Below are 142,000 nucleotides of genomic sequence, written 5' to 3' on the forward strand. Positions count from 1 at the left end.
GCCGCCGGCCGCAGGGTGCGGGTCACAGCCCCGGGCCCGACTCTACACGCAGCCCCACTGTCAGCCCCCCGTCCCTTCCCCGGCCCTGTGTCTGAGGGGGCGCAGTCAGGCCTCAGGCAGCGTCGCGGAGACGACTCACCCCGCCGGGCCCCGCCTCCCGCCCTCCTGTTTCCAGGTGGTGCCGGCACGTCCCGCGCGCACCTGCTAGACGCCCGCGCCCCGCCCCCGCCCGGCTGCGCACGCGCGGCCCCCTCCTCGCGTCCCGACCCGTGCACGCGTCGCACGCGCGGCACGCGCCGCGCGCCCTCGCAGGCCCCGCCCCACGGCCAGTGGGCGGTGCCGCCGCTTATCCGCGGAGCTCCGGCCGCCAGCGTCAGTCATTCGGAGCCGCGGGCCGACCGCGCTCGAGCTGCTTCGCCGCTCCTGTTTCCTCTCCCTCCTGGAGCGCCCGCCGACCCCAACCCCGACCCGCCGGCCGCAGCGCCCTTGCCCTGCCGCCATGTCGCAGAGCGAGACCCCCGGGCTGCAGGAGGAGAGCCTGCACGGTGAACGGGGGCCGGGGGCCGGCCTGGGTGTGGGGGGCCTGCGGGGGAAAGGCGCCCGGCCTGCAGAGGAGGGGCCTGCGGAGGGACCCCCGTCTCCGGGTCGGGGCGACCGAGGCGCCGACGGCGTCCCAAGCCCGCGCGGTGCCTGGTCTTCCGAGGTGCAGCCCGGTGTTGGTTTCGGTGCCGCTACCGGCGAGCAGGCGCCCAGACTTGCGGTTGGCCTCGTGGACTCGGGTTGTGAGCCGTCCGCGGCTCGGTCCGGAGTGGCTGGGGAGGACGGGGTCCCGGGATTCGGGGCGAGTCGCCGTGAGAGGGAGAGCCCTGAAAACGCTGGGCCGGGGGCGCGGCCGGCCTTTCCTTAGTTACGTTCGCTCGTCCGGGTGTCGTTCAGAGCCCAGCTCGGGGTTGACCTGCGGGGGGGGAGCACGAGGCCCCGTGGCCGCGGTGCATACACCCCGCCCCCTCCCGGGAAGCCGGGGCCGGTGGCGGCCTTGACCCACCCGGCTCTGGCCCCGCGGGGCCGCCCCCGGGCCGCCGCCTCCGGCCCGGGTGAGGAGCCCGAGGCCCACGGGTTGGAGGAGGGGCCGGGCGCCGACCTTTATTCTCTGAAGCAAGAGTTCAGGCGGCGGCGGGAGCTCGTAAATAAGTTTTGGAGAGGGCCGTTGAAGCCTTAAGAGAGTGAATTTTAAAGTTTCGTTAAGATTTAAAAATCTTTATACTGTCTGGATTTGAGCTACTAGTTTCTCGTATTCCTCAAAACAAGATTTCACTAGGCAAGACTTGGTCTACTGCGTTGTATAATTTAAAACTACAACCACAGCTTAAAAATCCTGCAATCGCTTGAATTTCGACAGTGACTGTTTTCTTTGAAACAGATTAAGGGATTGAATCTTTGTCTTAACAAAAGACCCAAGGAGTGTTTTGTAAAACTGTCTTTTAAAGTCAGCCCTGTTATCGAACTACTTAGTTTCTAACACGGCCTGTTTTATTAGTGGGTCAGATTTGTCGGGAAGAGTTCGGAGTGTCCTGAACGGCTCCATCTTCGGTCCTCGATTGGCAGACCAAACTGCTGAGTCATTGGCAGTGCAGAGTGCCAGCTCGTGGGTTAAAAGATTTTTCTGTTTTGTGTATTCTATAAAAAGACAGTTACACGCTGAGTGGAAAGTGTCGAGGATTCTCCGGCTGCGCTCTCCGGGATACGTGCTGCGGGGCACTCGCTGCCCGGCCGCCCGGTGTGGGAGGAGTCACGTGGGGCCTCGGCCGCCCTGGGAAACTGAATCCGAGCAGGGATTGGTGGCTGGGGCGACACTTGTCGTCTGCTCTGTGTTGATTTGATTACCTCTTGTTTACCTCGTTAAGAACTGAGAGCCTTGGTAGCTGAGCCCGCAGACAGTGGTAAACCTTTTCCCCTTTGTTTGTATCCTCGGACCAAATGTTTCCCCTGAGTTCACAGCGAAGTTGATGTTGCCTCTCGGACCCCTGGTCCCTTCTAGTTAAAGCTGTTAACCAGCAGCAAGATGTCGTATATGCCTTTCTTGTTCTCAGATAAACAACCCCTAATATGCAGGGAGAAGATGGAGTTTTGTGATACTGTGTCACAGCATCAGGGGTGGGGATGTGAACCTTACTTCCCAGAAGACCCCCCCCCCCAACCCCTGCTGTGCTGGGAGGGGTGGGGTTCAATGCAGTAAGGTGCTCCTGGTTTACCCTGAGACAGCCCCTGCCCCTTCACGCACTGCTCTGTCTGCAGCCAGAGGGTTTCGCTGTCCTGGGCACCCACCGCGGCTGAAGGTATATGAAGAGGAAGAGAATTCGCAGTTTTTGTGTCATGCAGTTTGGAAGGGGTTTCAGGCATCTAGATCCTGGCCCAACCTCTACTTTTCACAGATGTTCACAGTGAGGCTCAGAGGTGACGTGAAAAACAGGGCAGGCAGGCGCGTCGGTGACAGAAGACATTAGACAGGCAGAAGGATGGGTGCAATTTGCCAGCTCCTGTTAAGATCCAGGAACCTGAATGACTTACCTGCTTGACTTTATGTTCAAAATCACTTGTCAGTCGAGCCTCTCATTCCTGTCCCATTTAACTTGAGAAGCTTTTAAAAACAGTAATTTCTTAAATCCCACCTCTCCCAGGGAAGAAGCCCTCTGATGAGGGTGGTAGTTGCTCTGCCCCAGGACTCTCCTCAGGGATTCCACCTTCTCATTAATCCCATAGTTGTGTAGGTCGTTCCCCTAGTAGTTTTCAACCCCGGCTGCCCGACATCACCGTTACGGCTTTTTCAAAATAAATGTACCAGGGTTCCATTGCAGCATTCCCAATCAGGATTTTCAGGCCGCTGGGTTAGACTTCTGGAGAACGGGGGGAAAGCAGCACAGGTGGTCCTCCATAGCCAGGGCTGAGACCTGCTACCCCGGACTAGGGTGTGGAGCCTCTGCCAGCTGGGGCTGGAGGGGAGTGTTTGCCCCGGGATGTAGGAGGGCCTGGGGTCCCACAGTGGCGGCAGGAACTTTGAGAAGCTTTGCGCAGAATATTTAGGATGAACAGTGTGGGTGCTATATTAAAGTTACTTGATAGAGTAAGGGTTTCTTCCGTAGGTTGAAAAAGTACTGCTGTCGTTATCTCTGTTTTCAAGCTGGGTAAATCAGAGACAGCTGGAATCTATTCCGCCACCCAACTAACCAAGCAGTGGCTCAGTGAACTACGGTTAACACTTCTGCATGTGTTCCTAGCTTGCACTCAGTTAACAGCAGTTGAGTTTAGCTGAATTAAATGGCACCTATGGCTTACTCAGTAAGTAGCTATGTGTTTGGGTAATTCCTATAGCCTCTCTAGGGCTCTAAGATGTGATAACATATTGAGTTACAAATCTTGGGGCCCACAAGTCATCAAAGTCAAAACATGGTCTTTATTTTCTTTGGGACCAAGGATCGTGGAGGTCACAGGAGATTTAAAAAAGAAAAAAAAAATGGGTTAACTCTAAGGCTAGTCGGTTTTCTTCCTGTGATGATGTAATATTGGTAGCCTAGGCTTTCGGCCCATCTCATCTGCCTTGTTTGCGTGCCCTGTGTCTTGTTAGCGTAAATTACAGGCCTTTGTGGGCAGGGACCGGAATCGGGGTGCAGCTGGCCCGCGTCAGCAGCTTCCACACCTGGTTTTTTCCCTGAGGCCTAATTACACCAATTATCTGATAGGTTATTTGGGATTCTGAGGAAGTGTTATAAGGTTACCCTTCAGCAACCGGAATCCCGTCTTTCTTGCTTAGAAAGGTGAGTGATCTTAATTGCAGATGCAAGTAGATTAATGGCACACCTTGTCTTCATTTTCCAGGAAGCTGCCTTCCCTACCCAGTTGCTGCAGGTTAATAATAAAACTGTTGTCCTTTAGTAAATCATTTCTTAGAATACAGCTTTTGGACCCAAAGCTTTTGCTGTAGACACCCCAGAATGGGATTTTTTTCTGAAGGATGCTTGAGACTTTCTATGAGATGATTCTAAAAAGCATATATATTTGTCTCCATGGAGTTTTGAGTTGGCCCTTGTGGTATAATATACATACACCTGAAACTGAGAATGTTATATGTCCATTATATCTCAATTTGAAAAATATATTTCATCTTTGTCCCTGGTTCCTGACCCAGACAGAGCTCAGCTCTAAAAACCCTTGGAATTTCCTGAGAGATGTTGTTATTCATAAGGAGCCCCTTTGGAAAACACTTGAGTCTGCTAATGAGGTAACTCATGAGGCCCTGATAGCCTCAGGGTGGGGATGGGAAAGCGCACTGGAGCACGAGGGTGGGAACTCAGCACACACTACCCACCGCCACCCGCCACCCTCCGGGAGGGGAGGGGCGGGGCTGCAGCCTGGGTTATAAAAAGCTTTGAAAAAGGCTGCTGAACCCACTGAGGGCCTGGGAGAGGGTATGGAAACTGTCCCCCTCCACTCCCGCCCTCCCCCCCCCCCCCCCCCGTACCCTGCCCTGTGCAGCCGGCTGTTCCTGAGCTGTCATCCTTCTGAGACTGGGGAAGTGTAAGCAAAGTATTTTCCCGAGTCCTGTGAGTTCTAGTGAATTATTGAAGAGGGAGGGGGTTGTTGGAACCCCTGAATTCTTGGTCTACCAGGCATTTGCGGCTGTCTGATGTGGGACAGTCTTGTGGGACTGAGATCTGTAACTTGTGGGATCTGACAGTAACTCCAGGTAGTGTCAAAACTGAATTGTTGCACAGCCAGTCGGTGCTGGAAATTGCTTATTGGTGTAGGCCTCCCCCTGCCCCAATTTCATGTCAGAAGTGGTGTCAGAGAAGACATTGCACCTCAAACTCCATTTATGCCAGACACCGTAAGTAAAAGTGATCTGGGCAGCCAGGCCCAGAACCTGACTTAGAACCGAGAAAAATGGAACTGTGCCCAGAGCAGGGCGCCGTGGTCCTGTCCCAAGCCGTGGGGGCCAGAGCTGCCGGGCCGGGTGTCACCTTGCTCCTGGCAAGGAAGGAGGGCTAGTGAAGGAACCGCACGCTGGAGCCTCTTATGGTTTGCTTCAGGGCTTTCCTAACCCCTGCGTAGCCACCAGAGCAGGTGGGAATAGGGTCCCCAGTCAAGACGGGCTGTCTCAGGAATGACACGGAGTCCTTGTAGCTTCTGCTGACCTGCAGAGGCTGAGTGGCCCTGGCTTTTGTCCAGGGAGCCCTGGGCTCCCAGACAGACCCCGGCCTGCCTTGTGCGGGCCAGGCCAACATGAAGTGACTTGAGAGGCTAAAGTGAGAAGCGTGTTAACATCTGAAAACCGGTGATCCTTTTGTTAGCAGCCAAGTGGGAGGCTGGACGTGGTATAAACTGTATGTTTACGTTTTATTCCTGGACCCTTGATTTGCTGTCTTCTGACGAATGTGACCTATTCTGCAGCAAGCTGCTGTTGAGGGCAGGCCCGGGCTCTCAGGGGAGGGGGTGACGTGTAGGGGACGGGCCCGAATGGGTGGCGCTGTGTGGCGCCCCTGGGGCCCTGGTTTCAGCGCAGAGCAGCAGCTCTGGGTCACGGTTCCTGGAGCGGCCGTACAGTGACCGCCAGCCTCGGTCGGGGTTTTCAGTCTGGTCTGCCTTTGCGCTCCCCCTCCTGCACCCACCCTGGAGAGGCCTGGACCCACGACACACAGCAGAGGAACTGTCCTGGGCCCGGAGGCCTGTGCGCGTGGCCAGCTTGGAAGCAGGGCGGGGCACGGGACCGCAGGGGCAGTCTTGCCAGTGAACGGAGCCTGGCAGTGGAAGAGTGAATTGAAAGCAAGAACTTTCATGTTCGCCAGAAGGCTTGAGCGGAAAGGCTGTCTTTCCACAGCGAGAGTCACCTGCAACACATTCGAATGAAGAAAGGCTTGTGTCGGGAGTCCCTGGGGGTCCAGTGGTTAGGACTCGACGCTTTTACTGCCGGGGCCCTGGTTCAATCCCGCAAGTCTCGCGGCGCGGCCAAAAAAAGAAAGGCTTGTGTCTTGAATATCGAGCTAGATGGAGAAAGATGGACCGCTCCGTTGGAAAGAGGAGCAGATTTCAACAGCTACTTCAAAAAAGATGCTCTCCACATGGCCAGTAAGCAAGTGAAGAAATGTTCAACCTCAGTAGAAATCGGAGAAATGCAGAATAAACCATATAACCCACCACCACACACCCACAGAATAGCTATATTTAAAGACGGATGCCAAGTGTGAGGCAACAAAGATGCTCACATTGCTTCGGCTGCATCGGAAAGCAGTGGCGTTGCAATACATTAAACGTACGCCTAGAATTTTTCCACCCTGGAACCCCGCTCCTAGGTGTGGGTTCACAAGTGAGAGCCTGGGGACGCCGCGAAACGCTGGAAGCCAGCCTTGGTCCACGGCACAGCAACGACAGGATGGCCCCCCCCCCCCATTCCAAGCCCCCAGGTATTGCTTCAGGGCCCTGACCGCCTGCCTTGTCCGCACACCTGTGGGTGTCTCAGCCCCGCCGCACAGAACGTGTACTTTCACCCTTTGGGACCTCTCTAGGGTTCACACCTGTCCTCCTGTGGGAATTGCCGAAGTTGATCTCACCTTCCAGCTCTTCACCTGTCAACCCCCAAAACACACAGCCGAGCGCGACGGCACCTCTTCCCCTGCCTGTACCCACCTGGACCTCGGCTGTGCCCAGACCGGGGACACCTCCCCTCACGGGTGCCCCTGGAGGGGCTCTCCCCGGTCACTCCCGATTCCGGAGCCCAGCACGGCTGGTGCAGCAGAGTGCCCGCCGGGTCAGCTGTTGGCTGCCTTGGTGAATTTATCAAGTCAGCTCCCAAGTCGTGGGGCTGGAGAGACAAAGCTAAACTTCGAATGCTGGCTCATAGGATGTGGGGTGGTAGCTGCTTTGTGCTACATTTTGGTAAGCAGATGACCTTGGTGCTAAGGAGTTCTCTGTTTTGATGACATCTGGGTGGATACATAACACGTCAGTTTTCAGTTCAAGTTAAAGAATGCTGAGTTTACTTGCCCTAAAGACTTGGCTAGATGAACACTCGGGATGGTTTGCTTGCTCTGGTTCATCAGGTTTAGTTACCTTTGTTCTATTCATCTGATGTAAGATACAGAGCAGTAATCGGTAATGAATCCTGTGGGACCTCAGGGTCAGAAGGTGGCGCTGGAATGTGTAAATAGGTTGTAAACCTTTCCTTAGTTTGTAAATCCCTAAGGCTCTTGCTGACACCCTTTGCTTTCTAAGAGCTGAGTGCAGGAGTGTCCTGGTCACTGGGACCCCACTGACTGAGCAGGTAGTCTGGGAGTGGCAGCAGGTGCGCTGCCTTGGCTCCCAAGGGTCCCTGGGTTGGGTCACTGTAACGCAGGTGCCAGAGATGGGTCTCAAGGGCGTTGTGGCGTGATTCAAGGCGACGGTTCCTTGCGAGTCCCCGGCGCGTCTTGGAAATGGAGGGGTGAGCTGGTTATTTGTTAGGACCGGACTCCAGAGTGGGTGGAAAATTGCAACCATGTCCTTTTTTTATCCCCATCAGGCTCCTGGGTGGAATTACACTTTGGCAGTAATGGGAACGGGAGCAGTGTTCCAGACTCTGTTTCTATTTATAATGGCGACATGGAAAAAATCCTGCTGGATGCCCAGCACGAATCTGGACGGAGCAGCTCCAGGAGCTCCCACTGTGACAGGTGGGCGTAAGCGTGTGCATCGCAGCGCTGGCAGGCCAGGCAGGAGCAGGCGCGGCTGCGAACGCCTGCCTAGCCTCGGCCCAGCCCTCCCGAGACAGCGGGCCCTTTGCCTTCAGGTGGGAGGAAGCGACCGGGGCCTGCCTGTGTGGTGCTGGGCCCCTGCTTCTGCTTGTCGACTGCGGGGCATCAGAGCTCAGCCGCGGAGATGGAGGGACGCTTTGGCCCTGGTCTGGCCCCAGGTGCTGGCGGGAGCACTCGGGCCCTGGAGGCTGGCCCCTGCCTGTGGGGTTTTGCTTCTCCTGGTGGAAAGAAGGTTAACATGTTGTGTTTTCCCCAAGCCCACCTCGCTCACAGACCCCACAAGATACTAACAGAGCTTCTGAGACAGACACACATAGTCTTGGAGAAAAGAACAGCTCCCAGGTAAGGTGTGCACGTGCACACATTTGCGATCTGTTTGTACGAAGTTCTGTGGAATCCAGCCCTCAGAAGCAGTGGGGGGGGGGCACGCCCCGCTTTTCACGCTGGACCGGAAGTGGCAGGGGCTTAGGTTGGGTAGGCTGTGTGGCCTGGGCGTCTCTGCCGTCACACGCTGTCCAGGGAGACACTGGGAGTGGCCAGTGGGAGGGGAGCTGGGAGCCAGGCGGCGGGTCTGTCTGCTGGGCAGTGTGTGGGTGGGAGAGAGCCTGGGGCCCTATGTGCTGCTTCTCCGGTGGCCTCGGTTGGGCCAGGGCCAGTGCGGCCTTGCCAGGTCCTTTCCGGTCGTGATGCCTGGGGAGTGTATTTTAGGAACCCGTGGGTCCCCGACTCGCTGTGAAAGCTGTCAGGAACCGTGGGCTCGGTCAGTACCACTTGGTCCCCTCCCCGCCCGTGCTGGTCTCCCCTCAAGGCCTCCCTCACCAAGGAAACCAGGAGTCCTTGGTGCTCAGGCTTCCTCAAGGGCGGCGCCCGGCCTGCCCCCAGACACGTGGGGTCCACCCCCAGCTTTGGTGCGCCCAGACGTTTGGTTGGTTTTGGTACCGTGTTTTAGAGTATTTCCAAAATTTGAACTAATTTTTTTCCCCCCTGATTTTAAGGAGGAATTAGATGATCAGGTACAGAGTTTTTCAAATGTAGAGAAGTAGGGCAGAGCACCTATAATCCAACTTGAAAAGCTCTTTAATGAGGGTATTATGTATTTTACAAAATGTAGCTGCAATCAGGGGTGCACATAAGTGTTTGGTGTTTCTCTCCCGTTTAACTCGAAAGTGTGTCTCGCTTTCATTGCCCTGCAGTACCCTGCTTGCTTAGGCACATCCCTGTTTTGGGCCATTTTAGATGGTTTCCGTTTTCATCTCTGGACGTCTGTCCTCATTCGGCATCGCCTCCTTGGGGCAGTGTCTGCAGCTCTTCGAGTCTGAGTCGGGCCTTCAGCCCGGTGATGTGTGTGGAGGAGGGAGGAGAGCCGGGGGGTGCGGCCCTCGCCTCCCCCCTTGGCTGGGCTGCGAGCTCAGCTTGCTGGTCTGATGCTTGGGTGGGAGGTGAGATTTCTGCTGTGGGTGCAGTAGGCTGGCTTTCTTTTAACATCTGCTCTACCCCAGTCTGAGGAAGACTATATGGAGAGAAGGAAAGAAGTCGAAAGCATCTTGAAGAAAAACTCAGACTGGATTTGGGATTGGTCAAGCCGGCCGGAAAACGTCCCCCCGACCAAGTGAGTCTGTTTGCACTGGGGGCCTTCCTTGGCCCGGCTGGCCCGGCTGGCCCGGCACGCCTCCGCTGACCAGCACTTCTCCCCCAGGGAGTTCCTCCTCTTCAAGCGCCCGAAGCGCGCGCCCACGCTCAGCATGCGGAACACGAGCGTCATGAAGAAAGGGGGCATCTTCTCCGCAGAGTTTCTCAAAGTTTTTCTGCCGTCTCTTCTGCTGTCCCATCTGCTGGCCATCGGGTTGGGGTAAGTGACTCCCCGTGTGGACGGCACAGCGTGGGGTCCTTCTAGGGCTTAGAAGCACGGGCGACGTGGGCGTGGGAAACAGAGCCCAGAGCCGTGAGCCGGGGCAGCGCTGCCCCGAGTGTCGGGCAGCAGAGGCTGGTTTCGCCCGCCTCTCTGACGCGCAGGGGCGCTCGTCCGGCTGCTTGACCTGGACCGCTGCACGCAGGTGCAGATCAGCCTCTCTCCTTGCGGGTGGCTGCGGGGGGGCAGTGTCGGTAACTCGGGCTGCACGTGTCTGCTGGCGTCCACTCGGCAGTGAGAGAGAAGAGGGCGCCCGTTCTGACGACCGTGCGGAACACAGAGGGGCAGCCTGGGTCGTGGAGACACTGAGCCCGGACGGTGCTGAGGAGCGGAGCCCGAGGCCGCCCTCGGGGGCCCCTCCCCAGCCTCTGACCAGGGGGGCGGGGGGGTCTCACTGGTCCTGGTGCGGAGGGAGGGGCTCCTGTGGCTGCAGCTGACTGGACATCTGGATCGTCGAGGTGGCCTTCTGACGCGGGCTGGTGCCACCGCGGGCTCCGTGAACGCGGCAGAGGAGACGCCGGCCCGCCTGCTCTGGGAGGCGAGAGCGGAGTCCCGACCTCCCGAGCCCCAGCCCACGGTCCTGCCTGCCTGGGGAGAGGGCTCCCTGGTGGGGCCAGGCCCCCGGCCTCTGCCTCTCGGTTCTGCCTTCCCGCTCAGCACGGTGCTTTGCAGAGCCAGACTCTGCCGGTCTCACGCAGGGAGGTACTGATTTCTGGAGCTTTCTCCAGAACTAGCAGTCAGATGCTGTGGGGGCCTGCCGGGTTGAGGTTTAGGCCTTCATGTCAAGATGGATTTCTGCAGCCAGCCCCCAACAGGGGTGTCTGCCCTTCTCACCAGCCTCCAGAGTGGTCAGGATAGTAAAATCCACGCCGCCAGTTGCTCTAAGGAAGCTCCCCGTGCTGGGCTGCAGGCTCCTGAAGACGTCCTCCCCAGCCCCCTCTGCCCGGACAGCCCTCTGATGCCTACGCCCCTCGGTTCTGGGCTCCTGGGGGCGTGGGCTTCACTGCTCAGCAGGGGTCTTTGTGAGGTTGGTGCTGATAAACTTGGCGATATCACCTGTCCTGCAGGCGACTCTTTCTAGCAGCGTGTGGTCAGTTCAAAAAAACAGTGACGGGAGTAAGAGCGTTTCAGGTTGGGTAGAATCCTCTCCTCTGTGCTTGAATTGAGTGTATCCACTGCAGGGCTGTTAGAGCACAACTGGATGCTTCTAAATTAGATGCTGAAATGTATACACACTGAGGAAGAATAAAACACAGGTTTTAACCGTGGGTATAAGAGAGCCAGTCCCCTTAACGTAAATATGCTGGGACCAGCGTCAGCTGCCCCTTCTCAGCTGTGCAAACCTGCCCGGGAGTTGCGAGACCACGTTAACTACCGATTCCTTTTTCTGTTAAGGATCTACATTGGAAGGCGCCTGACAACATCCACCAGCACGTTTTGATGAAGAATTGGCGTCCAGCTTTCTCCTGTAGTGGGGAAGTGTGTTGTCCACAGCACAGCGTACAGAGGAGGCTGCCTTGGTCCTTGGGTGGCTGCACCACTTGTGTCATTTCTTCTGTAAATGCCACGTTCCTAACTCAGTAAAATAAAGACACTAAGACCATGCTCTCCCATAATCATACTTATGGGATAAAGTAATATGCCTGTCACTGATTAATATCTATTAATAATTTGGTGGTAATCTTTCTTCGGATATTTAAGTATAAATAATTTTAACGTATCCATGATGTATGTAGTATTTTAACACATTATCTGCAACCTTGATTGAGTTAAACACTGTATTTTGAAAGAACGAATACCGTTGACATTAAAAGGACTACATGAGGGTTTATCCCGAATAAACACTGTGGCCTTACCCCCCGTTGTAGACCATATTTAAGTGGATGCATCCGTCTACTACAGACGCCGCTCAGCTCTCACTGTGCTGGTGGTTCTTTGTGATGTGACACGTAGGCTTCAGGCCACAGCACGGGTGGGCCAGGTGGTCCCCACACCGGCACCTTGTGCAGCACAGGGAGTCCCGCTGAGGCTGTTACCGCCACCCTGGACAGCGCCCACCGGCTGATCAGCGTCTTCTCTCTGCTCTCGGGATTGCTAAATTTAGTCTGTTTGTGTTCAGTTTTTGTGTGCTCTTAGAATCAGCTTTATTCTAAGCTATTCTGTGTCTACTTTAAAAGCCTGGAAATAGATAAAAAATGAATCTTTGCCAAATACTTGGTTACGGTATTTACATATGGTTTAAAACCAAACGTCACACAAGCTTTTTCATTAAACCAGGTGTATCCCCACTGCATGGTTTTTAAAGGCTGCCCCTTTGATATACTGTATAAATGCTGTTGTATTTGTTTCACTTTTCCAGACTAAATTCGGTTGTGTTAAATAAATGTAACATTCTAATTTTTAAAATCTTTGTTTGTATTTAAACAATTACCTTGGAGGTAGAGGCCTACAGTCCTTTCATTTGGAGACAGCTGATGGAATGGTATCAAGATTCTTTATGTAATTTATCCCTAAAACGTTAAGCCTGCATCCCACTGACCCACTCTGGCCAAGGGGATGATTCCCTTTTAACAGCAAATGCTGGTTGTTCAAGTGTCACGAGCACACCAGGCTGCACTCAGGACCTTCCAGCAAGGCCAAGTGTCCTCAGAGCCAGCACCCCTTGGACAGCTCTGTGAATCCATCACTCAGGTGACCCGGCCCATGACGAAGGCCTTTGTGCACTGAGACATACAAGGCATCCCCCAGGTCTGGGGAGTTCTAAGCTATTAAGTGTAATCTCTGCCACCACCCCCCCCACCCCCACCGGCCCCCGCCTCGCTCCCTTCTCTGGAGCACCAATTTTAATTTATGATTGATTCCAATAGCTTTCGTCTGATTTCTTCACTTTTAAAAATCTGAGTTCTCTCTCGTCTTCTAGCTGGATCATGACTTTATTCCTTTCCTCCGTGTTACGTATCCTTCCTTCCATCTCCGCCCTGTCACTGACGCTCCCCAGGGCACAGGCCAAGCTGCGTGATGGTGGCCGGAAGTGCCTGCCGCAGCCGATCACAAGGTTTTCCCCTCTCACTGCAACATTACAGTGGACGTTTGATTCTTTTAAAATGTGTGACTATGTATTTTTGTTTTGATCTTTTGGGCAAGAGGATAGCAGAATGGTGACAGCCTTTCCACACACCCCTTATGTTAATGCAAATAACACCATCATTCATTTTATTCACGGAATAGCAAGTTTACAGAATATTTAACATCATCCAGACAATTTTGGATTAAAATAACACCGATCCTGGGGTCGAATCCATTCTCCCATAAACCAGAGCTCCTTGGAAAAGTGGGAATTCCAGGGCAGCATGAGGAACATTTGCGGTGCCAGGAGGTGAGGCCATGCTTGAGGTGAAGGACAGGGAGCCAACCTGAGGGACCTGCAGTGGCTCAAAGTGGGTCAGCCTGGTAACAGGTTCCTGGTGGTGATGGGCTGTCACCAGACCCGAGCAGGATCTCCAAGTCCACACTGAGGGAGACCAAGTAAGTGGGGGAAGGGACAGTTCTTCCCGACAGAATCCAATTAATAAACGGGACGAGGGAACGAGTGACCGTCAGGCAGACAGCTGCTGACATGGGCCCGGTGTCACTGCCTCCCCAGGAAATTACCGCCAAGGGAACCTAGGGTACCGTAGACCTCCTGACCCCAACATCTCTGTATTCTTGCTGAGATGTATAACTGTAGGTTAGTCATGAGAAAATATCAAGCCATCCCAAATTGGGGGAGGTTCTACAAAATACCTGTCTGAGGTCAAGGTCATGAGGAAATGAGGATCTGTTAGAGATTGAAAGATACAGAGCGGGCTCCCCTGGTGGTGCGGTGGTTAGGAATCCGCCGGCCAATGCAGGGGACACAGGTTCGAGCCCTGGTCCGGGAAGATCCCACATGCCGCGAAGCAACTAAGCCAGTGCACCACAACTACTGAGCCTGCGCTCTAGAGCCCGTGAGCCACAACTACTGAAGCCTGCATGCCACAACTACTGAGCCTGCGCTCTAGAGCCCATGCTCCGCAACAAGAGAAGCCACCGCAATGAGAAACCCGCATGCAGCACCGAAGACCCAACACAGCCAAAAATAAATAAATAAATAAATAAATAAATTCAGAGATGCGGCAATGAAATGCATCGTGGATCCCGGGCGAGAAAAAGACAACTGGGAAAACAAACACGAAGGTTTGTGGATGAGCTACAAGTACTGTGGGGTGACTTCACCCGCTTTACGTGGTGTTAATTAAACCTGGGTGATGGGTGAAGGGCAGGCAGGAACTCTACAATTTTTGCAACTGATTTAAAATTATTTCCAAATAAAATGTTACAAAAGTAAGATAAACAGACAGTATCTTTTTACTCAGAGAGCATCCCTGGACCGGCAGGTCAGCATCCCCCAGGCGAACGAGGAATGCCCGCCCAGTCCGGCTCCTGCGTCCTTGTGGTGCTGGATGTTTCCTCCGAACTGTGGGGAGACAGCCAGGACCACCGTGCGGTGGAAAGAGCGAAATGCAGGTGTGTACACATTGCTACCTTGTGTGCAAAAACGGGGAGATGGGAATATGTCATGTTTGTGTTTGAGTAAGAAAAAGTGTGGCCCAAGACAAGACTAACAAGAGTTATCAATACCACCAGGCTCAGAGGAAGGGGCAACACTTTGCTATAATCCTTTTAAAGATTTTTGAAATTTGTACAGGTGTTACCAGTTTAATACTTAAAGTAAGAAAAAACATTTATCAAAAAGAAAAGAAATAATAGTATTGGCAAGGATATGGAGAAAAGAGAACTCTCACACACCGTTGGTGGGAATGTAAATTGGTGCAGCCACTATGGAAAAGAGGATGGAGGTTCCTCCAAAAATTAAAAGTTGAACTGGCATGTGATCCAGCAATTTCACTTCTGGGTATTTATCCAAAGAATGAAAACACTACTTTGAAAAGATACATGCACACCAATGTTCATAGCAGCACTATTTACAATTGGCAGGATATGGAAACAACCCAAGTGTCCACTGGTGGGTGTATGGATAAAGAAGATGTGGTACATGTATACAACAGAACATCACTCAGCAATAAAAAGAATGGAGTCTTGCCATTTCAGACAACGTGGACGGACCTTGAGGGTATTATGCTGTGAAGCAAGTCAAAGACAAATACCATATGATCTCACTTATATGTGGAATCTAGAAAAACAAAGCCAATCTTGTAGCTAGATTGGTGTTTGCCAGAGGCAGGTGTGAGTGTGTGTGTGTGTGTTTATGTATATTTGTGTGTGCTTATGTGTGTTTGTGAGTGTCTGTGTGTAAGGGGGGGGGAGGGAGAGGGAGAGAGAAAGAAGGGGGGTAAAAAGGTACAAACTTCCAGTTATGAAATAAGTCCTGGAGATGTACAGCACGGTGACTATAGTTAATAACTATCACATATTTGAAAGTTGCTAAGAGAGACCTTGAAAGTTCTCATCACAAGAAAAAAAACTTCCTGTGTGGTGACAGAAGTTATCTAGACTCACTGTGGTGGTCACTTTACAACATACACAAATACTGAATCATTATGTTGTACACCTTAAACTCATATAGTTGTGTCAGTTACACCTCAAAAAAGAAAACCAAAAACAACCTCACAACATTTCTCATAAGAACTGTAGAGTTACACTGCATTCAGATAATTAGATTTTAGAAAACAAATTTTCCCTGAAAGTTAGTTCTTGGAATAACAAATTAGCTTCCCATCCTTACAGAACACACATCTTTTTTTTTTTTAAATAAATGTATTTATTTATTTAATTTTTGGCTGTGTTGGGTCCTCGTTGCTGTGCATGGGCTTTCTTTTAGTTGTGCTGAGCGGGGCTCCTCTTCATTGCGGTGCGCAGGCTTCTTCTCATTGCAGTGGCTTCTCTTGTTGCAGAGCACGGGCTCTAGGCGCGCGGGCTCAGGAGCTGTGCTCACGGGCTCTAGAGCGCAGGCTCAGTAGTTGCGGCTCGTGGGCTCTAGAGCGCAGGCTCAGTAGCTGTGGCGCACGGGCTTAGTTGCTCCGTGGCATGTGGGATCTTCCCGGACCAGGGCTTGAACCACCATGACCCCTGCATTGGCAGGCGGATTCTTAACCACTGTGCCACCAGGGAAGTCCCCGGAACACACATCTTTTAAAGATGTCCCAAGATATACAAAGATAATTTACTGCTAATAAACTCTGGGGCAAACAAGTGAATCGTCTCAGGACACACAGGAAACCCCAAAAGAACACGGAGCAGCCTGGTGAGGGTCGGCCTCCACAACCAGCACCACAGGAGCCGGGGTCCCGCCCGGAGCCCTGGCCTCGGCCAAGGTCCCGTATCCTGCCTGGGGTGCCAGGGACCCTGTAGATGTGCCCAGGATGCAGACTCACCCGAGGTTCCGGTTGCGGGCGTCACCGTCCGGAGGGTGAGCAGGGAAATGGGACCAGCAAGTCCTCTCAGTTGCTCACCGGGCGCTGACGGGGTCGCAGGAGATCGTGGGCCCCAGCCCCAGCCGTCACTCTTCAGACGCGGGGCAGCTGAGGGAAACCTTCCCGGGACGGGCTCTGCGGGTCCTGGGGGGGCGCAGAGGCGGGGGTCAGGCTGGGCCGCGGCTGTCACCTTGGATGCTTCAGGACCCCCCACCCCCCCGGCCGGGACTCCTGTGATCTCAGCTGCCCGTCCCCCACTCCCCCGTCCCGCCGCCGTGACTCTGCCCCTCGCGGGACTCAGCTGGTGGCGTGAAGGGAGGGGCTGCCGGACGAGAGGGGTGACAGCTGAGCAGAGACCCTGAGGTCTCCAATTCCCCCTTCCCCGTGATGTCAGGGCTGCCACGGTTCCTAAGAGATCAAGGTGGCACTCCACCCCCCTGCTCACCAGCTCTCCACCAAGGGCTCGGGTGGGACACGGACCCCGGTGACCCCGCGCTGTGGCGTGTCCATCCGCGAGCACCAATGGGTTGGTTCTGGGGAGCCCGTGCCGGGTGCCTGCCTGCGGCCCGCCCGGTACAGGAGGGCTGTCACCAGCCCCGTGGGCCGCACCGGTCAGGCCCCACCCGACCCCCCGCTGTCCCCACCCCGTCCACACCCCCATGGAGAAGCCCTGGCGGGGTGGGCCCCATGCGGCGTCCCCTCCCTCCCTCTCCGGTGCCCCCAGCGCCTGCGGAAGCTTCTCCCGGCACAGCACCCAGTGGGCAGTTCCTGATGGGAGGACTGTCCCCCGCCGCCCCATCATGACCCCGGGGCAGCACCTGGTCTCAGACCGGGACTCGGAGCGCGGCGCGCCGTCCTCCCCACGAGGGGCGCGGCCCGGCCCGGCCTGCCCCGGCTCGGTCTGCACACCCGCCTCTGCCCGTGGGCGCCAGACGCGCTCAGAAGAAAAAGCCTCAGCGCCAACCCTGGACCCCCTTTGACAAAAGCGTGCAGACAGTTCCTCCTCAGACGGCCACGCAGCACCAGAGCCCTGGGCTCGGCCCGCGGGGCCTGGACCCCACCACGCTGACCAGGGGACAGTCTGGGCCGGCTCCCGGCTGTGAGGCCACGGCTACTCAGTTCCACGGGGGAGGGAGTTTGCTGCTCATCCTGAGAACGCCCACGACTGGCGGACGGTTTAAAATCAGACTCTGAGTCCTGTCCTGTACTGGCTTCCAGAACCGCCACTGTTCTTTAAAAAGTGCACGTCTAAATCCACACACGAATAAAGCGTATTCATCCAACCCAGGCCATCAACCTAGACAGCATTAAAGCTTCAGGAAAAACAGGAGCACAGAATTCTAAGGAACGATGAAAACTCACAGAATTACCTTGCAGGAACAGATAAAATTTCTCTAGCTTTCTCTAGCTTTAAACAGGAGAAAAGGGGTAAGCTTTGGAAGAACAAGAAATACAACAGATACTTTTTAAACAAAGAATATGAAGAAGAAATAAACGTCAAGTCTGAAACCCATAGGATGTTTACCTCATCAGGAGGGGAAAAAGGCTTAAATGGAATCAGAAGTGTCTAATGGAAAAGACACGGAAGAAACTGCTAGACACCTCTTAAATTACACGTTTCTCAACAGCATCTCTGAGGGGCGTCCGCCCGACTCGGGGGAGAAGAGCCCAGGGACACAGGGAGCCCCGCCCCGCCGGCGGCAGCCACCACGCACGCGCCTCCCGCCCGGGGCCGTCTGAGAGGCGGAAGGCTGGTTTCCTGTTTGGTGGGAAATACGTCTTAAAGGAAAGATGGAAAAAAGTCGTCCAGTTACACAGTACAAACCTGGTTAAACATCTGAAATTTATTAAACTTTCTGGTCAAAAAGCTGAACAAGTAAATACAACCCCATCTTACTAGAACTGCTTTACCTTAAGGGCCAGGGTTGACTGATACTTAGACAACTCTGTTCCACATCTCAGGTTTGTGAACTGCGTCAACCAATACGCAGTAAAACAATTACCTTTAAATGAAAATAAATGTACTTGTTGATTCTCTATTTCCAACGTAACGTGAGCTAATGTGGCACCCTGTTAACATGAATTCAGGGGAATGAGTTGACAAGACATTTGTTCTTGCATCTCCATATCACCAGTGACCAAAATACACCTTAATTTCAAGAGCAGCACGTGAGCCCCAGCTGTCCCGTCCCCCGGAGGACTGGGTCTCGGGCTCCTGTGTGAAATTTCGCGGCCGCAAGCTCCAATCACTTAGTGTTGTTACCTCTGTATTTTTTTGTCTTAGGAAATCTTGATTTCTGATATCAACCTACTTTTAAAGTAAACCACCAAGGTACTGGTGGCATTACATAATAATTAAAATTGTTTAATTTTTGCTGGCTTGAAATGCAGTATGAAATTCGGCATGCATATAATTCCAGCAGTTTTTAAAAAGTATGTTACCCTTCCCCCAAAGTACTTTTAAAAAGGTTTAAAAAGCACGTAAGTTTTCAACTGCAGTGAATTTGAGGCATACTTTAAACCACGTGTTACTTTTTCAGCAGCGATCCTGTTACTGCTCCTTGGGATTTTCTTTCTCAGAGGCAGATGCAGTTAAGGCTTTTTCCAGACCTTACCTGGTGTGTCAGATGTACCATTTCTACAGAAACAAAAAAGTTATGGAAGTTTGTGGATACATACGTTCAGAGTTTGAAGTACTGCACACGTTCCACCACTCTGTTAACGAAGGACAAAAGATTTTTAAAGTTGAATTCTGCATAATTTCATTATATGCAATTAAATCAAATAAAAAGACGATACTTATTTTGGACTTAAAAAACACTTTTTAGAGTGTGTTGCTTTTATTAGGCGGTTACACCAGAGGCGTGATGGGAGTAAAGCGGCCTGAGCCCGCTCGGCCGAATCTCCGCGCCGGCCGAGGCCCCGCCTGGGCTGAGAGGGGCCGAGGGAAGGCGGGCAGCAGCCGCGCACGTGGAGGCCCCAGGATGACAGCGGAGGAGGAGAGCTGGACAGGAGGAGACGTTGAAGCTGACAACTTTCCTCGTGGATGTTAATTTTTGGTCTATAAATTGGAAGGAAGGCTCAGACTTCAATAAATACGTTTATTTTAGCAATGGCCTCTTTTGAGTCCTGTCCATCACTCTGCTTCGAGCGGGCTTCTCACCTGAGCAGCGACACCCAGGGCTCACCTTGCTGAAGCAGAAGCCCGCGGGCACCCGCGCGGCCAGCCCGTGCAGTCTGTGCGGAGGCAGGAGGGCGTCCCTGCTCTTCACGGAGAGGATGTCGCCTGTCCTCTGGCACCGAACGACCAGGCGCGATTCTGCACGAGACGCGGGTCCCGCTGCCTCCTTAGTTGGCCTTGTCCTGGAATATGTACAGGTTATTGGTGGCAGCCACGGCAATGATGTTCTCCGCTGGGTGCCAGGCCGTGTGCAGAATCTTCTTGCTGAAGTCCAGGCTGTCCACGCTCACCTCGTCCTTCTTTCTCTTCCCACCTGCACACACTCTGCGAGGCTTCAAGCTGGCGCGAGGCTTGCTGTTCTCCCTGGAAGCTTCCAGCGTAACATCCCTCCATGTAGTCCTATCGAACATTCTGAAGAAGTTGTTGTAGGACCCAGTCATGATTGCACTGCTCAAAACAAGGAGAGGAAGACTTCTAAGTGGCCACCCCCAACCCCCAGCCCAGCCCAGCCCTGGACGCGTGGATAGAGCTGCTTACCTCTCCTACCCCCAATTCTACACAGCAGGGTCATTTTTACAAATAAGAAATGAAAAATCATAATGGTCAGGAGAGAGATGCAGTGAGAATTTCTTCCTAAACTTCGTATACATAATCCTATCCGTAAAAATAAATACAACGGAAAAAAGTAATGGATTTATAGTTTTAATTACATTAACGTATTTTCAAACAAGGTAAAAACCCCGACACAGTCACTGCCGCAGGCTCGGGGGACGGTCTCATTAACCTCCTACGCCTTGTCCCTGATTCAGTAGGGCTCCACACGTGCTCAAAAGACATTCGTGAGATCTGTCACCATCTTCGCTCACGACTGACCAGACAAGGTTTTAAAGTTCATTTTAATCTTAAAAGCGTTTTTCTCGTGAAGTAACAGGTATATAAACAGTTAGGAGGGGCCTCAGACACGGGGTCAGTGGGCGAGACAGCCGGGGGCCTTCTTTCCCGACACTCCAGACACTGCAGCAGCGCCCGTGGTCTTTTCCCTTCCGGGCTGGCTGTGGCGGCTTCCCACGTCTCCACTGAAGCGCACAGCACCGTGACGCGCTTCTATCACACTGGTGGAAACTTCTGGTCTCTCTACACAGCTAAGAGGATAGTGGCTGGTTGCCGACAAATGCTTTCACATGCGTCCAGCCCCTGCCTCAGCGGGCCTGTCGGGCGGGGTAAGACCAGAGTGTCCTGCAGCCTCCGCCTTGGCACCTTGGGCTCCTGGGCCATCCCCGCATCGTCAGGGGCGGGTCTTGAGGCCCCACGAGACACGTGCTGCCTCATTCACACAGTGCAGGACTGAGCCGACTGTGCAAATCCTTCAGCGTCGGATTAACCTCATCTACAACCTCACACCACAAAAAACGATAAGCTCTCCTGGCTTATCTCACCTGTACTGTTGAAGCCTGGAATGCACACACCTCAGGGACGGAGGGGCCCATGTGGCGGTGTACGCAGCAGGGCCACACAGTGGGGCCCAGGAGGGCCACCAGCAACTGGCACTTGCCCACATTAATTTCCACACAGAACACGATGTTCACAAAAGGATAAGCAACAAACGTGCTGATCTGAAGCTTACATTTGTGTTATTAAAACTTAACTGCAGGGACTTCCCTGGTGGCGCAGTGGTTAGGAATCTGCCTGCCAATGCAGGGGACACAGGTTCGAGCCCTGGTCTGGGAAGATCCCACGTGCCGCGGAGCAACTAAGCCCATGCACCACAACTATTGAAGCCCGCGCTCTAGAGCCCGCAAGCCTGCTCCTCAGAGCCTGTGCGCCACAACTACTAAAGCCCGCGTGCCTAGAGCCCGTGCTCTGCAACAAGAGAAGTCACCACAATGAGAAGCCCGCGCACCACAACAAGAGTAGCCCCCGCTCGCCGCAACTAGAGAAAGCCCACGTGCACAGCAACGAAGACCCACCACAGCCCAAAAATAAATAAATAAATAAATATATATATAAAAAAACTTAACGGCAGCAATTATTCAGAACAGAGACCAATGAAAGAATTTTTTCGGGAAGGAGTATTTTATTATCAATGTTGATTACAGGTGCTGGTGCGTGACAGAAATAAAAGCAGACCAACCCTCATGCCGTTTATTACAATTATTACTATTATTCAGTAGTCCTGACGGCACCTGCGGGGGCGTGGACGTCCCCCCGGCCCGCTGCTCCACACGGCGGGAATGAGAGCCTTCCCCGGCACCTGGCCAGGTGCTGCCTAGGTGGGAACACCGCGAAACACAGGAGCACAACAAAGTGGGGCAAAACTTAACTGCCGGGCAGCGCCGTCCCAGGCAGAGTGACTGGGATGGTGGCAAAAACCTAGCCCTGCCCCCGCCCCCAACTCCACACAAGCTTCCAGGCAGGAAGGCAGGGCATGTTGGCAGGAGCGAGGGAACAGGCAGGCGCCACCAGAAAGCTTCTGGATGTGCTGGGGATGGGTAATTTAAACGTATTTTGCAATATCTCAGATCTACCGCGAAACATAAAGAACCGTGCAGGGAACATTCCTGTACACGGTTGTCCTTTGAACAGTTACACGGTCTTAAAAACAAAACCGTCTTGCATGCTCTAGACATCAGATGAGTCACTTGTGTGATCGTGTACAGGTCTGTGCAGCTGTAACCCTGGCTTTCACTGCGTCTGGTCCACACCATGAACAGAGGACGATTCCTCGTCCGCGCGCCCAGGCAGGAACCCCGGCATGGGTCAGCTGCCTCCAGGGCACGTCTTGGAACGTGTTTTCTTGTCTGTATATTCGAGAGGCTCCCAGCCCACCCGGCCAGAGAGCCTCAGAAGAAGGGCAGGGGCGGTGGTCATGCCCACTGGCCCCCACCTCCACGCACCCCAACATTTCCGTCACTCTGATGGATGTGAAGGGACGTCCCTGTTGCTTTGATCTGCTGATTACTAATGAGGATGACTGTTTTTATTCATTTCCCCCCCATTTCTGTTAATTCCCATTCATGAGTTGTTAGGACTTTCTCACTGACTTACGATTCTTCACATATTCTGGATATTTATCTCTTTGTTAATTTTATGTGCTTTTGTGGGTTTTATTTCCATTGTTTCATTTTGATACAAAGAAGTTTAAAGTCTTAATGTAGTTGGATTTCTTTGTCTGGGTTTGGGACCTTGTTTAAGGCATATTCCTGCATGATCATTTATCTCAGGACACAATTTTAGGAAGCGAGTCAGAAGGGATCACGACACACTGCATCAAAGTACCTTCCGGCTTCCACTGCCAGGCCAAGAAGTCTGCTCGCAGTCTGAACACCCTTTCTCCGAAGGCAACGGGTCTTTTCTCCCCTGGCTGCTTTTAAGATCTTCTCTTTGTTTTTGGTGCCCTGTAACTTCATTATGATCTGGATGTGGATTTCTGTGCTTCTTGAATCTGTGTATTCAGTCTTTCATCAGTTATAGAAAATTCCTGGCCATTGACACTTTAACTGCTACTTCTCCACAGTCCTCCAATTTGGACACTTCTCTCCACTTAGGTTACGTCGGACCTTATCTGACCCTCCGTGTTTTCCAACCTTCCATGTTTTTTCTGCCTCTTTGGCTCTCTGAGCTGCATCCTGGATAATCTCTCCTGATCTTTCTTCTTAAAATATTTCTCATCTTCAGTTCACTAATTCAAGATCTTTTCAGCTTCACGGGGTGTGCTAAATTCACACAGTGATTTTTCAACTACCACAGTTTTCATTTCTAGAAGTCCTGCATGATTCTTTTCCAAATGTCCTGGGTGGTTTTTAATGGCCTTCTGGTTCCATGTTCAGGTTCTGGTTCCGTCCTTTAACCTGCGAGTATTTCCACATTCTCATTTTATATTCTGTGGCGTATGATTTCAGCACCTGATTTCTCAGAGGTCACAGTTCTGTGGTTGTTTCTGCTGGCTTGCTCACACTGGCTTTCCTTCATGTGCTCGGTGGTTTTCACCTGTGAGCTCCTGTTTAACTGATTTTAATCTGGGGAAATCCTGAGCCCTGGAGCACCGGGAAAGACAAGTCCGCCATGGGTGCCGGGCACCCCTACGTGTTTTCAGTGGGTTTGCCAAGAACGCGTTTCTTCAGTGCTCTCTACCTGGGCCACATCTCAGGGCTGCAGCCTTGCTTACCACTCTCTGTAAAAGCGGTGGAGCCCCAAGCTGAGTGTGTGCTGGTGTGAGGCCAACCCCGCTGCATGAGCGGCCTCTGCCCGGGCCCCTTGTGTCACCCCCAAGGCACTCTGACCAAGCTCATGCTGCTCTGCTATGCTGTGAGGAGTGAAGTCCCCTGCCACCCAGGGGCCCCGTGTCTGCAGCAGGAGACACTAACAGGTGGCACGTCAGCCTGTGAACAGTGCGGATGCCCGGGGCTGCCTGTCTGCTGGGACTTACCCTCAGTGAGCTTCTCCAGGTCAGTACAAATACAAACACACGTCCTTGGGGGGGAGGGAGGCTTATGGTCACAAAGGTCAGGGGACTTCATCCACTCCAATCCAAGGTCTCAGACTGATACATTTCCCTTGGGACCCATCTGAACGTAGATGGATGCCTTTTCCATAACCCCGAGGGTCCCAGTTTCAACTGCCAACCCTGTGTGGGTCCAGGGCCACAGCTCTTGTACCCTCCTGGGCTGCAGGTTCCTGGCTCCAGCTGGTGCCCTGAGGCCAGCGAAGGCTTCCTTCTAGTTCCCGCTCCCTCTTCACTCCTGGCCTTACTGGCTGTGAGCTCATCTATACCCACGAAGAGATCTGTGGCGTGACATCTGATGTTTCTAGGTGTTCGTGCCAAAGCGTTTCTCAGAATGTCCGTCAGTCCCTCACCGGAAGTGGCGAGGTCCTCTGCTCACTGACACCCTTGACAAGCAGCACCCGGCACAGAATCCATCACAGACGACGCAAGAGCATCTCCTTCCACCACGTGAAGCGTGGCATTCCGTAGAACACGAAACACAGACCTCTCGGCAGCACCGCCGTCACCTTCAGGACGTGCACAGCCAGGTGGCGGAGGCCTCAGGCCGCCTCATCACGAGGCAGACCACGGACTCACGCCAGCCACCGCCACTCTGTCCAAGCACAGCAGCGGCTCTGAGGTCTCGTCCTCCACTTGTCCCCGAAGGCAAACTGGAACGTGGCCACCCCACACAGGCCACAGTAACTAACCTCCCCACCGCCTTCCTTTCACTCATCTTGGAAATAACAAAACATAAGAAATTATCATCCACTAAGCGTTTTAAAAACAGCCAGTATGAACCTCGTACTACGCTTGCTGTTTAAATACAGGTGGAAACGTAAGCAAGGTGAGAAGTGCGCTCAGACACCCCACGTTTCCACCTTGCTGCGGCCACCTCCCAGACGGCCTGGAGAACCAAGCCCATCGGGACTCTTCCTGGCAGCCCGGCCCGCCTCTGAGGACATCAGCGTGCTTCGGGCCTGGTCACGACGCAGGGCTCACCTGTCGCAGCCGTTCCAGCAGCACTCAAACTTGTCAAAGATGCAGTCATTTTCGTACAGGGAACACAGCTTGCTTCGAAGGTACTCGTGGACCTTAATGAAAGTACAGGAAGGTCAGAGGGACGGTCGCGTGCAAGGCATGGCAGGGTCCATGCCGCGGCCTCACCTGGTGGGTCTCGACAGGCCGGCTCTCCATGTTGAGGTCCCACACCTTCACCGACAGGTAGTCTCGGGTCATCATGTACCGACCGCTGTGGCTGAATTTCACGTCGGACACAGAAGAGATTATTTCTGAGAAGAAGGACCTACTGCTGGGGTCTTCCGGCTCTTCAAAAACTGGAAAATATAATGTTTTCAGCTTCTGTTTAAAAACCAGAGAACAAATCATTTTAAAGTCCAAGCGAGGGCTTCCCTGGTGGCGCAGTGGTTAAGAATCTGCCTGCCAACGCAGGGAACACGGGTTCGAGCCCTGGTCTGGGAAGATCCCACATGCCGCGGAGCGACTAAGCCCGTGAGCCACAACTACTGAGCCTGCGCGTCTGGAGCCTGTGCTCCGCAACGGGAGAGGCCACGACAGTGAGAGACCTGTGCACCGCGATGAAGAGTGGCCCCCGCTCACTGCAACTGGAGAAAGCCCTCGCACAGAAACGAAGACCCAACACAGCCAAAAATAAATATAAATAAATAAATTAAAAAAAAAAAAAAAAAAAAAAGTCCAAGCGAGACTCGGGCCCTGCCCTGGCACCGCTGCGGCCTCCCATCTTCCTGAAGCACAGGCCCCAGGCTCACCCAGGCCCTGGCCTGCAACCCAGAACGCTGCTCGGGCGCTCTGAGTGCGGCCTGCTGAGGCCTCTGCATTAACCTGACGCTTCCCTGCAGATCCTCGGAACGCCAGTCCCTAGCAAACCGCGTCCCATCCCGTCCCTGGCTCAGAAAGACGCAAAGGGCGCTACAGGAGATGCCGACACGGTGCCCCGAGCGGCTGCGAGTGCGCTGCGGGGCCCGGCCCTTAGCCGCGAACGCCTGGGTCAGATTTAACACCGGAACAGTCCCAGCCGCCAAAGCCCGTCAGGAAAGGGGTTTTCCTTCACTATTCAATAGTCCAGACTTAGGCTAACAAAACCAAACTACTAGTTTCAGAAAGATTCTACAGGCTTCCTTGGCAGACCTTTCTTTCCCTGACACTTCTGCTTTCTCAGCAGTAACTCGAGTGCCCCCTCACTCGCCCCCTGCCCGTGCGCCAGACCCCAGAGCCCCCAGCGCACTGTCGAGCCTGTGGCTTGGTGAACTTTGGGTGAGGATTTCTGTACTTCCTTTCATTTGCAGTAGCTTATGATTTTCTTTTTTTAATGTAGGAACCTATGTTTGTTGAGTCTGCATTTGAAGTTGATTATAAGCAAGCTGGTGGCAATACTGAGCATTTACTCAAATAAGTAACTTTGCTGACAAATAAAACTACTCTTGGAATCTAAAATTGTTATTCACGAGTGTTGTCTTGAAAACATAGGCCAAACACTAGAAAAGACTCATTTTTCATTGCAGGAATTCTACTAAAGTACAAAGTTCTTTTAAAACACACTATAGGGGCTTCCCTGGTGGCGCAGTGGTTGAGAATCCGCCTGCCAATGCAGGGGACACGGGTTTGAGCCCTGGTCCAGGAAGATCCCACATGCCGCGGAGCAACTAAGCCTGTGTGCCACAACTGCTGAGCCTGTGCTCTAGAGCCCACGTGCTGCAACGACTGAAGCCCGCGGGCCTAGAGCCCATGCTCCGCAACAGGAGAAGCCACCGCCATGAGAGGCCCGCACACGCAACGGAGAGTGGCCCCTGCTCGCCGCAACTAAAGAAGGCCCGCAAGCAGCAATGAAGACCCAACACAGCCAAAAATAAATAATTAAAATAAATAAATTTATTAAAAAAACCCCAAAAAACAAAAAAAAACACACTATAGTGGACTTCCCTGGTGGTCCAGTGGTTAAGACTCTGCGCTTCCACTGCAAGGGGCACGGGTTCGATCCCGGACTGGGGAAGATCCCATATACCATGCAGTGTGGCCAAAAAAAAAAAAAGAAAACCACAAACCCCCAAAACCAAAAAATAAAACTGCAAGAAAACCCCCCTCCCCCTACACTTTAGCCTCAAAAAGAGACAGAACGAGGCAAAAAGGCTCCTAAGAACCAGTCATCAAGGACACTTCCCATCAGGCTCTGCTGGAGCTGCCCCACTTTACGACGGGAGACACTCTGGACAGACTGACCGATACACTGACTTCGCTGCAGGACCAAGTGTCCAGAACACGACAACCCGTGGCGCTCTGGGCTGGGATGGCGTCACTGCTCAGTACTTGGGAATGCGTTGGCAAAGTTCCCAGGACACACTCTGTATGTCTTGTGACACACAGACTTCTGGTTTTCTACAAAGTAGGGCCTGTTGGTTATGGCTAAAAATAAAAACAAAACCAAAGCTCTCCTCACCTAGAAGGACTTCAAGACTCAGTGGATGAAAGCCTAGACTTTCACCTGAGGGAACTGGCTTCAGGTTCAGCGAAGCTCTCTGGGAACAGAGCCCATTCCGAGAGCCGAGAAAGGTCACAGGTGGCCTGCGTCTCCAGCCTCAGCAGAGGTCCTAGTGCGCAGAGGTGGAGGCGACAAGGGGCTCTCACTGGGCCCACCCAGGGAGTCGGACGCCGCACGGAAGCGCTGGCAGGAGCGACCTGCGGGCTCCACCGCGGCGCCACAGAAGCGGGCCTGTCGCTCCGCATCCCGCCAGCAGCGCTGCGAGGACCAAGGCCGGGCCTCCGCTCGCGCAGGCACACGCGTAACGAGAAGCACCTCTAAGTCTTCGGAGGTGGCTCAGCGCCCAGACAACACGGGCCCTGGACGGGACGTTTGTATACACGCCCGGCACTTACACTTGGAGTGTCGGTCGCACAGGGCGGAGGAGCGCATGTCGCACAGCCTGATGGTCCCCTTGCTGCTGCTGTAGACGAGCACGTTACACTGGTGCGGGTGGAACTCGGCCGCCGTGATCACCTCCGTCAGCTCCTCCATGTTGGCCGGCTTGATGTCCACGATGTCTGAAGCGCACAGTTAAGGCAGGGCGCTCGCAGGCATGAGATGACCCACGTGACGAGGTTTCAGAGGTTAGGCGTGCGGGAGGCGACCACACGTACTGTATGCCGGGCGAGCGCACCGGTAAGAGGATCTACGTTAATACACTAATCAGACTCCAGTAACGTGCCCGACAGGGGCTACATCCACGCAGACACGAGGGCTGCCTTCATCTCGCTGCTACTGCTAGCATTCTAGGAAGAGACTTTCCCAGCAACATAACACACATTAAAAGATAAGGAAGCAAGTGCCCATCTGCACAAAAGTCCCATACTAACATCCACAAAAATGACACAGACACACGAGTATTGCCAGGTTCCAAAAGATTCTGCTTTGTTAAGTATCTGACACCAAGAGCTTGCTCTAAGTAGTCAGAACAACGTCACATGGTAGGTTGCCAAATACAGAAATCACTCAACTGAAAAAACAAGGAAGTGTACAATTTGGCTTTGGGCCAAGATAGGATAGCAGAAACAGATCACAACTAAGGAAGCTAAAAAACTTGGTGACACTACAGCTCAAGTCTCCAGACATCAGACAGCGTGGGCAGGGACCCTGGAGGGACTGGAGCCCTACACTGCCCGGCACGCCGTCGTGGCTGTCTCCAGGCCACCGGGCAGAGTGGGCACCAGGCTGAGCCCGCGGAAGCATACGAGGCACGCAGGGCCGAGTGCCCGAGAAGAGTGGCCAACAGGCTCTGGAGGACCGGTCAGCAAAGGCCTGTGAGGACACTGCCCAGCTAGGGAAGGAGCCACGCCCACAGATGAGAGAACGGCACCCCAGCTCATGCGAGAGCTCGCCAAAGAGCAAAGCTGGGCTGAAAGCGAAGTGGGAGGTGAGGCGCCACGAGGGCACCAACTGGCCCCTGTGAGTGGATCCAAGGTGTTTTTAAAGTGCTAACAGATAGGGACTTCCCTGGTGGCGCAGTGGTTAAGAATCTGCCTGCCAACGCAGGGGACGTCCTACGGGTTTGAGCCCTGGTCCAGGAAGATCCCACATGCCGCGGTGCAACTAAGCCCATGCGCCATGACTACTGAGTCTGCGCTCCAGAGCCCACGAGCCACAACTACTGAAGCCCGCGTGCCTTGAGCCCGTGCTCCACAACAAGAGAAGGCACTGCACCGCAACGAAGAGTAGCCCCCGCTTGCCGCAACTAGAGAAAGCCCCTGTGCAGCAACGGAGACCCAACGCAGCCAAAAATAAAAAAAAACAAAACCAAAAAAACATTATATATATGTATATATATAAAAGTGCTAATAGATAGCAGAAAGCACATGCCTGTTTCTATGCTGTATGATCTCAATTGCAATGAAGGGCATCTGAAGCATGACGGTGGGACAAAATCTTTAAGAAAACCACGAAAGATACGACTGCATAAATGAACCCTTCATGAATTAGAGTCCTCACAAATCATTGAGAGAAAATGTGAGCTTCCGACAGGAGAAAAAAGTGACAAAGGACAGACTCTGAGACAAAGGGGTATAATGAAGATGAGAATGACCTATCCAAGAACAATTCTATAAAAATGTTGCGATATCCATCTGATGAAGGATACTAAAACTTCTATCTGTGATTTCTAAATGCCATAGATTAATTCTCAGGTCATCTGCAGAAAGATATGTTTCATGATCACTATTTACTGAAATGGAATTTATATGATATGTGTGAGCATTTGCAAAAATTCGTCGTGGACTTGCTTCTACCATAAGGTCCATGGGCTTCAATATTGGGACCTAAAAATGGAAGGAAATAGGAATTCAAAACAAAGATCCCAGCAGCATAAAGTCAGAACACTTACAGTAGGTAACAAAAAGGAACAAATCTGTATGCACAGTTAAGTAACAGTATGTACAGACAATACTCCAAACAAGCAACAGCTTCTGCCTGCTCGGTAAGCAGACGGCCCCGACACTGATGCCTGCTGTGGGGCCTGAGTCGAGCCCCCCTTCCTCCTCTGGCCTTGCAGCCGCGGACTCCAGAGTGAGAGCAGGCGCGTCGCCTCGTCGCCCCCCCACCCCCGCGCCCTGCAACAGGGCTGGGCGTGCGGGGTGCAGGGACTGGGCGGGGGGAGCACAGGAGAGGCCTCTCCTGACCTGGCGCCCGCGACGCGGCACGTTCAGTCTGCAGACGGCAGCGGAGCTGCTCACTTAGACGGCAGAGGCATGTCGGGTACGTACGTTATACTTCAGTAAAAGGCTTTTTAAAAAAGGCACAGAAACCCCGACTGCGATGAGTGCTGTGGTCAGGAGGGCTCCCAGGGAAGGGGACGTCTGCACAGAAAGGGAAGGGGACGTCTGCGCGGATGAGGGAAGGGGACGTCTGCGCGGATGAGGGAAGGGGACGTCTGCGCGGATGAGGGAAGGGGACGTCTGCGCGGATGAGGGAAGGGGACGTCTGCGCGGATGAGGGAAGGGGACGTCTGCGCGGATGAGGGAAGGGGACGTCTGCGCGGATGAGGGAAGGGGACGTCTGCGCGGATGAGGGAAGGGGACGTCTGCGCGGATGAGGGAAGGGGACGTCTGCGCGGATGAGGGAAGGGGACGTCTGCACGGAGAGGGAGGAGAGGTCAGCCGGGCGCAGGACGAGAGGGAGGAGCCAGCACAAGAGTGGCCACAGCCAAAGGCACAATCGTGGGTGACGGTGTCACATGTGAGAAAAAAAAAAGGCCCAACATCACTGACATCTAGAGAAGCTTTAAAATCAAAACAAAAAACTAAAGTGTGCTATTTTTTAAATTAAAAACCCAAGGAGTGTACCTAGAAAGGGTAGGAGAGAATCTCTTAATTTAGTTTTCTCCAGCCAAAATGCCGTAAAAATGAACTTGGGGAAACATGTATAAAAACACTCCCCTCATTTTAAACCAGCCAAGCGCTGAGCACACGCTTCCCTCCTCTGGTGCAGGAGCTGTTGGTTCCACGAGGGACAGGACAGACCCGTCATGCCCTCTAACAAGTCTCTAATTAATCAAAATGCGAGACAACTGTAACATGGATAACAGAAAGAGCCCCTTTCTGGCACCAAAATAATTTAAGAGGAGCACAAAATTTCTGTTCCCCTTTCAAAATTTTGTTTTCCTCTTCAAGTTCAAAGGAGTCCATGAACTCACAAAGGTAAATCCACATACAGGGTGACCTGGCCTGCGATCTCTCCCCCACCGCACCCCACCCTGCAACTGTGATGACCTCACACCTGTCACATGCTTCGCCACGGCCCCCGACGAGACCAGCTTGGTTAGGCTAATTGTAGAACAGCAGCCTTGACCAGGGCGAAGACTGGGCCTCAGAAGCCCTTACAGACTTCCCACAGCCAGGATGGACGTGAGCATCACGGTGGAGAAGCAGGCCTGGCTGGGAGGCAGGGGGCTCCCTGGAGAGGGGGAGCGTGCCGGGCCGGGTGCAGGGGAGAGGCGGCCGAGACAGAATCGGTGCACCCACAGGGCACCCCAGGCCTCATCCTTCCAGCGCACTTACAGTTTCCAAGGAGCAGTTTACATGGTGGTAACTGTAAAACTAGTGTTACTGTCACCAACAGTGATTTACCTACAAACTGTCACTAATTCACGGGTGGGAAAGCAGCAGCATGGCACAGAGGATCCACCACTTGGATCAGAACATCTTGGTTCAAATTAGGGTTTAGATTTGAGCAAATTACATAGCTTTCTTGGACTCAACTCCCTGGAAACAGTGCGATACCACTGACCTACGAGGTCCCACCCCACCCTTCTCCTCGGCAGTGCTTACCTGTTACACCCACCGTGCTCCTGTCGGGAGCACCCCCTGCACGCGGGGCTGCGACTCCGTGCTGGGCGCCCGCTGCCCCAGCACCTGCGTGCACGCGGCCAGCAGAGCACGGGGAAAGAGATCGAAACCCACCATACGCACCCTGCGCTGGGGCCCTGCGGGGCGCGGGATGGGGAGCTTCCTGCAATTCCGTGCCCTCCTCTGTAGCTCCTCAGCTACTAATACAATGTGTCCACTCACTAGGTCTTCACCTGATAGATCACACTTCTGCAAAGGGTTTAAACCTCACCGAAAACCCAACCAACCGGCCAATAACTTTCTAATGAACCAGGCGGTCGGTTCGGGGAGTGCCTGAGTGACCGCTGGTCTCCGCTGAGGCCCGGCCCATCGGCAGCACCCCGGGGTCTTACCAGGGCGCATCTGGGCAGGACTCAAGCTTGTTTAACCTCCTTCTCATACTCCATTTAATTAAAGGCACCACCCCAGGACACTAGATTTTAAGTTGTACTCAATTTCATGGATGTTAAAATGTGAAAAAAATCGAGGTATTAGAATTGATAAAACACAGTCATTTCATACTGTACCTAGGGGCACCAAAGAGGGAGTGAAGAATTTATTTTAAAAAAAAGGAAAAGAAGAAGTAATGCTGCTCATGGATTGATGGGCAAAGAATTCTGGTCAGAATCTGCCGTAGCTAACTCAGAGGAAATCCAAAGAAGGCCATCCTGCTGGTCCACAGGTCACTCTCTATCTGCAACCCACGCTGCTTCCTCCAGGGACGTGTGCTGAGTTCCAGCTGCTCCAACCCCACCAATGGGCTACTCTGAACCTTCACAGTGAAAGGCAGTGGATGTACTTAGAAAGATTTGTTATGGAATTAAACCGGAGTCTTTTCTTTAGTAGTAGTATATTTTCTGAAGATGTGTGACTTTTTTGTTTTTGTGAGACTATGAGGACTCCCATTGTAACAAGTATACATAAAAATGATTACAAATAACTTTCAAGATCAAGAAGACAGACCCCACAGTATTTCTATTTAACAGTACTCTCTAAACAGCCGACTTAAGCATCGTTACTGATTAATCTATGACAAGTACCGGCTAGGTGAAAGAAAACGTGACGTGTACCCGCAGTGCCGTGACGCTAGACGGATCTCGAAGTCGTCCGTCTTCATCTTGTAAGTTACAGCCTTCTGCTCGTTTATCCCGTTCACTTATTTTCCATAATTTAATAGTTTTATCTGAAAATAAAAACCTCATTCTCCATATTCAAAGAAAAACCATATATCATGCACCACTGTTAGCTGAGTATCATACAAGAAAACTCTGTGGTTCTATGCTGGTTTATAAGCTAGGAGTATTTGAACATTAGTACTTCCAGTTGTATATGAACGTTTTGTTTCCTACACTAAGTAAAGATGTAGAAACGTCTGCAGAGTTGAGAAATGTAACACCGCGAGTGTGTGTGCGTCTGCGTACTTTGAGTTTTCAACCTGTCACTTCCTGCCTACCTAATACTTTACCCTCCCCCTAAGTTTAAAGCAGAGATAACCTCCAGAAGGGTTAATATCAAAAAGAATCTACATGCAGAAAATTAAAAACACAGCCTCAACTCAAACGGCTGCGTAAGGAAAACAGCTCTTACCATTTGTCGAGAGCAGAAAACGAGCAGCACTCTGTCGTGGTAACCACCTAATTTTATTGATTTTTTCTTCAATTTCTAGACTCTTCAAATAGTCAAACTCTGGTTCGTGACTTTGAAAGGTACTGTAAACGTTATATTCCCCCCTGGAATGAGGGCGGCTTTTATTCTGCAAGGAAACATGAAGCCATTTTAATGAACAAAGCACAGTGCAGAGAAACGTTCAGTTCTCCCAATTTGAATATCAAATGACCACAAACATTTTTAAAAGTTAATAAAAATCCTGGGTCAAAAAAATGTCAAACAGATGACGCTCAGAATTACTTTACTTGGAAGAAACAAATAAGAGAGCCGACTCCCCAGCCTTCTCTTCCACTTCTGGGCATCTGCTCTAGGGCAGGGTCTGGAGTCGAGCTTCCCTGCGTGTACACTGGCTCTGGTCGCCTCTGCGCTACCGGAGCAGCTTTGAGAGAGGCCGAAGGGCCCATAGAGGTGGCAGCGGCTGCAATCTGGCCCCGTGGAGAGTCGGCTGCGCCTGGCCCAAGTCCTCCAGGGGTGAGCCACGGGGACGCACACTTCCCCATCACCTGTGACAGCCAGCCAACACACACCTGCGCCACCAGGGAAGGGGACTGCTAATTGGCAGAGTCACGAATGGGCAGTTATGGCAAAGGAACCAAGCGCAAATCCTGCAGCACGTGTAAGAGAAGCAAGTTGCGTGAACACACCCATAGAAAGATACCTCTTGTGCAAAATTTTAACACACACAAAACAATTCTACACATTGCAGTAAAAACAAAAGAACAAGCTATCGCCAACTCGGAGGAGGTAGAGGGATAATAAAATAAGATGTGGAAGTAACATGGAAAGATAGAATGGGGGAGGGACACAGCGCGTGCTTCACCTACATGCCCAGGGTTTCCTTTTCTAAAGGAATAAAAGCCTAAGTGGTGGGTTCATAAGTATATTTATATTAATCCCTGAAATCTTCTGCATGTCCAAAATGACATTTTCTATGAAATAGTAAATATTTCATAATTAAAAATCAAGACCAGTATTTTAATTCTTGTTCTATAACCAGTATCTAAAATCTTACATTTTTAACACATTAGTGTGTGTGTCAAATAAACTGAACTACACAAATAACCTTCATGTCTAGATAGACACCCCTTTACGTTTCTGAGTCAAGATCATGTATTATGAGAAAAATCTCCCCAAACCACCTAGATCTCTCTACTGCGCTGCCCCGGGAAGTAAGTGCTGCACAGCCCTTGCGATCAGATCAAGCACTCCTCAGCAGGACCGCGGAAACCCCTACCACGTGTCCCACGGGTGTGCTGGATTAGAGGCTTATGCTATTCACACTACTCTCCTTCTTCATGGCCCTCACGCTCTCTATGAAAAAGTCTAATACACCAACGGATACTTCTAACTCTCAAATGAACAAACCGAGATTGAAATATTTAAAAGTGAAAATCTGTGGAATCGGTCAGTCCCATGTTTCAGACGTGAATCTCCGAAGAAAAGCACCCATCACGGTGCTGCCCGTCCTTCCCGGGCCATTCTCTCCGGGAACAGCGCCCTGCCTCTAACGCTGCCACTAACTGCCCTGATCTTTGCCCTCAACTCCTGAAACCCAAGGCCCCTGCTACCCCCCCGGCCTTGTCCTCCACCCCGAGACCTCGCATCAGCGCCCGAGGGCCTGTCCAGGGAGAGGGAGGAACAGACCAGGGGAGAGGAAGGGACTCTGAGGAAGGCTCGTAGGGCACAGTGACCGCACGCCGAGCAGGAGAGCGGAGCTGAAGCGGCTGAGACCGCCGGTCCGGCTGCTGGGGACACGGGGACGACGAGGAGAGGGAGAAGGTGGGCCTCGCTTTGTTTTGGGACATGCTGATCCCTAGTTACAGTTCTGACGTTACTGGATGGACCACGCAGAGGGAAGGCATTCTGCAGAGGGGTGGGAGCTGTGGGGCCACGTCCACAAACTCTGCTCGCCCCAGACTGACACACTAGGGTCCCTTGGACAGAGGGCTCCACCACTAACATGGAAAAAAAGCTCGAAAACCACGTTGCCACCGAGTTTCCGATGGTTCCCTCTTGACTGAACATCCTGCACCTTCCCCAGCCAAGCGGGGTGCTGCTCTCTCCTCCAGGAACCCTGTGCGCTTCACGGATTCTAAAGCACGTGTTCTGACACCTCTGGAGGCTTGCTGCAGTTTCCGATCGAGAGCTGCTGCAGTTGGACCGGCAGCCGCCTCACCCCAGCGGTGCTGCGATATCATCAACTGTCCCTTTGATGATGGATGAAGACAGAGTCTTACCCACACTGGAAACACTCAAGTCCGCAATGAGGATTATACAGCAACCACTAAAATATCTGAAAGGCAGATGGGATACAAAACCTCTTTTTATATTAACCAAAATACAAAGAAAAAGATGGGGAAAAATGTTGCCCAGGATTTCTGAAGTTACAGTTGGTCGGGCTTATCAAATTTAAACAACTTTAGGGACCTGCTACTGTACAAATCTGTGGCAACATGGACTTAATACATCTTCACTGAACACAATATGATAGCTTCTCAAAACTAAAATACTTAACACATTTTATAGCAAGATGCTTGAGTTTTATCCTAATCTTTCGTATTTGAAGCTAGCCTATTTTTAGGTTTAAACAATGACCCCCCAAAACAAGAAAAAACTTCATTTTCTATAAGGACATCATTCAAATGGCAGACTTTACGGAGCTAAAAGTGAACTCTTAAATTTAAGATAGCTATGGCTAAGTAATCTGTTAAATAATCCTTCTGCTAAAAGTATTATTCAAACACCGCCACCGACTCTTACTTCTGTTGAAAAGGGTAAAGTATATAGTTCTTTTTAAGTAGCACTGTGTGATGATCCACCTCCAAGATTATAATTATAATCTAATTATAAACTTATCAAATTGTCTGTGAAGATTTAGAAAGATTCATGATAATATATATGATATTCACAAAAGAATTCTCACCATCCCGAACCAGAAAAAATACAATTAAAAAATTTTTAATCAACATTGGAGCTGCAACAGGTATATTTTAACCAGGAGATGTTGGGGGCCCAGGGCTTGCCCCCTACAGACGCCACCAAGTGCCCCTCTGCAGTGCAGGACTGGCACTCCCTGCCACAAGGAAGGGAGCAAGGGCCCACCCGCCTTGACACCACAGTTGTTTTACCACAAGAAGTTAGAGGGCAGAATTTGGAGATGAAAAGCAACTGCACGCTGACCAGCTAGGAAGCAGGCAGGAAGGGCGCTCTGTCGGGAAAAGGCAAGGCGGGCACCTCACGGAACCCCCGGGCCTGGCTGCGCTGAGGCTCCTGCCTGGGGCACCTGCACAGCAGAGCCTCATCCTGCCTTACTGGGCACTCGGCGAGGCCCGCTCGCCAGAAACGAGAGACGACAGCGGCTGGCAAGGCCTGGCGATAGCTCCCATTCTCCTCTTATGTGTAACTGACAAAGTAGCGCTCCTCTCCCCTTTTCCCCCGGACGGGAAGGACCTGATAGCCAGTGTTCGTGAGTGAGGCTCATCTGTGGCTCCTCCAAGGCCCGCGTTCTGAGGCCCCGGCCCTCGAGGGTGCGGCCAGTGCTGCGGGGCACTCAGAGTGCCCGCACCAGCCAGCAGACCCTGGGGCTGGAGGCCAGCACCTCCACGGCCGGTGAAGGGGTTTCACTCGCTCCGGGATGAGAGCAGACAGACCCAGAACCCCAGCAGCCTACACCCTTCACTTGGTCCGCACCGCCGCCTGTGACAACCTGGGGCGGGGAGAGGACTCTCCGCCCGCCCTACAGATGAGGGCACTGGGGGCTTAACGGGACTTGGGGGCTGTACGTCCGTGAGCGGAAACACAGGTCTTCTCGTTCGCCCCGAGATAATTTCTGAAAGAAGGTGCTACATGGTGAATGTGATATAATGGAATCAAATGAAATCAGACACTGAGAAAATAATTGTGCTTCCTTCCTTATAAGTGATGTGAGAAGTGTTGAATGATTTCACTTGGTTTGTGGACTGTAAATTACTGACCTCTTGTTCACGCTGAAAAATAACCACTCTGCCGCCCTTGTCTCCTGTTGCAAGAAGATCTCCAGAGTGACTAAATTCCACAGTTGAGATGACATCAGCTGTCAAACAACAGAAGCAATTTAACAGTTTATGATTCTGAAAGGGGTTGTAATAAATATTAAAAAAATCAATAAAAAGGATCAAAAGAAAGATACACACATAAAAAATTTCCTCCAAGGATAAAGCAAAATTTTCATGGGAAACTTATAATTATCAAGCAGCCACTTCTTGGTTCTGGCGCCCAGAGCCCATGTGGATTTATGGGTCACTGATCCAATGCCTGGTCTCTGGCACACCAGCATTTATCTAGACTGGGTTGTCTTGATATAAGATATAGGGTAGTAATTTAGGAAATTAATTTTGAAAAAAAAAACAGAAACAGATAAAAGTTGGCTCTAGAAGACTGCTGCCTAACTTTATAATGCATGCCTGAATTACCTTTAAAAATAAACCTGATTCTTACATTACATTAACACAGTGACTGGTTGGCTTCTGTACAAAATAACATTACAGACAGTACAAGTTCTAGCTTACTGTCTGGGTAAAGTCACTGCCATTGATAGCGATGACATCGTTACCTAGTGAGACACTGCTGGTCAGACACCGAGATTTCTACACCATCAACACCAAGATCTGGACATCAGCTCACAAGGGGTAAAGGCCACAAGGTACAAAAACGAAGTCAAGCCTGGAAAAGTCTCAGGTGTCCTAAGGTTAATACTTCAGGTAGAGGAAACGGATCTGGATTTACGACACAGACTACTGAATCAGGAAGAATATCCCAGGCTGGGCTTTAGGGGAAAACCACTTTCTCCATAGTTCAGACTTGCTGAGCACTAAGCATCAGACAAAGGTACGGCTCTGGTCTCCCAAGCGGCTGCTGTGAGCTTGTTTTCTGACTACAACTGGACGCTTCACCTTGGCTGCCGCAGAAAATCTCCTCTGGCTGCTCCGAGGAAGGGATGGATCATACAGACCCGTCCCCGCTGCCGGGCCCCAGCTCAAAGGGCATATCCTACCAGCAACTGAGAGTGACCTCTCTGGGATGCCAGGGCCCCAGCATCATTGAGGTCGTTAAGTGTTTACACACAAATAGCACTAAACAGCTGTTATAAACGACCTACCTACTAATGAGAAATGGACCGCAAAGTTGAAACTACTTGAAGAATGCTTCCGAAAAGTGGTCATAATATACTGCGATTCTTAAAGGTCTGCACATACATTTATTTGTTAACATACAATATCCTGGGCTTCCCTGGTGGTGCAGTGGTTGAGAGTCTGCCTGCCAATGCAGGGGACACGGGTTCGAGCCCTGGTCTGGGAAGATCCCACATGCCGTGGAGCAACTAGGCCCGTGAGCCACAACTACTGAGCCTGCGCGTCTGGAGCCTGTGCTCCGCAACAAGAGAGGCCGCGACAGTGAGAGCCCCGCGCACCGTGATGAAGAGTGGCCCCCGCTCGCTGCAACTGGAGAAAGCCCTTGCACAGAAACGAAGACCCAACACAGCCAAAAATAAATAAATAAATAAATTTATTGAAAAAAAAAAATATATATACGATATCCTTCCTGCAAAATAAGTTCTTACTGCATTGGTATGGTGTACTGACATTTAAGAGCACACCGAATTCTACCGCCTGGGATTTCTTTTTTTCTTCTTAAGTCTTCAGTAAGTCTTAGGGAAAGGATTAGGCTTCTTGTTAGAAGTGTCACTTTTTAAATTAAATTACCTGAAATAACCTGATTTGCTTAAATGAAACTAAAATATTCTGTATTGGACTAAAAGGAACTAAAAATTTATGTCATTTATACCCAGGGGGTGCACAATATAATATAATTAATGGTATTCTAGCTCTGTCAGTGATTTTCTTTCATTCATTCATCCATTTATTCATTTATGGCTGCGTTAGGTCTTCGTTGCTGCGCGCGGGCTTTCTCTAGTTGCGGTGAGCAAGGGCTACTCCCTTGCCGTGCGCGGGCTTCTCATTGCGGTGGCTTCTCTTGTTGAGGAGCACGGGCTCCAGGCACGTGGGCTTCAGTAGTTGTGGCTCGCGGGCTCTGGAGCGCAGGCTCAGTAGTTGTGGCACACGGGCTTAGTTGCTCCGTGGCATGTGGGATCTTCCCGGACCAGGGTTCGAACCCGTGTTCCCTGCATTGGCAGGATTCTTAACTACGGCGTCACCAGGAAGTCCCTGTCAGTGATTTTCAAACTTCATTAAAATGGAGTGAATCTTTTAAGAAAAACTGCATAACTGCCAGTGGTGAGAAATTATTTTCATTAGGCTACGTAAATATGTATGAACCTAAAATTAGAAATACCCTCTGTAGAATTTAGAAGAGCTCTAAAATCAAAATAAACAGACAAACTAAATACTAAAATTGCACAACCAATAAAATTTAAATCACCAGCATGAATTTAATCTGATGGGTATTACTGATGCCATAGCATAAATGTGGTCCTGACTGAGGGCACCCAGTTGGGCATTTCAAAAGCACCACGGACTGTGCAGTGACTCAATTCTGCCACTTGTTCTGCCCCAGTGCCCCACGGCTCCTCGCGTGGCGAGAGTGCAGTGCCTTCGCGATGGCACAAAGAGCGGCGATGACGCCCTTTGCTGCAGGGTGGCCGCCTGGAGGATGTGAAAACCATGCAGAAGGCCCAGCAGCCCCTGAGGAGCATCTGAGACTTGCAGTCAAGCGTGGGGGCAGGGCACAGGGGCCCCCCACCCCAAGGCATCAGGAGGAAACGGAAAGGCGTCCTCTGCCAGGTCGCCAGTGTGAGCGGGCTTCCCTAAGCGCTGTGGACGATGGCCGGGGAGTTCCCTAAGCGCCGTGGACGACGGCGGGGGAGTCTAAGTGTGCATCCGCGGCCTGGGGCAGGCCCCCTGCCAGACGCTGGGCCCCGAGATGGCGGGAGGTCTGTCTGCTCTGCTGACCTGCTGGGTCCCCAAGCCGGGCCCCGTCCGGTGAGGCAGGAGCACACGGCTACTCCCACTTCTGGTTTCCCGAATGCTGGCTGCCAGGAGTGGACCGTTTCCACAAGGGTTCCTCTCCAAACCACCAAAGCCCGAGAGAAAAGGCCTCAAGATTCAATCACCTGAGGTCCTTAAAGAAATGGCCAACCACAGGAAAGCCCTCCAGCTGAAAAGCCCACCTGCTCACAGACCTGCCTCTCTGCTCCACAGTGGCTCCACTTAAACAAGAACCAAGAGCTCAGGGTCGAAAAGACCTGTGAGAGAAAACGTCACAACAAAGGAGGCACGCGGAGGGAAGAGGGACAGCGAACCAACAAAAGATCAACGAAACTGACAACTACCCTGGGCAGGGAGCTAATCCCTAAGGAGAGTGATGACGTCAGAACGTGGGCCTCGCGCCTGTTGAGGTGCCAGGCGCTCCTCGAGGAAGCACTTGCCTGGACTAACCCAGGGGACCTCACCACCGCCTATGGGGCAGGCGCTGGGCACGGTATCTGCATCCCACAGTGCAGGGTGCCAGCACATCCAGCGGGGTCCTTGGAAGACAGCAGCATGCCACGAGAAAGGAAAAACACGGAAGTGCTCCTGGAAATTCCAAGGGTAATAATAATAATTTAGAAACTCAAGACCTCTTCCAAAAGGTAGAACAAAAAGACAAAGAAGTGGACAATAGGGAAGAAAAGATAATGAGAGGATAGGTTTAGGTGGCCCATCACCCAGTTACCAAGTTCCAGAAAGATGAGAGAAAAAAGGACGGGAAATATCATCAAAGGAGTAAGACAAGCGTTCCCTTAAACAGCAGCAAGTACATTCCCAGGCTGACAGGGCACAAGGCGGGCCCAGCACGATGAATGAACAGGCCTGGCCCAAGGCCCGTCTCTCTGAAATGTAAAACACCAAGGACAAAAGGGAGATTCCAAAATTCTCCAGAGAAAACAGGTCACACAAGAGAGGAATCAGATGGCATCCCACAGGAGGCAGGAGAATGGTGAATGGAAGACCATCTACCCTCAAATTCTAAGAAAAAACTTTCAACCTAAAATTCTAAACCTAGCCAAATTTTCAAACAAGTTTGAGGGAGGAGTAGAGATGTTTTCAAACATGCAAAGAGCAAAAACAACGAAATCCCTTTATCAGGAAACCACTGGAAGATGCAATGTGGCAAAATGAGAATAAACCAAGAGGAAGGAAGATGGGGATCTGACATCTCAACAATGGCGAAGAGGGTCCCAAGACTGGAGCCACGCGGTCGACAGGCCTGGAGAGAACAGTCCAGCCTGAAGGAGACTGCGGCCAGGAGAGGTCACCTGGGGAAAGGAAAGAAGGGCTCGGGATTATCTGCTGGGTTTGGGTAAAGTCACTGCTAGGTATCTGACAGATTTGCTGAAGTGACTGTTTTTTAAAACAGCACTAAAGACAAAGAACTAAGCATATGAAAAAATTAGGCAATCATTAGCTCTAGACAAAATGAAAACTTGTATGAAAACGAAAATGTACACTTTAGTTCCGTGATGAACAATACTTACAAAGTCAGCATAATACCGATGTAACCAAGACTCGCAAGAGAATTCTCTTAAAGCCTCTCTTTAGGGGAGGAGGTGAGTATGTGTGGGTGGAAGGTGATGTTAGCAAAAAAGCTAAATCATCAGTTACGATGAACAGGAAGTCAGTACTTACTGTTCAGACTCACAGATCAAAAGCTAGCAGTGTCTGACATTCCTCAGAGGCTGCTAAGGATGCTGGGAGGGGGCAGTTGGTAAGGAAAGAGGCACTGGATGTCAGATACCATTACTGTGCCACAAGGAAGCAGGGACAAGAAATGGGGAGGGGGAGGACTCGAAGGGGAAATGCAGTCACTGGGGTTTTTAAAGGACAGAGGATATAAAGTCATGTCCGTGTGCCATGGGCATAATGTGGCAGCGGGGGCAGACGCGGACGGTGCAGGAGTGAGAACAGGGTTACAGGACGAGCAGGCAGGGACGGAGACACAGAGCGTGAGCCGGGGGTGGGGTGGGGGGGTGGTGGTGGTGAAGGGTGGGGGCGGGGCTGCTAAGAGTCAAAGCGGGAGGTACAGGCGATCTGGGAGAACATATGAAGGAGATCTTCCCAGAAAGTCAGGAGCGACCGCACTAGGGAAACGCAGGTCTGTCTCACAGCATCAATGCCCATGTGAGATTTGAGGGCAGTAGTTTTCTAAATCCAGCAAACATCCAGAATGACTACTATAAGCCGGTGCTGCACAGGCACTGGGGACACAACGAACAAGGCCAAGTCCCTGCCCTGCTGGGATGGACACTTCTGTGAATGAATCATAACCAGCACAGCTCCCGCAGCCGCGTGTTTCCACCCTGCCCGGTGCCTCGGGTGCAGGCTGAGAGTAGGCAGATGCTCGGTTCAACTAGGTTTGGGGTTTTACCAGGAGTATGAACCCAGGGGCTGAGAGAGGCCAGAAGGTTAAGAGCGAGCCAGAAGTAACACAGCATTAGACCCTGGAACCCAGCCGAGGGGAGGGAGCAGAGCAGGGAGAAGGGTGAGGGACAGGGACAGACAGTACTGAGGAAGGTGCAATGGGGGCAGGAGCCCAGCTGAGCTGGAAGCATGGGAGGGAGGCAGAAACCCCAGGGGAGAAGCACCTTAAACTAAGATTTCAGAAGTAGTACAGCTGGTGACGACCAGGACGCACAGGGTTATGGACCAGCTCAGATGGGGCAGCACCGAGGAGATCTAGAACCACGCCACTGGATCCCGGAGCCTAGAACCACGGACAGATCACTTACACAGATACAAAGCCACAGAAATGAGGGAAGACAGGCAGCTGTGGTGGCAGATTCTGTGGGGGGAGTATACAAGTGTTTGTTATATTATTCCTGTACTTTTCCAAGTTTTTAAGCTTTTCAAAACAAAAACATACAGATGTGAGTACTTCATTTCCTCTACTTTCATCAGTCTCACTGCCACTGTCTTATGTCCAAAGTGACCATAATCTCTGGCTGAATTATTGTGACAGCCTCCTAAGCGCCCCCTCCCCCCACCTTGCCCCTTTGAGTCCAATCTCCACAAGGCACATGGAGGGATGTGTTTAAAGGAATAAGTCACATTACCACCCTGCTTAAAACCCTATCAATACTCAACTTTCCCAATCAAAATGAACCCACAACAACAATTAGACGGGAGATGCAGTTTCCAGCAGTTTGTTTCATTTTCTCCCTCCCCTTCTCCTCTAGTTCAAGATGTGCAGGGCTATTTAAACACCACCTCCCAGCCTGTGATCACACTGTGTTCCTGATAAGGAACACAGCTCTGCTGACCTACACAGCCATCAGCAGGATTAATGTCTGCATGTCCCTCATGAGACCACTACCCCCCTTCCTCACTACTAGGAACTGCATGAGGATCAGTCCCAGAAAGTGGTCACAATTAAAATCAGTCATCTACTCCCCACTAAGGTATCATCAAAACTAATCCTAGGCCAGTAAAATAGGAAATGGTGTTTAACCTCTTCAGCCGTCAGGGAAAGAAGGCAAGTAAAAACCACACTGAGACACCACTACATGCCCAGGGAAATGGCTGAAATTAAAGACTGTTCCAAGTGTTCGCAAGGATAGGGAACAACAGGAACTCTCACACACCACCTGCGGGAGTGAAAACTGGCAATATCCACAAAAGCTAAACGCCCACACATCCTAGGACCCAGAAATCTCACTCTAGATGCACAGCCACCAGAAACACACACGTGTACCATTAAAGCACTTACAAGAATGTTCACAGTAGCATGTTTGCAAGAGAAACGACTCAAATGTCCATCAACAGTAGAAAGGATGCATAAATTGTGGAATGTTCACATGGTGGAGTACCACACAGCAGTGGAAGTGAACAAACAAGCACTGCACATAACGGTACGGATTAGTTTCATGAAGAAAATACTAAGGAGTACTTACACCACGATCCTATTTATACTAAGTTCAGAAACAGGGGAATGGAATCCATAACGTCAGCAGCTGGGGTGGAATAGGGCTGCGGGTAAGGGTTGGGTGCTTTCTGGATCTGGGTCATTTCCCAGGATGTTTGCATTTGTGAACGCCGCTGTGCTGCACACTTGGGCATCTCCCGTACCCTGTTTACTTCTATCCATCTTCTCCGCATTTGGCCCTGTGCTTCCCCAGCCCGACTCGAGGGTCCACCCTCCCCGAGCCTCTCTCTGACTACAGCCTCAGCCTCTCCTTGGAACGCTCCCTCCATCTTTTTGCTCTGAGACATGCCGATCCCTGAGTTCCCCCAAAGCCCTCTCTGGTGGCGGCTGTTTGCTCCCCAACGCCCGCGCACAGATTTCCGTCTGATGCTCCCAGACCACTGATCCCCCCCACTTCACAACACCCCCTTCACACCTGTTCCTCTCAAACTTCCAGCACCTCAGCCACCCACACCTCACTTTGTTAATAATTCTGTGTATTTCTCTGAAGAACAGAAGTGCCCAGAAGAGATCGTCCACACACACCCACGAACAAACATGGCACCTGCGGGGACTGATCCCCCCTTCCCTGTGGCAACGGGAGCAGCCGCTGCTTCTAGCTGGGACCAACCAAAGCGGGAGGCCCTGTGCCACCTGGCCTCCTTGAGGGCTGTGCTCCCCCGTCAATCACCCCTCCTCTCCCCTCTAACAGGCTGCTCCCATTTTCAAACAGGGGCGCTGCAATCGCTCATCTTAAGGAAGAAAGCGGCCCCACCCCTCTTCTGGCCTCTGGCGCACCTCGGTCCTCCTAAAGCCGAGCTGGCTGGCTCACTGCACTCACTGCCTTCCACTCTCTCCTGACCCCCCTAAGGACTGTCTGCTCCCACCACTTGGCAAGTGCACCTATTTCAACCCACCCAGCTCCTCTGCCACCATCACCAAACCAGTCAACTTTCCCCGTGCATGAACGTGTAAGACGTGAACTGAGGGTGTGGCCATTTATCTCACGCTCCCTTGCACCTGTCAGAGTGGCATGCAGCCACATATTATATGACTTCATCTAAAGGAAATGTGCAGAACAGGCAAATCCACAGAAACAAAGTAGGTTAGTGGTTGCCAGGAGGTGGGGGAGGAAAGATTGAGAAGGGACTGCTAGTGAGTTTCTTTTGGGAGTGATGAAAATGTTCTAAAATTAGCTAGTGGTGATGGCTGCACAACTCTGTGAACACACTAAAAACACTGAACTGTACACTTTAAAAGGATGAGTTTCATGCTATGTGAATTATATCTCAATAAAGCTGTTTTTTGAAAGTACACCATAAAATGACTGGATCAAGTCATTAAAAGGGTCTTCGCGACTTGTAATCTTTCTCGGTTATATTCTAAAAGTAGACTACATTATTTCAAGTTTTTCTAAACAAAACCCTGCTATGAATTTTTCAACAAAACACTATTTTTAATCCTCCTTCCATTTAAACCTAAAGATCCCTTGCTTTTGGTTTTGTTCTGTTTTTTTGGTTACTTCTTGCAAAGCACGTGCATAAGGAGATAAAGGCAGCAGAAGGATATGGTGCATCTTTTACTGTTGTTTATCAGGAAAATTAGTGTTTACATCATTCCCTAACTAGGTGTCTTGCCTAATGAATTTCAGTAGACTTCAAAACTTAGGAAACCACATTTAACCTGTTATTAAAATTAAAGCCCACTGGAAAATTAATCACTCTTTTCAAGGAAAATCCAATTCATACAGAATATTCCATTCTATTTCCCCCACTACATGCTAAAAATTAGAAAGTTTTAACCCAAAAGGCTATCTGACTGTCCATATTAACCTTTGTCCCACACTTGAATTACAGCTAGGAGATTGTATGCTTAATTTCATGCTTAGTAATTCTTTCGGTAAATTAGAACTGTGTGGTCCACAGCAGAAGCCTGACCCAAACCAAGCCAAAGCACCCTGTAACTATGAAGGACAAGGCACGTCTCTGTAACACAGTCATCAACATACTTACTAGACTCTTTTGAAAATTAAAAAGCAGCATCTTGCCCTAAAATGATTCCAGCCCACCTCTGCACACTGCATCTGGAGCAATTTTTATTTTTAAACACAAATGCGATTGTGCTATTTTCCCACTAAGACACACCACGTGAATCCCCACGGCCCTTCGGAGAAAGATCAAAATCCTCGTTCCTTCTCCCCTTTGCTTTCTATGGTCTGATCACCCAGGCCTCTTTCAGTTTCCTGAACTGGTCATAATTCTCCCTGTTTCAAGCCCTCCTCCACGTTCTACTCTGCCTGGACCACTCCTCCCATCCCTCAACCCAGTCCATGCCCATCCATCCTCCACTTTAGAGCTCAAAGGGCCGCTGCCCAGGGAACCCCTCTGACTCCTTCTGGAGCCCTCATCACAATGGCAATTCACTGGTTAATTGCTTCCCTCCTAGGACCATGTCTGTTGAAGAGCAGTGCTTGGCTCAGGGTACCTTCCACACCATGGACGGATGCACAAGAAGCAAAAGAATGAGGAGGTCAAAGTTCATTTATTGCCTCGGGTCACTTACTACTCTCAGCAAGGTTTCTTCTTTCGGCCCCTCCCCCCTGCTGCATACCCAGACATGTAACACCACACAGCCCCTCACTGGAATTTCAGACTCAGTCAAGCCAGCAAGAAGACAGTGACTAGCACTCCTGTCATCTGCAGTAAAAAGGTCACTACCTTGAGGAGCTGGTACCAAAAGAAGACTAACCTCTGTCTACACGTGAACCTAGTCCATCACATTAGAAAAACACGGCTGCTAATGTTTCTCCTTCAACGCCAACTTCTGTTAGCATCTGTTAGGAACCCACACAGCCCTGAGATTCTTCCTTAGAACTAAGTACAAAGTTAAGTATATTTAAACACACATGAAAGAACTCACAGATATCTAAGTTAGAGAAACCCTAAAATAGGCAAGATTATCAAGTAAGTGAGAACTTTCCCAGGTGAATGATAAAACAAGTCAGAGTTTACCAAACTTTAAGCAATTACCCACCCCCACTTTGTGATTTTTTACTATAGAAAAAACTTGTAACAAGCTATTTTCGACCAGTCATTTCACTCAATGCATATAAATAATCCAATTTCCAAACACCTTTTCAGGAATACATTTATTGTTTAAGGGTAAAAATTTAAAAAGTGCATTCAATGACCAAAAACAACATAAGAAATGAGGTTAGAAACGTACCATTTCTATTTCAAAAAATCCGTATCTAATTCTGCCATAAAATGGAATGAAATTCTGATACATTCAAGAGAATGAGAAGACAAGCTACAGACAGGGAGAAAACATTTGCAAAAGACACTTCTGATAAAGAACTGGTATCCAAATATACAAAAGAACTCTTAAAACTCAACAATAAGAAAACAACCCAATTACAAAATGGGCAAAAGACCTTAACAGACACCTCACCAAATAAGATATACAGATGGCAAACAAGCGTATGAAAAGATGCTCCACAGCATATGTCATCAGAAGATGTAAAGTAACACACAATACCGCTACACACCTATTAGAATGGTCAAAATCCAAAAACACTGACAACACCAAGTGCTAGAGAGGACGAGGGGCAGCAGGAACTCTCTCACATCGCTGGTGGGAACGCAAAACAGTGCAGCCACTGCAGGAGAGAGTTTGATGGCTTCTAACAAAAATAAACATCCTCTTACCATACGATCCATCCAGCAATTTTGTTCCTCGGTATTTACCCAAAGGAGCTGAAAATGTACATCCACGCAAAAACCTGCACACAAATGTTTGTAGCAGCTTTATTCATAACTGCCAAAACCTGGAAGCAACCAAGATGTCCTTCCGTAGGTGAACGGGTTAATAAACTGTGGTCCGTCCAGACACTGGAATATTATTCAGCGTACAAAGAAACGAGCCACCAAGCCATGAAAGACAGGGAAGAACTGTAAATGCTTATTACAAAGTGAAAGAAGCCAATCTGAAAAGGCTGCCTACTGTATGATTCCAACTCTATGATATTCTGGGAAAGGCAGAGCTATGGAGACAGTAAAAAAAACAATCAGTGGTTGCTGGCGGGGGGGAAGGGAGGGGTGAACAGGCTGAGCAAAGAGGAGTTTGAGGGCAGGGAAGCGACTCTGTGTGAGACTATACAGATGGAGACGTGTCATTACACATTTGTGCAAACCCACAGAACGCACAACATCAAGAGTGAGCCCTGAGGTCAGCTATGGACTACGGGTGATGATGATGTGCCAGTCTTGGCTCTTCGCAACACGTGTAACAGGCTGTGACGGCAGGGGGTGCTGACTGTCGGGGAGGTTGAAGGGGGAGGGTGGTATATGGGCGATTGTTGTACCTTCCTCTTAATTTCGCTGTGAACCTAAAATAGCTCCAGAACAATAAAATCTTTAAAAAATTCTGATACATGCTACAACTTGGGTAGATCTTGACAACATTATTTGTAGTGAAATAAAGCAGATACAGACGGACAAATATTGTATAATTCCAGTTTTATATGCAGTTCCTGGAATACGAACATACAGAGAGACAGAAAGCAGAATAGAGATTACCAGGGGCTGCAGGGAGGAGAGAAGAGGGAGTTGTTATGTAACAGGTGTGGAGTTTTCGTTGGAGATGATGAAGAAGTTTTGGGTATAGGCAGTGGTGGTCACACAATATTGTGCATGTAATTAATGCCACTGAGTTGTACACGTAGGAATAATTAAAATGATCAATATTAAGCTATGTATAGTTTATCACAATTAAAAAAAATTCCCAAACCTTTAAAAAAAAAAAGCCAAATCCACTGAGTGTTATTTTTTTCTCTGTAGGTCAAATGAAACAACGAGATGCAACCTCAGGAGCCAAGTCTGAAAGGTGAGGGCACCTGTTCTCCCTAAACCCAGCCTGCCCTCTGCCGGCCACCACCAGGCCTGCACAGCCAGCAACCCCAAAGGTAAATTTTTTTTTTTTGGTCGTGCCACACACAGCTTGTGGGATTTTAGTTTCCCGACCAGGGATTGAACCTGGGCTCTTCCCTGGGCCCTCAGCAGTGAGAGTGCAGAGACTTAACCACTAGACCACTAGGGAATTCCCCCAAAGGTAAACTTTCAATGGATTTCTAAAACAACAACAATTCATACAATTATATTATTTTACTTCGGAACACATTTTACCCTGAACAGTACTTTAAAAAGCACACAGAAAGTCCTAAGTGGATAATTTCATAATTCCAATCAATTTCTCCTTCTCCTACTGAATTCTACTGTGCTTTAATGGACATTACGTAAACTGAGAATGGTTAAAATAAAGATTTTTTGCATTCTCTCATCTTCAGATTGATATCACTACTACATACCTGAACATAACCAGGGCTTGATGGCAGAAAAAAATTAATGATCACTGTGGCTAATACTACTTCAAGAACTATCTCTGATATTTCAGATGACTTCAACAACTGACAGATACATGCTTTTTGTTATCATAACCAAAGTCAAAATCTAAGAAATGTTGACCTCTAACATTCAATTAGATCCTTAAGGTCTAACAAAAGCAAGACAACTGGAGAAAAAGCAGCAGCAGTACATCTATTTCGATAAAAATTCAGAAGCAGGGAATTTATAGGCCAACTTCATGGTAGAAGTTGCCACTGGTGAAGGAAGGAGAGAAAAGTACAGGAAATGGAATTGGGGAGTTAAAAAAAGAGAGAGAGAACTTCAACTGTAACTTTTACATCTTAAATCTGAAACAAATATGACCAAATGTTGAGAACGTGGGTGTTTACAATTAGCATATAATATTATATATATTTTAATAAATAAATATACCTTACATTTATATGTAACTGTATAATTAATAATTATATAATAATTATTGATATTATGTTAAGAATATGTATATTACTACTTATTTTAAAGAAAAACTATAAAGTTTATCAACATGTGAGGTGGCAGGGACCTCCCTGGTGGCACAGTGGTTAAGACTCTGTGCTCCCAATGCAGGGGGCCAGGGTTCGATCCCTGGTCAGGGAACTATATCCCACATGCATGCTGCAACTAAGAGTTCACATGCCACAACTAAGGAGCCAGCCTGCCACAACTAAGGAGCTGGCAAGCTGCAACTAAGAAGCCCATGAGCCGCAACTAAGACCCAGAGGACCAAAAAAAGAAAAAAGAAAAAAAAAGCTATAGAGGAAAAAACAGATATTGTTAAGAAAAAAAAAAAAAAAAAAAAGTGAGGTGGCAAATGGTTGTCTCAAGATTTAAAGTATTTCTCCTAGGGACTTCCCTGGCAGTCCAGTGGTTAAGACTCCGCGCTTCCACCACAGGGGGCGTGGGTTCTATCCCCAGTAGGGGAACTAAGATCCCACATGCCACACAGTGCGGCCAAAACGTAAATAATAAAATAAAAAATAAATAAATAAAATATTTCTCCTATATGTAAGGTGTATCCAAAAAAAAAAATGAAATTATGACATTTCTTTAGAACATGCAGATACACAGGTCACTGCAAGTGGCCGAAACCAAGCCACAAGCAGCCCCCATGAGATGGACAGTTAGGTCCATTTACAAACGCACCGATGTACCAGGCATGAAGGCCCCCCTTTCAACAATCATCATCAGCTGGGCTGTCACTTTGCTTTGTTTTACATCTAGTTACAAATACTAGAGCTTCAGTAATATATATTCTTATGGATATCTATTTTGTCATCACAGATACCTGGAGCAGAGCAATTAAAACTCGGAAAAATGGGGTTGATACAAACCACATAAAACAGATAAGCAATAGGATTTACTGTATGGCACAGGGAACTATAATCAGTGTCTTGTATCTTATAGTATAGTAATAACCTATAATAGAAAATAATCTGGAAAAAATATACATATAACTGATTCACTTTGCTGTACCTGAAAGTAACACAATACTGTAAATCAACTATACTCCAAAAAACCCCTAAGAAACAAAAGATTTTACAAAAAATGTTTAGGGTGTTTTCAAGTGGCAGCCTAAACAGCAGGTGTTCATAAATAGCAGGAAGGGAAACATTCCTCCGTTGTTATAAAGCTAGTCTTTTCCTTTTCTTAACTGGTCTTTTTCTTTTTATCATCACAAAAACAGTGCTGCCTTGGTGTGGAACATTAAATAATACAGAAGCGTGTAGAATAAAGGCCAAAGTCCCTCTGATGCAAATCTGACCCCTCACTAACCCTGGTCCCCACTGATGTTAGCCATCCTGCATCTTGCAGACATTTACAACCCCACTCAGTTTTACATGCGATCACTGTTCTGTGAATTGCTTTTTTTCACCTAACACGTCACAAACTTCTCTCCAGCAGGCACAGACCCCTTTAATCCACAATATGGGTGCACCACAATGCATTTAATCACTTCACTACTTTTGGGCATTTTTTTCCTGATATTTTATTGCTGCAATGCACAACTCTGTAAATACATCTTCATGAAATGCTGGCACAGGACTTCCCTGGTGGCGCAGTGGTTAAGAATCTGCCTGCCAATGCAGGTGGCATGGGTTCGAGCCCTGGTCCGGGAAGATCCCACATGCCACGGAGCAACTAAGCCCGTGCGCCACGACTACTGAGCCTGCGCTCTAGAGCCCACGAGCCACAACTACCGAGCCTGCGTGCCACAACTACTGAAGCTGGCGCGCCTACAGTCCGTGTTCCGCAACGAAGAGCAGCCCCTGCTCGCCACAACTAGAGAAAGCCCGTGCGCAGCGACAAAGACCCAATGCAGCGAAAAAAATAAATAAATCAAAAAAAAAAAAAAAAAAAAGCTGGCATATTCCTCTAAGTGGAATGAATCATAGGCTCCCAACCCTTGCTTAAGGTTTGATAGATACATGTGAAATTGCCCTCCAGAAAAAAAGACTGTAGAGATACTCTTTCCAGAAATGTAAAGCAAAAATAAAACCTCACCACTGCTTTAATTAAAACATCTTTGCGGGCTTCCCTGGTGGCGCAGTGGTTAAGAATCCGCCTGCCAATGCAGGGGACATGGGTTCGAGCCCTGTTCCGGGAAGATCCCACATGCCGCAAGCAACTAAGCCCATGCGCCACAACTACTGAGCCCGCGAGCCACAACTACTGAAGCCTGCGTGCCTGGAGCCCGTGCTCTGCAACAGGAGAAGCCACCGCAATGAGAAGCCCACGCACCGCAATGAAGAGCAGCCCATGTGCAGCAACGAAGACCCAACGCAGCCAAAGATAAATAAAAATAAAATAAATTCAAAAAGAAGTCTTTGCTCATTAATGCCCTTTCTTTGATGATTTATATGAACTCTCTTACCCCTTTTTAAAAATGAATGACACGTTTACAGATACGGTTAAAAATGAGGACTCATCGTTTGTTCCTTTTTTACACCCAAATTTTCCACATCATTATCAGGGAACTTAATACCTTTGGGGCAGGTATCATGACTAAGAATTCACAATTTATTAAAATACTTCCTATGTGCCAGCACTGTGCTACGTATAGCCCAAGATATAGAATTCATACACCCGCGTTTTAGTTGTGACTTTATCTCTGGAGATCTAGATAAAATAGGCTAAAGTCTGTTCCCCAGTCTGTGTAAGTCTAACAGCCTTACTAAGCTCTCTGTGCATTTTCCGAGCTCTTCTGTTTTCACGGTTGCTCTCTGAGCTCCGGCTCTCGATACTGAGTTCAACCTATGAATCACTCCTGTTGTCCCGCACTGCTCCTCTTCCACACCACTACTGACCGAACAAAGATCTCAGCTTTTTCTTAATTCCCGACAGTGGCAACGGCAACAAAAAAAACGCCTATAGAAGACAGACATACAGTGGACATAACTGAAAAATTAAAACTCAAGGTTAATAAAAAATATTCAGAGATTAGTACTTATAATGTATTAAAAAGCTTTTAAAATTGGTTTCTAAAAACCTCAGTAGAAAAATGGACAAGAGATACAACCTGACAATTCACGGAAGAAATAGAAATAGTTGATAAAAAAAATATCAATTGCCTAACTGTAAGGAAATGCAAATTACAACATTAAAATTGACATTAAAATAGCTAAAATTAAAAAGTTTGATATTCCCAGCATGAGTGGATGAAGGAAAAGTTTGGGGAAGGTGTAAGTCAGCACCGTCTTTTGGAGGACAATTTGGCAGCCTAAAAAGGTAAATGTTGGAGGCCTTTGAGTGTGGCTGTTTCTAGGACTCTAGCCACAGGAACGCCTGCCCCAGGCAGATGGATGGACAAGTCTCTTTACTGCAGCATCTTTAGTAATAGCAAAACTTGGAACCCACCAACAGAGGACTTGTTAAATAAATGAGTAATCCGTACAACTATATACTCTGTAGCCATCAAAAAGGATGAAATCGAGCTATGCAAGAAGGCAGCACGGTTAAAAATACCGACGTATGGGCTCTGGACCCAGAACACCTGGGCTGAAATCCTGACCTCAGCACCCACAAGCTCTGTGTCCTTGGGCAAGTGCCTACCTCTTCTGAGATTCAATGTGCTCATTTGTAAACACAAGTAACAGGAGCACTGACATCCCCAGGGGCTACATTCAGGGTCAAACAGGCTCAAGTGCATGCCCAGATCAGCAGAAAGCCCGGGTCACCGTGCGATCTCAAATTACACACTGCTGATGCAAACAAGCAAGCAAACAACATTTATAATAGGAGTCACACTTTGCACGGGATTTAAAAACTGCTGCTTACACGCAAACTAAATTTTTAAACAGAAGTACATAGATAAATGAATAGGAAATGGTCTAAAAAACATACACACACTGCTAAGTGTCATTACCTCTGGGGAGGAACGAAGAAGAACTTCTGCTTTTACTCTTTTTACATCTGCATCATTTGAGTTACTTTAAATAATGAATGCTCTCCTTTTGTATTCTGAGACAAAAACAGCAAAATCCAGTAAAGATGAGAGGGGACAGTTAATCTTAAAATCTGCCCTGTTCTGTTATTCCTATTGCTAGTAGCTAGCTTTAAAGCAGTAGTTCTCAAAGTGTGGTCTGTGGACCCCTGCGGGTACCCAAGAACCTCTTCGAGGACCACAAGGTCAAAACTATTTTCACGATAATACGAACATCGCGTTGCCATCTTCACTGTGTTGTCATCTGCATGAAAGAGCAAAAGCAAAGTGGCTGAAACTGCTGGTGTCCAGCACACGTCACTCAGCAGCATGGAACCGCACCAGCAGTCCTGCTGTTCACACCACGCGCGGGCAGGAAGAAAAGAAAGGAAAAAAGCCAGTTTTACTGAGGAATATCCTTGATGAACCATCAAACGAATTATTTTTACTCAAACCCAACCCATTAGTATGAGTCTTTTCTTTTTTTTTAAGTTTATTTATTTTTGGCTGCGTTGGGTCTTCGTTGCGGTGTGTGGGCTTCTCACTGCGGTGGCTTCTCTTGCTGCGGAGCACGGGTTCTAGGCGCGCAGGCTTCAGTAGTTGTAGCACGCGGGCTCAGTAGTTGTAGCTTGCGGGCTCCAGAGCGCAGGCTCAGTAGCTGTGGCGCACTGGCTTAATTGCTCCGCGGCATGTGGGGATCCTCCTGGACCAGGGCTCGTACCCGTGTCCCCTGCATTGGCAGGCGGATTCTTAACCACTGCGCCACCAGGGAAGCCCCCAGTATGAGTCTTTACAATATGCTTTGTGGTAAGATGGGCGCTAGGCACACAGCAGGTTTGCCGTACCCCAGAGTACAGCGACTGTCTCAAGGAAAAGCACGTGCACGGTTGTTAGTGCTGCAGGTTGAACCAGCCACTTTCATGGAATGCCACTGTTATCTGAAAGAACAACTGACCAACTATGGTTGTTTAGATTTTGACATCTGGCAGAAATTTTCTTAAAAATAAACAAAGTGAGCCACTCACTACACAGAAAACAACTGACGGTATTTGTTGCCAATGATAAAATCCAAGCTTTCAAGAGAAATCAGAATTTTGGAAAACTTGTTTCTACTACTATTAATTTGACAGCTTCCCACTTTAAGACTTTTCTAACGAGATCAGTGGTGATTTTCTTGATCTTGTACAATGAAATGTATCAACATTTAGAAAATCCGAATAACTCAGTGTACCAATATGTATTTCCAAATGACCAAGGTGTGACGCTACCAAATTACCCACATGAGCAAGGGACACAGTCAAAGTACAAGACAGAACTATGGACTTTAATGTTAACGGGGGTAAACAATTCATTGATACGGCCTCAGGTTCCTAAGTGTTACTAGAAGAAACCACCACGTGTGCAGTTCTGTTGTAGTATTAAAGTGGAATATCTACAATTACATGAAAAGGCTATTAAATCACCCCTCCCTGTTCTAACTACATGTAAGTATGAGGCCAAATTTTCTTCATATATTTCGATAAAACAATTGTAACTGATTGAATGTAGAAGCAGATCTGGGAATCCACCTGTCTCCTATTAAGCCCTACACTTAAAACACTTGCAAAGTATAAAACAATGGCACTCTTCTTAATCTTTTTTGGTTTTGGTAAAGTTGTTTTTCATTAAAAATGTTATGATAACATGTAATAGATTTATTATTAAAGTGAAATAATAAATAGTTTCAGTTGTCCTAATTTCCAATACAGTAAATATTGATAGACATAACCCTCATGAACAAAAAGCTCTCTGGTCCTCAAAAATTATTAAGAGTATAAAACCAAGAGGTTTTGGAACCAAAAGGCTTTGAGAACCACTGGCTTAGCACAGGGCAGGCAACCATGTGAAACCAAAATCTGGCCCTTGCTGATTTGTACACAGTGGTACTGGCCCACTGTCACACCCTTATGTCCCTGGGGTCTCTGGCTGCTTTCCTGCTGCAAAGGCACAGCTGAGTTGAGTAGATGAGACAAGACTGGCCTGCAAAGTCCGAAATATTTACTATTGGGCCCTTTAAAAAGAATCCGAAAACCTCTGATTTAGTGTAAGCTCACATTGCCAGCCTTTGTTGTTGTAGTAGCTGAGCAGCTGGCATTTCTGTCTCCACTCGTACCCCGTCACCACCCATTTTCCAAAGGCCAGAGTGACTTTCCGTAAAGTTGATGTCACTCCTCTACTGAGAATCGTAAATGTTTATGATCACATTTACTTCGCAACACAATTCAAGGTGCTCAGCACGGTATTCAAGGCTTTTACTCATCACTCTGGTCCCTGCCAGCCGGCCCTGCATCTCGGGCCTTCCCCTTCTTTGCCAGACAAACACATCAAGTACTCTGGTTTCCCAGAACGCACCATGCTCTCTGCAATCTCCACTCCAAGCCCCCTCAATCTGGAACATTCTTCTCCCTTTCCTTCCTCTCTCTTCCTACACCCTGATTTCCTTCCCTTCACTCCCCACCCAAGTCTTGTGTACTGGGCACTCTATCACATTCCCTCCACATACCCTGCTCTCACGATGGTGCCAGGACCCAACTGCTTGCCAGTCGCTGTCTTCACACAGGGTTTCGTGAGGCAGAAACTGGGTTTCTCCACTGCAACATTCAGCATGAGCAGACCTTCAGGACGCTGTTGCGAACTTTTTAGATGAACTAAGCTGAAAGCTAGCCCCCGTAACACCCTTCATTTTCTTAAGGTGGCTCCCTGGAGCAACACAGAGTAAGTTACTCTCCTATGCAAGAGGGTCTCTTAAGACATCAACATTTTGCTATCATCAAAGAGAACACAAACAACAACTGTTGTCAAGGATGTGGAGAAAAGGGAACCCTCCTCCACTGTTGGTGGGAATGTAAACTGGTGCAGCCACTGTGGAAAACAGTGTGGCAGTTTCTCAAAAAACTAAAAATGGAGTTATCACATGGTCCAGCAATTCCACTCCTGGGTATATATTCGGAAAAAAACCAAAAACACTCATTTGAAAAGATATATGCACCCCAATGTCCACGGCAGCACCATTTACAATAGCCAAGATATGGAAGCAACCTAAGTGTCCATCGACAGATGAATGGATAGAGAAGATGTGGCACATCTACACAAAGAATACTACCCAGCCATAAAGAAGAATGAAATAATGCCATTTGCAACAACATGGAGGGACCTGGAGGGCATTATGCTAAGTGAAGTCAAAGACAAACCCTGTATGATATCACTTATATGTTCAACCTAAAAAACACAACTAGTGAATATGACAAAAAAGAAGCAGACTAACAGATATAGAGAACAAACTTGTGGTTATGGGGTGGGGGGTATATAGGGGTGGGGAAATGGGAGGTACAAACTATTGGGTATAAGATAGGCTCAAGGACGTACTGTACAACATGGGGAATAGAGCCAATATTTTGTAATAACTGTAAATGGAAAGTAACCTTTAAAAATTTTATGAAAAATTAAAAAAAAAAAAGACACCAGCATTTTAACAGTTATCAGTTACTGTGAGCCAGTTTGCCAAAGCTTTTCCTGCATTACCTGGAATCTTTCTAACAACCTGTAATGGTCACAGGAAATAGCACCCTGTTTTACAGCTGAGGAACAGAAGGTAAGTAACTGTCATGTTAACACAAAGCTAGTAAGAGGGCTGAAGTGGAATTTGTACCAAAATCTTTCAGTATCTTGATTAACATCAAGTTGAAGAGCGAGCCTAACCCATATGATAAAACTAGGGAACAAGCAGGCTCTCAGCCAATGCTAACACCACGACACGCTAAGTGACAGGAAAGGATGTTGAGTGGCTGAGCAGTGTTCCATAAAGAAAGTGGAATCTGAGATGGATGTAGATGGATGACTAGGTGTGGAAGGAGGAGAGGAAACTAGGGAACAAGCAGGGTCTCAGCCAATGCTAACACCGCGACACGCTAAGTGACAGGAAAGGATGTTGAGTGGCTGAGCAGTGTTCCATAAAGAAAGTGGAATCTGAGATGGATGTAGATGGATGACTAGGTGTGGAAGGAGGAGAGAAAACTAAAAGAATATAGAAATTCCCCACCTTTTTTTTTTTTTTTGGCCGCCCCGCATGGCTTGCGGGATTTTAGTTCCCCGACCAGGGATCGAACCCGGGCCCCGGGCAGTGAAAGCCCGGCATCCTAACCACTGGACTACCAGAGAATTCCTGAGAAATCCCCCATTTTTTGAAAGCTCGCTGTATGTCACTTCGCTTTTACCAAAGACCTACAGCTTGCTAACTGAAATCTGAAGATTTCACTTTTGGAAAAAAAAAAAAAAGGGCAAAAAAAGCCTTCAGCATTTGTTTTGCAGGAAATGATTATACAGGTAGTGCACCCTGCACAGTGAGAGGGGTGCCACCAAGCTCCTTCTCCAGGAGCTACACTGAGCATCTCAGCATCAAGCTGTCAGAGCTTTGAACTGTGTCTGAGTGTCTGGGCTTTACCTTAACTCCTTCTGTGTCTCGCTTAGGAAGACATGTCATAAGGTAATTGACACCTGTGGCTAAGGTAATTATTGCTTCTCCCTTTACACCATTTCGGCTTACGAAAGGTTTTGTAGGAATGCTCTGCTTCCAGATAGGATAGCAGGGGAAAGCTGTATTCTACGTTGGGAAAGAAATATGAGCCAAGATCAAGGCATGGGAAGATCACTGAATAATGATGGAAAAACCAAGAGGTCAGGCCCTATGGAAGGGATCTGGGGTGAGTGGAGAGATTGAGGGAGGTCAGGAAAAACTAAGAGACTGCTACTTTCACATTTAAATATAGCTACAATTAAACCCAAACACCTTAAAATACATGAGAATTAGTGAACAGCTGTACCTAACACTTCAACAACACCTTACAGGTTCAAAAGCACAGCACTGTTTTATCTCAACAAAAATCTTATGATGTGATTTCTAGATAAGCAAGTTGAGGTTCAGAAAGGGCCTTCAGGCTTGATAAACAGCAGACATGAACTGAACCCAGAACTTCCCATCAAAACAACAGATTTTTAAAATCAAGGAATAAAAAAATCAAGGAGTATGATTTGATACTACCATAAACCTGCACCCGATTATCTAACTAAGATCAGTCCAGCTTCTTGAATGCACAGCCTGATTTCAGAGACACTACAATGTAGCTGTGCTCAGTAAGTACACTGAATGCATTAATCTTAAAAAAACCATACACATCTGATTTCTTTAAGGCAGAATCTCCACAGGAAAAAACTATCACAGTACTCTAGAAATAATGACTATGACTGAAAAGTTTTGCATTCACAAATATGGTATTTCATTGATTCTAAGAAGCACATTTTCCCTCATTTTCACATCTTTGACATCACATGTATCTTACATTCAATGAAACACAATAACTTCCTGCTACTGACGCCCAAGTGCTCTTAATTTGTTACCCTTCACCAATTTAAATGTTTCTTTCTTTCATAACATCTATGCAAACCCTTTCAGAAAGGCTGGCCATACCAGATTACCGAGAAACCTACATTATTTACACAACTTCCCAGACTCTAGCTTGAATTAAGCAGATGAACCTTTAGTTTTGTTAAGCACTATGTCTTTAGATAAAGATTAATGTCTAATTCAAAGCAACAGATTAGATGGTGGATGAAGAAACTGGTTAAAATAAAATCATCAAATAGAAAGTCTAGACACTTAAACCTACACACTCTGAGATGAAAAGAACCAGCTGCTCTCAAGCTATGCAAAAAACTATGTCAATGCAGGCAGTAGTTCATGACAAGCCCTTCCCTCCTCTAACCCGTTCCCCCTGTTCCTCCAGAAAATCAGAAGAGCAATGAATGTACAAAAGCAGCAGGCCCAGAGCTTCCCTGCGAGCGGGCAGCTGAGGTCCTGGGAGAGTAACTTGGCAGGCAAGGCCACCGGATCACTCACTGGACACCCAGGTGTTCCCGCTGCTTACTGTCTCTGTACTATCTGCTCTTCAAATACTTTGAGAATGGCCGTTCTGAAACCCTTGTTACTAATCTTGTATCATTTTGATAGGCACTCCCCTTCAAGACAGCTCATTTTCACTTGCTTTCAGAGGTCGTCTCCTGTAATCCTCGGTAGTGAGACCTCTCCTGAGCTTCGGAAGGACAGAGCAATCCCACGGCTGGGGAGCCACACCCCACACTGGGGGGCTTCAACACTACTGGCCACAAACGGTCACTGACGCAGCACAGCATGCATGGGCCCTGGAGCCAGCGGGCCCAGCTTCCAACGCTGGCTTGGCCACTCTGCTGACCAAGTCACCTGTCCTCTGGGCCTTGGCTTCCACATCTAAAACTGGGAAGAACAAGAGTTCCTCCTTTCCAGGGTTGTGTGAAGACTGAATTAATGGGCACAAGTAACTTGAAGCAATCTCGGGAACATAATAAGACTTAACCATCTTTACCTCCAGGCTGGGTCTTCTACAAGGCTGTGGGGTGAGGGAGGGGCACCTAGCCCTCCAGCTCTAAGTAGAGCTCACACTGCTGCAGACAGACAAGCGAAGGTCTGTAATATCGTGTGTCACCTGCAAAAGATGTTCATGCAGTGAAAGTTGCCCAAGGAAAGGGAGTAGGGGCTGGGTGATGGTGACTAAACATCACGCGTGAAAAATCTGTATAAATATTTAACAACTTCCAAAGAGTAGTCATTGTTTAGAGCATAAGTATTTGGAGGTACAGGCTAACAAGTACTTTCTCACTTCCTTCTGGAAGCCTCCCCCTGGTTTTACTATTTTGGCTCTTTGTTCATCTAGGCATAAAAGCCCACCTATTCCACCTTCAGGGGCGATGCCTATCACCCTGGCCAGCTTGTCATAGGGGAAGGAGAGGGGGCAAGTCACCAGGGACTGTCACGCACACATCTTGTCACCAGCAGGGCAATTACTAGTTTCCTCTTGAGCCCACCTCTATCCCTATTTGCAGGGAGATGGGAAATCCCTGGTAGCACGATGGGCTGACCTGACCCACAGGCAAAACCCTGTTGTTTCTAAAAAAAAAAAAAATATATATATATATACTCTAATAAAGATACATTTTATAAAAAAAGAAAAGCCATCATCAAATTTTACACATTACAATACTTTCTTCAGGTGTCCCCCCAAACTCTATTAGCTTAAAAACAAGGAAATCAAAAGCCTCTCTCCACTATACCCACTCCTCCCTCAGCCTTCAAAAGTCAGGGGAAACCACACTTGCCCCTGTACCCCTCACATCCATACTCAGGCAAGGAGAGGCCCACCTCAGTCACTTTCTGATCACTCACAGCAGCGGAAAGCAGAAAGACGGTACAAAATTTAGGGTTACCAGCGAACTCTGCAAAGTGGAGCTTGGAATAGAACAAAACCTTCAAGAACGAAACGCCTCACGAGCCACAAATCTGAACAAATACACTTACTATACCTCTAGCCCTACAGTCCAAGTATCGATGTCCAGTAACCTCCCTTCAAGTACATCTCCCGTTAATTATCTCTTATCAACACTCCTTCACCAAGGTTGAGTCTGGGCACAACAAGCTTCACCGCCAGCTTCTTTATTCTCGTTGCTTAACCGTCGCTAGCTGTTAACAATTACTTTTTCCTTCTTTCTCATGGACTTTTATGGAAATAGTACAATTCAAACAGGTAGTATCACGACTGCTTGACGAAATAATGAATGTTATAAATGTGTTAACCCTGATAGACGATTAAGTATGGAGTGAGACAGAGAGCTGTGAATACACACGATCAAAAAAACACGTGGGTAATTACCACAAAGCGATCTTACAAAATACATAACTCAAAGTACCAAACTTTTAGATATAGTCAAAATTTTACTTAAAGTAGGGATATAAAACTGCAAAAAGTTCCAGTTTAATTCAGAGAACAAAATATTTCTGTCAAGGTTTTTTAAAAGTAAAGAATACCATTTTCGAAGTGTAACATCACACTTAAAATACACCATTTTAGTTAGACTTACATTTTAATTCATTCGGCTTATCAACTAAACCTTCTTATAAAAAGGGAAAGAAACCAGAAGTTAAGACAGGCATTAAGCCCTCCCACCTTCCTACCCGTGGTTTTGCTTTATCCCCGATAGAAATTTTGAGTAAGCTAAACGGTCACCCACTTGGCACTGCAAAGTGAAAAAAAACGTACCTTATGTGAATGTAAAGAAAAATCTCAATCTCAAATCAGATACATCTTCACAAATTTCTGAAGCACCGTTTTACCTGCTTACTGATCTGGGCACTGTTTGTCTCCAGATGTCAGAGGATCTCCAGATGTCACTCTGCCAGGGGGAGGTGCAGAGCGAAGGAGGACGGAGCCAAAGGTCACGGGAGCGGGCGCGGTGGGGGAAAGGCGCAGCACACCTGGCCAGAGGCTGCTGGTTACTTGGGGCAGAGAAGGTGTAGCTCACGCAAACGCAAATACTTTTCAAGAGAGGGTTAAAGGCTCACCATGTTGAGTAAGACGGCTGAACAACAGCAAAAGAGTCAGTGCCTGACTTTACCCTCCCGAGTCGCTGCACCGCGCGCACGGGCACGAGTCTAGGCGTTCTTCCTTCAGGACGACACGCGGCGCCGTGGGAAGCGCCCCCGACCCCCCGCAACGCCGCTCCCCTGCGACCACCGTTACGGAAAAGACCAGCCAACCTCAACACCGCAAAGTTAACAAGTGCAATCTGCAGCAGGAACCTTAAAACACGCCGCCGGGGAAGGAGAAAGAGCTGATAAGAAAACTGAAAAACTCCGGAACCTCAGAAAGCAATCTAAAGCACCAAGGGGTCCGAGCCTGTTTTTAAAGAAGAAACTGAGGCCGGACAGGATGCCCCCATCGCACAGGTGACTGGACAGAGGCCCCCGACCTGACCCAGGCCGGGGCGAGTCCCCACCCGACTCCTGCCAGCCTGCAGTTACCCCAAGCTTAGGTTTCTCCAGTCCCCGGCTTCTGCAGTTACTTCCGGAGCTCCAGCAAACGCAGGAGGCAGCCACTTGCAGCGGAAAGAACCCAGAATCCACTCGGGAGACCCGACATCTGCGCGCTCCGCGACCCTGGGCCCCTGACATAACCCCCGGGGCCGCCTCCCCTAGGGACCGGTCCGGCGTCGCCTCCCCGGCGGACCGGACCTCCGAGCGCGCGCCCGCCCCACGCCCGCCCCGCGCCCTGGCCAGGAGCGGCCCAGCCGGGCCCCGGGGGCGCCCAGGTGCGCGGCCTTACCTTCCGCCACGTCCTCGTCCACGGCCCCCTTGACCTGCGAGAAACACCACTGCAAGTCGTTGCCGCCCGCAGGGCAGCCGCCGCCTCCGGCTCCTGCGGACACACCGGGCGCGTCAGGCTCGCGCCCCTCGCCCCTCGCCCGCCCCCGACCCCGCCCCGCGCGGGCCCTCACCTGCCATGGCCGGTCGGCCGGCGCGCAGCCGGGGGCGGCCGGGCGCCGAGGCGGCGGCGGACGTAGGAGGCGGCCCCCGCGCAGCTGCCGCCCAAGCACCTCGGCCCGGCCGCCGCCGCCGCCGCCGCCGCCGCCGGCGGATTTTTTTTCCCTTTTCAAAATGGCGCCCAATGTCCGTAGTCCCGCTCGATGACGTCATCCCCCGCCGCCTCCGACGGCCGTGGGCGGGGGCGGGGCCGCCGGGAGTCTCCTCTGAGCGGGGCGGAGCGGGGCGGAGCGGGGCGGGGCGGGGCGGGGCGGGACGCACGGCCGCGGGGGGCCTCCCGGTGCGCCGACTGCGCCTGCGCGACCTGCGCTGCGCCCCGCCCCCTGGGAACGGGGCTTCAGGGCCGCAGGGAACGCTCCGGCCGGCAGGCGGCTGTGAGTCCGGAGCTTGGTGCTCCTCTGAATATCAGCCGCAGGGTTGCTGCCGGCCGTTCGCCCCTCTGGGGAGTTTTGGAGGCCGCGAGACTGCCCCGGACCCTAGCCCGAGCCGGGCCCGTCCTTAGAGTCTTTGGCCAATGGGAGCGCGATCCTTCGGCGGAGCAGCCAATGGAGAGCGCGCTCAGTGGCCGGTGGGCGGAGCTTCGGGGCCGGGCCGCACCTGGAGCGCCCCGCACCTGAGAGCATCATGCCGGCCCACCGCCCCTGGCCGCACTGCAAATCACTCTCCTCGGACACAGCTGGAGCCCCGGTAATCGGCGTCCACCTTTGACGGCAGCCCTAAACAGAGCTCACGTTGTCTACCAGGGCTCCTTGAGCCCCCATCAGTGTACAATCTTAGGGAAATGGTGTTGCAGTACAGCGTGCCCATCGTCCCTTCATTCCTGGGTGTGTTTTCTGTGGCCTACGGAGGGATTATTCATTTGTGGGGTTTATGTGTCCGAAATCATAACTTCTTTCAGTGATATTGTGAAGTTGGTAGTTACCATGTGGCACCTCTGGAAGATGATCATTCCAAATCAGGAACATTTGTCCGCTTAACAAATATTATTTTTTGATCAGCTTGTGCTATGTGCCACACTGTTCACGGCCCAGGAGATGCAGGGGTAAACAGAGCAAATGCCTACCCTCAGGGAGCTTACATCTCAGTTTAGGGATCCAGAAAATAGCAGGAGTGGGCTCCCCTGGTGGTGCAGTGGTTAAGAATCCGCCTGCCAATGCAGGGGACATGGGTTCGAGCCCTGGTCCGGGAAGATCCCACATGCCACGGAGTTGTGTGCCACAACTACTGAGCATGCACTCTGGAGTCTGAGAGCCACAACTACTGAGCCCGCATGCCACAACTACTGAAGCCTGCGTGCCTAGACCCCGTGCTCCGCAGCAAGAGAAGCCACGACAACGAGAAGCCCATGCACCACAACGAAGAGTAGCCCCCGCTCACCACAACTAGAGAAAGCCCGCGCAGCAACAAAGACCCAACACAGCCAAAAATAAATAAATAAAAGAAATAAATAAATTTATATATAAGAGAAAAGAAAATAGCAGGAGTAAGCAAAGTACGTAGTAAGTCAGATGAAGTTGGATAGAAAAATAAAGCAAGGAAGGAGGGCAAGGGAGTGCATCTAGGGAGTGTTGCAGTTTTAAACAGGGTGACTGGAGAAGACCTCGAGGAGGTGAGGGAGCCGCGTGGACATCGGGAGGAGGCTGTGCCGGGAAGCAGGATGGAGTCCAGGTGAGATAGGAAGCTATGGGACCATGAGCAGGGAGGGGTCACAGCTGACTTGGCCTTGAACGGGGCCACTGTGGCTGCTCTGCTGAGAATGAACTGTACGGAGCCAAGGTTGTCCAGGCAGAGGGATGACGGTCGAGTGGTCATGGATGTGGTGGTCCTGGGGAGAGGGCTTGAGAACTGGTCAGGCTTCAGAGATAGGCGTTTTGAAGGCGCAGCGCCCCGGGGCTGACCGTGAAGTGGATGCGGTGTGAGAGAGAAGGGACTTGGGGATGACTGCATCCGTGGTCTGAGCACCCGGTACAAGGGAGTTTCCTGGCGCCGAGATGGGAACGGCTGCAGGAAGAATGGCTGGGCCGGTGCAGGGGTGCAGGCCGATTGAGAGATTGGTTGTGAACTTGCGCAGCGGTTGCAAAGGTAGCTGCACGTCCAGACCTGGAGCACTTGGGGAAGTCAGGACCTGGAGCTGTAGATTCTGGAGGCGCCAGCATCGAGAGGCATTTCAAGCCAGAAGAGACCGGGTGAGCTCACCCCAGAAGGGAGGGTAGGTGGGGAAGAGGACCGAGGACAGAGCCCAGGAGGAGGCTGAGGAGGAGCCACGTGGGAGGCGGGCTGGAGAACCAGGAGCACGTGGGGTCCCGAGCCCATGAAGACAGGGCAGGAAGGGGTCTGCTCTCAAGCTCTGTGGGAGGAGCTCCAAGGAGGGACCATTTGGTGGTAGCAGCTGGGACGCCCTTACTGACCTGGGCAGGAGCAGTCACTGTGGAGTGGCCGATGCATCCTGCTTGAGAGGCTTGAAGAGAAAGTAAGACGGGAGTGGAGGAAGTGAGGGGCAACAATTCTTTGTTGTGAAGAGGAGTGGAGAAGTGGGGCTGTAATCTCCTTTTTTACTGATAGATTTAGCTGGTCTTGCCCTGAGCTGCTGAAAACCCAGGTTAACTCTCAGACTCTCTTATATGCTATTGCTTTAATGTGTGTTAAAGACAGGTCTTTGGAAGTGATAGCAAGAGAATTAATTTTAGTTTAGACTGCATTCTTTGGTTAATTAGCTACCATTAAATTAAAATCTTAAAATAACACAAAAGGAACATATTCCTGAAAAGAGAGCTGCCTCCTTTGTGTCCCAGTGTGCCTCAGCTGATATCAAGAGATTTTAAACCATTCTGTTGCATAATGCCAGTGAACTTTAAATATCCAGTGAGTTACTCTGGATTCTAATTGGTGTTTACAAGTCACTGGGTATCGCAAAGCATTTTTCTTGTTTTATTATTTGTAGATCTCATGGCCAAATTGTGAAATGCCTGGTGCATATTAGAGTCTAGCTTACTGTTATTCATACAAGAGAATACTTCTCAGTAATAACAGGGAAGCAGCTACAGATACAAACAACAGGGGTGACTCTCAGAAATTTACGCAGAATGAAAGGATCCAGAATAACTTCCTTTCAAACATGAAAACATTAACTTCATGATATTCCATAACGTGGTTTTGTTCTCTAGATTATAGAAATTAAGACAGATCTAAAGCAGCTTCAAGCCCTCATGTCAGCAAAAGGATCTGAATCGCAGTTCAGAATATCTTGTAATTTTCCTTTACTGGGAGCAGATTTGAATTTTAAATTATGTGCGAGAAATGTCACATCTTCCCCCATTTATCTTAGTAACTTAGGAATTCTGTATATTGAAAAAGATCTTTGTTCTTCAAAGGCTCCTTGGCAATCTGAGTCTCCCAGCCTTCTGAGGGAGGTGAGTCAGCCTGACTGATCAGGTGACTTTGAGAGGCTGCAGGAGGCCCCCGGAGGAAAGGGCCCGCCCGCCCCAGCTGCGCTCCAGAACCCACACCTTCGTCCTCCGTCTCCTGCATCAGCTCAGATATGCCTTGTGATGAGACCCCTTTTCTTGAACTCTTTCTTTCTGCCTGCGGCGACCGTCAGCTTCAGACACTGGCCTCGTGAGGTGCAAAACGCCCATTACACCTAGGGGTTCCCTCGGACACGCTACCGGGTCTCACGCCCCCAAGTTCAGACAGAGTTCCAGAATCAACTGAAAATAAAAAGTGCAAGGGTGTGCCCTTCCCACCTGCCCCAACCTTGGATGGTGCTGGTTCCCAGGAGCTCAATTTGAGCTCTAAAAACAAGTCCCAGCACGTGGGCGTGAACTTGGGGGTGTGGACCCCGTTACAGCAGCCCCTGGGAATTGCTCTAAAGTGGGCGCGCGCAGTTGGGATGGACGCGCGCCCCAGGCAGCCCCTGTTTTGGGAGCGTGGTGGCCAGAGTGCTCAGCCCCGGGTGGGTGCCAGTGTCCACACGCCCCTCCGGGGGACGTGGGCGCCGAGGCGCTTGGACTCTGGGTCACAAGTTTCCAAATCCCGCTCTGCTCCTCCAGCCGCAGGCCCTTAGGGATCCCGGGCCCGAGTTTGTCTCCTCATCTTTGGCAGACAGGAGCATCGGCCATCCCCGCTGGGCCACAGGAGGTCACGCGGTCGCAAGAAAAGACAAAATCTCTGAAAACTGTCGCTGTGTCTAAGTGTGGGTGATTTTTGTCGCTGAGCTTTAGAGAGGAGGGGAATCATGCTACGGCCCCCAGCGCTTACTGCCAAAGCGGGGGCGAGGTTGGAGGATGTGGCCGAGGGGCTCTGGCGGCCCCACCAGCGGCCGCCCTGGCTGGACCCAGGCCCTGCCCACCTTTCCTCGGCTGCCTGCTGCCCTCTGCTGGCCGCGCGGGGAAGTGCGAAGGCGCTTTGGGGACAGGCGAGCGGGTGCTCCCGGAGTTGGGCACTGTGCCCACAAAAGCATCTTGGAAATGGGGGGACCTTCGGGGCGGGGGCCACGTGGGAGGCTCAGCGTTCTGGGTGGGTGAGCACCGTGGAGGGGCAGCAGCAGATACAGAGCCCTCTGTGTCTGCGTCCTACGTGGAGGGGAGGAGCACGGGGCTGCGTGTTAGCATGCACTTGCCTCGTGGTGGCGACCAGGACCGCCTGGGGGTGGACAGTTCATCTGACCTGTGCCAAACCACCGTTAGCAAAGCAGAAGCACAGCCCTCATTCGACACGGGTCTCCGTGAACAGGGCTGTGGCTGGCCCCCTTGGGAGGCGGAGCTGGTCCTCAGGCCACTGGTTTCAAGCGTGTGGCTCTTGAAATACAGCCTCTGCTCGGAGGCCATGGGTGCCCCACGGCCACTGTCTTGCCGAGTGTGAGTTTGATGCTTTGATGAATGTGATGCATCCTGGGAGGAAACGCATCCTTTGATTTATTTTTATTTGAATTTAAAAAATAAAGTGCAGACTCCAAGAGGTAGAAGGCACGAGTTGCCCTGCCCTGTGCGAGGCTCAGGGCTCAGGCTGAGAGGGGCAGAGGGGAGCCAGACCCGGGTCCCTTTAGTGCCACCCGTGCTGCCCCAGGACCCAGGCCAAACCACGGCCGGGAATGACTTCCACGGCCCGTCGGGAGGGTTCTGCCCCCCAACCCCTGCTCTCTCTAGGAAGCCAGGGATGCTGGCTGCCCATCTTCTGGGACACCAGCTCCCTTCCTGGTCATCCCTGCCAGGGAGCAGAGCCAGAATCCAGCGTTCACCACAGCCCATCCTTGTGGGACGAAGCAGATGAGCCATTTGGCCAAGTTGGTAAGAACCAAGGCTTTCAATGTGAGAGACACAAATTTCAACCAAAGACGATAAATGGAAACCTGAGAAGAGTCAAGTTGTATCATTATGAATGTGGTCTTACACACACACACACACACACACACACACAGACACACACACACACACACACAGTAACTTAGTAAATGTTTAATAGAGTGGAACTTCCCCAGCTTGATAAAGGACATCTGCAAAGACCTTACAGTTAAAGTCGTACTTGATGGTGAGAAACTAGAAGCTTTCCCTCTAAGATCAGAAACAAGCAAGAATGTGCCCTCTCATCACTCCTTTTCAACATCATTCTGAAAGTCCTAGCTAATGCCGAAAGCCAGGAAAAAAAGATAAAGGGATCCAGATTGGGAAGGAAGACACAAAACTCTGTTTGGTCACAGATGGCATGACTGTCTATGTAGAGAACTTGAAAGAATTGACGAAGAAAACCCTCCTGGAACTAATAAGCAATTATAGCCAGGTTGCAGGATGCAAGGTTAACATGCAAAAGTCAACTGCTTTCCATATCCCATGCTCTTGGATTGGAAGAAGTAATATTATTAAAATGGCCATGCTACCCAAAGCAATCTACAGATTTAATGTGATCCCTATCAAATTACGCATGACATTTTTCACAGAGCTAGGACAAATAATCCTAAAATTTATATGGAATCACAAAAGACCCAGAATTGCCCAAGCAATCCTGAGGAAAAAAGAACAAAGCTGGAGGCATAACCCTCTCAGACTTCAGACAATATTACAAAGCTACAGTAATCAAAACAGCTTGGTATTGGCACAGAAACAGACATATGAATCAATGGAACAGAATGGAGAGCCCAAAAATAAACCCATACACCTGTGGTCAATTAATCTATGACAAAGGATGCAAGAATATACAATGGAGAAAAGACAATCTCTTTGGCAAGTGGTATTGGGAAATCTGGACAGCTGCATGTAAATCAATGAAGTTAGAACACTCCCTCACACCATATACAAAAATAAATTCAAAATGGCTTAAAGACTTAAATATAAGACATGACACCATAAAGCTCCTAGAAGAGAACATAGGCAAAATATTCTCTGACATAGATTGTAGCAATGTTTTCTTAGATCAGTCTCCCAAGGCAATAGAAAAAAAACAAAAATAAACAAATGGGGCCTAATCAAACTTACAAGCTTTTGCACAGCAAAGGAAACCATAAACAAAATGAAAAGACAACCTATGGAATGGCAAAAATATTTGCAAATGAGGTGATCAACAAGGGCTTAATATCCAAAATATTAATATACAAACAGCTCATACAACTCAATAACAACAACAACAAAACACAACCCAATCAAAAAATGGGCAGAAGACCTAAATAGACATTTTTCCAAAGAAGACATACAGGTGACCAACAGGCACATGAAAAGATGCTCAACATCGCTAATTATTAGAGAAATGCAAATCAAAACCACAATGAGGTACCACCTCACACCAATCAGAATGGCCATCATTAAAAAATTCTACAGGGAATTCCCTGGTGGGCCAGTGGTTATGACTCTGCATTTACACTGCAGGGGGCTCAGGTTTGATCTCTGGTTGGGGAACTAGGATCCCACAATCCTTGGGGCCAAAAAAAAAAAAAAAAAAAGTTAGAAAGTCTACAAACAATAAATGCTGGGGAGGGTGTGGAGAAAAGGGAACCCTCCTCCACTGTTGGTGGGAATGTAAACTGGTGTAGCCATTATGGAAAACAATATGGATGTTCCTTAAAAAACTAAAAACTACCATATGATCCAGCAGTCCCACTCCTGGGCATATATCTGGAAAAAGTGAAAACTCTAATTTGAAAAGATACCTGCATCCCAATGTTCATAGCAGTACTATTCACAATAGCCAAGACATGGAAGCAACCTAAATGCCCATAGACAGATGAATGGATAAAGAAGATGTGGTATATATACGCAAAGGAATACTACTCAACCATAAAAAAGAAGGAAATAATGCCATTTGCAGCAATATGGGTGCAACTAGAGATTATCATACTAAGTGAAGTCAGACAGAGAAAGACAAATATGATATCACTTATAAGTGGAATCTAAAAAAAAAGATACAAGTAAACTTATTTACAAAAACAGAAATAGATTCACCGACATAGAAAACAAACTATGGTTACCAAAGGGGAAAGTGGGAGCAGGGGGAGATAAATTAGGAGTTTGGGATTAGCAGATACACACTACTATATGTAAAATAGATAACCAACAAGGACCTACTGTATAGCACAGGGAACTATATTCAATATCTTATAATAGATTGTAATGAAAAAGAGTATGAGAAAGAATATATATATGTATAACTGAATCACCTTGTTGTACACTTGAAACTACACATAATTGTAAATCAACTATACTTCAATAAAAAGTCAATTGCTTTTCTGTATAACATCAATGACAAGTGGGATTTGAGATTAAAAACATAACACTATTTACAGTAGCACATAAAAAGAGAAACACTGAGGTATAAATTTAACAGATATATACAAGATCTATATTAGGAAAATGACAAAACTTTGATGAAAGAAGTCAAAGAATAATTAAATAAATGGAGAGATAGTCGATGTTCATGGATAGGGAGACTCAGTATTGTCAAGATGTCAGTTCTTCCCGACTTGACCTATAGATTCAATGCAAGCTCTTTCAAAATCCCACCAAATTGTCTTGTGGATATCAGTGAACTGATTCTAAGGTTTATATGTAGAGGCAAAAGACCAAGAATAGCCAGAGCAATACTGAAGGAGAACAAAGAACAAAGCTGAGGATTGACGCTCCTCAACTTCGAGACTTAATACAAAGCTGTGGTAATGGGCACAGTGAGAGAAGAGACGAATAGACCAGTGAAACAGACTAGAGAGGCCAGAACCAGACTTGCATAAATATAGTTGGCTAATTTTGACAAGGGAGCAAAGGCAGTCAATGGAGCAGATAGTCTTCAACAAGTGGTTCTAGGCCACCTGGACATCTACCTGCAAAAGAACGAATCTAAAAAAAAAAAAAAAAAGAACAAATCTAAGCACAGACCTTACGCCTTCACAAAAATTAACTCAAAGGGGATCACAGACCTAAATGCAAAATGCAAACTTCTAGAAAATAACATAGGAGAAAATACCAGTGACCTTGGGTTTGCAGATGAGTTTTTAGATGCAGCACCAAGGGCACAATCCAAGAAAGAAAAATGTATAAGTTATACTTCACTAGAATTAAAAAACTTCTGCCCTGTGAAAAACGCTATTAAGAGAATCAAAAGACAAGTCACAGACTGGGAGAACATATTTGCAAAAGGAACATATGATAAAGGACTTGTACCCAAAATATATAGAGGAGTCCAGAGAAATTAGATAGGGTGGAGTATGAGTTTCCTGTGACTGCTGTAACAAATCACCACAGATGTGGTGGCTTAAGACAGCAGAAATTTGCTCTCTCACAGTTCCGGAGCCCACAAGTGCAAAATCAGTACCACTGGGACGAAATCGAGATGCCGGCTGGGCCATGCTCCCTCTGGAGGCTGGAGGGGAGACTCTGTTCCTTGCCTTCTCCAGCTCCAGTGGCTGCTGGCATTCCTTGACTTGTGGCAGCATCACTCCACCCTCTGCCTGCGTCTCACATGGCCCCCCCAACCCCGTGCATCTGTCTCCCTCTGCCTCCCTCATAAGGACACTTGTGATGGCATTTAGGGCCCCCCAGATAATCCAGGATGGTCTTGTCTCAAGATCCTTAGCTTAACGACACCTGCAAAATCCCTTTTTTTCCAAATAAGGTCATTTTCACAGGTTCGAGGGATTAGGACCTGGACCCATATCTCTGAGCAGTCAGCAGCAGGAAGGGACAGCATGGGGGAGACAATGACAGATGCGGACACCCAGGGGGACCAAGTAGACTGCAGCTACCCGGCTGAGTGAAGAGTTGGGGCGAAGCCTGGAAAGAGGCCCCACGGGCAACGGAGAGGCACACAGCGAGGACTCCTGTGGGGCAGTCCACTTTGATGCTTTCTGAGCAGCCGCAGTGAAGATTTTAAATGGTTTCTTATTCCTTTTGGATGTCAGCCCCATTTCTGTGCTGCATTTCTTCTAAATGCACTGTGGAACTTAGACAGACATCTTGAAGATGAGGATGTATTTGGAAAACCTTCATTTGAAGAGTCACAAAAACTGAGGCGGATGCAGGTGAGCTCCTGCCACGAGGCCGGGCTGCAGGGAGGCCCAGGACACAGGGGTGACCCGCTGGGGCCGATGAAACCCCTCCCCCCCGCCGGCCAGCTGGGGCCAGGAAGGGAGGAGCTGATGGGCTCATGTGGCCAAAGCTCAGGAGGCAGGGACGCTTGGGCCCAGGGTGCTGACCCGGCCCCTGAGTGGGGGCAGTGGCACCCCTGCGTGGGGTCCTTCAGGCCTCAGAGGGTGGGCACCGGTGACAGTGGGAGCACGGGAGGGGGAGGGGCCACCACCCCCCTCCGAGGGCGGCAGACACCTGAGGACCCCAGGCTTCCTGGCTGATCTGCTGTCCCCGCAAAGCTCTCCGCCAGGGCCGCTCACACCCTACCCCCGTCTCCCAGTCCCCAGTCAGCCTCTGCCCCAGCCCGGCCCTCCTACCCACCCCGGACTCCTCCTCTGGTCCAGGAGTCCGCTGGGCAGAACAGAGGCGGGCCCCTCCCTGGGCGACCCTGTGACCGCCTTCTGAAGCAGGTGATGGCGGGAATTGGGGTGCTTGTCCCATTTCCACACGTCAGCTCAGCCCCTGCCGTGCTCTGAGCCCGGCTCTGCACTAGAGGCCATGAGTGGGAGCAGTGTCTCCTCCCACCGTGGGAAGGGGGACCCACTTCAACCCCTTAGGCTCCACCCTCGGGCCTGGGGCCCAGGACTCTGGCCCAGAACTGGCTACCCTGGGGCCCAGCAGCCCTGCTCCTAGGGGGCCAGAAGGGGAGTGTTCTTCCCCAGCCAGCCCCTCCCTGCAGGCTTTGCCCCCTCATCTCCTGGATCTCAAGGCCATCCGGGAAGGGGTCCCCCATCACTGACCCTGGGGCTGGGGAGAGGGCACGTGCCGTTGACCAGGGTCCCCGATGGGGCCACACAGGCTCTGCTGAAGGCTTCCGGCCGAGGTCCACGGCTGCTATAGGAGGAGGGAAGCTGCTGGGTGGAGGTGACCACGGGGGTCTGGAGGATTGGGGTTGGGGTCAGGCCAACAGCTGGGGATAGGAGACAAAGTCTGGCACCCATCCCTGCGCTTGGCCTGCCCCCCAGAGAGACAAAGCATCCTTTCTGGGTTGTGTGACCAGCCCTAAGTTAACTTGGATTCATGGCACACTCCCTGACTTGGTACCTGCCTCTCCCGGGGGAGGAAAGCCCCACCCACGGCTGAGTCCCCTTCACTGTTTATCCTCCAGGCTCTGTGGTTGGAGCTCTGCGCATACCACTTGGGGAGATATCCAGGGACACACTCTCAGGAGACACCCCCTCGGCCAGGGTGGGGCGGGGTCCCGACTCCCGGGGCAGAAAGAAGGCAGGGAGCTGCCAGGAGGCTGTCCGCTGACCACCTGGCTCCCCCGGGCCTTCCGGCAGGATGCGGGACTGTACATGCTGGGTGGGGTGTGTGGACGTCCCAGGCACCCAAATAAATAAAATTAAAGAAGGAAGATGCAGAACGCACCGTATCAGAGCCCGAACCTAGAAAGCGGCTGCAAACCAGATGAGAGGGAGCTGCCACGGGGTGGCGCCCTTGCACCTCATTTAAAGGGTGGGCGCCCGCGGCCTCTGTTCTAATGCCTTCAGTTTTGCTGGACTGCTGCTAATTTGCGGAAAACGAGAGGACGTATGAGATGAGACACAGTGCTGTTGAGTTCATTAGGACTTCCCGGTTATATTTTCCAAGGTTTTTCCCCCATCCCCCAATCTTCATCGTCTTCTCATAACTGTCCCTGCTTTAGAGATGAGAACACAGGCCTTGCCTGGCCCCCTCTGGAGGAAGATGCCCGTTTCTCAGGACTCCCTCGGGCACTAGTCCCTCCGCTGGGGTGGACACGGGAAACACAGCTCCCCGAAGGGAACGTGGGTGAAACCGCCCCGGCTGCGCCGTCGCCCCCGTGGAGGGGTTCTGCCAGCGCTCTGAGCCGAGGGTGCCAGGGAACTGTCCTCGGTGACTCTTCCCGGGGCTTAGAGCTTTCCTTCCCGATCCGTGTCACAAATCAGGCTCCATAAGGCAAGAGGAAAGAGGCCAAGCCACCCGCGCGACTGTGGACGGGACGATGGGCACCTCCCACCCTGGTCCCCAGGGTCCTGGGTCACAGCTGAGCCAGAGCCACGCTGGACACACCCAGCTGCGAAGGGCCGGGCCTTGGGCCCTCACCGCCTGCAGGAACCACCCGTCCACCAGGTTCGGCCCACATTTCATCCAGATCTACGGCCCCCGAGAGCATCAAAGCTGCTTCCTAGGATGGAGGAGGGACACTGGGTAGAGACTGGCCAGGATCAGCCACGAAGAGGCAGTTCCTCTTGGGGGGATTGGCGGTCCCAAGCCAGCCCCTTGCCCTCACCTGGCGCCCGGGGCAGGGCCCCCGTATGTCCCAGGCCTGGGCTCCTTCTCCCGCAGCCCCGCCACCCTGGCTCGGGATGAAGCCACTGGGACCGCCAGAGCTGGGAGGCCGCGGAGCTCACCACTGTCCGGTGGATGAGACGAGGGTCACCCTTCTGGGCTGAGTCGAGTCCACGACCAGACCCTTGTCACACTAATGGAGGGGCGTCAGGGGACCCCCAAGGCCGACCCTCCCCCTCCCCACGTGGAGGTGGGCTCCTGGCAGCCAAGGGTCAGGTTTGTGAGGCTCAGCCTTGGGGGTTCTCAGTGTATGGGAACCCCCACTTAGATCGCCAGGCAGGAAGGACCTGGGCCATCCGAGGAGGAGGCTGGCCCGGGCGGTGTGGTGACATGGCGGGCCGTGGGAAATGGCTGGTGGTCAGCGAGGACTGGAGAAGGCAAGGCTGGACACCTGTGAACCTCACAGCCTGGGCACCTGGGCACGAGGTAGAGGGCTCCACGGGCTACAGTGGACCCTGGGCCTTGTCGCTGCAGTGACACCTGGTAGCAGCAGGGGGCAGTAGCAGGCGGATTTAGAAACCACGCCTCTTAGGTTCTCCCAGGTGGGATTTAAGGGAGGGCCACCGGCAGCCCCCAGGTGGAGATGCCAGGGGCCCAGGAAAGACATCATTTGGGCAACTAGATGTGAAGTGATGGCTGTTACATCCCGAGTCCAAGCACAGAGTCTGGTGTTTTCCTCCAGACCGTGAGCAGCTTGAGGGCCCGGTGGGCCCTTGCTTCTCCACTTCTGCGCTGGTGGGTACAGAGGACCCCTAAGTAAGGCCCCACATGTGGGCCTGGAGTCCCACAGTCTCCCCTGGGCTTGGCATGTGGAAGGTGGTCATAAAACACTGGGGGACAGGAGCGAGCCTTGCACGGACCCTGGGCCCAGAGGCTGAGCTGTGAACGGCGGTGATGTTTGGTGGGCTTATCTGCCCACCCACTGGACCTCCCCTTGGTTAGACCTGGCCTGTGAGGAGCTTTAACCTCTGCAGCTGAATGAGTGATCGAGTGATGGATGTCCCACGTCATAAACACGTATGCCCGCGAGCGCTCTGTAATCTCACCAGAGTTCCTGTGATGAAGCAATTGCTCCTTACATTTTACTACCTTCCTCTACCATCTCTCAGTCATCTGATATTCCAAATACACAGTTTTCAAATAGGCTTCAGAAATGTCTATCACAGGACCTGAAGGTTCATTTCTCTGTAATTTGGACCTCAGTTTGTGTTCAACATTTTAACACTTGTCATTTTTAGATCAGTGTATCAGAGTGGAGGAGAAAATATTCAGTAATTGATTTGGAAAAACGAGACTCCATAAATAATATAAATAACAATAAATGAGTAATTTGGGTACATTTGTAGAATACAGAGCACTCGCGTGCTGGCTGGGAATGGCGCCCCATCGTTGCCGTTAGTTGGACACAGAATTACAAGTGTCCAAGGCGGCTGGTGTGCTGAGTCTGGGCCATCGGGCCACTTGACCGGCCACACGTTAACAGCAGCGGAGTTTGCCTGCGGACACGGGAAGGTGCAGGTGAGTCCAAACGCTCTGATGTTGGGAGTTGCTCCGCCTCATCCTTAAGAGCGCAAGTGTTCGCGAAGAGCGATCGTCCTTGGCCAGGTCTCCGCCTGCTGGGCAGCGCTTCTGTCTCCGCTTCTCAGCCTGGACTGCTTCCCTCCGTGCTGGGGTCCCCAAGCACACAACCCACTGGGTAAAAAGGATGCACCTTCCTGGACCACCATCTTACTCCATGGTAACTCACTTAGCAGTGTTTCTATATGCAGGTGAATGAGCATATTATACATAGAGTGAAATACAGTATTGGAATTAAAAAACCGTGAATAAAACTTGTACGATACTTTCTGTGCGTGGCGGGCAGTCCCAGGTCTGGCGTGGTGAGTTCACTTGCCTCTGAATTTGGAGAAAGTTCAAGCAGCCCTGGGTTAGGTGCCATCCTACCTCGCGTGGTCTCCCTGGTATGGGCCCTGTCATTTCTCCCTGGGCGATCGTGGGCCCTGCGCCTGGCGGGCCTGCCCCTGGCCCTCTCCTTCCTTCCCACCAGCCAGGAGGAAGTCCCCGGGTTCAGCCACTCAGGCCTTTGGTGGTGCTATTTGGAGATGTGACTGCCTGAGTGTGTTGGAACTTTTGTCTGGGAATTGGTTTGGATTTTAGTCTTAGGGCTCATTTTTACCTCTTAACAATGATCTCCGTGTCATATATGGGGGAAGAGAGAAGCAGTATTACTGAGAATGAACAGAGCTGTGGAAAGAGCCCGGCGAGCTGCACCCTGGAGACCCGAGGAGCCCCTGCAGAGCTCCCCACCCTGGACCTCTCGGGGACATGGCTGATTGAAGGGGGGGAGGGCAGCTCTTTAAAAATGCTGCTCTCAGATGAGCCTGCTGGTCGTCAATAAGAAAGAGGGATGTGGACACCCGAGCCTCAGAACCCCGGGGCCTGTCAAATCACCGTGTTGCCTTTCCCCTTTCTGCGACCCCCTCCTTCTCTCCCACCCCGGGGTCTAGCGCGAGGCCCATCCACTTACCTCCCCTACCCCCCTGGCACAGGGCTTTGCAGGTAATGGCCCCCCATGTGTATTACCATAGATCAAATATGCTTTGGACAGCATTAAATGTTCATCAGCTCTGACTTCTAAAATATTTGTTAAATTAGCAGCAGTTCAGTTTTTTCCCTTGAATGGACTAAGGGCCCGTGTTGATTTATTTAGTCTGTTCAACATAATTGCAAGGTAAGGTCTTAAATTCAGCTTATTAACACTTTTAATAGGATGCAAAAACAGAAAATTTCAACTGAGATAGAATTCTGGCATAATAATAAAAGCAATTATGAAGGCTTTAGGAGGTGAAAAGTCAACTCCATGCCTTAAATGCATAATGCTGCAGCTTTATTTAGTAAATGTGGACTTATGTCATCTGAGCGTACGCCCCAGCAGGGGGGCGGCAGTGTCGTTCTCTCCGGCCAGCCTTCTCAAGCTGTCCTCTGTTTTCCTGGGACACCAAGATGGCTATGGTTTCATTCGCTGCTTACACACCGGGGGATATTCCAGAAACATCCACTGAGCATGTGGGCAGAAAGGGGGAGCTCTCTGGAGTTTTTCCTCTTGCTTCTGGAATTGCTCAATTCTTAGGGGCCACTGAGTAGATGTGAAGTAATTGATCCTTGAGGTGACCTTGATACCCAGACTGGGAGGGTGTGGCCTGGAGGTGAGAATCAGAGTTTTACACCTAGGAGAACTCTGTAAATAGAATTTCATGCCAAGATGGAATGTTCTAGGTCTGCACTGTCCAGTACAGTTGCCACTAGCGACTGTTGAAATGTGTTATTGAAATGTGGCTAGTGTGGCTGAAGAACTGAGTTTTAAATTTTATTTAATTTTAACTAATTTAAGTGAACTAGCTTATGTGTCTAATGGTTACCGTATTGGGTGATATACTCTAGTAGGTGGCCTAGAGCTCATCCCTCTCTTTACAGAAGGGCAAGGAGCCTCTGGGGCAACTGGTCTGCATTTCCACCTCCAGAGAGGGTCCAGCCACTGCTGTGCCTGCTGGGAGAATGCCAGGATCATGGGAGGGTCAGGCCATCGCTGTGCATGCCAAGGCCGCCAGGGGCATGCTGGGAGAATCCGGCTGCCCTGAAGGGTTCGCGGGGATCAGGTGGCACCGCCCCCTCTTGGCAAGCCCGTCTTTCTCCTGTTGTCCGCCCCTCCCCTAAATCTTCTCACGTCCATTAATGTAGGTTTAGGACAGAATTCACAATGATTATTATCAGGGAGCCTCTGGGGACGCCTATCCCCATTTGTCCTCAGCTTCTCAAGAAACCCAGAGCCCTTTCTTCCCCAAGCCTCAGGGTAGCAATGGCGCTGCTCTGTGTGGGAAGATGGGGAAGCCAATCCATCTACCAGGCCTTAGGACTCAAAGACCTCCTTGGAAGGCTTTTTGCTGTTCGTCTATTTTTATATCACTTATGGTAAAGGTCCTTAAAGAGTCCAAATGAGTCTCCTGCTTGGATCTTCAGGCTGGGTACAGAACCTCTTCAACCTCTCAGAGAGACTTTTTCAGACCCCAAAACACCCCCTGTCCCCTTGTGTAAAAGGGCAACCTGGGCCCGGCCCTGGGCCTCGGGGCTCTAGGTCTGCTCTGTGGCCTTAAAGGACACAGGATCTGCTGAGTCACAGAGCAAAAGCTCTCACAGAGTCTGTTTTGCCTCAATCTCAAAATGTGGTGGGTTATAAATTTGGGACAGTTTCAGTATAATCAAGTTAAAATTTTAGTTTATTATTGTTAGAACATAAAATGATATTCATTCTTCCCCGTGGTCAGCTTGAGAAGTGCTTTCTCAGGTCTCAGGGGGTTTGGGCACAGCCTATGATGATGACCCACGCCTCCAGGCGTCCTTCCTTCCCAGGCCTGGGCAGTGCCGCTCACAGCCTGCTGAGCTTCTGTATTTGTCTTGTCAGACTAGTTGGGCTGCTGTCTTGATACCGACCGCATTCTTGGCCTTCCCCAATCAGTAGAAATTGATAAGAGGCCAGACAAGAAATTATTCAGACAAGGCTTTATTGGGGCCCCTGCTGCAGCAGGGCAGAGTGAGAACGACAGGTTCCCTTGCTCGCCGCCCAAGGCGGGGCGAGCTGCTTCCTCATATGCGGCGAGGGTAGGGGTGCATCCAGGGGTCGGGCCGGAGGGGTGGCTTAGGCGCTCTGCCCACCCCTTTGGTGCTGTGGGCAGGGGGCATGCGCAGGACCCTGTTTTTGCTCCTGACCCCCTGCTTTTGCGCCCAGCTCTTCAGAAGTGGCAGTTGGGCTTTTTTGGTCTTTTTGTATCTTTTGTCCAGAATTTGCCCCAACTGCACATGACGCGGTTATTTTTAGTCCCTTATAGTTTTTTTTGTATTTTGTTGCTCTAGGAGAGGTTTGCCCAGGTGCAAGCACTGCAGCAAATGGTCCCAGGTCCCAGCCTGTCTCAGTCTGTCCAGGCTGGTCTAGGGGCTGTCAAGGGACCTACCTTGAACTTTTTAAAAGTACATTTTATTTTTACTTTTTAAAAATTGTGGTGAATATATGTAACATAAAACTTACCATTTTAACTCTTCTCAAGTGTACAGGTCAGTGGCATTAAAGTATATTCATAATGTTGTATAACCATTGCCACCCTCCATCTTGGGAACTTTCTCATCGCCCCAAACAGAAACTCTGTCCGCATTAAACACTAACTCCCTACCCCCTCCCTGAGCCCCTGGCAACCTCAGATCTACTTTTCTATCTCTATGAACCTGGCTAATCTATGTATCTTACATAAGTGGAATCACACATTTTCACTGGCTTAACTCATTTAGCTTGATGTCCTCAAGGTTCATCCATGTTGTAACCTGTGTCAGAATCTCCTTCCTTTAGAGGCCGAATAGCATTCTATTACGTGGATGGACCACATTTTGCTTCTCTGCTCATCCATTGATGGATTGGATTCTTTCCACCTTTTGGTGAGTGTGAATCATGCCACTATGAACATGAGTCTACAAATATTGGGTTGGCCAAACAGTTTGTTTGGGTTTTTCCGTAACATCTTACAGAAAAACCTGAACAAACTTTTTGGCCAACCCAATACCTGTTTGAGTCCTTGCTTTCAATCCTTTTGGGTCTATACTCAGAAGTGGAGTTGCTGGTTCGTATGGTAATTCCATTTTTGATTTTTTTGAATAACTGCCCTACTGTTTTCCAAGGCGGCCGCACAATTTTACATTCTTGCCAATAATGCACAAAGGTTCCAATTTTGCCACACCTGCTAAAACTTGTTTTCTGTCTTTGTTTTGTTTTTGTTTTTTTATTATTATAGCCATTCTAATGAGTATCTCATCGTGGCTTTGATTTGCATTTCCCTAATAATGAGTGATGTTGAGCATCCTTTCATATACTTATTTGCTATTGGTCTATCTTTTTCTTTGGAGAAATGTCTATTTGAGACTTTTGCTCACTTTTGAATTGGTTTGTGTAGTTTTTTGTTGTCGACCCACCTTAAACTCCAAACCCACTTGGAAACCTACACTGTAGTCCTTGCACCAGTAAGAAATCAGGGCCAGTATTTCTAATTTAAGTCGATAAATACTTGGGGAGTAACAAGGGCTGGGGCTGTTCGAGGACAGATACTCTGTCACAGACTGTGTGGATGCTTGGCCTCAGGCTAACGAGGTGACGTTGGCTCGGTTCAGAAGAAGAAACCAGAAAGGCCTCCTGTCTGCAGTCAGAGAGGATAACTTCCTGTAGTGTCCCGAACTTCAAGAAAAGCATTTGGCTGATGGAATGGGAGTCATTGGTGTCCTTTTACTGCGGGGAAGATCAAATCCCAACCTAATTATTTGTAAAAGTGATTTTTTCCCCTGAAAATAGCCAGCTTTTAATAACTGGTGTGAGAGGCACAGTCCGTGCACACAAATGGGGGTGATGGAGAGATGCCGGCCTAACCGGCCAGCGCCCACGGCAACCCGGACGTATCCAAAGTCGGGGTGCCGTGGGCTGGCGGGGAATGAAAATGGGGAACACTGAAACGAGTGATCCTGGGTCATTATTTAACTGGGGGAGAGACTGGGGAGCTAATAACAGCTCCAGGAAGAGGATTTAACGAGGACCGAAAAGGCAAGAATTCATGCAAAGGTCAGCAAAACGATGTAAAGTCACCTGGAGCTTTTAATGAGCTCTGGCATCCCGACCTGCTCTGCTCAGAAGCACTTTGCAATTATGGAATACGGGCGGTTAATTTGATAAGGAATAGTGATAATAATCACCCCAATGTTTATTCAGTTCTTGGCGATTGACGAAGCCCTCTCCCATACATTCCGTTTGACGCTCCCCAACGCCTGGGGGTGGGTGCCTCGGCCAGCCTGGCCCCGTGAGGCCTGCCCAGGACCTGGGCCCGAGGGCCGGGGACGCACAGGCAGCCTGGCCCCTCCTCCAGGTCGGGTGGCCGACAAGACCTCAAGTGTGGTCCCCTCTTTGTCATCCTCCTGGCTCTGCCCAGCTCGCCCCTCCCCTGTGGCCACCGTGGGGTCCCCGACGAATACCCACAGCAGACACAGCCTGGAGGCCACCCCCTCCCCTGCCTCCCACAAGCCTTTCCCCCAGAGAGAAGGATGGAGGGAGCCCCCGGCTCAGTGTCTTGGTCAGCCAGTCGCCATTCAGCCAGGCCGCTCAGCGTGGCCCTGGAGGAAGGGGGATCGCGGGAGCCCAGACTTCACAAACGCCTTCCAACAGAGCAGCTTCAGTCAGGAAGGTTATTTATTTTGGGGGGGAAGGTTATTTTTTTGAAAAGACTGAATCTTATCAGTGTCTTTTGGCGACACTTGACCAAGAATGGAAGCCCGTAGGTGTCTTTTGGTGGATTCGGAGAGAAGCCATTTCAGAGAGTGACTCTTCTGTGTCCTTATCAGCCCTGTTACAGACTCAAGTCACCCTCCAGATGGAAGGCAGGGGCTCCTTCCGCGGCTGGAGGATGCGGCCCCTCTCCTCGGGCCCCCCCACCTGGCAGGTGCGTACTGAGGTGGTGACTCGGGTAACAGGCAGGGTGCCCGTGCCAGCTGCATGGAAGGCTGCCCCGGGCTCCCGGCCCACCCAGGGTCCTCCCAGCCGCACAGCCCTGACAGCAGTGCCTTCCTGGCCCCCATCGTCCACAGAGCTGGGGAGTGGCCTCTGCTCCTTTTCGGCCTCAGGACACAAGGGTCGCAGTGGTGTTCTGTGTGTGTTTATCAGTGACAACCAGCTTCAGAGAATCAGAGGCAGCTCAGCCTCCTGGGGACACTGAGGACTGTCCCTCTGCCCCTCCCCAGAATGGGCGCGACTCCCTGGCCTTGTAGCCGAAGGCTCGGTCCAGGCTGTGACCTGCCTGGGGGCCACGTATCTTAAAGACATTTATTTATCAACATCCCCAACTGCACGTCTACACAGATGAGTTACTGCAGTAGCTGGGAAGCTACCACCCAAAGGAGGATGACCCTACCCTCCCGCCTTCCTAAGCAGACAGCTTAGCTAATTTTCATACGTAATTTTAATTTAATTTCTTTAAATTATAGATACAACTTTGAATCCTGCTTTCCCCCATATTTAAAAAATCTTTTTGATCATCGTTTTTAACAACAGCCTAATGTCCTGCTCCTGCCCCATCGGAGGGCACTTGAGCGGCCCCCAGTGTTCCCCGGGTCCCCACACGTCAGTATAGGGATATATTTATGCAAAAACATTGTGAATATTCAGCGTCAGTTCTTTAGATTTCATTCTCGGTAATGCAAGAAATGGGTCAATGGAGGTTGTTTTTTCTTAAATCTTGCTTGAATTTGAAACTCCTCTTTCTTTTAGTGCCAGGTACCAGGGGAGGGGTCACGGGGGCCTTTGCTTCACATCATTCTGTTAACTCACTCATTCGTTCATTCATTCACTCATTCATTCCCACCTTACAGGGAACCGTCAGAGCAGGGGGACAGCTCAGAGAGGGGGGGAGCAGGGCCCAGGCATCGCACCCTCTTGTCTGGGAGGGGTGCTGGGGTCCTGCACCGGCCTCTTGGGCCGTGGGCGTGGGCTCCTGGCGGCTCCTGGCGGATGAGGGCGGCCTCGGGGTGGGTGTGGGACCCTGAGGGTCCTGCCCCTCCTGGGCTTTGGGGACGGCCTGCCGTTCGCCCAGTGGGCAGCAGAGGGCAGTGTTCCGACGCGGATGGCGGGAGCTCCTGCGACCAGGCCGGCTTCGCTCTGTTAACTGCTCTGGGTCAGAGCTGGAGGGGAGAGGTTCTCAGTACACGTGTTCCCTGAACGTCCCTTAACTAAATCAAAGCTTGATGTGAAGTGGAAAAGTTGTTTCATACCTGACATGAATATAGGTTTCCAGCCCAACCTTCAGACGCTGAGGAATGAAGCCGTCTCGTTTTGGAATGAGGACTCCCGAAATCAGGCATCGTGCGATGGGGTAAGTGCTGATCACCCAAGGACATCTGTCCAGACCTGACTGACACATGCGCTTGCAAAATAAATTTCTAAAACCTAAATCTATTTCACATGTGGATAATCCATAATAAATTGCCAAGAAAATGGCTACATCTTCAGCACTGATGGAAGGGACAACTTTCCCCAAAGTCTGACGCGAGCGCCGAGCTCTGTCCTTCCCTTCCTCTCTCCCTCCCTCTGGCTGGTCTTCAACTCCTCTTCCTCATTCTTCTCATTCATCTTCACATCCTCTTTGCTGGGGATTTTTCTTCCTATCTCTCTCCCCTCCCTCTGCCCCACATTTTAAATCCCTGCATTTATTACAGCGTGGAACTTGTTCCTTTTCTCTAGGAAGTGGTTGTCAAATGAGATTTTTTCCCCCCTTTTGTGATTTAAACTTTAAAACAATATATTTATGTCCTTTATTTTTTGGCCTCCGACTCAGAACTTTTTTTTAAAGCACCAAGCTGCTGTTCACACGTGTGCAACAGTCACGTTTGGCACTTTCCTGAGAGAAGGTTTCCTTTGATGAAGAAAGGAAGTTTCCCACCTGTGCTCTGGAAAGCATCTGTGCTAGAAAGTACCGTGAAAGATCACTTTGTACATTTCCCTGCCAGTAAAATACTCAGACTAAAAATGTACCTAATATAGTTAATGGTAGGTGTCTAGATTGGCTACTTTGCTAATGTATTCCAATACCTGCCCCTCGTTTTCAGTGGCTTAAAGAAATTTTGTAATTTTATTGATTTGCTTTCTGATTTTCTGACTATATCTGCCCTATAGGAACAATTTTATGTATTCGGCTTTAATTGCATTTTCCTAGTACTACGACAGGCGTATCCACAAGATAATCCATCCAGAAAATTTACGTGATTTTCCAATTCTTTCCTACTTGATAATGGCTAATTTATCTGCCCGCCCCCTCCATTTTATTTCCTTCATTGCTTCTTTTGTCCCAACAAGCTCTCAAATTTAACTTTAAATACCTATTGGAATAACAGAAAACTTTCCAGTTGAAAACATAGGAGGATATCTTTATGACCTTGGATTTGGTAAAAACTTCTTAGGTATGATACGAAAATCACAGACCATAAAAGAAAAAGGCCAGTAAAGTGAACTTCATCAAAATTAAAAACTTCTTCTCTGTGAAAGATGCTGTTAAGAAAAGGAAAAAGCAAGCCACAAACTGGGAAAAAAAATCTTTTCAAATCATGTATCTGAAAAAGTTACCTTCACTTAACCTGTCCACGAATATTTAGAGTGGTTTTATTCATAACTGCCCCAAACAAGGAACAACCCAAATGCCCTTCGACTGGCGAGCGGATGAGCAGACTGTGGCCTGTCTGTGCGAAGGACCGTGACACAGCAGGAAAGGGGGACAGACCGAAGCCACACAGCGCCATGGACAAACCCGAAGGATGTCACGTGAAGCGAAAGAAACCAGATTAAAAATGCAATGATTCTATTCATACGACATCCAGGAAAAGAAAAATCAAGAGGAACAGAAATTAGACCAGTGGTTGCCAGGGACTGAAGGTGGGGAGAGGGTTGATTAAAAAGCCCGCAGGAGGATATTTTCGGGGTGATGGAAGTGTCCTGTATTTTGACTGTGGTGGTTCTGTAGGGCAACAAAAACCCTATGCCTTGCACCCCGCTTCTCCCCAGAGGGGACCCTTTGGAGTTTTCACAGATGCAGTATCGTTTCTTATCAATGTCAGGAATAATTATAACTTTAAACAGTTTCCTTCGGTACCCTGCACTTTCTCTGGTCCCCCACCATACCTCTTCTTTTAATTTAACAGGCTTTTTCTCAAGCATCTTCTGGTCTTCGGTGGCCCATCAGTGTCAAAGAGTGAGGCAAGTGAGAGGGACCAGAGGGTCCCCGAAGAGGCCTTGCTGGGGGGCCTCCCTGGACACTGGGGGCTGGGCTCCAATTCCTACACCTGTGGGTCTCCTCAGTGTGGACCCTGATGACCCCCACCTCACCTGGGGGCTGAGCTTAACGCTTAGAGCTCCCACGTTGCCCAGCCCCCTGCGGCTCTCCGGAAACTTTTCCGCCATCTCTCTCCAGTGGCCTCCTGTGCTTGTGGGTTCACATTTACAAAACATTTCTTCTGTCATTTCAGGGGGTCTTTGGATGGAGTGGCCGTACGCCTTTGTTTGAAGAGAAACCCCCTTTTGTGCCTCAAGATAAGGTCTCAGCAGTGGGCTGTGGGTAAAAAGCACGGACAATTTCCGGCTTTCGATACAGCATCTCTGTCCCCACTGTTTGCCTCCCGGGGTCCCTGTGTTCGGCGTACGGTTCTTGTCTTTTGCAGCTGCTTGGGGGACGGGCTGCGTAGCTCTGGCTGGGGGTAGGGTTGCGGCATCCGGGGCGGAAAGGGTCACAGCAGGACACGCGGGGAGCGCTGGGGGGACCCCTAGGAGCAGGGCCGAGCCTGGTCTGCTCACGGGGATGGCGGGAGCGCGAGCTCTCAGGCCTCTGCCCGGGGGGGTCGGGGGTGACCTCTCTCAGGTGACCTCTCTCTGGGCCCCGCAGGGCCGGGCTCCAGCTGGGCCAGTTCCGGACGCTCTGCTCCTCCCGAGCGGGGCCGGGCGAGCGACGGTGGCTCTCGGGCCCGGGGACCACGTCACTGCCACACAGGCCAGCAGGCCGGGGCCATTCTGCAAACGGCAGCCCTTCCTTGGGCGGAGGGGCTGTGTCATGGGCAGGTGTTTTACGTGTCAAGGCATCTCAAAGGAATGAAATGAATGGTTTCTCCTGTAGTAAAGGCCTTGTGAGCCAGGCGTGCGGCCAGCAGGACGCCTTGTCCTGAGGTCTATTTGCTCGTGTGTCATGGGGTTAGACCGTGCTAATGCTTTCAAGGAAAATAGCCACTCATTCACAAAAACCGCGTGTTTAAAGTCAAGTGTTTGTTTTCCTCTGTGGTCTGGCCTTTCTGAACCATCTCAGCCCCACAGCCCTCTTGGATCACTAAACGAGAACCACTTCGAGCTACCCAGAGGGTCTGACGCCCGTCCCCAGCCGGGGTGCCACGGGGCACCCGGAGGCACTAGTGGGTCCAGGCGGAGCTGGCCGGCGCCTCGGCCTCATCGGTGCGCAGCTCTCCGGGGGACCGCTCCTGGGGAGGAGAGGAGGGCTGGGTGCTGGCTCCTGCCGGCACCTGCCCGCTGCCCTGGGCTCTGGGCGCGGCTGCAGCTGGCTCTCAGGAGTGCCTGTTCCGGGATCAAGGCACCGCCAGACACAGCAAGCGTCCCATGAGGCCGAGACTGGGGAGTGGGACACCACGCTGCACCTCCCCCATTTCTTTTCATTCCCTTTTGTTTTCATGGCAAACTGCTAGGGTGGGGGTTGATCACATTACAACCTGGGGCTGGCCGAGCTCTGAGCTCTCACTTCTGAGGAAGACGTCCTTCCCGCAGCTTCTACTGGGCACAGCAGCCGTGCTGGGGACCCTGGGCACAGGTGGGGGTCAAGGGCGCCAGGCTCGTCAGTGGCCTCTGACCCCAGGTTCGGTGGAAAAGGTCTAGCCGGCCAGGTGGTCTAGATCTTATGGCCTTGATGTAAGCGAGGCAGAAAGCACTGGTCACCTGGGCAATGACCCTGGGGTAGAAGCGAGGCTGAGGGTCAGAGCCGGTGGAGCGGAAACCGCGAGGGGCCGGGGCGGCTCTCGGGAGGAGGCTGGAGAGGGGCAGCCCGGCCCTGCTCTCCGCAACCGCCCAGCTCAGGGTCTGGGGTCTGGGGTCCTCCCCAGCAGGGCCTGACCTGGGCTCGCCCTTGAGCTGTTCAAGTGGACCTCCTCACTGCCAGCCCAGCCAGGCAGAATGTCGGGGTCAGTGGTGGGCTCCCCGTGGCTGCCTGCACCCCGGCCCAGGTCTGGCCTCCCCCGAACTCGCTCAGTCCCCGTGAGCTCCAGAGAGCCACCAGGGCCCCTGCGTGCTACTGGGGGCGCGGCCTCGGGCGGGGGTGGAGGGGGACGGCTTGCACGGTGGCTCCGGCGTGCTGGCCTCCAGCGTGGCCTGACCCCCGGGGAGCCGGGCTCCCTCCCTCCGCGCTCGCTAGGGAGTACGACTGCGGGCCCCCTGGGGACCCGAGGGCGCTGCGGGGGTCCGACCCCTCCCCCGGCACCACTCACTGTAACACAAGAGCGGCAGCTGCCTGTCCCCCTCGTCGTCTCAGGTACACAAGACACCTTCCTGATGGATTCTCCCCGAGGTTTTATGCATTTGTGTGTGGCATGTGCTTCTTTTTTTTTTTTAATATTTATTTATTATTTATTTATGGCTGCGTTGGGTCTTTGTTTCTGTGCGAGGGCTTTCTCTAGTTGCGGCGAGCGGGGGCCACTCTTCATCGCGGTGCGCGGGCCTCTCACTATCGCGGCCTCTCCTGTTGCGGAGCACAGGCTCCAGACGCGCAGGCTCAGTAGTTGTGGCTCACGGGCTTAGCTGCTCTGCGGCATGTGGGAATCTTCCCAGACCAGGGGTCGAACCCGTGTCCCCTGCATTGGCAGGCAGACTCTCAACCACTGTGCCACCAGGGAAGCCCGCATGTGCTTCTTAAAGCTGGGGCTTGTGTTTGGTGTTTTAAATAGGCCTGTCTTCCACAGCGGTCCCAGAACCTGCCACGTCCATGGGAGACGGATGGGGAGGGAAGGCGGGGGCGGGCGCCAGCGCAGGGGGTCCCTGTGCTCCTGCAGGGGGCGGGGGGTCCCTGTGCTCCTGCAGGGGGTGGGGGGCCTGCTGGAGAGAGCCAGACGGGGTCGTTTCGAGGGGAAGGTGGCTCCGGCTTCCCCCCCTTCAGCCCCGCTCAGCTCCCGTGGGATGGGACAGCCTTCCTGTGGTCGATGGTTGTCACCCAGCACTAGATGCTGGGCATCAGCTCCACAGCCCGGCTACCAGTGTGCACCCCACTCCTAACAGAGGGTGAAGGGGCAGCCCGAACCACCTGCCAGCCCCCCTGGGACTCTGGGGAATGTGCCTTTTGAAGGCAAATGTCTTACATCCTTTTGTTTTCGGGAGAGGGAGAGGCACCGGCCTCTAAAATCTCAAGGAGCAAGCAGGCGTGGAGAGGCCCTGGGGCAGGGGCAGGGCATGACGTGGGCACACTATCAGCGTTAGGGTCCCTGGTTTTAGGGGTGTTTTAGGGAGGACAGAGGGGCCTGATGCAGTCAGGCAGCCTTGGGGGCTCTGCTTCCCGCCTCTGGTGTGGGATCTACGATGATTTACAGGACTGCCCAGGTCCTGTTCCTGCTGCAGCAGCGGGGCTGGTTCTGGGGAGGGGATTCCCCCAGCGCACCCCACGCCTCCCATTCCCCCATCTCCACCTGGCTTCCATGCAGAGGGGCAGGGGCATCTCTGGGGGGAGTGGTGGGTGCTGCAGTGGAAGGGCTGCTCTGGAACCAGTGGCTCGCTGGTCCGTCCCTGCCCCTCCTACCTGGACTGGTGAGTATGGATGTGCCTGGTGGCCCTGGTGCCCAGGCAGCTTCAGGTCTGGTGAATCATAGCTGGATTGACATCCTCCTCCATCATCTAAAGAGGTAACATCTTCATGGGCAACTTAGGCATCACGTGTGGGCATTAATTGTTTAGCATTACTAGTTTACCTCACATAGGGTTTGTTACGGGGCAATAAAATGAGTCATAGAGTGTAGAAAAGCCATTTATTTTGTCTGATGATCTAAAATTCAAACTAAAGACCACCTTTCGTGTTTTTCTGCTTTGGGGGAACCAGTGACCTGGATGGAATAAATATCGCACATAGATTTTCCTGCCTTCACATTGTTGATTTCAGTTTGGAGCTGCTCTATTTTTAGGGTGCTCCCAAATGTTTACAGAACTCAGAGGGCTTGCATGAAACACATCTTCTGAGGGGATTAGGTAACGTTTTAACTTGACGATGCCAAATCTTTTTTTTTTTTAAGAAATTCACGTTCTTTTATTTATTTCTTTATTCATTTATGACTGCGTTGAGTCTTTGTTTCTGTGCGAGGGCTTTCTCCAGTTGCGGCAAGTGGGGACCACTCTTCATCGCGGTGCGCGGGCCTCTCACCATCGCGGCCTCTCTTGTTGCGGAGCACAGGCTCCAGACGCGCAGGCTCAGTAGTTGTGGCTCACGGGCCCAGTTGCTCCGCAGCATGTGGGATCCTCCCAGACCAGGGCTTGAACCCGTGTCCCCTGCATTGGCAGGCAGACTCTCAACCACTGCGCCACCAGGGAAGCCCGACGATGCCAAATCTTTAAAAACCAGACAGCATATTTGTTCATCTTAGAATGAACTGGATTAGAATGACTTGTTTTAAGTGACTGGTGGGGGGGGGAGATCCTGGGGGGTGGGCGCGGGAAGGAGGGGAGCATGCCCGCTGCACCCCAGGAAGGTCCCCGGGTGCTGTCGCCTGCTGGGAGGTGTCTGCTACCAGCCTCGTTATGAAGATGAAGGTGCAGGGGTTCGAAGGGCCCCCCCGTCTGCTCCCCTTGGCCGTCCTGGGTTGTCTACCTGGGACAGACAAGGGAGAGGCCCAGGCCCCCAGCCAAGCTGGGCGGTGCAGGCTGGACACAGCCCATCTTTCTGCCTGCACTTTCACCTGGCCCTTCTGCACCTCAAATGCCACCAAAATTGTGCAGAGTTGAAAATAATTTAAGCATGACTGTGGGCTTTTCCGTTTTCCATTCATGTCCCTAATGAGCCTCTTCTCCAGCCGTGTTAACAGCTCTGTGAACTGGCTTCTCCTCAGTGTCCTGCACCGATTACGTGACCCCGCCACCCAGGGGCCTCCATCGTGGAGCGTGGACTCTGTCACTGGTGCTTAGCGGCTTCCCTGGGGAGTTTGGAGGATTAAGTTTTGCTGTAAATAACCGGAAGCTGCTCTTCAATCTGAAGTCGTAGATAATCCGGGGTGAGAGTCAGAAGGCCTCCACCCCGCCAGCACCGTGACCTTGTTCTCAACAACTGTGCTCTCTCTGCATTGACCATAATTTCGTGCCGGTAACCAGATTTAAGAGTCAGTGCAGTGTTCAGACTGATGCGGGTCGGTTCTGAATTGGGGTGAGTCTGGAGCGCGCGGGGCTGTGGTGGCGCTGTGGTCGCTGCCCCGGGAGGAGCTGTGGTCCCCCTCCAGCTCCCCCCGTGCTTGGTGACTGGAAATTGGCCAGGCAGGGCCTTTGTCACCTGTTTGAGAGCTGGGGTACCTCGGGGGACCCGTCACTCTGGCTGAACACCCACATGCCACCGCGCCCTGCACGTGCTGCCCCGGCCTCGCCCCTCTGAGCGCCAGCCACCTGGGCTTCCCCCATTTGGTGGACCCACGTGCTGGCTGAAATGGTCTGTCCCTTCCTCTTCCCCTCCCTTGGGAGGCCTGCCCCAGCCTGGGCAGCCTGCCCTTCCTGCCCCCGACGACGGGCAGGTCACCACCGTCACCTTCCCAGCTCTCATCGCATGACACCCCCCAACCCAGCACAGCCCAGTGTCTGCCTCAGAGTGTCTGTCACTCAACAAGCAGGTGGTGGTGGAGTGGGGTGTCTGCCCTGGGGGATGGGTGGCCGGCCGGCTCTGGGCACCGCCCTACTCTGGGCACCGCCCTACTCTGGGCACCGCCCTGGAAGACATCGGGCTGCAGTTGTGGGCAGGTCAGGTGCACAGAGGCCGATGGAGTCTACCCAGCATGCAGACTTAGCCCGTGAGGCCTGGGGGAGCGGGTGAGGTGCAGGCGCCGCTGGGGAGCCCCAGGTGCAGTGTGGCAAGGCAGCGGTTGCGAGAGCCAGAGCTGGAAGCTGGCAGCTTGGCCGGGGCTTGTGAGTCTATTCAGGTTCTGGAATAACGGGGAGAGTACAGCACCGAACGTCTGCGCTGAGTGTGAACCTTACCTTTCACTCCTTTTCCCACGTGGAGAATTTAGTGTCAACAGCCAGAGTATGAGAGTTGAAAGTGGGGGCTGCAACGGGGTGCACTGGGGGGGCTCTGACACCCCCTTTGCCCTTGGCTGTCACTCTCGCCATAGTGACAGTGTTTGCACGTGGGCTCCTCACATCACCATAGTGACTATTTGCACGAGGGCTCCTCCCATCACCATAGTGACAGTGTTTGCACGTGGGCTCCTCCCATCACCATAGTGACAGTGTTTGCACGTGGGCTCCTCCCATCACCATAGTGACAGTGTTTGCACGTGGGCTCCTCCCATCACACTTGCTCATATGATGGCTTTATCTTGTATCAACTATTAACATTGAAAATCCACGTTTCCTGTGACCCAGTAATTTCACTGGGTATCTACCTTCTACAAGGAAAACTCGTGAACCCAGGTCTCCTGTTCCAGGATGCTGACTGGTACCCGTTCACGGAGACGAAGCCCTGGGAGCACCTGGCGAGCCCAGGCAGAGGGGGCGCAGACACGGAAGATTAGCAAACTAACACCAAGAACTAAGTGGGGCTCAGCAGGGTGTCTTGGAGTTCCTTAGGAGAAAAGCGAGTCTCAGAAAAATGTGCATATCATGTTCTTATTTTTGTAGTGCAAACAAGGCAAACCCACTCTAAATGTATATTTGCCTAAAGAGCTGTCCCTTTATGTCTATGTGATTGAAGAGAAAAATACAGACACATTCATATGACATTTTCAACATGGTTACCTGGGGGCAAGTGGGAGAGCTGCGGGGGCGGTGGAGCAGTCAGCAGGTAAAAACAGGTAAAAAAGTGGAGAGGAAAACGGCTAGGCTTTAAAGTAGAGTTCGTATGACCTGGCACACACATGGAATTTTGTTAAACTGTACATCTGTGGATACCTGTATAAAGACATTTAAAAGCCCATGTGGCTGGTAGATTTGCTGTGTGGATTGACTGAGGGTCAGGTCTGTGCCTTGCAGGATGGGCTGGTCCTGTCTCTCCCTGCGGGTCTCAGCACAGCGTCTCTCAGCTGTTGGCAGCAGTCGGGGAGCTCCGTCTCAGGGCCGTGGTCTCGGTCTCTGTGGGCACGGCTGCTCTTGGGGGCCGCAAGGAGAGAGGGAGCGAGTCTTGTTTAAGATGCTGGTGGCAGAGAGTAGGATTCCGCTCTGGAGGCTGTCCAGGCTCCCCCAGGGCACTGCTTTCAGAAGAAGAACGGCGAAGAAGAGAGAGACTTTAAGACAGAAAGTTGGCTCCTGTTCGCGGATCCTTAGATGAAAACTTATGAAATAATAAGCTACACAACATAAAACGAAACATCCCCATTTACTAGTAATTAAATGCTTAAACATTTAAATTATCCACATCTTATGTTTATCAAATTGCTGGTAGCCTTCAGGCTATAAAAACATGCGTTTCTCCAGTTTCCCAGATGTTTCATAGCTTCGCTATGTTAAATCTCAAGTTGTCAATTAAACCTCTCTCACAGTGGAAATGGCACTGCAAAGGCAAACATTAACTCTAGCACGTGACGAATCCACCGATATCAGGATTCCCATTATTAGGGAAGTAAATCTCCTTCTGGAATAAAAACATAAAGACCATGTCTTTTGCTAGAAAAATGGTGTGGGAAGATGGCCTCCAGAGATGGTCTGTCAAACACCCTTGAAGAAACATATCTTGGTGTGTTTATTGCAACAAACACTCTCTAAATTGAATGCCAGCTGCAGATCTGCTCTGCTCTGCACACACACCGTCCTTCCCCGCACGGAATGAGGTGTCAAGTTCAGGGGCAGACTGGGCTCGTCAATGCAGACCTGCCTGAGGCGCCCACAGATCAGGAGGGCGAAAAATAACAGGAACCTGAGAAAACCCACCAAAGAGGTTTTGGTGTCACCCAGCAGCCTGGGATTAATGAGTCCAGAATGGCCTTCGACTGAGAAGGTCGACCAGGGCCAGGCCCCTGCCGGGCTCAGCCAGGCTGGGCAAAGGGATGGAAACTCCCTGGTAAGTGCCGTCAATGCTCCTCTTTCGTAACGTGGATGAGGACAGCTATGGACCGGTGCGCTCGGACCAGAAAAGTATTTCCTCATCAGCATGAGGAGACAGAAGATGTTTTGTGGGATTACTTCCCTGGGACGTCTCCCTTTTGCCCAAAGCTCTGAATCTCTTGGGTACAAATGACAATTTAAACTGTGGTTGACACAGGCAGCATTCCGGTCACTACTGCTGTGTAACAAGTTACTCTAGGAGTTAACAGTCGTTTCATTGTGCCTACGGGTTCAGAAGGTCCGGGGGTTGGACAGGGAAAAGAGGATGGCACGTGTCTGCCCCACAGTGTCTGGACCTCAGCTGGGAAAACTGGAAGGCGGGGGGTGACAGCACAGCTGGGCGCTGGGATCATCTGGAGGCTTGGGCGCTGTCTGGATGACCAGAAACCTAGGACTGCCGACGGGGCCTCTCCAGGTGGCCTGGCTTCCTCACGGCAGGGCGGCCTGAGGTGGCACACGGCCAGGCACCAGTGGGCGGTGAGCAAGGGGAAGTGACACCGCCTTTTGTGACCCAGCCTCAGAAGTCACCTGCTTCACCTCTGCCTTCCACGACCACACAGAGTTTGCCTGTGGCCAACCCCAACCTGGAAGCCCACAGGGAGGGGCCCCTGGGAAATGCAGCTCTAGCCTGTAGATGGCACCACCCATGGGGGGCCCGTTCCCAAGGCCTCTCTTGCTAACGTAGACATTTTCTTCTCTGGAGCCTGGGGGTTTTACGAGGGTGATGCGGTGTCGGGTGGTTTACAGAAGATGTGGACCCTAGCGTCAGGCTCCAGGAATCGGGGTGCGCAGGCTGAGATTTCCGTATGAGGGTGAGCAAGTTCCCAGCGTGGACCAGGGGAAACGAGGCAAATGCACGAGTTGTCTCGCCGTGCCAGCTGGGTCTCCGGTCACTTGTGGGGCTCTTCCCCCCCAGACTCACCTGGGGGAGTTTGGCCTGGAGAATGATCAGAGCCGAGGGTGAGCCTAAGTGACTGGGCACTGACCCCACAGGGGCTGCCCAGACATCGGAACAAATGCAGGGGGCACATCCCGACTGAACGTCAGCCCTGCCAGCAGACAGGAAGGTGGCGCTCACGAGGGCCGTGACGACGTGACATAAACACTGGAGTTCTGGTGGAGGTGGTGGGGCTGAGCGTGAGCTAGCCCTGAGCGGGGGGTCCTCCCTCCCCGCCTGCACCCGCCCCTGCCCAGCCTGCTGGGCAGCCCATCAGCACTTTGCGGTGGACGTGGGCCTGGTCCATTGGCTGGCTGTGACTGGAGGTGTGGCCTGGCACCAAAGGATGGTTCTGTCCTTGGGGACTGGCCTCAGAGTTGGCCAGGCTGAGAGGTGCCACGAAGGGACTCTGTGCTGACCACAAGCCTGAGACTCGACTGCCCCCTCTGTGAAGGTCAAGCCCCTTTGCCTGCCTGGGACGGCCTCACACACCTGTGGGCATAGGGACTCTGTGTGTGTGTGTGTGTGTGTGTGTGTGTTCACGAGCCACAGGAGTGCTGAAAACCCTTGCTGATAACTGGTGGTCTGGGCAGAGCTGCCGCTTGGTGGCTGGTTTGTCAGGGAAGGTTGGCCCAGACCTGGCGTCCTGCTGCCTGCTGGCTTTGTGGGGATCTGGGAGCTTGAGCCAAAGCTAAATATGATTTAGGTCCCCGTGCCGGCTGCTAACCATTCTGTGCCATCAGACCACAGCAGGCCGAGGCTGGAGATCCACACGTGGCGGCAACTGCACCTGGACAGAGGGTGGGGATCTACGTTAGCTGTCACCCAGGGGTGACTTTGACCTCTACAGTGTGCTCCAGGGCTGGGCGCACGAGTGTGACGTCTGGAGAGTTGGAAGTTTGGACAGCCCGTGTCCTTCAACAAAGGAACTGTGTTTTACAAACTTGACCTTCTTGCTACGGCCCATTATCAAAGCTCGTAAATCCTGCTCATCAGAGAAAAGGCCAAGGAGGAAAGTGCCATCTTAGTCATTTGTCTGATACGCTCGTGTGCCACGTGCTTGACTGGCTGTAAATCTTCCCCATTACAACCGCTGCCAGGAGCCTCGTGCCAGGGCCAACACGCAGGGACAGATGCGGGGGACCCAGGTGGCTGGGAGGCTGCTCAGGACAGGTACCCGCAGACCGTGTGACTGCCTAGGAGGCCCCAGGAGGGCAGTTTCCAGTGAAAGAGCAAGAAAAACCATCGCATTCCATGAGCTTATTTGCCATCCATATTTCTTTTTAGGCAAAGTATATGTTCAAAGTATATGGTCGTTAGATTTCCTATGCTTTAGACAATTATTTATATATTCTGAATATAAGTCCCTTATCAGATATATGATTTTAAATATTTTCTATTGGTCTATGACTTGTCTTTTTGTTCCCTTAACAGTGTCTTTGAAAGAGTAGATATTCTTAATTTTGGTGAAGGCTAATTTATCAAGTTTTTCTTATGGATCATGCTTTTGGTGTCCCATTCAAGGACTTTTTGCCTAACCCAAAGAGTTAGATTTTTTTCCCTATGTTTTCTTGAAGAGTATTTTAACTTTTCATATTACATTTATGCTGGTGGTCTCTTTTGAATTAATTTTTCTATAATGTGTGAGGTATAGGTTGAGGTCCATTTTTTTTTGCATATGTATGTCTAATTGTTCCAGAAATATTTCTTGAAAAGGTAATTCTTTCTCTACTGAGGCCTTTGCACTTTTGTCAGATTGATTGATCATATTGTTGTGAATCTATTTCTCGTCTCTCTCTTCTGTTCCGTTGATCTGTGTCTATCCTTTCACCAATATTACACTATCTTAATCGTTGCAGGTTTAGGGTAAGTAAAATCTAGCAACATGAGTCTGCCAATTTTATTCTTTTTCAAAAATATTTTTGTCTATTACACTTCCTTTGCCTTTCCATATAAATTTTAGAATAAGCATGTCTATTAAAGAAATCCTTCTGTGAGTTTTTTTTTGGATTGTGTTAAATTTATAGATGATTTTTGGGGAGAATTAACATCTTAACTAAATTGAGTGTTCTATTCCATGAACATGGTATGTCTTTCCATTTATTTAGGACTTCTTTGATTCCTTACACCAGCATTTTATAGTTTTTAGCCAATAATCTTTCCCTTTTATTAGATTTATGCCTACACATTTCATTTTTTAGAGCTATAGTAAATGGCGTTATTTAGAAAATTTTCTTTTCTAATTATTCATTGCTAGTATATAGAAAAATAGTTGATTTTTGTATGTTGACCTTGTATTCTGTGAGGAGTTTCATAACTCATGTGTTGGTTCTAAAACTTTTGTAGATCCCTTGGGATTTTCTGCATACGCAATTGTGTTATCTGTGCATAGGGACAGTTTTTTTCCTTCCTTTATATCCTATGCCTTTTTATTTCATTTTCTTTTCTTACTACATTGGCTAGGACTTAGTAGGATGTTGAATAGGAATGGCAAAAGAAAGAGAAGACATCTTTGCCTTGTTCCTAATATTATAGCAAAAGTAGTTAGTCTTTTGTCATTAAGTATGATGCTATTCATAGTTGGTTTTTTTGGTTTGTTTTTTGTTCTAGTTTTTTTGGTCAGTGCTCTTTATCAGGATAAAGAAGTTCTTTTCCTGTTGAGAAAGAAAGGTTGTCAAATTTTGTCAAATGTTTTTCTTGCTTCAACCTATATGATCATGTGGTTTTTGTTTCAGTCTATTAACCTGGTGGATTCCATTGATCAATTTACAAATGTGCATCAACCTTGCATTCTCAGAACAAACTCCAGTTGATTGTGATGTATTATTCTTTTAAAAGACTGAGGAATCCAAGCTGCCTGGAGTCTAACCTGGGAAAATGGGAGGAAATAAACCAGGAAATTTCTGCAGTCTAATCTCCCTTTGACATTTGATTTCCAGCTCCAATCTTCTGTTGCTATTTACTTTTCAATGTTCTCAGATGGTTGCCTTATGTTTTCTGCCTGATGTTTTTACCTGTAATCAGTGGAGGAGATGTGTATAGTGTGCTAACTCCATCTTAACCAGAATTAGAAGCTTCTCATTTTTCATCACTTCTTAAAATTGTCTGATTTACCAACTTTGCTTTGATTCAAATACACTGACCAAGTTTCTTTAAAAAAAATTGCTTTCAACTAAACATTGTGGACAAAGTGCGTGCACCTCTGCCCAATGTCATTGCCTGGGCCCCTTTGCCTCCAACTTTCCCTGAACTTGCAGCCAGATGCAGGGGGCTCCCTCCTGGGGCACCCCCACCCTCCATCTCTTGGGATCTGAGGGCCCTGGACCAGGCTGTCCCCTGCGCTGGGGTTGCTGTGGCCGGGCTGAGACAGGCTTTGACACTCAGCCCAGGTTTGTGGCCTGTTTTCATGGTTTCGGGCACGACCGGTCCCCTGACATGGTTCCTGTTCCCATCTCTTCTCTAGCACCGTTGAACGACTTGGAGTGTCGTGCGAGCAGCCTCTTCCACACGAAGGATGAGCTCCAGAGACATGGGTGCCTGGCCTTGTTAACGATAGAGACAGCTTCCCGAACTTCTAACAGGAGTGGAATCAGCCCCTGGGGGTTCAATTACCAAGTGTCATTGTAAATTCTCTCTCAGCGGTGCCGTCTGCCTGCAAAGGCTGAACCTCTCATTAGGGGGATCTGAGTCACCAGGTGGGCTGCCTGGGGGGTCCTGTAGGCAGAGCTGGGGACGGGGACTCCCAAGGGACCGGCTGATACAGGGCAGGACCCACAGTTTGGCCAAGGGTGGTGGATCTCGTGTGGCTGCTGAGGTGGGACGTGGTGTGAAGTTCCGGCCCCAGCCTGGCTCTCCCGCTTTCCTCTCCTCCCTCAGATTTCCGGGACATGGCTTGGGGCCAGCTGTGAGGTCTAGGGAGCCCCTCTGGGTAGCCTCCAGGCCACACGCAGCAGCCGTGGGTGCTGAGGGCTGGTCTGGCAGAGGGGTCAGCGGTCACTCAGCTCGGTGGACGTAGACGAGGTGTCTGCACCCTGCATCATCCCAAAGCTGTCCTGCTGCTGTTGATTCCTGACAGAAGCGCAGCTTCATCGAGGGGTGGCAAAGACTCCCACCAGGGAACTGCACGAATGTCCTGGTCATTCGGTCCTGCAGCCTGGTCTGTGTGTTGTCTCAGAACCAGCGTCACCGTGGGGAGTGTTACGCTCGGATTCCTGCCCCCACCCCTGGAGGAGGGGCGGGGGAGGTGAGGCCAGAGGACTGGCATTTTCAACGTCCCTAGATGCTGTCCACTCCCCGGGGTAGGCTCTCGGGCTCACAGTTGGCCTTCCCCTCCCCATTATCCAGGCCAGGGCCTCCCCACCTCCACACCCTGCGTCCCCACACTGTCCCGGTGGTCTCTGAGGCAGAAGGCCACCCCTCACCCTAAGCCCCCTGTGCCTTCGGCTTCCTGACTCTGGGAGGGAACCCGGGCTGTCCCCACCCCCCGGGGAGGCCTGGCACCCGCCTGACCCACCAGGCATCCGAGCTGCATCCGGCAGAGCAGTCTGTGTAGCTTGGCTTTCAAGTTTGTCACCTCAGCTGGCTTATTTACTTTCACAGCTATAGACTTTCCCCTCGTTCTTATTTCCGTGTTTGCGAAGTAGAAATAATTTGCGAGGAGAAGACCTCTGGCTTTTCCCTGTTTACCTGCGTGACTTCGGAGAAAACATCTGCTGCTTGGACCTGGAGAATTGCTGCCACCACAGAATGAGAATGAAACTTTGTGTCAACAGAACAAGCCGAGCCCTTTCTGACACCTGAGCAGCGGACACAGGTTCCTGTGCACAAGTAGACTGAGTCCATCGCTGTGGTTTCAGAAAGGGCGCAGCACAGACTCAGGAATGGGAAACTGCAACCGAGGCTACCTAGTGATGGAGCCCGGATAACACCCGTTTATTTAGAAAGCACAAAAATCGCGCTCACTGCGAGCCTGGAACCGCGCTGAGCGCTTCGTGCGTGTTGACGCATTCAGTCCTGCGACCCTCCCATGGCCAGGTCTTGTTACCATCTCCCTTTCGCAGAGGGGAAACTGAGGCTCAGAGAGACCCAGAACCAGCCAGTGGCAGAGTCGGGACTCCTGTCGCCCGTGTGGCTGCGGCGGGGTCCCCACCCATCACACTGGCTGCCCACCGTCTCCCTGCTCTGTATGGGACATGCGGCTCGAGGGGGCGCTTGTGTGGCCAGAGGTGCGTGCACTCCTCCAGAGGCCAGCGCTCCCTGGCCCAGGGTCCCACCTGCTCCCACCAGGTGAAGGCACCGGTGAGGCCTGCTCACCCTTGTCGGCACAGGGCTGGGCCGTTGGGAGGTGGGCAGGCGGAGGCGACCTGGGCAGGGTCCTGCCCGTCCCCGGGCACCGTCTGGGCAGCGAGACGCTGCTGGGCTCACACACTTGGGCACGTTTCTAGCCTCTGTAGCTAAACTTGCCTCAGCGGGGCTGAAGGGCTCTGCTTTCTGAACAGCAAGAGTGCTTTTCTCCACGACAGACCCCGGAGGTGGCACCTGCCAGGATTCCTGGGGATCATGGTGATGGCGGGCGCCCTGAGAGGGGTTTGCGAATCCTGCTGGAAAACGGGTCTTTACAGTCGCTCAAGTGCCGTTCCTGCCCGGACGAGGCGATCTGTCAGCAGCCAGTGCCCGAGGCGAGTCCTCGCCAGGCTCCCCCGCGTGCAGGCTGCGGAGCGAAGCTCATTCCCACCCAGATCACCCTTGGAGCCGATTAGCGATCACGCGTTCACCGCCTCTCCCGCTGTTTTTTTTTTTAAATAGTTTTTATTTATTTGTTTATTTATTTTAATTTTTGGTTGTGTTGAGTCTTCGTTTCTGTGCGAGGGCTTTCTCTAGTTGCGGCGAGCGGGGGCCACTCTTCATCGCGGTGCGCGGGCCTCTCACTATCGCGGCCCCTCTTGTTGCGGAGCACAGGCTCCAGACGCGCAGGCTCAGTAGTTGTGGCTCACGGGCCCAGCTGCTCCGCGGCATGTGGGATCATCCCAGACCAGGGCTTGAACCCGTGTCCCCTGCATTGGCAGGCAGATTCTCAACCACTGCGCCACCAGGGAAGCCCTCTCCCGCTTTTTATCTGAGTTCAGCACGAGGCTGCTCTCGTCAAGGGAACTTTTCAGACGCACGAGGGTTTGGGAGGGGCTGGGAGGGGTAAAGATGACCAGGGGCAGGATGCAGACCCCAGCTGCCCACACTGCGGGGAAGCAGAGCTGAAGCCTAACGTGGCGGGGCCGCGGGGACGGAGACAAGCCCTCTTCCTCCTGGGTGGACTCCAGGTTCTAAAGTCCCTCACTGGTCACCGTGATGTATTTAACCAAAAGACAGCTCTCTTTCAAGTAACTTACACAACGTATCTTGTCACTTCCATGTTTTCCAATACAGAATGTCAGTCTGAATAAATTTGGGGGCAGTATTTTGTAACCGTGAAAGTGCTTTTCCTCCCCTCAGGGAAGCACTTTTCTTTCTGAATATTTGTGTTTTGTTCGCTGGTCCTGATGATGCCGAGCTCTGGCATGGGGCGAGGTTGCACGCTTTTCAGTTTGAACTTCTGCTTTCGTTCTGCATAGGGGCTGCTGGATGACAACTTCTTGCAGGGGCGATTTCAGGTCTGAAGTGCTCCCAGATGCAGCGTAAGTTCAGGGGGCTTTGTGGACCATCAGGAAAATTCTTCAGGGCAGCCCAGCTGCTCCTGGGTGCCAGCGGGAAGATACGAAGAGGCGTCAATGAACTGATCTGAGGGTAGTGTTTTGGAGCAAGATAAAAAGTCTGTGCCAAGGGAACATGAAAACAGGAAACCCAGCAGGATGGGCTGCCTGGGCGTCAAGCGCCATCTAAAAGAGATGCCTGGGAGCTCAGGCTGGAGGGAAGCTGGATGGCCCCAGCTGGGTGGCCAGTGCCAGGTCCTCTGGGTAGAGCTGTGCGGGCTGCCCTCCAGGGCCACCGCCTCTGCTCCCTGTACGTGCCACTGTCGCGGGTGGGATGTGTGGTGAGCGTGGCAGTGCCAGGCACCCTTCCTTGCAGTTATAAACCTGGTGGTTTTTCGCTTAGGTGCACCCTCCTCATCAGCCAGCTCTGGGGCAGGGCCTGGGGAGGGGGGTGTCCCCAGACCAGGCCTTCTCCAGATGTGGACACAGACACTGGGGGCCCCAGACCCTCTCGGGGGTCCGGAAGGTAAAAACTGTATTTATAATCACACAGAGACACTATTTCCCATCCTCACGTGCTGACGTTGCCCTGATGGGGAAACTTGGAGCCTCAGCAGGAATCAGGCCGCGGCCCCTGGTGACACACGCGGTCACACGGAACTGGCTCCTTCTCAGAATGCCCTCGATGGAGCAAAAGTATTATCACCTTTTGCAATCTCCATGTTTGAGGACTTGTCGTGTTCCTGGTCTGTCTGTCCCACAAAGTGGGATGTGCGTGCAGAGGGTGTCTGCTGCGGGGCTGTGGTTTGAGCTGTGAGTTGAACTAACTGCTTTTTTTTTTTTTCCTTTTTTGAAAATGAAGCGCCACTTATACTTGAAGGGAAGACCAACAGGCAAACTACAGTTATTCTGGCTTTGATATTTCACAGATTTTTTCTCCAAATGAACACAGTAAACTTGCCGCTTTGAGGAAAACAGTGGGCAGTATTTGTCGCCAATGATGAAATTTCAGCTTTCAGGCAAAAATTAGAATTTTGGAAAACTGGTGTCTGTCACCCTGAGTCTGATGGCTTCCCAATGTTTAGCAACTTTCCTAGTGGGGTTAGTGGTGATTTGAGCAAATGTGGTATTTGGACACTGGACAATGGAATGGGTCCACATCTGGAAGGTCTGCACAACTCATGGAACCAGTGTTTCCCAATGGCCAGGGCCTGACGTTACGTATGAAATTCCTCACGTCAGCAGAAGACCCACTCAGGGGGCAGGACACTCTTGTGAATCTCCATGCACGGGGCAGGAGGTACCTATCTGGGGTCAGATGCCGCTGCCAACCTCTCACAAACTCCCGCTTCTCCAGTTGGGTGCAGTATCGAAGAAGATCGCAAGTCTCTGAAAAGCCTTTTACACACTTCTCTCCTTTCTACCCACTTATTTGTGTGGGGTTGCATTTTCTTAGATAATTACAGACAAAATAACATAGCATGAAAGACAGAATGCAGAAGCAGTTATGAGAGTCTAACTGTCCTCTATCAGCCAGACATTCAAGAGATGAACGAATGTAAAACATTGCCCTTCTCAGTACACTTTTTTTGATTTTGAAAATCTAGTTTTTTTTCATAAAAATATGTTATGTACGTTAACATACACTGGGTTTATGATTGTTATTTTTAAATGAATCAATTGATAAGTATTTAAAATTCTCTCAGCTTTAACTTGTACTACGATGTAAGTAGACAGAACTAAGCCTTGTAAACAGAAGCTCTTTAGAGCCATCCCCCCACCCCAGAATTTTTAAGCGTGTGCATTTGAGACCTGCTACGGACGTAGACAGAGCGGAGGCCCCGACAGGGCTGGTGGTCATGGCCGTGGCTCTTGGCAGGGCAGAGGGAAGCAGAGGAGTGTAAGCTGAGAGCCACGCTCTCGTGCACGGTGGGTGTCATTGCACCCGCTGGGGCAGCAGGCCAGAGCAAGGGCCCTGGCGTGGATGGGGCGTCGACCTTCAGGCAGCCAGCTCTGCGGCCCTGTGTCCCCTCCCCAGGCGGGCCACCACCTCACCGCAGGCAATGACTTTCCCTGAAGCAGTCTCTCTCGCTCTCTATCTGGGGCTTCAGGTTTTCATGTTCAGGGGGCAACTGGCGTGTGTGCCTTATGCTAAAGCCCACATTTTGACTGATGTCTACATTAGCCAGGAAGGGCTGGTTCACAGCTAGACCTGGGGAGACAGAATAAATATGTCTATATTTTCTCATAGGGATCAGTACCTCTGAAAGCAGAGGAGAGTTATTATTTCTTGAACCCACTTAATAATAAGTTCTTCATAATATCCACAATTAGATGGGTTTCTGTGGCTAATGTTAGGATCGATTTCCCATAATAGTCATCGGCCAGCTTTGGCGCTTTAGTTTTCCTTTGATGGACACATACGCAAGGAAGACACTGTGGTCTGCCAGCAGCTGGACAATCTCTATCTACTACACTCCGTAGTATACGTTCTATAGTATAAGCGCGTGGCCTGCACGCAGAGGTGGGCTCTGCGCGGGCACTTGGGACGGACGTTTCGCAGAGGCTGCGTGGGGCCCGCAGAGGTCTCAGAGCCTTGATATTCCTGGCGAGGCCGAGGCCTGACTGAATTGCAAAGAGCAGTCACGCTTCTTTTCACTGTGATGCTGCAGTTGAAGCCGCGTCAGAGCCGCGAGCTTCTCGACCTCGTTCGGGTTACTCATGCTTTGGTTTCCCGGGACGCTGGGCTCAGCATTTGTGCAGAGCAAGCTTGGGCTTTGCTGGGGAGGCGCAGCCCCTGCCTGTTGGGAGGCATTGGAAGCGTCGCATGGTGGCCCAAGGGCAGGGCTCCCCGGCCGTGGGAGGGCCGGCTTCGCGGGTCGTGGGGAGCCTAGATGGTGCGGGGTCCATCCTGGGCTGCAGGGCCTGGCTCCTGTCTCTGAGTGAGCACCCACCCTCACTCTGAAGGGGTCCTGCCTGAATGGCTTTTTCTTAGTGCTGCCCTACCAACCAATACTGTGTATTCGCACCACGTAACCTACTAAGTTGAAAAAACTGTTCAGACACAGCTCATGCTTTCAAGGAACTTATAGTCTGGAGGAGAGAGAAGCACCGACCAGGAGTGGCACAGGCTGCCATGGTCCAAGCAGTGTGTCGTGAAGCAGAGCCAAGGACGTACGAGGCAAAGGGCTCCGGAGATGCTGAAACGGTGAGAAGGGCGGTGGGGCTCAACACAGGGGGCTGGACTCAGAGGGCATTGAGGGTTGTATAGGAGTCCAGTAGACAGACACAGGGGCAGGAGAGAAGAAGGAACTTGAATAAACGAGGGTGCACGTGTCTGGGACAGAAGGGTTGGAGGAAGTCTACCAGCTTTGCCCTTTGTTTCCACACGGTTTTGGCTGTTAAGTCCTTTGCCATCTCATCTGGACTTAGAATCAGCTTATCCTGTGGGTCCTTGGTGTCTTCCGTCTGGATGCTGCAGTGGACTGGGCATCTCATGCTCCGGCCTGACCTTCCCCAGACACGGGTCTGTGTCCCCAGCACTTGCTACCTTTCTGTTCACCCCACCTTACGACATGGGATGTCCTTTCTCCATGGCTGCTCTGGGATTATCCCATCATTGAAAGGTTCTGGTGATTGAAACAAGCAAAATGTTTCATTTTCCCTCACTCCTGGGTCATAAGATTATACATGTAGTTGTTTTCTTTTTGAACCAGTTTTGGTTCCTCACAAGGGTTAACTAGAGTTATCACACCTGTTTGCCTGAAATGTGTGTTTCTGTCAACAACGTAGATTATTGGGAGTTCCTTGGTGGTCTAGTGGTTAGGATTCGGCGCTTTCACTGCTGGGTCTGGGGTTCAACCCCTGGTTGGGGAACTGAGATCCCACAAGCCATGCTGCGTGGCCAAAAAAAAAATCATCCTTCTCAAAATTGTAGATGATTAAATCTGCAGCGGTGAAGCTGATTTGGGCCCCCAGGAGGTTCACAGCGATGGCCCCGTCCAGCTCCTGGCGGCTGAGTGCACGGCGGGCCGCACACCCTCGCCAGCTTCCCCCTCGCCCCTCCCTGGGGACACACATCTCTTCTACGTCACCAAGTGGTAAAGGTCTTCACAGAGCAAGTGACATAGTGAACCGGCTGGCCTGACGTGGGTTGAGCTCACGGCAAACCTTGTGACACGCCCTGGGCCCGGGGCCTGGGTCCCGGGTGTGAGTGAGGACAGAGCAGGCTTAGTCATCACCCGAGGCTGCTCCCCGGCAGCCAGGGAGGGGCTCCTCGAAATGATTCCGGTGTGAGCCGGGGGCCTGCAGGTTTCCAGGTGTAACGTCCCCTGCCCCCGGCATTTTAATGTCCTCACGTCAGGCTGCAGCAAGCGTTCCCAGCTGTCCCCGCTTGCCCTGGAAGTTCCTGGTTTTCCCACCCCTGGGAAGTCCTCGGTCTCGGGCCGTCCAGGGTGGTGAGTCTGAACCAGAGCTACAACCCTGTCGCTGTGGCTTCGTGGTTTCCTTTCACCAAGTTGTTAAGAGATGAAGGAGCGTTTCACAACAGATGGAGTCCACACACCGAGGACCTGGGCCCTGTTCTCGCTGGGAGGTCGCAGTGTTAGGTGAAGGCCCTGAGAAGGTCTGCAGTGATGATTTTACCCACCACTTCCTGGCCTCGTGAGCACAGGGCCGGCTGGCAGAGACCCTGCCGCACCTGCAGTGTCCTGGTCCCCGAGGCCACCTGGGAAGGCTGCTGCGGGGGCAGAGGGGCTGTGCAAAGGCCCTGGGAGCACAGAACGTCTCCCCTGGTGCAAAGAGCCTCAGCTACTCGGGCACCACTGCCCTCTGGGGAGATGAGGTATCCAGAAAGCAGTTAGTGAGAGGAAGGGGAAATTGCCGTACCAACTAAAAGCAAGCCAACGAATCTGGGCGGAATTGCTCTGAGTGCTGGGGAGGGCGCGTCTGTCCGCTCGCTCACCTGACGCGTGTGTGGAGGTGATGAGCTCCTGCCCTACGGAACCACAGTCTACAGGTAACAAAACACCAGACAGTTCCAAAACGGGCCGAGCGCGGAGGGAGCCGTGTGTGAGCGCCCGGCAGGGAGCTGGGAGGGCCTTCAGAGAAGGAGGCGTTAGGTGAGAGGCCGCGGGCAGGGCGGGCCGGGATGAGGGCAGAGGTGGCCTGTGGGCAGCGGGGCTGCTCGTGCCAGGCCCGAGGCAGAAGAGAGGTCAGTGGTCCCCAAGAACTGAGAGAAACAGGGCAGCTGGGGTTCAGGCGGTGAGGGGTCGCGAGAGAAGCTTACTGGGGACCCAACCCGAAGCACATTTGTGGACAATTGCTTGGGCAGCAGAGAGCGGGCTGTGAGGTGGGGCAGGCGGCGGGTGGTGGTGAAGGTCTGGGCTGGGTGGGCCGTGGAGCTGGAGGGATTGAGTGGGTTCTGGGTGGAATTTGGAGGTAACTGGGGCAGAGGGGTCAGGGAGAGATGCATCTCTGTGGGGTTCGGGGAGCCTGGGGTGCCGGGGCCTTTGGGGCAGTTTGGTGAGAAGGGCCAATGGCATGGCTTCTAGAAGTGACCTAGGTGTCTGTCTCCCTGCACCTGCACAGGACAGGTGAGTGCGGGGCAGGGGGCAGCTCTCCACGGAGATGATGATGAGAGAGTCTGAAGCCTCTGAGGGCGTTCGAGCTGCTCACAGGTGAGACCCACAGTGGACCCTCAGTGAGACCCTCAGCCTCTGTCTGAGCCGGCCCCTTGTGAGCTTCCGGCTTTGCGGAGCAGGGAGGTGCTGAGTGAGCAGGGCTGAGCTAGTCCACACAGGAAGGGAGGGCGCCCAGCGTCTGGAGTCAACGCCAGGGGCCCGGGGAGGGATCGTGGAGGAAGTGCTGGGGGGAGGGAAGGGATTCAGTCCCCGAGAGCCTCAGCCCCGGGGAGTTAGCGCGTGGGCGGCTCTGGCAGAGCCCCAACCCCTCTGCAGACACAGATGCATGGAACGGGGTGAGTCCCGCGCTGGAGTTGGAGCGAGAGAGGCAAAGGCACCAGGGTGAGCACAGTTGGCGCGGGCTGCCTGAGTGGGCCAGTGAGGGAGGCATCAGAAAGCCAGGCCCTGAGGACCCCGGGGCCCACTTACCAGGAATCCCAGACGTGCTGCAGGGACACTGCGACTCCTGGACGTGGCTGGGAATGTCCACCTCCACAGGAGCATTGAAAAGACTGAGGACCCAACCCCCCCAGGCATCAGACTGGCCTGGCTCGGGGGGCACTGGAGGCCTGGACCCCATCAGCTGGGCCAGAACCTCTCAGGGCGACATGGAGGGGACACTGTGCTGAGAGCCACTGTCCTTGGAGCCTGGCTCTTTGCAGGGAGTCACTGGGGAGAACGGGGAGTGGAGAGTGGTTCGGAGTTGGCCCCTGGACCTTAGGCGTGCCGGCTGACCTCTCAGACACACGGCTCTCTCTGGAATGCGGATCTTAACTCCCGCTCCTCAGGGTGCTGCGAGGGTGACCTGGAGGGACGCACTGTCCGGGGGGCACACTCGGTGCACCCAGAACCCCGACCCCAGGTGATATCTGGGGTGGCCTTGTGGGGAGGTGCGGCCTTTGTCACATGATCCTTTGAGTTATATGCCTGCTGGGAGGCTGGCCTGACTCATGGTGATTTTGTTTGGCTGAAGCTATAACAAATGCCAGAGAGCTATGGCTTGATAAATATAATTTCAAAGGATAACATCAAATAAATCATCACTGTTGTCAAGTTGTGTTTAAATATGCTCTGTTTACAAAGTCAGTTATGCTGTACATAAATCAAATAATGTCTTCAGTGGGCAAAGTGAAAAGTAATCACCCAATCAATTATTAATAAACATTTTCTAAGGAAAGCATCTCTAAATATGGTTGTCTGGGTGCTAACAGTAAGATCTGAGGTTTAGAAAGCACTTTACATTATATATATTTTGGGGGGTCAGGCACTGTAATTACCTCTCCTTAATCACCCTGCAGGAAGGTTTTCAGAATTGCTATCTGCACCCAAGTCCCCGCCAGGGCCTGTACCTCACAGCACTGTCTGTGCCTCACCACACCCCATGAAGCAGGGGATGCTTCCAGAGCTTTTCTGAGATGACCTGTATCCTGCCTGTCACGCAAACTTCTGGGATGCAGAGAATGTGGGATTTTTAAGCTACTGTTCATCAAGCACTTTGAGTATTCCCAGGCGCCAAACATTTCCACACGGTGTGTCATTTGACCCTAACAATCCCTCTAAGTGCAAAGGGTATTAAATAGAGAAAGAAGAGTATTTTTGTAAATAGTGTTGAATAATTGTACATCCAGATGCAAAAAAGCAAAAAAAAAAAGAATCTCAACCCAGTCTTTGTACCATAAACAAAAATTAACTCAAATGTGTTTGGGATTAACATATACACAGTTCCATATATAAAATAGATAATCAACAAGGACCTACTGTATAGCACAGGGAACCCTACTTGATATTCTGTAATAACCTATATGGGAAAAGAATCTGAAAAGGAATGAATATATGTATATGTATAACTGAATCACTTCGCTGTACACCTGAAACTAACACGACATTGTAAATTAACTGTACTCCAATATAAAATAAAAATAAAAAAAATTAACTCAAATGCATCATAAACCTAAATGTGAAGCCTGAGCCACAGAACTTCCAGAGGAACTAAGGAGAGAATTTGTAAACTTGGGTCAAGCGAGGGTTCTTAGATGTGATGCCCAAAGCATGATCCATAACAAATTAAGAAATTAAATTTCATCAAAATTAAGAATTTTGCTCTTCAAGATAGATTGCCCAGAGAATGAAAAGACAAATGCAAATCACATATTTGTCAAAGGGATTGTAGTCAGAATGTACAAGGAACACTAAAACTCAACAGTAGGAAAACAGTAGGAAAATAAAGACCCAGCTTAAAAAATGGGCAAGAAATTTGAACAGACACTGCACCAAAGTGGATACACAGATGGCAAATGAGCACATGGAAAAATACTCAACACCATCAGTCACTAGGGAAATGCAACTCAAAGCCACATTGAAACATCACTTCACACCTGTAGAAATGGCTAACACACAAACAGACAGAACAACGATAACGGGCAACATCAAGTGCTGGCGAGGATTTGGAGCAACTGGAGCTCTCAGGCTGCTGGCAGGGGTGCAAAGTGGTGCGGCAGACGACCTTGGAAACCAGCCTGGAGGTTCCTTATATACATACACGTATCACGTGATCCGGCAATCTCAGGACTAGGTGTTTACCCAAGGGAGACGGAAGCTTATGTTAACACAAATACCTCTTTGTGAACGATTACGGCCACTTTATTTATCATGACTCAGAACTGGAAACAACACAGATCTCCACCAACAGGTGAGTGGCTACGAAAGCCGTGGTGCATTGGGATGATGGACCCTCCTCCTCTGTGGAAGACGCGTGTGGACTCCTGACACACAGCGGGAGTCCCCTTCAGAGGTGGCACTCTAAGTGCAGGAAGCCAGGCCTCGCAAGGCTATGCATGCAGGGAGTGATTCGACTTACGTCATAGTCCAGAAAAGATGAAAAGGGCCAAGGACGGGTGAGTGGTTGCTGGGGGCCGGGCTGGAGGAAGGGCTCGACCGTGAAGGCATGGTAGGAGTGATTTGGGGGGATGACAGAACGGTCCTTTGTGTTGTGTTGTTGGTTTCACGATGTTATGTGTTTGTCGAGACGCACAGAAGTGCACCCCAAATAGAGTGGATTTTACTGAACTTAAACAATAACAGAAAGTCTCCAAATCACCGAAAGGATCACCAGAATAGATTTTCTTCAGTTCTTTGTAGCGGCTCCCTGGTCCACCGGCCCTGATTCACAGAGTATTGGGGTCTCCCTTCCATTCTGAGGTGAAGCAGAGTGACGGGGGTGGGGGAAGCTGACAGGTTCTCAGAGCCACGTGGAAAAACCTGGGTCTGCAGAGCAAGCCTGGGCTGTGCCTCCTGCTCGAGCCCCTCGGCGGGCCGCGGGCTCTCAGGACAGACGACATCTTCCACCCTGACCCTCCACGCGGCCGGGGCCTCGAACAGGACCCCATGGCCCTGCGTGTCAGCCTTCTGGGCCACGGGCAGCCTCCTCTCAGGTGGCCTGTGGTGTCCCTGCCCAAGCCACGCTGTTCACCCACAACGGAGGGCACAGGCGCCCCTGTGGCAGCGGGTTAGGGACAGTGCCCGGGACAGCCCTGCTAGTGCCGGTACACATCCGTGGACTCTGGTCCACTCGGGGCCCTTAAATAAAGCTCTCCCTGTAACCGAGGAGGGAAGAGATGAACTGAATCTCTGTGGAGAACGGACGTGCTTGCTGGCCTTAGCTAACTACACGTGTTACCCGGTAACGGCTGGTGGCTTGTGCGTCACAATCGGACTGAAGTGCTTGCAGAGAGAAGTCTCACCAGTTAGGGTCGGTGGCCCCAAGGTCACGGTTGCCTGTGTTCTGATGTCAACCCTGGTCCAAGGCTGGGGGCTGAGAGATGCTGGACTCCAGCCCGTGGGTCTGTGTGGTCCTGGTTCCGTCTGCACCCCCGACGGAAGAGCAGGCCCCCGGCCAAGCTCCCAGCTCAGAAGGGTCCCGGGAGGCTGAGCAGGTCCAGGAGGCCGGGGGTCAGATGCCAGTCTGGCTGAGGCATCATCAGGGGGTGAGACCCGTGCCTCCCTGGAGTCTCTCTGGAGGCCGAAGCCCCGGGGGTGAGGCAGTGTGATGCTGAGGTCTCCTCCTCCTCTCTGGGGCTCAGCTGCATTTACTTGAATATTTTTTTTGTTGTCTTGGAAGGACTCTCCCCTAAGCCGGGAGAGGCAACCCTCTCAGTGAGAGACCGTCTCTGGGAAGTGATTATTTCCAGGAGCTGCCGCAGGGGCCTGGCTGGGACTGCTGTTCTCTCCCTGTGGTGAGGCGTCTTGGTAATTTCTGGGGAAACAGAAGCACTTCTGGAAGGTGGAGGTAGTTCTGCTGTCTTTGTTCGGAGATTCCTGGAAATACCTCAGGAATGCGTTTAGCTAAAAGATCTGATTCCTTCCCGACCAGCTGTCCCAGGTGTGTGGGCAGCCAGGGCAGAACCACTGAGAAAGCCCTTCCTTCCCTTCAAGGCTGTTGGCTCCATTTCCATTTTAAGTGACTTATTGTCTGCGGACGTTTGCTGTGAGCCGGTCCAATTCCGATCGGGAAGAAAGCGGGGTGTGCCTTATACACAGACTGGGGTCTGCTCGGCTTTCCCAGGGAGGCCCGTGTCTGCACTGGGGGTGGGGCATGGGGACCCTCGCCAGGCCCCTCCTGCTGAGCTGGGCAGCTACCTCCCGCCCCCAACGTGACGCTGACCCGAGAGACAGAGTGGCAGAGGGGGGTGTGTGGGAAGGGGCCCTGTGGATGTCAGGGAGGTAGAGAGAAGTGGGACCAGCAGGGGCAAAGGGGGGAAGGGGCCTGGTGCATTAGAGGAACAGTGGGGGGATTAGGGCTGCAGGGGGACAGAACAGGCAGACAGGTGCGCTGATGGAGGGACCGTCTCCCCGTCATCCGGACCGCGTCTTTGATGGTTTGTGTTTATTCTGTAGGAACATCTCAGGCAATGGCTTCTACCACCTTTGGGAGTGTGAGGCTTATGCGAATAAATAAAATACGTGTTTTTGGTAAATGAAATCCATGCCAATAGTTGTTAATCGCTGGGCTTTCTCGCTGGGGTAGAGCTGAGTCCCGGGAGCTTCTGTCTGCACCACAGCTGAACTTTCTGGGCATCACTTGCCTGCATTTTATTTGTTTTAAAAGAATCAAATCAATATTTTATGTAGGAAATACGGTCATTCCCAAGCCATGCATAATTCAAATTTTTCCGAAGGTAAGCTCTTAAATCTTCAGGAAGGAAACGAGTCACCCGCTCTCCTTGGTTCAGATTCGTGGGGTTAGCGGTCAGAGTGCATGGGGGGCGGGTAGTGGGCCTGGGCCAGCGGGCGCAGCTGCCTGGTCACTTTCTCTGGGGCGCGCGCGGCTGCAGGCGGGCAGGGGAAGAGGCTGGTGGGCCAAGGAAGGCACGAGTGGGGTCCTCAGCTGTGGTCGCATCGCAGGGGGGGCCCTGCCTGGAGCCCCAGGTGGAGGCCGAGGGTGGGAGTGACAGCAGGAGATAGAGAGAAGGAGTGAGGGCGCTCGTTCTCTTAAAATGTTCTTTTTAAATATTTAAATCTTCTGTTATAAGTTGAAAACATACTATGTGCACCTAGTAACACGGATCTACACCCCCTCTGATGACAGGAAACGAGCACCGTCCTCTCGTCCCAGCTCCGGGTGCCACCGCATCCGGCACCGCTGTCCTCACCTTCACGGGCCTCCCTGGAATCGTCTGGACGATGCGTGCAAATATAAGTACACGTCCATTTTGTGAAGTCTATAAACGACAGTGTGTTGCTTATTGTTCTGTACTCGGCTCTGTTTACTAATGAAATATTTAAAGTATATAAAAATAGGGAATAATACACCAGTGCCGCTCCCTACAGATCAGCTTAAGAAATAAAGCGTAACAAGTGCACCCGACGTTCCCTGGGAGTCCCGGGAGCTTCCCGGGAGGGAACCCAGGCTCTTAATTTGGTGCTTATTATTCGAATGCACACTTACAAAGCACTTTTAACAGTATGTATGTATGCATAAACAGCGTGTGGATTTATTCCGCGCTTTCTGAGGTTTCTCTACCGTGATGTATGGCACACACGGTGCTCCACCTCCTGCTCTTTTGCTTGTTTCTGTTCTGAGACTCACGCCCGGGGTCCGTCCCTCTGCTTGTTTGCTGTAGTGGCGTGTCATGTCCAGCGTGGAGTGCACCGCTTGTCCCCCACGGCTCCTGTCCTGGACACTTAGGTTAGTTCTACTTTTCCACCACAAATTCTGATGTCAGAATATCGGGAGGATCATGATTCGAGTTTCTGAGAATAATTCCGATATTGCCAGAGACTGCAGCTTCTCTGAGAGGCGTGGTCTCTGAAGAAACATCCCTACCTCTGCACATGTGTGGTCACTGCTGTTTGTAACGCTGACCACAGGCCTCTGCCCACCTGTGGAGTTGAGCAGGGGCTTCCACCCCATGGGACAAGAAGCTGTGGCTGCGTGCTGGTGTGGGAAGGCAGCCGAGGGGCGCTGGTGGAAAAGCAGATTCTGGGCGGTGTGTCCGGTAGGGGCAGGGCATCCCCTGGGGCCACTTCCGTGGTCCCCCAGAGATGCTGGCCATCAGTGGTGATGCCCAGTCTTGTCTGGTGGGGACAGAGGGAGCCTTGGTGGCCCCCGGCCGAGGGACTGCCCTGACTGGGGGATGAGGTCGGAGGGACGGTGCCAGCACAGAGGAGGCTGGCGGGTGTGGCCTCGGGACTTGGTGAGATGTGAAGCGTCTGCTGGTGTCAAAGGTTATGGGAACAGGATCGTATCCCATAGCAGCCCCTCATGTTCCTTGGAGGCTTTGCTATCTTGGGCATTTCACATTCTTTTCACTAACCCTCTCCTTTGAGTTGTTCTTTCTAAGAAATACTTTATATTTAAAATGAACACCTGGTCGAGTTGCCTTTTCTTCCTTTGGTGGCAGGTCTGTGCATTTGGACACGGCTAGGGCCTCAGAATGGTGACCATCCCTTTACGGTCACACTGTCCCCGGGCCTGACCCGGGCTGACAGGGACGTGTTTCCAGGGCGGCAGTGTGTCTTTCTGAGGATGTCTGCACGTGAGCCCTGCAGGACGGGGCTGGAGGCCGGCTTCCTCACTCAGCTGCTGTCGCCGGGGTTCACCCGAGGGGATGCACGGTGATGGGTCACTCCTTTTGTCCTGAGCCGTGTTCCATGGTACGATGGAACTATTTATCCACGCACCTGTAGGACTTGGGGTTGTTTCCAGTTTGGCCGTTAGAAATAAAGCTGCTGTGAGCAGCCATGTGGAGGCATGTGAACCCTGGTCTCCATTCTCCAGGGCGGGTACCCAGGCGTGGGACTGCTAGGTGGTGGGCACGTCTATGCTTAACTTTGCACGAAACTGCCCACCTGTTCTCCAGGGAGGCTGCACCATGGCTACCCTTCATTTGGATCTGGTTCACCTGGCCCGAAGCCGTTCACCTGTTCCCCAGACACGTGGAAGCTTCAGCACCCGGGAGAGTGCAAGGTGGGCGTGCTGGCCCAGGCGGCCAAGACTGCAGCCCCGTGGAGAGTCTGGGGCCAGGCTGGCCTAAGGTGCCCAGTGCCTTCCCGGCTGTTCACGCTCTTACCGTGGCACCTGCGTGGTGCCCACTGGGAGGAAGACCGGGAGGAAGACTTGCCACTACTTTTGTCTGAGGTCCACTCTCCCACCAGCCTGGGGGGGTGTCTGGAGTCAGATCTGATTTGAAGGAGGGAAAACACAGCCATGTGATATTCAGGGCACACCTGGGTTCCCAGCTGCTGCCCACAACCCAGCAGTCCTGTGGGGACTGGACGTCTCCAAGAGACCCCTTAACGTTCCCACGTAGAGATTCACGAGAGGCAATGGCGCTGTAGGTAATTTCAGGCTAAATGCAACCCTGACTTTTCCATCCTTGCATCTCCAAGTGCGTTTCACCCTCTGGCCCTGGTTATGGCTTAAACACAAAAAACACTTCTACAACCACCAGGGTGGAGGTACCGCTGTGGGAGATTCTTTAAATCGTGCAAACAAGAAACCAAAGGAAGTTTTACTTGTTAGAAGAATGACGTGTATCGGTGGAAGGAACATAGGACCTGGGGAGAAGCCCACGCTCAGGGGGTCAGTTGAGGCCGAGAGCTCTTCTGTCTCACCTGTGAACGTAACAAGTGGGTGCCCTTCCCTTACAGTGGACGGAGTGGTGTTGGCAGGAAGGGCATCTCCGTTTTGCTCCTTGGAGACGGGACTTCCCGCCCAGCAGACTCAGCAAACTGAAGAAGCAACTGTGCCCCAGTGTGAGTTAACGTTCCTCAGAGACACTGGGAGGGCCAGACGGAGGTCGGCCCGGGGCTGAGGTGCTCCTGGTGTTGGAGAGCTGTTTGCAGAACCTCTGGGGGACCTGCAGAGCCTCGAGTGGTCCAGCTTCCTCCCCAAGGTCACTCTGAGCCAGTGGACATTTTTATTTGGAGCAACTTGGCTCACGACATGGCCATTCGGGGATGTGCAGAGAAATGTCTCTGAGAAAACGCTTTGTTACTCCAGCTCAACGAGATCGATGGTTTCTATTTGCTTCAGGATCTGACCTGTTTTTATTTATTTAAGGGGTGAGTCACCCGGGGAAAGGATTGAAGTGTTGAGCTGAGATGGCTCAGGAAACTCTCTAGAGAGCTGGCAGGCTCTGCCGTGCAGTTCATGAGTTCCTGCTTTTTAAGTGGAACTGGAGAAGCACTGAAGTCCAGGACTTCATTACGGAATGCTTTGTTTACTTATTTATCGTAAACTATTTTCGTGACTATTCTCTACTATTTGGAGAGCAGAATTTCTTCTTTCAGGAAACACATCTACACCTGCAGCCATTTGAGAAGATGTGAGCTTCAAATGATCAGAAACCTCAAGAGATTCACAGCTCAACGACTTAGCTGAAAATTACCCCCAGGTCCTGGGACATGGGGTCTCTGCCTCCAGAGTTGAAGGAGAATGTCCCCCCGTTGCTCCCGGGGGGGCAAAGTGTTGTGGATGTGAGCCCCCTGGACACCTGGGGGCCGTCCTGTAATTAGACCAGAGGGACTTGTTTGCCCAAAAGTGGCAATCGGAGTCTTGCATGAAAGTGAGCTACTCAGCGCCTGCGCACAGCAGTAACCTGACTTGGGATACCATGTCTAGCACAGGATTAAGAAATACGCATTTTATAGTATTTGACAAAAATTTGAACTCTGAAGTAATCACGGCATCCAGTGTTTGATTCCGATCTCTGGTTGTCATTAACATTCCATCATCCTCTTCCTCTCAGAGGTGTGCCAAAAGTCTATAATATCAAGTGAAGCACCGCATATTAGACTTGCTTTAAATCAGCCAAATAAAGAGCTAATTGATTGTCTCCTAAGCTGGTCCCATAGGAGGAAAACTTGGACTTTGGTCTTTGTGTGGGGTCTGGGGGGAGGTGGCCTAGGAGAGGAGGGAGGAGAAGGACACGAGGTGTGAGATGTAAAATTAGGGCTCGCTGTTCTGGTAACATCAGGGACCTCAAAGGCCCCCCATTATCCCCTCCCCACGCTGTGCCTGGCATCCCATGGGGGTAGCACTGCACCCGCAAGGGTGACGCCCGAGCTCCCCTGGTGTCCGAGGGCCCCATGCTGTCCGCGCCTCCAGCCTCTAATACCGCGGTCATGAAATTCCATTAGGTTTCATAAATCTGCATAAATAATTTAGTTTAAATGACTTTCATCACTGAGACCTGCCTGTTACTGTGAAGTTTACTAAGATTGATCCACCTCCTCAGAATTTAGATCAGCCTGGGAAGATGTTCCTTTAGACAAAGCAGGGACATAATTTTGTTTAGGAAAAGAAAAGTCTAGTGAACTGCAAGCAAAATGTCCTGAGATACCCCCACGGCTCTGACAGCTAATGCGGACAATTACACTCCAACAAAGATCGAGTAAAAAAAATAAGAATGTCAGAAAAAGGGGAACTTTGAAGTAATGGTGTGAAGCTGGTGTACTGTGCCTTTTACTCTGTAACAAATTGTTATGAACTCAGCGTCTTAAAACAATACAAATGGATTATCTTACAGTTCTGGGGGTCAGAAGCCTGAAGTGAGTCTCAGTGGGCTGAGGTCAGGTGTGGGCAGGGCTGGTTCCTTCCGGAGGCTCTGGAATGAGCCCGTTTCCTCGCCTTCTTCCTTCTAGAATACCCGGTGTTCCCTGGCTCGGGGGCCCAGCCTCCCGCTTTCAAAGCTGGCCGCCTGGCAGCTCCAATCTCTTTTCCATCTGCTTTGCTGCCCCTGTATCCCTCCCGCAAGGACCCCCGTCCTGATGTTACTCATCGCGATGGTTCATTTTTTGTGTCAACATGATGGGGTTCAGGGTGCCCGGGTGGCTGGTCAACCGCTCCTGGGTGTGTCTGCGGGGTGTTTCCGAAGGTGACTGGCGTTGGTTCAGTGACCGGTAGCGAAGACGGTCCTCTCCAGGGTGGAAAGCATCCTACCCACCGAGGCCGAGTGGAAGGAAAGGTGGGGGGGGAGGGGCTGTCTGCCTCTGCCTGAGCTGGGCCTCCTCTCTCCCGCCCACTGCCGACCCCCTGGGTCACACACATGCACACACACGCACATGCACGAACGTGCACTCTCTTTGCTTCTGTTTTAATGAGCCCCAGGGATTTGGGAGTCCAGCAGGCCGCACCCTGAGGACCCCTGCCCGCCTCCCCGCACCTCTGACCAGGCTGCCTGCAGCCCCTCTCGCACACCCAGGACACGGTTCTTGCGGGAAGGCTCTCCTCGGGGAGGAGGTGGGCCCCCCGCCTGGAGGAGAGGAGCGCCGGTCATCGGCTGATGGATGCGATGCTCATTGGCTGCGTCCTGCGGGAACCACTCTCTGAAGATGCGTCTACGATGAAACAAGGGAGAGAGAGGGCGAGACCCGGCCGACTCCAGGCACCAGGCGCACTTCCGTGGGGACCCACGAGCGACCTCCGGGGGCCGCAGCCTCCGGAGCATCAGAGCCGAACCCCTAGCCGTCGCCCTCCGGGAGCGCCTCGGCTGTGACTGAGGCGCGCCGGGCCAGCCGTCTGTCTTCTGTGTTCGCTCCTAATCACACCATCCCTCCGCCTTATCGATCATCCTCGTCCATCTTGGCCAGTCTGTGGCCCAGAGAGATGCCTCCGATGTGTTTCCAGAAGGCTTCTCACCCAACAAAAGTTTATTTCACTCCCAGGGGCCCCTACCTGGCTCCAAGGTGCTCCATGTTTTCTGCTGCGTTTTCAGGGATGGAGAATGCCTGGGGGAGTGTTTGGTCCAATGTGGACTTTAGCTCCGCTCCCCGCTCTCCCCCCGGCTGCGTGGAGCCCGGGTGTTCCCACAGACAACAGGGCGGGGGGCCCAGAGGTGGGCAGCCGGAAGGGCGGGGCTGCAGGGACCTCCAAGGTCACGTCCTTCCAGGTGTGCACGGGTGTGGGCCCTGGCCAGCGTGGCCCAGCTCGGGATGACTCCCACGGCCGCTGCGGCTCCAGAGCTCCCGGGGGCTCCGCGTCTCAGCTCCAGGCCCGTCTGCTAACCCCGTTCTTCCCTCCCTTCCCAGGGGCTCCCCAGCACTGTCCTGCCCCCCAGGCACCGTCTCAGTCTGCTGGGGTGAGCCCCATCTGCCTCAGTTGGTACCCATCCCGTGTTGGCCACTCTCTAGCTGCTGTGCTGGGTCCCCGTTATCCAATTGATCGCACCAACCTGGGGAAATATTACCATCTCCATTTTTTGATGAGAAAGGGGGGTTCAGGACTGGCATAGGCCGCATGGCGTGCTGTGGGGAGCAGAGAGGGTTCCAAGGACCCTGCTTTCGGGCACTGGTTAGCGACCGCTCCCGCCTTCTGGGGCCTCCTCCCGTCTCCCGGCTAGCGCGGCTCCCCTCCTCCCTGGGGACCCGCCACACCCATGACGTCAGTGGACACCCCCGCTGAGGCACCGCAGCCAGTCTGTCGTCAGGACTCCTGGGCCCTTTCTGTGAATTGATTCCACAGGCAGGACACCAGGAACCCCCCCGTGCCCCTGTTCTAGCCATCGTCCCCGTCACGGCTTTCTGGGGGTGGCCGACGTGCTTTGTCATCTCACCTGATGGGGGTGGAAGTGGCATCCTCTGGAGCGGGAAATGCTGAGAGCAATTTGTGCCTTCTTCATCATTTTCTGTTTCAAGGTCACTTTAAAAAAGTCACCATCTTGCCACTACATGGCAGGGCTCTTCCGCTTCCAAACACAGGCTGAGTGGACGACGCAGCAGGTCACGGCTGCACTTTATTGGAATAAATAGCAGCAGATTCTGCCACAGGGATGGGAGCTGACACCAGGAAACAGGAGCCGGGCGGGGAAGTGAGCAGGGAGGAGTGTGGACAAGAGTCCATGACCGGGTAGTGAGCTGTGTGGACACCTGGGGCCCAGCAGGGAAGGGGATTCTGAGCCACCGTGGGCCGTGCACCTCAGAGCCAACCCCTCTCCGGGAGTGAGGGGCTGGGGACTCCCTGCCCCACTGCGTCACCGTTGGCTGAGGGCTGCTGCGGTGTCAGCTCGGGCACTGGCCACCTGGCACGTGCGTGGGCAGAGCGGGGATTCACGGGGCAGCCGGGCAGCTGGACCAGCATGTAGAAACCGGGGGTGGGGTGGGATACGGATGGTGCCACGCCAAGGGCTCCGCTCACGGTGTCGAGGACAGGAGGTCGCCTTTTCTAACTGTTTGGAAATTTAACTCAAGGCAATCCTTTCATCCCAAATTTTAATAAATTAAATGTATTGCTTCTATGGGTCTTAAAAGTTGGAAGTAATTATTCATAATTAAGATGGATAATTACTACTGCATAGACATGATAGTCTGATATAAAAAACAAATAAAGATGTGACAATCACGGCGTGAGCCTGGGTTATGTGTTCACACGACTGGCTGTACCACCCTCCGACCTCACCCTCCCTCTCTGCAGGAAGGGTTCACACTGTCACCGGGACCCGTGTCATAACTGGCCGAGTGTCCCCTCTGAGTGATGGCGTTTGATCTGTCAGGTCTGTCTGTCCTCCCTCACACGGGACTTACTGTGACGACCGGCCCTTCACTTTGCTTCAGTCCCGAGTGTCTTGGTTGGCTGAGCGCACAGCACAGCCTGGAGGGGCGGCGAGCTCGCATGGCCTTGTGCCCAGTGGGTGGTCAGTGCCCAGCTGGCCAACGCCCGGGCGACATCCGGCAGAATTGGGCACAGTCCCGAGAGCCCCTGGGAATTGGCCATTGGCCACAGCATTGACTGGGGGACAGGACCTCCGGCTGATCTCCCTCCTTCTGGCAATCCTGCTACTTTTTACTGTCAGCCCCCTGGGAAGCCACCTGTCCCCAGCCCTGCCTCTGACTGTTTAGGAGGAAGCCAGCTAAGCAGACCCACACGGACATCAGCCTAACAGCACCACATGGGGCAACCTGGTCAGGACTGTTTTATCCAGGGCTGCTCACCTGCGGAGCTCCTCGGCCCCCGAGTGCAGAGCAGGTGTGCTAGCCAAGTTCCCAAGTCACCGGCTCCCTTCTAACTCACAGGGCCCTTGACTCAGGACCCCGTTCTGAGCCCCATGATGACATCACCGTGGGGTCTGTCGCTCTGCGCCCTCCAGGACGGCACGGGCCCGGGGAGCACGCACAGCGGCGCAGCTGTTGATGGGCCGGCCTCACCTGGGCTCTTTTCGTCTTTACCCCTGTCAACCTTTTAAAAGAAAAAGGTACGTGATTCAGCCAGCAAAATCAAGTTGATTGGGGAATTGCTGAGGAACTGCAATTCAGGACAAGCAAACTATGGCCAACTCCAGGCGAGTCCGGGGAACAGGGAGACGGGGGATTTGGGGGCGCTGTTTGGAACACAAGTTCACAGGAGGGATGAGAGTCCAAAGTGCACCTGGCGACTGCCCCACCCTCCCCAGTGACTGATGAGAAGCCCCCAAAGCGGAGGTGAGGGTTAGATCAGACATCTGCTTGGACATGGAAGTTCCATCAAAATCCAGGTGCATTCAAATATTCAGCTTAAAAAAATTTCAGGAGATTTCCCCCTTTAAATGTTTGGTCAAACATGGACATTGGTTTAACATTTATCAAGAAAACTCTAGCACTATAGGGTAATATGACAATCCTTTAAAATATAATATTCTCACCACACTCATGAAATATACGTCCATTCATATGATATACAGTCATCCCTCCGTATGCGTGGGGGGTTGGTTCCAGGACTCACAAGGACACCAAAATCCCTTATAGAAAGTGGCGAAGTATTTGCATATAACCTATGCACATCCTTCGTACACTTTAAATCACCTCTAGATTATTTAAATACCTAATACAATGTAAATTCTATGTAAATAATTGTAAATACAGGGGAAATGTTATGTGAGTAGTTGGCATTGAGTGGCAAATTCAAGTTTTGCTTTTTGTAGCTTTCTGGAATTTTTTTCTGAATATTTTTGATCCTCAGCGATTGACCCCAAGGATGCAGAACCCTCGATACTGAGGGCTGACTGTAGCTCTTATTTCTTGTATTTATTGTATGAAGATACAATAGATCAGGTTAGATCTTGAAGGTGGAACTTAAATTAAAAGATCAGTTTAGACCCTGAAACTGATGACATTGTTTGCTAAAGACTGTTTTTTTTCTACCAGAAATTCAAACTCAGTTTTTCCCTTTGTTTTCTAATCAGCTCTGAACTCCCTTCCTTGGAGAAGGTAGGAAGCTTTGTTATTCAGAGACAGCGGTGGGAGAAAGAATAAAATTACACGAACATCCAGGTGATTTGATGAATATTCATATGGACAATTTAATCAGTGTCTTCTCATTATCTGTATTTCCACTTGAAGCTGGTTCCGAGAATATAAATAAAGATTGCAGAGCAATTGTATCTACTTTCATTTCTCTCTGAGATACTCAAGTCTTTATCAATAGCCTCTGTCCTTGGCTTTCTGTGTCCTGGGATGTAGAGACAAAGTCAGAACCTGGGGATTCATGGGCTTCCCTGGTGGCGCAGTGGTTAAGAATTCACCTGCCAATGCAGGGGACATGGGTTCGAGCCCTGGTCTGGGAAGATCCCACATGCCGCGGAGCAGCTAAGCCCGTGCACCACAACTACTGAGCCTGCGCTCTAGAGCCTGCAAGCCACAACTACTGAAGCCCGCGTGCCACAGCTACTGGAGCCTGTGCACCTAGAGCCCGTGCTCTGCAACAAGAGAAGCCACCGCAATGAGCAGCCTGCGCACCACAAAGAAGAGTAGCCCCCGCTTGCCGCAACTAGAGAAAGCCCACGCGCAGCAACGAAGACCCAATGCAGCCAAAAATAAATAAATAAAATAAAATAAATGTAAGAGTCTGGGGATTCATCACCTAAGGAATGAACACCCTGGGAATCCTAGTTGCATCTCACAGGTACCTGGTATTCTCTCCTTATTAAATGTTAAGTGGGTTAGACAGCATGATTTTCCAGGAGGTTGCCCTTTGTTAAAAACAAGATAGCAACAACAACAGTCAATCTAAGGCAGGGTGGGGGGTGGGGAGCATCCCCAGGTTGCCCCCTGGCATTTGCTGTGGCCGAGAGGATGGTTTGGGAGCGTCCCCTACCCGGTAGCCTTGGTAACGGTTGTGTTTACTAATTGTCGGAGCTGAGGGGGCTGAGATAAGGGAGGAGTGTGGGTGATGGAGGGACAGATAAACGGAAGACAAACCACGAATTTGATGGTGGTCTTGGTCGGTGGGTTCAACTTCCCCCAGCTACTAACAGCCTCAGTTAAAGAAACCCAAATCCACATTCCTGAGAAAATGTTGACTTCGTGAGCAGTCAAGCAAATGAAATGAAAATAAAGCGATATCACGTTTCACCTGTTTATCATTAACAGAGATCATGGCAAAGAATGCAGCCCAGGGTGGGTGGGACTGGGGAAGGCAGGCTTGGGGTCCGAGCCTCTGGAGGGCTGTCAGCAGCAAGAGCTTTAAGAAGGGCAAACCTTCCCATACAGTAGGTTCAAATCCAGAGGTTGATCCTGGAGAAATTATTAGATGTAATTTTTGCATAGGATAGTAATTAAAATACTTATAATAATGAAAAAGTAGAAGCCACTTCAACGTTCATTACTAGGAAACTGGTAAGTGATGTTGTGAACATTGATATATCAGCTGACTGTCTATGCAGGTAGGAAAAACCATGCTGGGACCCTCTGCAGGACCACTGGGCACAGAGATCAAGTGTGCGCTGTCCAGCAGTAGGCAGGGAGTGGGAAGGGGCACGCACAGGGTCTCTGCAGGCAGGGAAGGAGCAACAAGCAGGAGGCCCCTCTAAGAGATCCCCAGGGGACAGGGGAACAGAGGAGGGTTCTTTTTTTGGTGTCAGAGGAAGCCATGCCTGAGAGCTGTGAGGCAGGGGTTCTGATGTGAAAATGCGCTGGGATACTTTCAGGAAAGACAGACAGTAACAGGAGGGCCCGGATTTGGCCCTCGGGCCAGAGTTTAACCCCTGGAGTAGAGAAACCAGCTTTCTCTCCAAAAGCTTTGATTGAGAGGGGCTTTTGCTTTCTTCTGTGGGCGTTTCTGCGTAACCCCCAATGAGTGTGTAAAGATTCTATCACCCTCCCCTGTGCGCTGTTCTCGTGCCCCATCTCTGTTCACCAGGTCAGGTGCTGCTGGTCAGCGGTTCCGCTCTGGCCTCGGCCCACAGCCCCTGCGATGCGCCTTTCTCCCTGACAGCCATCAGAGCCAACTTATCCGGCTGTATCCCGCTCCGCACCGTCTGAACCGGCTTCTCTTGGAATGCTTTAAGAAAGATGAACTTCCCTCCGAGCCCCTGTGCTGGGGATTATAAAAGAGTAATGATTCAGTGACTTAAAGATTTAGTAGCCAGGTTGTTTCAGGCTTAGAGCAGAAAGAAGATTAATGAGCTACTAGCTTAACATATGTCTCAGAAAAAGAACAGTCGTTTAATTTCTAACTTTGTAGAACTTGTATCGGCTCCCATTTTTGCAATTTTGCAAAGTCCCAGCAAGTTATTTTGTAGATGTTGACAAACTGATTCTAAAGTTTATATGGAAAGGCACAAAACTCAGAATAGCCAACACAATATCGAAGAAGGACAAAGTTGGAGGAATGACACTATTCAACTTCAAGGCTTACTATACAGCCACAGTAATAAAGACAGTGCCGTACTGATAAATCAATGGAACAGAATGGAGAGTCCAGAAGTACACCCACATAAATATAGTCAATTGATTTTCGACAAAGGAGCAAAGGCAACACAATGGAGCAAAGATAGTCTTTTCAACAAATGCTAGACACAGACCTTACACCTATCACAAAAATTAACTCAAAATGGATCATAGATCTAAATGTAAAATGCAAAACTATAGAACTCCTAGAAGATAACATAAGAGAAAACCTAAATAACCTTGGATATGGCAGTGACTTTTTAGATACAACACCAAAGACAGACACCATGAAAGAAATAATTGATAAGCTTAACTTAATTGAAATTAAAAACTTATGCTCTGCGAAAGACAGTGTGAAGAGAATGAGAAGACAAGTCACAGATTTGGAAAAACATTTGCAAAAAACACATCTGATAAAGGACTGTTATCCAAGATATACAAAGCGCTCTTAAAACCCAACAATAAGAAAACAAACAACATGATTTAAAGTTGGCCAAAAGATTTAAACAGACACCTCATCAAATGACTTATATGGATGGCAAGTAAGCATATGGAAAGATTCTCAACATCATTTGTGATACGGAATTGCAAATTAAAATAACAATGAGATACCACTACATACACATCAGAATGGCAAAACCCAAAACACTGACAATACCACGTGCTGGTGAGGGTGTGGAGCAGCAGGAAGTCTCAGTTATTGCTTTTGAGAGTTCAAAACGGTAGAGCCATTTTGGAAGACAGTTTGGCGGTTTCTTACAATACTGTGATCCATCAGTCACATTCCTTGGTATTTTACCCAAATGAATTAAAACCTTCCTTTCATGCAAAAACCTGCACACAGATGTTTACAGCAGCTTTATTCATAATTGCCCAAACTTGGAAGCAACCAAGATGTCTTTGAGTAGGTGAACAGATGAATAAACTGTGGTGCATCCAGACAATGGAATATTATTCAATGTTACAGAGAAAGGAGCTACCAAACCATGAAGAGGCACGGAGGAACCATAAATTCATATTGCTAAGTGAAAGAAGCCAGTCTGAAAAGACTGCATAGGTGTGATTCCAACTCTATGACATTCTGGAAAAGGCAAAACTATGGAGACAGTAAGATGATCAGTGGTTGCCAGGGTTTTGGGGGGAGATGAACAGGTGGGGCACAGAGGTTTTTAGGGCAGTGATAATACTCCGTCAGACACTATACTGATGGAGACGTGTCATTATGCATTTGTCCAAACTCACAGAACGTACAACACCAGGAGTGAAGCCCAATGTATACTATGGATTTTGGGTGATTATGATGTGTCATGTAGACACATTAATTGAAACAAATGACCATTCTGGTGGGGGGTTCTGATAGTGAAGGAAGCTGTGCACGTGTGTGGAGGGGTAGGAGGTATATAGGAAATTTCAGTACCTTCCACTCAGTTTTGTTGTGAAAACTCCTCTTAAAAAATAAATTTTATTGATAAAAAATCCCAGAAAAAAAAGCATGCTGAAATTTCAGATTGGATAATATCATATATAACTTTAAAAAGTCACACATTATAAAACAATTGTTCTCAAACATCTTTCTCTGGGGGTGTTTTGTCTAGCCCACTTTTCCTCCTAGTGCAAAGGTTTTCCTTCCATGAATCTGCTTAGATGGATAGTGAATTAACTGATTTGCTTTATTTATACTGCTGTTTGCTCTTGATGACAACCCTGTTTTTTTAGAACTTCTGAAATAATACAGACAAATTAATTAAGATGACAAGTTGAGTATGAATATTACATTTCCTTTTTAGTATCATGATTTGGATAGACTTTAATTTGAATTTACTGCACTTTAATTCCTAAAATATTTTTTGCAGTCTTTGGAGAGGGGAAAAGTATCTTTTCCGGGACACATTTTTGTTCTGAGCCAGCAGACTTTCTGCTATGGATGTGCCTGCCTCGAAGGGGCTCTGCAGCACCCTGGGGGCCAGGGGACTCTGGGTGGCCCTGCAGGCCCGCCGGCCCCTACATCCCGTGGGCAGCTGTGCCTCCACTCCACTGGGCCCCGGGCTCAGACACGTCCTCCTACAGGAAAAGGATGCGCCGGACGGTCAGCCTCTGAGCCGGACACAAACCTGAGCCTCAGCCCGGGGCCTCCACAGGGCGCTGAACATCTGCAAGCGTCGTGACATGCTGGCAAAGGCCACAGAAATTGTTCCTCTCCAGCGAGGAGTTCTAAGCCACGACGTTCCCCTGAGGTCTGTCGGGAGTTCTAAGCCACGACGTTCCCCTGCGGTCTGTCGGGAGTTCTAAGCCACGACGTTCCCCTGCGGTCTGTCGGGAGGAGGAGGTGGGAGTGGGACAAGGGTTAGAGAGCAAGCCTCCTCATGGTCCTGGGCAGGCGATGCCTCCGGAGGTGATGTCCCTTCCTTCCTCCTGGGGCAGGCTTCTCCTGGTGGGGGTCCCAGCGGCGCCCCTGCCCAGCGGCCACCCCTGCCTGAGTCAGGGGCTGCTGGCTCACAGATGTCATCCAAATGCCACTTGAAGGCAAGCATCAGATGAGGAGCTGCAGTAACAGTGTTTCCTCCTGACGCTTCCGGGGGACCAACAAGATGGGCCTCATCCCATCCCTGCCTTCCTCTTCCCGCCACCATTGGTCCCAGGGGTCCACCAGGTAAACTCGCAGAACTGAGCCCAGCATCCGGCTGGAGCCGGCCTGGAGCTAAGGACCCCGCCGGGCGCCGGCCTCTGGGGGTGGAGGCAGCTCCCAGGGCCCGACGTCTTCCTGTGTCACCCCTCCCCCGGCCTCCCCCGACCCAAAGAAGAAAGTCCTCCCGTGAGCAGGTGGCCGGTGCCGCTGCAGGGAGCCCTGGCCTCGGGTCCCTGCGCGTGGGTCTCCCCAGGTGGGGCCCCCGGTCTCCACGCCGAGACGCAGTCACTGGGCGTCCAGTGCCTCCGTGGGCCTCGCTGGTCGCCCCCTTTCGGGCCTGGATGCCGGCCTGGCGGGGGGGGGCTACCCCTGTGGGCCGCTGGCTTGTGCTGGGTCTGGTCGGGGGAGCCAGGCGGGAGCGGGGTCCATCCCCCAGCCCCCCACGGCCCGCTGGCGCCGACCCCTGCCTGCTCGGTGGCGCCCTCCGGCGGTGGTGCCGGGCAGTGCGCGGGGAGCCGGCGAGGCCTCCCCGCACCTGCGGCCGATGCCTTTCAGAAACTGGGGCTTGTCCGGATCCGAGGGTGCCCTGTGCTCCGAGCGGCTCCGCGCACCTTCCGGCAGGGCTCGGGTTCACTGGGGCTCCATCCCTGTGGGCGGGCCCTGTTCCTCAGGTGGGAACCCGGCGCCACCTGCTCGCCGGCCCCGAGGTGCCCGTGGCCTGTCCTGCGCCCGCCCAGACGGGTCTGAGGAGCAGGGTCTGCCGGCTGCACATCTGGGCGGACTTTGCTCCGACCGCGTGTGAGCAGCTCGGGCACGAGGACGGTTCATCACATTCTGCGGAGCAGATCTTGGCGATCAAGAGAGCCTCCCGCTATTTGTAAATGGAATTGGAAAAATCATCAAGGAAAAGGAGGAGCTTTTTCAGCTTCTAAATTAGAGAATTTATGGTAATAAATCAAGAGCGTCTACCCTAATAATCATAGAAGAAACATGATGATATGATTTAATCGTAAAAGTATTTCTAATATAATATTAGAAAAATTATATTTCAGCTAATATCTGGTTAGCCTGTTGTGAGTGTATGCAAATATCTTTGGAAATATTCATATATACTGCCAGCTTTAGCTAATTAAAGAAATAGTTTTAGTAGGAACTGCCTCCTGATAACTTAATCACGGTTCGGTCTTTGCAGATAATTACGGTATTTGTTATTAAGTTCTCTCTGATTTTCCAAGAAATGAGAAATCTGATACAATCTTTTGTCATATGAATGAAAAATTAAATTTTATTTCATTGTGAAAATTATTCTGATCCGAATACGTTGTTCGAGCTATTTCAAGGGACTTTTCTCTCTTCTAGAAGCGCCCAGTGTCATTTTATGGGACTTTAATTCTGGGCTGTGAACAACTCAATGGCCAATAAGATTGCAATTATGCTTGTGAATAGTCTTAGGGCAAGGAATGCTTACACTTATACTTTATGAATCATCTCCTCACAAAGAATTTGGGGAAAATTGTAAAAAATGATATTAATCACAGCATTTTAAAAATCAAAAAGTGGAATGATCCTAAGGGTCTAGTGACACCAGCTGGTTAGATAAGTGACCGAGAACCCAGTCCACACCCAAGGGGACACTGTTTGGTCTTTACAGCTGGGCATTGGCGCCCCTGAGCTTCCCCTGGTGCAGCCCCTCTGCTCAGAACAACGGCCTCTCACCCGGACCGGGTCCCCGCCTCCTCTTTCCCCAGCTTTGGTGGAAACTTTTCTCTCTACCTTTCCCTCATTCCTACCTCCTCAAACCAGATAGAAAAAATGGTTCTGTCCTCTGCTCCCGCAGCGCTTTTTGCATAAACACTCATAGTATCAGATTATAGTCATTATAGATACATCCATTTTCCTTGCCAGGCTGTGCGTCTCTTGTGGGCAGAAACTGGATCTTAAATCTCTGAGCATCAAACACCTGGCCCAGTGGCCAGCCCGCTATGTGATAACTATCACATGGGATTACATTTATTGTTGTGTTCAATAATTATATAAAATATAGGTTTGATAGGAATAAATACACATAACATACAAATACTTATGGGTTTATTCTCTCTCTGTATATATCTATATCTATATCTCCTATATATACCTTTGTCTATTAACAACAAAATAGAACAAAGATGCATTTGGTGTGACTTAGAAAACTCACAGGGGATCATAGCCACTAGTTCTTTTTTCACTGTTATCAGGATCTTTTGATTTGCAATCATCTGATAAGGTCAATTTCTAGATATTTTCCTTAAAACAAGTATTTTTCAGTCTGCATCATGCTCCTTCCAAGCTGCATGAGAAATTTTTGAAGGTGCGTGTGTGTACATTTCCTTGGAGAGAAACTCCTAAATCTTATTGGATTCTTCAAAGTATCCATGACCTATAATCCATTAGATTATACTTGTTACCTGAAGGATTAACATTGAATAAATTCACCCATTTTACTATTTTCTTCTAAATAACTGGGAAGAATGTGTTTACTGATTTCACCAGCAGTGGTCCACGGCGTAAACTTCACTTCTTGGAACATGCAACCCATGGTGGCAACACATTTAATGGCCGATTTGGTCTTCTGAGTGGTGAATAGATTTGAGAAAAAAGAATGGCGCCTGTAAACTGTGATAGGTACAATGCCGTTGGTGGATGTCACTTGTCAACTATGGGCTTGGCTGATTTTTCTTGTGCACTGAATTGGCCACAGCTGCTGGGCAAGGCCCAGGACAAGGCAGAGCCCCGATCCCCAGGGCGGCATGGGATGCATTGCTGTTCCCGAATGACCAAGTTCCCCACAGGCGGGGGCTCAGCTCGGGACCACCAAGACCCTCAGAGCAGAGCAATTGGCGGCAGGCTATAAGCTCACCTTCCAGTTAACCAGTTCCTTGGTGATCAGTTATCTAAGATGTTCAGACTTATGCAAGTCTGCACATTTTCTGTTGGAAAAAAAAATCATATTCTTTTGAAAAAACACACTCAGTGCTGCCCTTAAAGCATTGAATCATTGGCCTTAAAAACCACATTTACAGCCACTTGTAGATTCATGTTTCCTTGTCAAGTACACATTCGTACCCATGAGTTCCTACCTGGGACTATGTGGCAGGAAGCGCTTGATAAAGATTTTGTGAGTGAATTATCAACACAAGCACAGAAGCCCTTTGGTGGGTAGAGCAGGCCTGGTGGGGGGCAGGGCCTGGTTCCGGCCGCATCACGTGCTGGACGCTAAGGTCAGGTTGTGTAGGCGGCAATGGAGCCGTAGAGCCGTACGATTCCTCCTTAACAAGGTGCCTCTTGCCCAGAACTTATCCTTACATGTGAGACCTTAGGGGAAGGGGAAAGGGGCTAAAAGTTGGTGCCCCCGGGAAGTGCAGACTCAACATGAAAAGTGAGGGCAGAGCCGTGGGCTGTGAACGGGGCGGGGTGGGAGGGCAAGGTGCCACGTGGCGGGTGTGCCCTGTGGCCGGGCTCCTGCCAGGCGTGTGGAGCAGAGACAGCCGCACTCTGTCTCTGTGGGTCACACAGGGACTGGGAAGCTCCCTGGCTTTTCCCACGCTCACTAACCTTCCCATCAGCCGTTGGGAATTAGGACGATGTACGCTGTAGTTACAGCCACCGTGTGGAGAGCTGGCTCTGACACTTGTGAGCTGGGAAGCTTCAGGCAGTTACTTTTGCATCGCATTTTTACAGCTGTTAAATGGGGATAATAACGGTGTCTGCCTCGTGGACTGTTGTGAGGGTTAAACAAGATAAGTCACTGGTAAATATTAAGTCGTAGAGATGTTTATTCCAATATTTGTTTTGAATAGTAGTCAGTAGAAGCCGATGACTTAGGGTATCAGTTTTCTATGTGATCTTGGGTATGATCTTGGCTTAATTCAATGGGCCATAAGGTGCCACTGAAGAAGCAGCAGCTCAGAGTGTGATCAGAGAGTGACGTTTCTGGAAGCTGGTCCAGCCCAGCTCCTGCAGTGAAGCAGGAGAGCCGTGGGAGACGTGCCAGCAGAGGAGGAAGGAAGGCTGGGCAGCATGTGGCTCACACGTGCTTGGGGTGTGACGTGGACGAGCCCCTCCAGGGCTCAGTTGCTGCTTCTGTAAACGGACTCGCATGGAGATGGCATCCTCAAGAGTTTGTGAGGATGGAACAAATGGTGACGTGGAGAACACACGGAGCCGGACGGCTGGGAGTGCTGGCCGGGGAGAGCCAGGGGTGACTGGGAGGGTCCAGCCTGCAGGAGAAGGGGGCCACGCCCAGATCGAGGCCACTCCCAGATCGAGGCCACGCCCAGACTGCGACCACCGCAGTCGAACCTTTAACCTCCAAGTCCCAGGCCCTCCTCCTATAGTTCTCCCAACATCGCTACGTCTGTTTCCTTGTCCTCCTCTGGATCCTGAAATCAGGCAAAATGTCCTCAGACAATGAAGGTCTGCGTGTACTGGGGCGGGGAGCGGGAGAGAGAGAGGTGTTCTCCGTGAGTGTCAACTTTTGAGGACTTTGATAAGACGCACTGCCGTACGCGTTGCTTTCTTGGTATCTGTTTTAGTCAGGATTCTCCAGAGAAACCAGACCAACAGGAGACATAGGGGGGTTCATGATTAGGGATTGGCTCCTGCATTACAGAGGCTGACAAGTAGTCCCAAGACCTGGGTGATCCCCTCGCCCGCCCCGTCCAGGCCCCTCTCAGGTCTTGGTTGCAGAGTTTTGTCACTGGAGCGGTGGTCTCAGAACCAGAAGGCGTCAGGGCTGGGGGCCCTGTGTCTGTCCCCGCCACTCACCTGGCACAGATGCAGAGAAGTGCCACCTGGAACGGAACAACCTGAGAACCAGGGAGGTGAGCTCTTGCCCTCCCAGCCCCCTGGGCAGGAGTGTGGTCAGGAGTCGGGGAGAGACACGTACAGGTCTGTGTCCATTATGTCCCTGGTTCTGGTTGTAATTCTCCTTCCCTCTCTAAGGGTATATTGTCAGTTATTTTCTATGTTTATGACTTTGTTTTTGAGACAAATCAATAAATAAAATGTAGAGGAAATATTATCAGCGGAGCTCTTATCTCTGCCTCAGACAAGGCTGGTATATGTGTTCTTGGTTATTTTTAGTTTCCTGCAAGTCCTGTTATGAATTTCTTTTTGTTTTTTGCATTATTGTTATGGAACAATCCAAACAACTATGAATGACAGTACCAAAATGATAATTCTGAAATATTTGACGGTCCTGAAGGAAATCTCGATAAAGCCTTCCTGTGGAGAACGGTTTCTTCTAATAGTGTCGTCCTTAGAAAGATGCCGCAGCTGAGGCTTGCTTGAACTGCTGAGCACAGGGGCTGCCCGGGACGGGCCCCGAGCCACACACCATCCGTCACCCAGGAGCCGACCTGACCCGTGTGCAAGATGGGCAGCGAGGTCCGTGGAGGAGGGTCCCAGCTCCGCTCTTGGGGTCCTGGCCACATTCTGCCCAGGGACTGCGGCCGGCCCCCCAGCACGCCTCCGGGGGTGCTCTCTCTCCTCCTGCTTACCACCCCCATCTCGTTTTCTCAAGCCCTCGCTCTTACCCCGTCCCCACGCCCAGGAGCAGACAGCTCACTCCCCAGCCAGAACTCTGTGCTGCAGAGGCCACCGTCCTTTTATCGTTTCTGTTCCCTGCGGGCGAATGCTGTTCCAGCCCTGCCGCCTCCATCTGCAGATGTCCTGCCCCCCACTATGTATCCTGGAAGGTGGCATGTGCCCCTTTCCTTCTTTTTTACCCATTTTGAAGTAGGCTAGTTTTATAGTTTATATTTCTTGATTTCATTCTTTCCTAAAGAATTTTATTATACTGAGGCACGAGATCTACCCTCTTGTTTTCGAGTGCACAGGGCAGCACGAGGTCCTACTGCAGATCTCGGAGCTTCTCCGTCTTCCTTCACTGATACTTTCTACCGTGCCCCCCTCCCCTCCACCCCTGGCTGCCGCCACCCCAGTTTTTGGTTTTGGAATGTGGCGATTTTAAATACCTCCTGTGAGTGGCATCGCGCAGTATTTGTCTTTCTGGGGGCAAAGGGCATTTAGCCCCTGTCTGCTCACCAGTCTCTGAGGGATCTTGCTTTTGGAACCTGAGCTGAAGGGCCAGACGCAGTGGTTTATCCACCATCTAGTCCTGCAGTCACTTCAGAGGCGGAAGCTGGGCCGTGGGCACCACTGTCCTCAAGCTGTTAATGACATGGTTGGTTCTCTCCAGTCAGGTGCCCGTCCCGGGATGTCATGGCCTGGCCCCCCACAAGCAGGCCCCAGAGCAGGATGTGTGTTTGTTGCCGGGGGGTATCTCTGGAACGCCAGGTGGTGGGGGGTGAGATGGAACGGAAAGGAACTGATAAGGTGAGCAGACATCGCCGGGGCCCCAAGCTCAATGGCCTAGGGGTGGGGAGGCAGTGGGCATCCCCAGAGGCCCACGGAGGGCAAGGGGCTGAGGACTGTTCCCCCTTTCCCATCTGCTTACGGCTGGGACATCACTCCCCGCGCTGTGTCCTGCCCTGCGTGTCCCTGGAGAGGACCTGGGGGTGGGTGGCTCTGGAGAGGCTGCCAGGTCCCGGGCAGTGAGCGTTACAAGGGTTGAGTGGCACCTGTGGGGTTTACTCCGTGGCCTCTGACATCTGAGGTTTGGCTTGTAAAATCCCCGCCCCGCTTCTGGATGGGGGTGGGCGCGTAGGTGTGCGGTTGCTCATGGGTGCAAAAGCGATGCCTAAGAATCATCTTGTCTTCCCAGGCCCCCCACCTTAGGGAGTCGGGGCGGGGGAGGGGGGGTGTCTGTGTCCCTCCTTTCCGGAGGGAAGGTTTCCATCTCCTGACCCAGGGAGGCCCTCCCTGCTCCCTCCATCGGCCCCTGCATGTCTGATCTGTAGCTGGTGACCAGGCTGCGGGGCCCATAGCAGCGTCTGGCTGTGGGCACGGGGCCCCTGCCCGGGTTCCCTGTGGGGAGGAAGGTTCACTGCGGGTCCGGGAAGTGTGTGTGTGTGTGTGTGTGTGTGTGTGTCCGTGTGTGCACATGTGTGCACGTGTACATGTGTACACGTGTGTGTACAGTGTGTACACGTGTGTGTATGTGTGCGTGTGTGTGTACGTGTGTGGGTACTCATTCCCCTGTGTGAGGAAAGTGTGCTTTTGCTGCTACAGCTATTTTAAAGCAAATTGAACTGCAAAAGTGGTCTCATTTTCTTGTCACTCAGATGAAAATATAAACCCAGAGCTCCAAATGGCCTTTGAAGCACCTTCATGGTCTGACCCTGGTTAACTTTACTTCTAACCCGACCCCGCAGCGGGGCTGGGAGAGGCGGGGGCGGGGAGAGAGGAGTCAGTGGCTACAACCGGACTCCTTCAGCCGAACCATCCCGAGGGACAGAACCAAGGCCGACAGTGAACCAGAAGAGAAGATGGCAATATTTTCTCAAGGAAAGTTATTAAAATATTGACATTTCACCCGCAGATGGGCTAATTATGCTGTCCCTGCACGTGCTCCATCGCCTGGCTCTTCCAGAAGCACAAGCTTCTTCGTTTTGGAGGCTCTCCTGGAAGTTATCTCAAACTCCCAATGGGCTTTTGAGTTTTAAATCCTCCCAGAACAAATGGAGTTCCCAGAACAAATGGAGTTGAACGTCTGGGTCACATGCTTGTATTCTCTCCTCAGAAACCAAGAAAGCGGTGCTTCCCTGCGGGAGCCCAAGGCAGCTTGGGTGGTTGTCTTTCCTTCTGGTTTAATCTTTTTCAAATAATGTCTCAGATGCAACAATTGGGATCCCTACTCCTCCTGGGAGGAGGTCAGGGGGGCTGTATATGAAACTGGTGTCTTCCAAGAAGTGCTGCCCAGATGGAGTTGAGATTATATACGTGAGATTATATGAAGCCCAGAGGATGGATGTGGTGAATCCAGTGTAGACAGCTGCCTGCTTGACAGGTTCAGGGACCAAAACATGGGGGGGTGTGTGAGGAGGTTAGGATATGGTCGTGAGTGATGTCCGTACTGACATGAAAGTCTGCGTGTGCACGCGTGTGCATGTGTGTGCGTGAGCAGACATTCTTCAGGGTTAGACGGAACACTTTTCATTCAGGAGAGATGCATGTGAGTTTCCTCTAAGAGGGGGAAGAAGCAGCAGTTCTTGCAGCCCCGAGGAAGTGTGGGGGGGGCAGGACGACGAGCAGACCTCCCCCTGTTCCGGGCCGGAGCTCTCCGTTCCTTACCCCCCGCTCCTGGTGATGTTTCAAGTAGAATTTCCATGATCTGCTTGTCAGAGCTGGTGAGCTTTGCCTGATTCCTGGGAGCCGGGAGGTGACTACCACCTGTTTACCTGTAGACAGCGCCTGGCTCGCAGGGCGGAGGGAGCTTGCACCTTCCAGAAGCCCCACACAGGCTCCAGGGGGAGCACTCGGCCTGCCCGCCCCTCCGCAGCTTAAGCCTGTGAATCTCCCCTCCTCCTGGTTCCCACGCCCTGCAGCTCCTGAGCTGGCGCCCGGCATGCCCTGCGGCCTTGGAACCCGAGAGACCCCAGCCTCCTGCCCTGCACCGTGGCCCCCTCGCCAGTGGCCACTCTGGAGCACTGTCTTGGGCAACTCTGCAGCTGGCGCTCTGACCAGCCAGGGTGCATGTCCCGAGGCCCTGCCGCAGGCCCGCTGGGCCCCCTGCCAGCTGCACTGCCACCCTCCAGCCCTGGCCGGCATGCCGCCCCAATTGCCTGGCAGCCCCCCGCCCTGCCCGGGACCCTCTGTGGCCCGCTCCTCTGCAGGGCAGGGTTTGGGTTGAGGCTCAGGCCCCCAGGAGCCCAGGCACCCTTCCAGCCAGACTTTCCCCTGCTTCCCACTTGCCCCCTTTCACCACCTGTCTCGTTGAGTATTTGGGTATTTGCTGCTTTCCAGAAATACTTGCCTTTCCTCCCACTGTGCCTTTTTGATGGCATGTCTGTCCTCAGCCTGGCCAGCTCCGTGTCTTCTACTCCCCAAGCCTCCTGCCGGGGTCCCCCAGCTCTGCTCAGCGAGCCTCCTCAGGGCTCTGGTTGTATCCCCCAAGATCCCCTCCCTCGATGAGCTGACCGCCACCTCGGTGAGCTCCGGGGACAGGGACGGGGCCGCCAACCCCGTAGCCCAGCGCCCAGCATAGCTGGATCCCATGAAGACCATCAGAAGGAAGGAAAGAGCAAACAATGTTTACATGAACCAAATTCCAGCACTAAGGCCCAAAGCGACGCAGAGCCCAGGCTTGTATGAAGGATGGAATCGTCCCGTTCAAACAGGTACCGGCAGTAATGGAGGAAGGGGGGAAATGGTGGCCTCTGGAAGCATGGATGCAGGTGCCAAGCCCACAGCCTGTTGCCCTCGGGTCCTGAGCACCCACCCCTCCCCCTGCCTCAGGCTGCCCGTAGGCAGGCTGTCCCCGGCATCCCCGGCCGGTTGTGTCCCACGAGGGGCTACTGAGAATGATGTTAACATGATCTGGGAGACAAAAACTATAAGTGTTCCTTCGAGTGAGATGGTAATTTGGGTTTTTACAGCCAGAAATCATTCATTTCAGCAAATCACAGAGAAGAGGCGGGCCCACAGCTTGCCGGTACAGACCTGCTGGTTTAGGGAGCGCGCTGGAGGCGGCCTGACACCCGGTCAGCTCCGTGGATTGTGGAGAGGAGGCCGGAGCGAGGCTCTGCTTTGGTCAACAACCGCGTCAGCACCCAGCGAGGCTCTGAGGCTGCTCTAAGCGAAGTCGACTTCAGTCACGATACTCACGCTAGTGCCTTGTAGATTTTATAGCAGCAGTTTCATTAATATTAACGTGCCTCTTTTCTATTTTTTGAGCATGAAAATGAACTAATTTGCAGAGGTTTGGACCAGGCCCCGGGATCTCTTCAAGCCCGCCGGTCAGCCCACAGAAAGACGCACGGCTCCCTGGGCGGGCGTTCTGTGGAAACCAGGGCAGAGCTGCAGCGGGTGTTGGCTTTCCAGGCCTTCGGTGCGTTTTCACCAGCGCAAGAGTTGCCGACTTGCATTTAGCTTAGAGAACTGAAGCGTGTTTGATAGACCCCCTGTGTTAGAAGGCAGTAAACAACTTGAAACGGGTTACAAACCAGCCTTCAAAAGTCTTCACATTTACAGTACGGAGGCCACCTCTAGCGTCAGATGATATTACTCGAATAAATGTTTATACGAATAGACTTAGACGAGTAGACTGAGACCCTGATGATGGCCCCTAGTGCAGGGGTGTGGGTGGAGCTCGAGCTCATTTATGTATGCTGTGCAGACTGCTTACAAATGCAGGGCTCATCACATACGCACAGCCCTCTCGTTACATATGCAAATCTTATCACATATGCAAAACACTCATTACAGATGCAAACCTTATCACATATGCACAACTCACTTGTTACATATGCACAGGTCATCACATATGCAGAGCTCATTGCATACGCACAGCCCACTCATCACATATGCAAACCTCATCGCATATGCAAAACTCACTCATTATATATGCAAACCTTATCGCATATGCAAAACTCACTCGTTACATATGTTAACCTTATCACATATGCACAACTCACTCTTTCTATATGCATAGCTCATTACACACATACACAGAGCTCATTACATATGTACAGATCATTACATATGCAGAGCTCCCAGGCAAAGCTGGGCTCCGGGTGGGGACGGGGCGGGGGGGGCATTAAGCAGGAGGGAGCTATTTGTGGGCGCTCACCTCAGTATTATTACCTCGTGGGGGGCATTCTTGACCCACAGCACCTTCTGGTTGCTCCCCTCTCTAGAGAGACCTGGTTCTTGGACCATGCGCTTTCCAGAAACATTAATGTGGGAGAGACACAGTAACCACCTGATAAGTGCACGTTAAATGGAACTGACTCTAAAACAAAATCAAATCAGCCTCATCCCAGGACTAGGATGAATTTCCAAGAATGATCAAGGAATTGGGGGCCACAGCCAGTTAGAAGGAAGGGACCCTCACGGCCACTGTGGAGGGCTGGAGGGCCCGCCTCGCCTTGGGCCTCCGCAGGGGTTGTGCCCACGGTCAGTGGTCAGCAGGCCGAGGGGTTGGCGGGGCTGGAACGGAAGGCGCTCGTCCTGCACGTTCTGACTGGAACGGATGCAACATTGGTTCATTGCAAAACTTTTCTTAGAAAAAAACAAATACCATTTAAAAAAAAGGATGGTTTCAATATCAAGCATTGCCTTTTGTGATCCTCTGCCTTGGGCCTTGGATGTCTCTCTTACTGTTTCTTATATTTACCGAAAAGTAAGCAGGCACCCTCTCTGACTGGTGGTGGGAGACAGAAGGTTCTTGGCCAGGGTGTCCACCGCAGGCCCCAGGACACAGTGGCTTTCAGTGGTCATCTAAAACTCGGCGCATGGAAGGGTTAACGCATGTGCGTTTGTTTTATTTTTCTTTGGGCTCAAAGGAGTTGGCAGTTTCTTTGGAAGGAAAGCCATTGGCAGAGCAGACATAGGGCCGGAGGGGGAAGGTCCACAATTCACGGGGTGACCTTATTTCCGTCGACATAGAGTGTTGGTCCCGAGGACTGAGGCATGAATGTGAATGGAATCAGGTGATTTAAATGACTGACTTTAGATGACCGCTTCCTGATGTGGAGGTTTGAGTTTTTAAAGACAATATATTATTGATGCACAGACCTGGTAAAGCGAAGCAGAGTTTGTGGTGACAAGATCAGTAACAGTTGCCCCAGAAGAGACGTCCGGCTCCAGCGTAAACAGCGATGTGTTTGCGGAAGGCACGCAGGCAGGCGAGTTCCAGAGCAGGTGAAGTGCCGGGCAGCTGCCACCCAGATGGAGGGCAAGGGCTGGATATTTGGCCGGCAGAAACGAGATGAAGAGGCAGCAATCTGAATTACTTTTACCCACTGGTGGTTCCAAGAATGACGTTAGCTAAGAGCATGTTTGGAGTCTGGCTGGGGGGACAAAAGTCTCGACAGGAGTGGACGGAAGCTCCATTTCTAGCTCTGCTGGTTGTGGGAAAACCTACTCATGTTTAGGGTATTCTGGCAGTCACACAGTTAACAATACTGATGATGCAAATGGGCAATACGCTTCCTGAGTGCTTACAGGCACTGTTGTAAGGGCTTTCCACATGTTAATTACCTTAACCCTCCCCCCAGCCCACGGGGCTTGGATAGTTGCACTGCTGTTAATAGATTAAAAAACAGGTGCAGAGAGGTTAAGTAGCTGGCCCAAGGTCACACAGCCCATGAGAGGCAGAGCTGGGAGAGGAAAAGGGGTCCCCGTCATGACACCGGGCAGCCAAGTGGCAGCCCGCTGACCAAGGGCCCTACCTGCGCCATGCTGCCACCACCTGAAGGGTCTCAGCAGGTAAGAGGGGGTGTGTACAAAGTCAAAATATTGTGTGGATCATCTTAACATAATTTAGACTAGAATCATGGGTGAGAATCCTTACCTGAGGCTTTACAACTTGATCGTCAGCCCTTCCTCCTCCAGAAGGAATGGTAAACCCCAGTCCCCCCCCAGGTGGTGGGAAGGCGGTCCAAGGACCCCGAGAAGGCTGATTTGGAAAAGCGGCTCCTCCAGTGGCCATGCATGTGGCCTGACGAGGCTCTGGTTACCCGCTTCTGTTTCTTCCTGTTGGAGTGCGTCTTTGAGTGGTCCTCTTAGCGAGGGCCTGTGGGCAGCCCATTGGTCTGGGTCCTCCCCTCCGTCCCAGTGGGGTGAGACCCCCAGGGCGTGTGGGAAGCTCTGTTGGGAGGTGGCAGCGGCCGCGCGGTTCCCCCGCAGGTGTGGCCTGTCCTTCCTCTTCCACCGCCGTCCCCATCCTGAGCCTTTACCCACTCGGGCACCCCAGCTGCGGGTCCTTCGCCCCCAACAGGCGGCCCCGTGTCTTTGCTGGAGGGCTGCCCTCGGCCACTGGAGCCGCTCTGCTTGGGAGCCTGGACAGTCAGAGGCCTGGGAGGGTCCCGGACCCCTAGAACGCTGTCTAACCTGCTGCCGTTTCAGTCCCGTTCTGCTAGCAGTTTTATTGTTTCTCAAATCATCTCATTTCCTGCTGGTATTTTTAAGCTTCCTCTGAATTTTTAAAACATATAAAAATTTTGAAAAATATTACAGTCTAGTGTTTCTAACATCTGAAGTCTCACTGAGTCTATTTGTGCACTTTTTCTCTCACTCGTGCTACCTTTGCTCCTTGTGTGCCTTGTCTGAGGGAATCGTCTTCCCGTGAGAGGATGCTCCTTCCTCCTTCCCTCTCTCTCTTGTTTATTTATTCATGTATTTATTTGTGAGCTTGGTCAGTTACTTGCAGGGTCTATATGTGCAGCTACTTTAAGTTATCGTCTGCCCCTAGGTTTCCAGGGTCACTGGGGTGGGTGTATTTGGACTACAGACCTTCGGGAGGGCCCGTCTGCTGCTCGGCCTTCAAGGGGAGACTGCTTTATCCCTGTCCGTAATGCCGGGGTTGAGACCAGCAGGTATTCTTCCTGCCCCTCTGAGTGTGGGTTTCTTTCGTTTCACTCCTGTGCTGCCGGCCTCACCCATGGAGGCCCAGATCTGTCCCCGGGTCCCCATGGCTTTGGTTTGGAGGGCAGACGCTTGGCACCCCTCCTGCTCCCCACAGCCCTCGAGCTGGGCCCGGCCCGTCACACGCCCTCGTGTGAGGCAACTTCGTTTCAGTTTCGGGTTCTGTCCAACCCTGGCTGTCGTGCCAGCCCAGCCCAGCCATCCATTTAAATGAGATTGAAGATGTTTTATCCAGCATTCAGTGGTTTCAGGGGGGAGTGCTAGGTTATCTGCTGAAACTGTAGTCTGCGCTGTCCTTCTTAATGCCTTAACGTTGGATTTGTTCATTTGATCTGGAATCTGACTTTCACAGGCTCGTTGTCAAGGGGAGGATTTGGGGGGGGGTCTACCTTGTTTTGTTTTGTTTCTCTTTTCTGCCTGGCTTTGCAGTTGCCACCGTGGCCCTCGGGGCCTCACCGATGAGCCATGTTCGGCAGGTACCCCGGCTGAGTCCTGACCTCATGGTGCTTCGGGTCATCCTGGCCTGTGGGTTTCTCAGTGCTGAAACCCCAGGTGGAGGCAGCTGGCTCCCCGGTGGGGGGGGGACCCTCCCGGCCGAGCGTCTGGCTCTGTCCCCCTCCCCGGGGCTATTTGGGACAGGAGGAGCCCTGCCGGCCCGCTGCCTTTCCAGGCCTGGAGCCCGGCCGCGTCAGCCCTGCTCGTGGAGCTGGTTTCTTCTGATTCTCCCGTGGAAACCAGGCCACATCTTTTGTACTCTTACCTGTAGTTGCCTTGGGCTAGTAGCCCAGGAGCTAACGCGTGTGAACACACGGTCCATCCCGACCACGGTTCACTGTGCGACTTTGAGGCCTGTGCTTTGATATCGATTATTTTGAGGGTAGAATAATCTCCCGACTGAGAAGCTACATGTCTTCACATGGTTCATTCCTTCCGGAAGAGACAAACCCTCGCGCAGTTGATCGGAACATGAGCTTCGCCGTCTGTGGGTC

At 51.2% G+C, this 142,000-nt stretch overlaps 2 protein-coding genes across 5 annotated transcripts; one reads left to right on the forward strand and one right to left on the reverse strand.

Annotated features, from left to right (window-relative positions):
- Positions 1-337: 337 nt before the first annotated feature.
- On the forward strand, positions 338-12,087 carry BNIP3 (BCL2 interacting protein 3). 2 transcript variants are annotated; one of them, XM_036829585.1, is made up of 6 exons: positions 338-545; positions 7,550-7,700; positions 8,039-8,123; positions 9,281-9,390; positions 9,478-9,630; positions 11,086-12,087. In XM_036829585.1, the coding sequence occupies exons 1-6, from the start codon at positions 500-502 to the stop codon at positions 11,129-11,131; spliced, it is 591 nt and encodes a 196-aa protein (XP_036685480.1). In that variant the 5' UTR covers positions 338-499; the 3' UTR covers positions 11,132-12,087. The 2 variants fall into 2 exon arrangements, with proteins under 2 accessions (XP_036685480.1, XP_036685479.1); XM_036829584.1 differs by lacking the exon at positions 338-545 and adding an exon at positions 5,176-6,927.
- PPP2R2D (protein phosphatase 2 regulatory subunit Bdelta) lies at positions 9,651-63,788 on the reverse strand. Of its 3 annotated transcripts, XM_036829582.1 has the most exons (11): positions 63,575-63,788; positions 63,403-63,495; positions 37,357-37,454; positions 33,302-33,467; positions 29,473-29,523; positions 27,719-27,883; positions 24,974-25,143; positions 24,809-24,900; positions 17,668-19,770; positions 16,104-16,286; positions 9,651-10,925 (listed from the first exon to the last, which is right to left on the reverse strand). In XM_036829582.1, the coding sequence occupies exons 1-9, from the start codon at positions 63,771-63,773 to the stop codon at positions 19,491-19,493; spliced, it is 1,314 nt and encodes a 437-aa protein (XP_036685477.1). In that variant the 5' UTR covers positions 63,774-63,788; the 3' UTR covers positions 9,651-10,925; positions 16,104-16,286; positions 17,668-19,490. The 3 variants fall into 3 exon arrangements, with proteins under 3 accessions (XP_036685477.1, XP_036685476.1, XP_036685478.1); XM_036829581.1 differs by lacking the exons at positions 9,651-10,925; positions 16,104-16,286 and adding an exon at positions 32,785-32,897 and having other exon boundaries at positions 17,625-19,770; positions 29,473-29,650; XM_036829583.1 differs by lacking the exons at positions 9,651-10,925; positions 16,104-16,286; positions 37,357-37,454; positions 63,403-63,495; positions 63,575-63,788 and adding an exon at positions 32,755-32,897 and having other exon boundaries at positions 18,922-19,770; positions 29,473-29,650; positions 33,302-33,319.
- Between the last annotated feature and the right edge of the window lie 78,212 nt (positions 63,789-142,000).

This window comes from Balaenoptera musculus, chromosome 16 (genome assembly GCF_009873245.2).
Source record: "Balaenoptera musculus isolate JJ_BM4_2016_0621 chromosome 16, mBalMus1.pri.v3, whole genome shotgun sequence".
In the NCBI taxonomy this organism is placed as follows: domain Eukaryota; kingdom Metazoa; phylum Chordata; class Mammalia; order Artiodactyla; family Balaenopteridae; genus Balaenoptera; species Balaenoptera musculus.

What these genes read in the sequence shown, in the direction of transcription:
- BNIP3 (XM_036829584.1), top strand. Translation starts at nt 6,879, where the DNA reads ATGCTGGCTCATAGGATGTGGGGTGGTAGCTGCTTTGTGCTACATTTT. An exon ending in CTGCTTTGTGCTACATTTTG is followed by an intron (nt 6,928 to 7,549) that starts GTAAGCAGATGA and finishes TATCCCCATCAG; the next exon opens with GCTCCTGGGTGGAATTACAC. An exon ending in GAAAACGTCCCCCCGACCAA is followed by an intron (nt 9,391 to 9,477) that starts GTGAGTCTGTTT and finishes CTTCTCCCCCAG; the next exon opens with GGAGTTCCTCCTCTTCAAGC.
- PPP2R2D (XM_036829581.1), bottom strand. Translation starts at nt 63,773, where the DNA reads ATGACGTCATCGAGCGGGACTACGGACATTGGGCGCCATTTTGAAAAG. An exon ending in TTTTTCAGCGTGAACAAGAG is followed by an intron (nt 33,468 to 37,356) that starts GTCAGTAATTTA and finishes GTTTCCTTGCAG; the next exon opens with AATAAAAGCCGCCCTCATTC. An exon ending in GGCCTGTCGAGACCCACCAG is followed by an intron (nt 24,901 to 24,973) that starts GTGAGGCCGCGG and finishes ACTTTCATTAAG; the next exon opens with GTCCACGAGTACCTTCGAAG.